This window comes from Bactrocera tryoni, unplaced genomic scaffold (assembly GCF_016617805.1).
Source record: "Bactrocera tryoni isolate S06 unplaced genomic scaffold, CSIRO_BtryS06_freeze2 scaffold_7, whole genome shotgun sequence".
NCBI classification, from domain to species: Eukaryota; Metazoa; Arthropoda; class Insecta; order Diptera; family Tephritidae; genus Bactrocera; species Bactrocera tryoni.
Genome location: NW_024396366.1, coordinates 15,268,612 through 15,412,790, shown reverse-complemented (window position 1 = coordinate 15,412,790; position 144,179 = coordinate 15,268,612). Strand labels below are relative to the sequence as shown.

The following is a 144,179-nucleotide window of genomic DNA, read 5'->3' as shown; positions in this document are numbered from 1 at the left end:
TGCGATGTCGCTCATTTTCATACCGTGACATAGAAGTATTAAAATAATATCACATACTAAATTTAGTCGAAATCGGTCTATCGGGTATGGAGATATGGGATTTCATCAAAAAGTGGGCGGTACCACGCCCATTGTCCAATTTTCACACCAAATCCGATAGAGCCCTTATACCATCTATATAACACCCGTCTAGAATAATTTCGCAGGATTTCAGTGACCAATCTAGTTCAAGGCGCTTTTTTAAAAGGGGGAAAGAAGAGGAAAATGTTTAAGCCTATATGTTAAGTAGAAACCTTGTAGTTTAGTAAAAAAATAAGTTTAAGTTCGACCTCGTCCGACACTATAACCAAACCACTTATTTCTAAAAAATTAAAATTTTTTTTTCGTTTTTTTGATGTTTTCCCGAAAAAAACAAAATAGTACATTAACTAAATTAATCTTTATATTATTAATATTAAATACATACCATGTTGTCCAGAATCCATAAAAAAAAATTTCAAGAATTCTCTTCACGCGACACAAAAAACCACTTGCAATTTCGAGAACAATAGAGAGTATCGCGAATAAGGACTTGTGTACTGAACGAAGTCTTGGTTCCGACTACTTGTGTGGCAATATAGCGGGCTGCAGGTCAATCATTTAATCGGTTTATTGTAGTACAGTTACTTAGGTATGAAAAAAAATAAATTTTGAGTAGCATCGCTGGAGTTTGTAATTCTCACTTTTGTCCGGTTTTTGAAGGAAAATGCTCCTATGTGTGTCGGGACTAGGAAAAATGTGCGGCAATGCCTATCTAGACTTTAAAAACCTAATTGCTTAAGTGCCGAAAGGATTAATTCAAGTTTTCAAACGCCGCGATAAGTTCACAGATTGCTAACAGGAAGTGGAAGTTAAGTTACAATTTAGCTTTTGTACCTTAGTTTATATAAATTGCCAGCACAAAACCAGTAAAATAGCTATAGCTATGTTGAAACTACATTTTGATTGTTTTATTCTTCATCTCTTTACTTCTGAGTGTTATTGATTTTGACCCAATTGCCACCATTGTATATAAATTTTTAAGTATTACATAAGTTTTTTAAATGCAAAACTACTTCATAACATATTTCATATAAATTGTTGATAAGTACCTTATCAGTTTATAACATTTTATAATTAATCATTAATATATCAAATTACATTATTGTTTATATATTATTATATTAAGGATGATCCATTTCCAGGTTCCCTACTTTTTTAAAGAAAAACACATAGACTTCAAATTTAATGGGGAATATTTATTATAATTTGAAAGTACATTCTCTGGCATTTAATTTTTGAAGCTTATCTCTTTCAAATGTTGGCCACGACTACATCCCAGTTGGACCATCCGTTGAGTCCAATTTTCGATGATCCAAGGCCTGAATCGGAAAAGAATTATCCACATTGACTTTAAGATTTTACCAATCAATCGGCTCAAAATGAGAAATTATCTGCTCACCGAAGTATCCTCTCAATAAATACACTGATTGATGCGATGTGTCGGAAGTGGCGCCGCCTTGTTGAAATTATGAGCTTCAATTTCAGGCATGTAATGTTCGCTTATAACAACGCATTAACGATCGCCAACAACAGTTTCGTTCTCAACGGCATAATTTTGAAGAAATATAGGCCGATGCTTTCACCGGCCCACAAACCACACAGACTGTAGTTTTTTCTGGATAAGAGGCAGCTCGTGAATCTCTTCAGGTTTCTCTTCGTTCTAAATGAGATAATTTTGCTTGTTTACATACTCTTTGACACAAAAGTGGGACTCATCGCCGAACAAAAATGTACTCGAAAACCTCGGATCTTCGAACTTTTCAGAAGCCCATAGAGTGAAGCGAGGTCACTTGGGAAGGTCGAGCGGCTTCAGTTCTTGCACAAGCTATATTTTGTAGGATCTCGATGTAAAATGCGCCAAATTCGAGTTGCGACGAATCTACTCTCCACCATCTTTGTGTGCACTCTCGGCTACCGCTTTATATTTTCTTCACTGCATGCTGGAGCTGATTTATTCGGTCGAATATTATATAGTGTTACGAATATTACACTCAGTAGACCGATTATGTTGACCATGTTGGACTTGATTTTTCGAAACAAAGTTGAACGATTTGTAAAGCTTAACACGACTCACGCGGATCTGTCAAAAGCGGGCCATTGAAAAAAGTACCTCTATTTGGATCACCTGTTATTAAATTTGTATTAAAATACCTAAATGTATATATAATTGCCCTTGACATATGTAGGTAAAATTTATAACGTTGGAAAGACGTGCAATAGTGCATAATGTTCGATTTGCTCAATGTTATTTCTCTTTTGCGCGTTATACTTAGCACAGTCGCTCTTCCTTATAAGTTGCAAATACACGCACAGAAAGAGATTAGTACAGCAATTACCGTGAATCGCGATGTAACTAGAACTGATATGTTGCCGTTATATTAACGACTGTAGATAGTTTCTGCAGTACATTGTTGATATGTACGTAAGTGGCTAAATGAGCCTTATGCCGGTATTCTGCGAGCAGTCTCAAGTCTCTAATAGAGACGAATCTGTGGTGAAATCTATTTTGTGATTGTTTGGTATTCTGGCGAGTTTGTCTCAACTCTAATTGAGCAATATCAGTCTCTAACTTGTTATATGCTTTACACCAGGTCACAGAAAAACAAGAGCAAAATAATGGCTGATGAAGTTGGACTAATTTATCTAATGATGAAAAAACGAGAGGAGGAAAAGAGGTAATATTTATAATTTTGCAATAATGGATAACAAGGTGCATATCTTCTAGCTACATTCGCAGACGCAATCTGACTGTTTTGCGAAACAAAGAAAATCCGCTTTCATACGAAGAGAACACATTTAGGAAATTCTTCCGATTTCCAAAATCTTTGTGTTGGGATCTCATTCATCAACTCAAGCCGTAAGACCAACAGCAAACAACGATTCCATTTGAAAATCGGGTGAGTTACATTTTAACCTTAAAGAAACAGTATGTCTTCATGCAATCAAATTTCTCTAGTTTATTTCAGTTCTATATTTTTTATGCAATGGCTCATACCAGTGTTGCGTGGGAAATGCATATTTCGCGGTGATGAGCCAACCCACCATTTCCGGTAGTATCGAATATATTTGTAAATTGGTGGTGGAGCGTAAACACGGCTAAGTGCGTTTTCCTAATTCTATTGAAGAATACAATAGAATTAAGACTGGGTAAGTTGTAATCCCATTTAAAAGAAAATAAATCGCGATACAACAATTTTATTCCAGATTTTATTCGAAATTTGGAATAAAGGGTGTAATTGGAGCAATTGATTGCACTCATGTTGGCATAATTGCACTTGCCTTGTCAAACACAGTTGTACCGCATGATTATATGAACAGAAAAGGTTATTATAGCATTAATGTTGAAGCGGTAAGTATTATGTTCAATAACTAATTAATAAGTAATTAATAACTAATTTTCACAATAGGTTTGTGACGACGAACTAATTTTCCGGCACGTGAATGCAAAATTTCTCGGCTCATGTCATGACTCCGGTATATGGACTACTTTGCCAGCAAGGATAAAGCTTATAAGAGAACACTCTGATGGAGCTTTTAAATGGCTTTTGGGTGATTCGGGATATCCATTGGAGCCATGGCTTCTTACACCGGTGACAAATCCTGAAAACCCAAATGAACAATAGGCAAGAAACACGATTGAAAGAGCATTTGGAGTTTTAAAACCACGCTTTTGTTGCATTTCAAAAGAGAGTACATTGCAGTATAAACATTCAAAAGCTGCATTATTTGTATATACTTGTACAATATTTCACAATATATTACAAAAACGTGGCATTTTTATAGATGAAACCGAAATATTGACAGATCGATCACATCCTGAAAATGTGGTAGCAATCTCTGAAATCCATTCCTGGGAGTATTACACTCGAGGCAGGGCAGCACGTCAAAGATGCATTAACACATTAGATAATTCAAATTCTACCAATATATACTTCAAACCAAACTTCATTTATTTCATTTATAAAATAAATAAACATAACAATAAAAAATTCTTATATACATAAAAATCCACATTTTTCACTTTCACTTTTTTGTACAAAAAACATAACAATAAAATAATTCATATATATAGTACATAAAAAGGAACATTTTTAATTTTCACTTTTTTGTACAAAAAACATAACAATAAAATAATTCATATATACATAAAACGGAATATTTTTAATTTTCACTTTTTTGTACAAAAAACATCACAATAAAATAATTCATATATACATAAAAGGGAACATTTTTAATTTGAACTTTTTTGTACAAAAAACATAACAATAAAATAATACATATATACATAAAAAAGCACATTTTTCACTTTCATTTTTTTGTACAAATCTTCTGTGTTTTTTACAATGGTCTGAGCAAGCGCCACCATCGCTGCCGCTAAATTATTAATAGATTCCGTGTGTTTGTTAATGAAATCTAATGTTTGAATCCGGAAAGTCTCTCCTCCTCGGCTTTTTCTTTCATCAAATCCATGTAATTCCTGAACATTTCGTCCGTCGTAATTTTGTTTGGTACGGGACCATGACGGAGTGCAGTCATTGGACGCATCCGAAGTCGTCATCAGGGGTGATGGTGCAGCTGTGAAAACTACTTCTTCCTAAATTAGAAAAAGAAAAAACAATGATAAATTCTGCATACTCGTATTGGTCTTTCTTGCTGTTCTTACCTATGTGCCAGTGGCTGGTATGTACATCAGCCAACCCATCAACCGCAATTGACCCCAACGTATCCAATGCTCTCTGCTCCGTTTCAGAGAGCTCAATTGTTGAGCTGTGACCGCCACCTGTCACTAGCTTGTGCGCCTTGGATCTCCTTGCACGTGACCGTATATGATTTTTCCATTGGCTCAGATTCTGTCAAACAAAGGACATGATGGAGTTCCGGATGGGCCCCTTTAGGCCATTTAATTGTACAGAGAGTTTCGCCCAAAGCTCCTCAACCCTTTTCGGCCGCGATGGGTCGTTTTTATGCAACTTTATTTCAGGATGAACCCGCACAAAGTTCAGATAGCACTCGATTTGCTCCTTCGAGGTGCGCAACGCTTTATTATGATCTGTAAAAAAGACACATTTTACATATACTATAATTGTTTAATCCAAACAAATACTCCTCTGCATTACTCCCACAAATTACATAAAGTAATAGAGGCGCAATGCAGAGGAGTATCAACCGCCCCAACTTCACGCAACAGGCGAAAAAAGAGACAAAAAAGAAGACGATTTTCCCGCGCTTTTGACAAAAAGGTTATTATTATCCCGCCAACACAGCAATCAAGCACAAGTGAAAGTACAAGCGAATACGGAATCAAACCGAAGTGAGACATTCTACTCAGTGAACATATTAAAACGTTTTGAAACAAAGTGATAAAACAATTACTAGTGCACATTATACTAAAAGAGGTCAACATTATCTTAAATTTCTAAATAAAACAATACGGACACAACACAGGAATCCACACAAAATCAATCGGCAATAACCTACAGCGAAGGAATAAGCCCAGCACACAAAACGGATTAGTATATCTGAACTCGTAACAATATGTATGTATATTAACATTGAATTCTAACACTATATATACAAAATACCTTTTAATTATTCGCAATCGGCCCCATACGTCGACATACCCCGACATTTTTGGTCCTATCGAGCCGCGATAATTAAAAGAAAAAGTCTTCGTGGGAATTTTAACAACAACATTATCGTTCGAACTCCACAACCCAACCTGAAGGTATTAAAAGAGTGCACCCAACAAACAAAAACCCTGTACGCTGAAGCAACAGATACCCCAACAAGTAATTAAAAACAAAAACGAACCAAACTTAATCAAAAGCGGAAAAAATTTGTAAGTGCGACCCATATATTTTTCAATATAATAATACAATATAAAGTGCAAATCATATTTGTTAAAAAACACCCAATTGTCAAATTGTGTCCCTAAGAAGACTTAAGCATAATTTATTGGTTTTATTGGGTTGACAAAAATTTGATTTGCACTATTTAATATTTACCAAAGAGAAGAAGTGCAATAATAAAATATATGCATATATTTTGCCGTCCGCTATTGCATTCTTCTTGTTGAACTAAAATTACATATATACTTAAATAAATATACACCCGCTACGTACCTACATACGAATAGCGCACCCATTCGCTTATATTTGTTGGTGACGAAAATTGCTGGCGAACAGCACGTCAAAAGACAAATACCCAGTAGGAAATTAAAAAGGTGACCCAGTAGGAAAAAGTGCAAAACCCTGCAAAATTTAATTTATCGATTTTTTTCTACGAATCATCGGAAATTTAATAATTTCATATAAATATTAACAATCGGACACCATCGAGATAAAAGCGACAAAATTAATTTGAAATTTTACAAAATAAATAAATCATTAAAGAAAAAGTTTTTCAAAGTTTGTTTTATTACATTTTCGTAACTCTACGCGATTTATTTTTCTCATTCAACCCAAATATTAAATATATCTTACCGAAAAGTGGAAATGGAAGATTTTAAAATTACAACAACAGATTTGATTGAATTCGTGGAAGACCATCTTCAGACACAATGTGAAGATGAATCGGTCTATACCCTAGAAATTAAAAGGGTCGAACTAAATTCGCTTTATGAAAAAGCAAAGCGCTCATACGATGCGATCAGTAGAATTTCTCGCGAAAGTCATGAAACAATCGATTTCATTGAAGTGAAAGAAAAATATCAAAAAAGTTATCGAATTTACCTCTCTTGCTTAGCTTCCATCGACGAAGATGTAGATACGCGTAAAACACAGGTGTCAACCCAACCCATTAAGGAAAGGACTTCAGAAGCCACGATGATGGATTTCGCCCCTGCAGTTCACCTTCCACCATGCGACACCGACATTTTTACGGAGATTATACAACTTGGCCCACCTTTCGGGATATGTTTACAGCTCTGTATATCCGTAACCCAAGTATTAGTAATGTTGAAAGACTCTTTCACCTTACTCAGAAGACCCGAGGAGAAGCAAGAGAGGTTATTCAAAACGCACCCTTAACAAATGATAGTTTCATACTTGCCTGGAAAAATTTAGTCGACCAATACGAAAATAAGAGGTTGCAGGCACAATTAAAGACCCTTTTTAACCTACCCCAAGTAACTCAAAAAACAGGTTGTGCTATAAAAGGCTTACAACGTTCGGTTAATAACGTTTTAACCAATTTACACAATCTTGAGATTGACACAACTAGCTGGGATCCGATATTGATATATCTTTGTAGTTCAAATCTACCTAAGCAAACTCTCGAAACTTTTGAATGTACCCTAGCAGATAATTCAGATATACCGACGTGGTCAAATTTCGACAGTTTTTTAATGCACAAATACAAAACTCTCGAATCTGTTGGAAATTTCAAAGCTTCAGTAGCAAAATTACCCCCATTCCACACCGGTACAGTTAAACGAACAGATGAAAAGAAATACAACACTTTTCATGCAAACGTGGCTGAAACGCCAATTGCTAGACCCTCTAACACCCAAAGGAATAATAATTTCAACTTTACTCAAAATAATATAGATACAGAAAGCAAAAAGCAGCACTCTATTCGAGAATGTCCCAAATTTCTCGCAATGAATGTAGAGACACGTATCTCCACAATCAAAAAATATGATTATTGCTATAACTGCTTGGCCATTTCACATAGCTACAAGAACTGCGTGAGTAAATTCTGGTGTCGTAAGTGTCACAAAAAACACAATACTCTGATACACAGAGAATCCAGCTTTCGACCTGAATCCACTCCGGAAATACCAAACGTCACTAGTTCGAACCCTGAAAACGCTTCAAGTACCGCACTACCCACCCAAAGCACAAATACAAATCGGCAATCCTACACAGCAACTATACAGTCCACAAAATCATCAACCCAACACCCACCCAACCCAAGTAGGAAGCAGATATTACTCGGTACTGCAATAGTTCAAATAGAACATAATGGCCAGCGATATTCCGCGAGAGCTTTTATTGATTCAGGATCGGAAGCCACATTTATATCTCGAAGACTTCAAAGAAGTTTGGATATACTCACCCACTCTGTATCAGCCCAAGTGACCGGACTAAACAATGCAGTTTCAGCAACACCAACGAATATTTGTGAAATCACGCTTTGCTCACCCTTAAACACAAATTATAGGGTATCAGCACAGGCATTTATACTAAATAGCCTAACTGATAATTTACCCTCATACCCTTTGGATCCAAAGCAGTGTCTTAAAAATCTTGGATTAACTTTAGCAGGCACCCAATTTTACAAACCCAGACCCGTGGATATATTAATCGGTAGTGATATCTATCCAAGTATTTTACTCAATGGAGTAAAGCGAAACATACTAGGTTCACTCTTAGCTCAAGAGACAGAATTCGGATGGATATTGTCCGGACCCATCACCTAACCCACCAAAAATTCCGCCATAGTATCATTTCACAATAAAGTGAACCCCGAGAATCTATTCACACGTTTTTGAGAGGTGGAGGAAGTCCCAAAGGAATCCGTAGTTTCCAAATCGGACCAAATTTGTGAGGAAATTTTCCAAAAAAACTACCAGTCGATGGGCGCTATACAGTAACCCTACCCTTCAAAGAACAACGACAACGACAATATTGATATCGGATACTCTAGACATATAGCGTTGGCCCAATTCCTCAGAAATGAACGAGCTTTACTTAAAAAACCCGAAGTGAAAGCAGAATATGACAAAGCAATTATGGAATATTTGGAACTCGGACAAATGAAGAAAATAGAATATGACCCTTCTGTTAAAGCGACCCAATATTACTTACCACACCACGCAGTCATTAAACCCGATCGTATAACCACGAAATTGCGAGTGGTATTTAATGCATCTTGCCCCACGTCAAATAACAAAAGCTTAAATGACGTTTTACATATCGGGCCTACTTTACAGAAAGACCTTGTCATTCTGATCACAAATTGGCGACTCTTCCAATTCGTTTTTAATGCGGATATTCAGAAAATGTACCGGCAAATACTCGTAGACCCTAACCACACTCGGTACCAAAGGATATTATTTAGGAAGTCCCCGGAAGACACAATAGAAGACTTCGAATTGCAAACCGTCACGTTCGGCATAAATTGTGCGCCGTATCTAGCGATCCGTACCCTCATGAAGCTAGCTGATGATATAGAAGAAACCCACCCATTAGCAGCCAAAACACTTCGCCAGGAAATGTATGTAGACGATGTTTTAGCTGGAACACATGACCTGACCACGGCAAAGCCAGCACGAGATGAACTCATTTCCGCTCTGAAGTCCCCAGGATTCGCTCTGCGAAAATGGACCTCCAATGACCCACACATTCTGAAAAGACTTTTAGAGACGGAAACACTCAACCTTTCGGAATCCGAGAACACCAAAACCCTGGGCATTCGATGGAACTCCAAAAAGGATGCATTTTTCTTCCTCGTTAACCCAATAGAGAAAAAACCCGCACACACCAAACGTCAAGTTTTATCAGCCATAGCAAAATTGTTTGACCCAGCCGGTTGGCTTAGTCCAATAATAATCACGGCAAAAATAATTATGCAACAAATATGGCTAGATAAAACTGACTGGGATGAAAGCCTGAAGCCCCTCACCCTACATCGACGGAACAGCTTCGTAAAGGATTACGACAACATAAACAAAATTGAAATACCCAGATGGACCCATTTCAACCCAACAGCCACCATTGAATTCCAAGGTTTCTCTGATGCTTCAGAAAAAGCATATGCCGCGAGACTTTATATAAGGGTTTCAGTTGGACACAAAATATGGACAACTCTCTTAGTCTCAAAAACAAGAGTTGCTCCCATTAAAACCGTATCCCTACCCAGATTGGAACTCTGCGGAGCGGTTCTACTGGCTAACCTTGTTAACTCTACCCTATCCCAACTACACCTAACTCAATATAAAAATTATTTTTGGACTGACTCAACCATAGTTCTTGCTTGGTTAAACAAACCACCCTGTTCATGGACCACTTTCGTTTCTCATCGAGTAGCTGCAATCACCGAGAAAGTGGGAGTCGAAAATTGGAACGATGTGGAAAGCCAAGACAATCCCGCAGACTTAGAAAGCCGAGGATGTACACCCACCGATCTATTTAATTGCAACCTCTGATGGCATGGACCCCAACGGCTACAACATGAAAAGGAGCATTTTCCAGCATCGGAGAAAACATACAACACTACCGTGGAATTCAAACCCATTAAGACGTTTGCGATAACCACCCAAGAGGATATACTCGAAAGGTTTTCCTCATTCCTCAGAGCTATTCGCGTTATCGCTTACCTATTCAGGTTTTGCGCAAATTCCTCACCAAGGAGGCGAGAAATTGATTACTCAAACCACGAAATAACCCCGGAAGAGTTCAAGACAACCCGAATGAAGTTAATTATTCACACCCAAAAAACACATTTCCGAGAAGAATATGATGCATTGACCCGTAAAACCCAAATACATAAGAAAAGTTCATTATTGACTTTAAATCCATTCATTGACCCTAAAGGAGTTATGCGAAGTGACGGAAGATTAACCAATTCCGCAGCGCTATCATATAATGAGCACCACCCTATCTTATTACCTTATAATAGTCGTACAACAAAATTACTAACTCAATTTACCCATTTAGCAACGTTACACGGCTAGTTCTCCGACTCCTAAGGACAGAATTCTGGATACCCAAAGCAGAAGATGCTGATTAAAATAATAATACATCAATGCAAAACGTGCATCATACACAACAAGGCTCAACAAACCCAAATAATGGCAGCTCTTCAAAATGAACGAACCATCCTAACCCGGCCGTCTGCTGGACCCTATGACATCAAAAACTACACTCGGGGAACATGTCTAATCACCAAAGGATATATATGTGTATTTGTATGCTTCTCAACTAAAGCAATACATCTCGAACCCGTTAGCGATCTCACTACGCAAGCCTTCCTAGCAGCATTCTCCCGCGTCTTCTCGAGGCGTGGATGTCCCGCCAATCTTTATTCTGACAACGGAACAAACTTTATAGGAGCTTCACAGTTGCTAATGAAAGATCGGCGTGAATTATTACAGACACTTCGAACTCAAATCACATCTCTCCATAGCCATCAAAATATCTCATGGCACTTCAACCCACCAGGAGCTCCACATATGGGTGGATTATGGGAAGCAGGCGTAAAAAGTCTAAAAACCCACCTAAAAAAGATAGCAATATTACAAAAATTCACGTTTGAAGAATTTGCTACCCTATTGAACCGCATTGAAAGTTGTTTAAACTCTCGGCCAATAAGCCCCATAAGCGACGACTCATCAAACTTGGAACCTATAACTCCAGAACACTTCCTTATAGGTACCCCATTGTTAACCCCTGCCGAAACCAATTTAGAGGATGCAAACTTAAGCATCGTTAACAGATGGCAGAAACTAAAAATACTCTTCCAGCACATTTGCAAGAGATGGAAGGAAGAGTTCCTTAAGGAGCTACACAAACGATACAAATGGAAATATCCACAACGTAATGTTGAAGTTAACGACTTAGTCGTTATAAGAAATGAAAATATCTCACCCAACGAATGGAAGCTCGGTCGAATCCAAAAAGTCTTCCCCGGCTTAGACAATAAAACACGAGTGGTTTAAATCCGAACTGCTCAAGGCACAATAACCAGCCCCATCACAAAAATTGTGATATTAAATACAGAATACATAAAAGTTTTCTCTTCTTTTTTTAGTGAAATGGCCCCAACAATCACCAACTCACCCAAACCTCGTCGTATGAGCTCAACAATTACCATCCGGTCCCGTAGCGCAACCCGTAGCATTACACCGATTTCGGAAGACGACACGATGTCACGACGCATTCAACGTTTCAAGTCGACCCTTCCCACTATTCGTGAAGAAAAGGAATGCGATGATCGTACAACAAGAAAACCGATCTCACATCGTAGAAAACATTCATCATCCCGTCACGTCACATGGGAAACGTCATTCATCCCTACACGGACATCCGAGGCTATACCCGGCCAACGATGCAAATACTGTTGAGAAACATCCACTTGCGATAGAGACCCGGCTACCATCCTTACTGGCTAAGCAGACCCTATTACCCACACTGAAGATCCGTTTAAGATGCGATGGCGAATGGTATAAAGTTCGAGCCATTTTGAACCCTACCCTCAAAATTACAAATATAGCGGGCGAACTCGTTAAAAAATTAAAACTGCCAATTACATACCTCAACACTTATCGTATTTGTAGTATCAAAATTAGCTCAAATAATGACACAAAGTTTTGTCTGGAATGTAACGCAGTAATCACCCACAATTCACCCAAAAAACCCTATGGGAGAGACTTAAGTGACGATGTGCATATGCGCTTTGAACATTTAGTCCTCGCTGACCCTCAATTCCACAGCAACAAAGAGCTAACGTTGGAGATTGGAGCGGATCTATACCCTCAAATTATCAGAAGTGGACTCTTCAAACCCGATAATGATGCAGTGGTGGCGCAGAATACAGCATTTGGCTGAACCCTTACTGGCACCACCTAACCCTAAGTATACTGCTGATAAATGCTCAAAAAATTTCAATTTTCAATACCCAATCAATTACCCTATTAATACTAAAATTATTTCGCAGATTTTGCAAGGTGGCCAGGATGTTTAATCCAAACAAATACTCCTCTGAATTACTCCCACAAATTACATAAAGTAATAGAAGCGTAATGCAGAGGAATATCAACCGCCCCAACTGCACGCAACAGGCGAAAAAAGAGACAAAAAAGAAGACGATTTTCCCGCGCTTTTGACAAAAAGGTCATTATTATCCTGCCAACACAGCAATCAAGCACAAGTGAAAGTACAAGCGAATACGGAATCAAACCGAAGTGAGACATTCTACTCAGTGAACATATTAAAACGTTTTGAAACAAAGTGATAAAACAACTACTAGTGCACATTATACTAAAAGAGGTCAACATTATCTTAAATTTCTAAATAAAACAATACGGACACAACACAGGAATCCACACAAAATCAATCGGTAATAACCTACAGCGAAGGAATAAGCCCAGCACACAAAACGGATTAGTATATCTGAACTCGTAACAATATGTATGTATATTAACATTGAATTCTAACACTATATATACAAAATTAAGAACAATTAACCAATATTGGAAACACATACACACTCATATATTTATATATACACTATTAAACTCGAAATTTATAACGTGAAAACTAAACTAAATACCTTTTAATTATTCGCAATCGACCCATACGTCGACATACCGCGACAATAATAATCATAAAATAATGAGATTTATATTGTTTACAATTACTTACATTCCTTTTTCATTATTCTCAAATATAAGGATGAACACATGTGTTAATCGATAATTGTGTTGTTAAATTTTTTAATATTTACTTAACAATTGATGCAGATAAAATGCATATGTTAGGCATTTATTATAAACTATTTCAGTATTAGTTTTCAATAATTATACTGTGCAATTATTAAGAAGAAGTTTTACTGCTGAAATTTTATGAAAAAAACTAATTGCATGCAATCGTTTCATACATTACAATTGTGCACTTGCACTCATCTCTAATCAGCTAAACTAAACAGCTGATTGCTGCCCTTCTTTTCACCATTCTATTTGGTGAATATTTTTGAGACTGTATCTGCCAGATACCACGTTTTCCATACAAGCCCTTGATTTCGATCGTTCGGTTTGTATAGCAGCTATATGCTATAGTTAACCGATCTGAAAAATTTCTTTCGATATTACATTAATTCTATGAACAATAACTCATATCAAATTTCGTGAAGATATATCGTCAAATGAGGAAGTTTCCCATGCAAGCATTTGATTCCGATCGTTCGGTTTGTATAGCAGCTATATGCTATAGTAAGCCGATCTGAACAATTTCTTTGAATATTACAATATTATCTTAGAAAAAACCTGTGCCAAATTTTGTGAAGATACATTGTCAAAGGTGAGAGTTTTGCATACAAGAACTTGATTCCGATCCTTCAGTTTGTATGGCAGCTATATGTTATAGTGGTCCGATATCGGCAGTTCCGACAAATGAGCAAACAAAACTGAGGGACTAGTTCGTATATACACAGACGGACAGACCGACAGACAGACCGGCAGACAGGCAGACACACAGCCGGATGTGGCTAAATCGACTCAGCTCAACATGCTGATCATTTATATATGTATGTATATAGGGCTCCGACGCTTCCTTCTGGGTGTTACAAACTTCGTGGCGAATTTAATATACCCTGTTCAGGGTATAAAAAAACAAAGAACATACGGTCGAAACAAAACAAAAATTACAATTGGCAGAAAAAGCACATACAAACGTATTGGCATCTTTAATTGTTCACACATGCATACATATATTCAAAGACCAAGTCGGCACCTTTCCAGCAGGGCTGGGCATAGTGCACTAAAAAATAAATGCAATAAGGTTTCACTAGCACTACTTCTTCAGTGGTAGTTAAACAGCAAAATCCACTATCACTGAAAATTTAGTGATAGTGAAAAAAAAAATGCACTATCACTAAACCTTTAGTGATAGTGAAAAACAAATTGCACTATCACTAAACCTTTAGTGATAGTGAAAAACAAATTGCACTACCACTAAACCTTTAGTGATAGTGAAAACAACTTACACTACCACTAAATATTTAGTGATAGTGAAAACCTTTAGTGATAATAAACATTTTTCAGTAACATAACACTGTTTCTTGAAGGATAAAAATAAGATTATGTACATATGTATATGTATAAGCTGAAGCAGTATGAGGCAATATATTCAAAATAAACCATATATTTGAGTAGAGACTTCTAATTATGCCGCACCAAAATTAGGAACACATAATTCATTCTTTATTTGCTTTTTTTAATACCAACATTTCAAAATTACGGTCGGTGAGATTTTGCCTTGTCGATCGATTGACAATTCCAGCATGTAACATATGTACCTTTGCTAGCATAAGTGCTCATTAGAATTTTGCCACTTTGTTTTGTTACTCTTTCGCTTCAATGTACTTACAGTGAGGAGCAAAACAGAGAACATATTTGCTCTTTTCAGATATTAGCATTGATTTTCATGATACAATTTTTACCATAGGTTTTTTGAAAGTTTGATGATGATTTTTTTTTTCATATAACGTAAACATTTTAGAACATTTTTCATTGTTTTGTAATTATTTAACATGTCGTAGGTGTTGTGATATTTCTATTGGACAAAAAAGCAAACATGCATTCCTTTTTGCTCCCCAGTGTACATTTGAACATTCATACAAACATATGTATCGCATTACTACTGAGCTGCAGTGCCATTTTGAGACTGCCAAATCAAGTAGTCTGCACTTGACACCTAGAAATCATGTTTTATTTCGTTGGACTGGCTTAATGACAACGTTTAATTATACCGCCTATATACCAAGAAACATTTTTTATCAACAAACTAGTTGATAATTAATATCGGCCATAAAATATAATTTCAAATGTATTTAGTTAAAGCTCATGTTTCACTAAAGGTTAAGTGATAGTGCATTTTTTTCACTATCACTAAATATTTAGTGGTAGTGCAATTTGTTTTTCACTATCACTAAAGGTTTAGTGATAGTGCATTTTTTTTTCACTATCACTAAAGGTTTAGTGGTAGTGCAATTTGTTTTTCACTATCACTAAATTTTCAGTGATAATGGATTTTGCTGTTTAACTACCACTGAAGAAGTAGTGGTAGTGCAATTTAGTGGTAGTGCAAAAATGCCCAACCCTGCTTTCCAGCAATACCCCTTGCTCTTAAGCATATTACCATGTACACAAACACGCACATATCGTGCAGACTCATCTCCAAAGGTTATTTGTTGTTATCAGTGTACACTGAGAGAATTTCTTTTTTTCTCCTATTTTCACCTATTATAGGAACTAAATGTACGGAGATTCTAAGGAATCTAATTCAACACAATGCCTAAAAGTACAAAAAATTATTTCTGAAGAAAAGAGCCTATGTACACCCGCAGAAGCTACACGCTCAAAGCAAAGTGCTACAAAGCTAAAAGATATTTCATATTTCATCTTCACCGAATCAAGACAATTCCTAATCGGTATTAGAAATAAAAAAAGAAAATCTAGGCAATTTCTGAACACGTCTCCATGCTACGTATGACGCAATCGTTTAATCTGACGAATCAGATCTACCTGAACATTCTTAAATCCTCGGCTAACGCCAAATATGAAAAATGGTTAGACCAGTACGAAGAAACAAAACTATGATCTCTGATCAATTAAAACAAATAAAATCAATTGCACCTACACCGACAACCGAGAGTAGAGCTGCCACAAATATAAGCCCAAGAGGAAGGTCCAGGCATTCACCCTAAAGCCACCATGAGATACAGAAATATTTGATTGAGGTTATGAACAATGGCCTTCTTACTGGGACATGTTTACATAAACCATCCGAAATTATCACAAGCGCAAAAATTGTATCAACTCAGATACAAACCCAAAAATCAAGCAGGCGTAATAGTCAAACAGTTTGCTCTTAATGACGAAAATTTAAATTTCTTCTAAAAGTACGCTACGAAAATGAAAGAATATAGGTCGACCAACAAGTGACGATATTAATGAATTTACCAAAAATTCAGAAAGAGACAAATGAGGATTCATAAAACTTCAATCCACTGTTTCAAATTGTTTGTCGGTTCTATCGACACATAATATTCCCACATTCAATTGGGATCCCACACTGGTAAATATATGCACATCAGCATTACCAGAAATGCTTTTGTGGGAGCAATCGCTCTCAACACGACCTAAATCGAAGTTTCACTAGATCACAAGCTAGTAACAACAACAATGTAAACAGAAGCTTTTTTAAGAATCAATCGTTCACATCCGAACAATATAAACAAACGTCATGCGAAGTGCGTAAAGGAGGGCTCAAGCAAAAATTTTGCAAAAAGTTTAAAAAATTATATATTAACGAAAGAAAATAATTTTGTTAGAACAAAACTTTTAACCCCGTAGGACGGCTTTATCCAATTATGATACAAGCGAAAAGTGTAATACAAGAATTGTGGCTAGACGGGACCGACTGGGACGAACAAGTGAAACCTGTACGCTTCGAAAAGCGGTCCCAGTTCGTTAATAATCTTAATGACATTTTGCAGACACAAACTCTACCGTGGGTAAACTATTCCCCTGAATATAAAGTGGAATTACACAACTACTTGTGCCACTATCTACGTGCGCACGCAAAGCGATACCATAACCACAAGCCACCTACTAGCGGCAAAAGCAAAACTTGCTTATATCTATGGTCCGATTCCGATATCGTTTTAGCCTGGTTAGAAAAACCACCACACGCGTGGAAAACATATATTTCTATGTAATCGTCTCAAATACTAGACCTAGTAGGATCAGCCAAATGGCGACACGGAGCCAGTGCTGACAATCCTGCTGATCTAGGTACAAGAGGGTGCAAACTCCTGCATCTTGCCACCCTCACGCCCTGATGAAATGACACCCGATAGTTAACAGAATCCACAGATTCTTAGCCACAATCGCCAATGCGCAGCATAATTGCCCTAGAAAGTCGAAAAATCGACACCTATCATACAATATTGGTTAAAGGAGGAACTAACCCCAATGCGATACCTTGACGCACCAAGACTTACAAAATTCAAAGGTCGCTCTTATCGCATCAACCCAACACGTTACTTCGGCCACCCTATAATAATACCTGAGAAGTCTCCATTTGCCACATTATTCTTGAATTACATCCACATATTAATGCAGCACGCCGAACATCGCCTCATGCAACATATGGTACGCGAAGCTATTACAGTCCTCGCCTTAAGCCCCAAATTTAGAAGTGAATCTTCCTGTGCAAGATTTGCACAATGCACAAGCAGGAAATGCGAACGCAGATTACCGCAGCACTTCCACCTGAACGCTGCAATTTAGCGAGCGCAATTTCATGAGCGATAATGGGAAAACATTCATAAGAGTCCAACGAGCCACAGAAAAACAATTTGTGGATTTCTTAAAACAAGTGTTCTCTGACATCGTACAAAAGTACGCCTCACAAGGTATCAATTGGCAATTTATATCCCCAAGCGCTCTTCATATGGGTGGTTTTAGGAAACCAGATGTAAAGAACTTAAAATCTCATTTCAACAAGCTATTATAAAGAATTCACGTCATTATTAACTAAAATGGAAGCTGTTCTCACCTCACGGACACTCAAGGCACTCTCGCAAGATTTCTCCGATATCACAGCCCTAACTTCAGGGCATTTTCTAAAAGAAGCACCCATTCTGGCCACACCTGTGCCAGGCGTGGAGTCGCTATTCGCATTAAATAGATGAGAAGGAAGGAAAAATTAGAGATTGTGTTCTGATTCATGACGATTGTCTCCCCCTACCGAATGGCGACTTGGCCGCATAGGGAAGCTTTACCAAGGCTCCGACGGTCATATTCGTGAAGCCGATCTTCGTACGCAATCAGCAAAGCTAACAAGTTCGCTAGTAAAACTGTGCTTTTTACCGCCCACCGATAACAACGAAACGAAAACCGATAAAACTTTCAAATAAACCGGATTTAATAAATATTTAAAAATAAACTTCGAAAGAACATAAATGGTCGATTAATACAATGAATGTCAATGTGCCACCACAAGCGGCTGCCCCAGATGCAGCTGCCCGAACCACACCAACGGCTCCTCGTAGTGGAACGTGAGCATTGCCGTCAACACCGACACTAGCAGTAGACCCGCAACGCATTCGATGTCCAATATGTCGTTAACCCCACCGCTTGCCACACTGCGCCATCTTTAAGGGGTTGCCACTTTAGCAACGCCAGCAGCCCGGCCATTGTCTTAATTGCCTGGTGTCTACCCACAACACATAAGAGTGTACATCGGGCAATCTGTGGCAAATATGTTTGCGGCCTCATCACACCCTTCAGCACCAAACCACCACGCACGACATATGTCAACATACTGCCGGCAGCAACCGCTGCGCAGTACGATGGCCGCCAATAATTCGGGAGGCACGATCCCGTCGAACAATAGACCCATCATCATCCCGTATCTGGCGGCCACAGAATGGGATGTCAGCACGTCGCCAGCTACTAAGGCGCGTTCGCTCCGCACCTCAGGCTTCGACAGCTTTGTAGCCACGCTTCAGCAACCACAACGACTTCTAAGCTGAAATATTCGCCTAAGGGGCCGGGATGACTAAATGAGCCTCAGTCGTCTGCCACAAACAACATACAAACGCAACACTAACCCCGGTCACACCATTCACCAAATTAAAATCTACATCACTGACAATATAGATTAACCACACTTAGCTGGACATCACCTATGTATAATCCACATCAATACAACCCACACGCGATAGCATCCCACATCCACATATGTAAATACACACCACATTGGATACCACCTAACAAAAGGTCTCCACTGCACAGCTGTTCGTTTTTGATTAGCTACTGAACCCGAACGCCGCCTTTTTTCGTCACTGATTGTAGTTTGCGCTACTAGTTATTTAATAAAACCTTTAAGTACATTGTGCATACTGTGTGAAACAGATTTAAATCGAACCTTACACCCTTTGTAATAAATCTGCAAATAAAGACCACAAAACCCGGGCGTCTAAAATTTATAAAATAAAGAAGTGAAGAAAAAAACTTATTTTATACTTGTCTTGTCAAAAGAAGTAGCACCTGTTGGCAAGAGTTATCCTGCGTTAGATTTCTAGGCTGACATTGTTGGTGGTGTTTACGCTGGTTCAAAGATAATTGAAATTATCTACAACTTCAAAGTTATGACTGTCAACTGTGACGTGAGTGCCAAGTCGCGAGTGCGACGACTGTTTGTTTGATGACAGGAGATATTTCGTCTTGCCCTTGTTCACCGCCAGACCCATTTCTTTTGCTTCCTTATCCAGCCTGGAGAAAGCAGAACTAACTGCGCGGGTGTTGAGGCCGATGTTATCAATATAATAAATACGCCAGGAGTTGTACACTCTTATAAAAGATGGTACCTTCTCTATTTAGTTCTGCAGCTCGAACTATTTTCTCCAAAAGCAGGTTGAAAAAGTCGCACGATAGGGAATCGCACACAATTCGTTTTTGTTTGTTTAATTTATCTCGTTTTTTTTTATTGTTTCACTAATCCATAGTGCCTCTCACTATGGCTCGAAGGACCATGAATAAAGAGATACAAAATTTAGATAGAACACACACTCTTAAATAAAAATAAATTTTGTTTTTATTTTGACGATATATACTTTAACGAACTTATAAATTTTAATATCAAAAATGTTATAACTTTTAATTGTAATAAAATTAAAGGTCAACGAGCGTGCGGCGAGAATGCACTGCCGAAGCTGATTTGATTTTGTTGGCGATCACGTTTCCGCACATCGAAGTCACAATGTATAATCGCGGTAGAGCAGCGTAGGTGTCGACCCGGCGCAGTGTTTAAGCGAATATGTGTATAGCGAATGTTGATGTGTTGATGGGCGAACTGCAGGTGACGAAAGATGTCGAACGAATTGTGAGCCCCTTCCCTTTTTGTCCATACCTTTTGATGAGTGGGTTGATGTACAGCTGTGGTGAGTTGAGTTGGTGTTGCGTTATGGTGTCATCGGCTGTGGTGTATTAAGCTGTCTTGCTAGGGTGCGTCAGTTTTATCCAGGTAGAGTGGGGGAGACTTAGATCATTTAAACAGTTGTATAAAAGGTTCTTAAGCCAAAGTCAGCGTAATTGTGCAATGAGTGGCACAATTTTAATGTAACAGCCAGGCTCGAATTTGCCAAATTGCACCCTAAAAATCAATTTCATGCAAGTGATGGATGGCTAGCAAATTTCAAGAAACGATACGGTTTAGCCACTTAAAAATTTGTGGGGAAATCCTCTCAAGCAACAAATAAAAAATTACACCGTTCATTCAAAATTTGCGGGCAAAAATTAATGAAATGGAAATTTCGGACATGCAGCTATATAACGCAGATGAATCTGGATTATTTTATCGTTTTCTGCCCGATAAAACATTTTCGCGGAAAACGAAAAGACGGCACCTGGACGAATAGTAGCTAAGGATAAAATCACATTTATGTTGTGTACGATCGCAGATGGTTCGCATAAGTTAAAACCATTGATAATTGGTAAATCCGCAAATCTCCGTTGTTTCAAGAGGTTTGAAAACCCAATGGAATATGCTAATTAGCAAAAGTCTTGGATGAATTCAGAACTATTCTTCCGCTGAGCGTTTTTAAAAATTTCTCTTAACCTCAAAACCGCTAATTTCATATGCATTTGTTCCGGTTTTGAAGAAAGTGATTTTGGCGCAAATTGCGTTTTTGCTTCAATTCCATTTTTTCTACGTAGGTCTTCGCAAATTTTCTGCTGAAAATAATTCACCACGAAGGGCATTATTGCTGATTGACAACTGTACAGCACATAAGCCAATTGACGAGTTACACTCAGATTATGGAAAGATTGCGGCAAAGCTTTTATCACCTAACGTGACAGCTATTTTGCAGTCCATGGATCAAAATCCCATTAGACTGCTCAAGTTAGGATACCGGGCTAAACTGTTATGGAACATTGTAGCACAAGAAAACGTTCCGTTTGAGAATATTTTGAAAGAACATTCAATTCGTGATGCCATCTTGCTGCTGAAATCAGCATGTGATGAATTACTAAAAGCTGTGCTTATAAAAGCTTGGAGAAATATAGAACGGTGGGACGATGATCAATACGATAGCGAAGACGAAATTCCACTGCTTACATTGATTAGATCAAATAGTTCTCACGATGATACACTTCGAGAACTACAATCGGTATTGTCCAAGATGGGTGGTGTTGACGTCAGCAGTGAGGTCATCGAAAATTTGGAACGACGACCAAAATACGGAAGATGGTAAAGGTTGCGAAGTGTCTGACAATGAAGTTGAAGAACCAGTTAACGAAGAAGATATGCAACAACAGAAAGTGAGTTTTTCGGAGGCAGTTGATTCCGTTAATTCCTTAATAAGGTGGTATGAAAACAATATTGATACAATCAGATATCACATGTTATTAATATGCGCACAAAAATTGTCAGGTGCTATTATACAAAAGAAAAGAAACAAATAAGTCTCGACTACTTATTTATACCAGCCCTTACAAATTAATATGTACATAAGTATGTAGGTATAATGTGGAAAGTACAAATTAAATCAAATGTTCTGTTTTGTTGAGAGTAAAAGTGAGTGATGCAAATAAATTAAACATTTATATCATGTTTGTTAACCAAAAGTTAACTTTTTAGAGCGGTATGTGGACGCTGAAAACCGGTCAACTCAGCCGAAGATTTAACTTTCTTGCATGTGTGTAAAATGTGCGGCTGCATCCGATCTTATCCCTTCCTTACTTGATATTTTCTGCTTCTGTGTGATGCGAAGTCTATGTAGGAATTCTTTTCTTCTTCTTAACTGGCGTAGACACCGCTTACGCGATTATAGCCGAGTTAACAACAGCGCACCAGTCGTCTCTTCTTTTCGCTATGTGGCGCCAATTGGATATTTCAAGCGAAGCCAGGTTCTTCTCCACTTGGTCCTTCCAACGGAGTGGAGGTCTTCCTCTTCCTCTGCTTCCCCCAGCGGGTACTGCGTCGAATACTTTCAGAGCTGGAATGTTTTGACCTAGCCAGCGTAGCCGCTGTCTTTTAATTCGCTTAACTATGTCGATGTCGTCGTATATCTTGTACAGCTCATCGTTCCATCGAATGCGGTATTCGCCGTGGCTAACGCGCAAAGAACCATAAATCTTTCGCAGAACTTTTCTCTCGAAAACTCGCAACGTCGACTCATCCGTTGTTGACATCGTCCAAGACTCTGCACCATACAGCAGGACGGGAATTATGAGCGACTTATACGAGTTGAGCTTTTTTTCGTCGAGAGAGGACTTTACTTTTCAATTGCCTACTCAGTCCGAAATAGCACCTGTTGGCAAGAGCAATCCTGCGTTGGATTTCCAGGCTGACATTGTTGGTGGTGTTAATGCTGGTTCCTAAATAGACGAAATTATCTACAACTTCAAAGTTATGACTGTCAACAGTGACGTGAGAGCCAAGTCGCGAGTGCGACGACTGTGTGTTTGATGACAAGAGATATTTCGTCTTGCCCTCGTTCACTGCCAGACCCATTTCTTTTGCTTCCTTGTCCAGTCTGGAGAAAGCAGAACTAACGGCGTGGGTGTTGAGGCCGATGATATCAATATCATGGGCATACGCCAGCAGCTGTACACTCTTATAGAAGATGGTACCTTCTCTATTTAGTTCTGCGGCTCGAACTATTTTCTCCAAAAGCAGGTTGAAAAAGTCGCACGATAGGAATCGCCTTGTCTGAAACCTCGCTTGGTATCGAACGGCTCGGAGAGGTCCTTCCCGATTCTGATGGAGCTTTTGGTGTTGCTCACCTTCAACTTACACAGCCGTATTAGTTTTACGGGGATACCGAATTCAGACATCGCGGCATAAAGGCAGCTCCTTTTCGTGCTGTAGGAATTCTCACTGATCTTTAATTAGTAACTGGGAAGCTCCTATAAAGTTTTTTCTGTTGTCGGAATAAAGATTGGTGGGACATGAGAGAAAGACTTGCATTGTGAGATCGCTAACGGGTTCGACGCGTATTGCTTTAGTTGAGAAGCATATAAATATAAATATGCATCCATAGGCTCTAACGAAGTTCATACCAGTGACCGTAAATTGTCGTATTAGAATAATTCTTTCATTTGGAAGAGCTGGCATTATTTGGGTTTGTTGAGCCTTTTTATGTGTGATGCACGTTGTGAATAGGTAAATAATTGTTCTAATCAGCATGTTTGCCTTGAGTTTACAAAATTCTGCTAAGAGTCGAAGAACTACTGATTTCCGCCGTGTGATGCTACTGAATGGGTGAAGTGAATTTATAGTTCGTCTCAAAATGCTTGCCTTTCATCGGCCTTTTCAGGCAAGTAAACAAAAAACTTTGGTGCGGCCACATCTGGGCTGTAGGGCGACTGCGGACGCGTTGGGATGTCGGTCTTGGTTAGATATTGACCATTCGTTTGAGTCTCTTGAGAACTTCCACTTGGCGTTGACGATTTGTCAAAGAGGAACAAATTAATGGTAGACGATGCATTCAATATCAAAAAAACATCATGAGCATTTCACTTTCCATTTGCTCATTCATCACCAACCTCCTCCCGACCCTCCAAAAAGGCCTGGTGTCACCGAAACACACCACTTCTTGTGCATTAGCTGCTTAAGCCTGCTGGATCATATCAAACTATCGCTGATTTACCTGGCTTCATATAGAATTTAATTACCTACATCTGCTCTAACGAACGCTGCATTTCCGGCTTGCACTACTCACAGAAACACGTCGGGCGAAAATGTTTTCAGGTGCTCGGAGACAACTGACCAGACGCTCGTTCGTTAGCTAGGAACGCCCTCTACCGAACAGTCGGTGCGCGCACGCTCCGAAGTACAGTCGCGGAGAAAATCAGTCCTTTTACTGGAAAGTAGGTTAACTAAGAGGATGAGTTTAACCTGGGTAGGGATGCGTTTTTAATGAGAGCAACTCTTGTTCTTGACACCCGGAGAGAGTTGTGGATATGTTGTCTTCGACTCTGATATTGAAGGAATTCGATTGCCGTCTTAATACAATTAAATTCTTTATTCAACTTATTTAACTTAATGTTTTTCGTTTTAGCTTTAGACATAAGTCGCTTGACGCAATAGGTGAGTAATGCGAACTTGAAGCGTTATCAGGGTTCGAAACAAAGACTTTGTCACTTCGTGTATCAGAGTATTGTGGTTTTGTATTAAATTTCTTTTCGTCTGCTTTTTTATCTGTATCTGAGTGCAATGGTGGCAGTTTTACTATTGAAGCCTTAAGGGTTTCCTACAGATTCGGGGGTATTACATTACATTTCGAAGTTTGATCACGTCGGGATAATCGAATTATCTGCCCTGGCATATTTAAAGGCTTCTACATTTTGTTAGATAGTTTTACACTACAAAATCGAGTCCCAGCTTTTCAATTCAATAATCAATAATAATTTCATGTCAATTTCAAGGTTGGTCTTATTCATTCAACATATACCTGAATTCTCTTATTTTCATATTGGTTATCTAAATTTTTTCAAGCAAGTATGAAACCATCGTTTATCAAGGGAATTATCTCTCTTGCTTCGCCTCGGGTCGTCTCTGTAAGGTGAAATAGTTTTTCAACATTACTAATTGCGTATATACAGGCCGAATATATGTATGTATATACATATTAGGGCGGGTCGAATTTTTTCGCATACAGCGGCTAGCAAAAGCGAAAACTACAGTAAATTCTAAGAAAGTTTTGCCAAGAAACCATGGGTCTAAAATTAATTCCCAGTTCGCGCAGAGCGACTTTAGATTTTGAGGTCATACCTATTAAATTGTACTCAAAAACCTATAATTTTAAAAATAACAGCCTGCCATGCAATTAATGCAATAATAGCAGGCTTTTGTAACTTATTTGTTTTTTCACGTAGCTGAGCAAAAAACAACAAAAAAAGCAATCGTATGGTATTTTTACCGCACAAGTGGTCTGCGTTGAATAAACAATAGTGTGTTCTAAATAATTTTTTTTTCAAGTTTAAATAGTTTTCGATTAATAAATTATAATGGAAACGTCTGCAATGTCAGTTGATTCCAACAATTCAGAAATTGACACAATTTCAATGAACTCCGGGACTTTCTTTGCCAAGAGATTTAAGTGATCTAAATCTACCAAGTAATCGTGACGTATTAAATTACTATTTATTTTTACGCGTGGCTGAGCAAAAAATAACAAAAAAAGCAATCGTACGGTAATCTTAACACACAAGTGGCAAAAAAAATTTGGAAAATTTGGAATAAACTAAACATTCCGTTAATCAATGAAAAAACTGCCTCGAAAAAACTAAAAACTTTGCTAAATAAATACCACAATGAAATAAAATTTAAAAGTAGACCAAGTAAGTCTTCAACGTTTCTGGAAACAATTGATCAAGTTTTTTATATTGGAAAATGTCAGTGCGCAAAAACATTGCCTTGCTGCTGTGGTTTAATACCCATCGAACTCCAAGAATTTATGATTGATCAGCACAGTAAGAGGAAGCTAACCATTCCCGAATTCGAGGCGATTGCTGTTGACCAACAATCAATACTGGTGCCAACTAGTCTTGATCCAACTTTTTTTCCTGGCTCAACAAATATGGATGTTGAATCAGAGGTGATGTTTGCCCTGCCAACTGCAAGAGAGCCAAGTTCGTCGAAAAAAAAATTAATTCCAAAAGGTACGATACACCTCATTTCGCTATGGCTTGCGATAGGTTTGGAATCGGTAATAGGGTTGCTTCTTTTTTGGCCACATCGCTTTTCAAAGATATTGACTTTAAAGATGAAAATGGGGAACCAATAATTATGGACAAATCTAAAGTTTCACGTGAAAGAAAGAAATGTAGAGATTCTCTTCGAAGAAAGCAACGCAATGACTGTGATCTGATAGCCTTCTCCTTTGATGGCAGAAAAAACAACTCTCTGACGAGCGAAGAAGAAAAAGGAAGATATCATCCGAGAATGGTAAAAGAATTACATCTAGTGGTTCTTAAAGAGCCTGAAAGCAGATTGTTGGGTTACGTAAAAGTCGACGCCGAGGACGCTAAAACAAAACAGAAGCAATTGTGCGAGTTCCTTATAGAAAAAAATATGTCCTTGAGAGACTGATTGGAATTTGCTGTGATGGAGAAGCAACAAATACAGGTTCTGAAAATGGAATTTTAAGGAGATTCGAAGTCATGTTGAATAGACCATTGCACTGGTTAGTTTGTTTATTACACTTTAATGAACTTCCACTTCGTCACTTGTTCTCCGCATTGGAAAAGTCCACTACAAGCGGACTGCGCACAGCTAGTGGGATAACAACAAAGCAAATCGAAACATGCGAGCAGATGGCGGTAAGCACACAATTGTTTTAAAGAGCCTAATATGTACATATATTTTGATCTGAGCTAAATAATAAAATCTTTCTGTAGGCTGTACCCGACTTTGAGGCCATTTCGTTAGGAGATATGCCTCCACCCATTCATGAAAAAATGCTCTCGACTGACTTTCAGTACTAGTATCGAATGGCAAATGCAGTTTGTGATGGTTTCTGCCCCGAAATTTAGCCAGTATGAAACCGGGACAAATTGTGCAAGCAGACTCTTACGTTTATACGTGACACCTAGTTCACCATCAGCGAATTTAAAAACTTTGGCAACTTACATAATGAAAGTTTACGTACCGATGTACTTTAACATTAAGTTCTACAACTCAGTTGTATACGGCAGTCTCTTATTTTTTAAATTTATACAGTCCACGCGATATTTACCACCAACGCTGCGAGAAATTGTTAACACTCTAATCCAAAATAATTCATACCTCGCTCATCCTGAAAATATCTTACTGGCAATGCTTTATGATAAGTGAAAAGATGTTCGCGAAAGAGCCATAAAAAAGATACTACACTATCGCGATAAAGTTTGTGATCCGACTAATCTAAGGGTTTATGATAAAAAGCACGCAATAAATTTTGAATGCTCAGACTACTTTGATCTGGTTGACCTAGATGTTGACAGTGTTTTGTCTGAGCCTCCATTCTCAGCAAACATTCCATACGAACACTTGTTGCAGTTTATTGAGTCTGATGATCCGCCGCTTCCTGACCCAGGGATTCCATGTCATACCCAAGCAACTGAGCGTTGTGTACAGCTTTTGACAACAGTTTCTCGACGCGCTATTGCAAAGAATAGGGACGATATCATGGCCATAACTATAGAAAGTCGTACTACAATACCACGCATGGAATCCAAAAAAGACTTTAAAACCTAAAAAAACTAAAACTAGAAAGCATTCCCAGTCATAAGCAAAAAAAACCAATGTCTGTAACTTGCACCACAAAAACATTTAATTTTTTGAAAATTTAATTACAAGAATAAAATTTTATTTTCGATACACCGGATTTTCCACAATTTTAGAATTTTTTAAAAAAATATGGGAATATCTGTATGCTGCATAGATAGAAGCACAAATTTTCGTTATAACCGAAGAAACCAAGCACAATTTTCCGGATCGCTTCTTATGAAAGAATAAGTTTTTGAGTACAATTTAATAAGTATGACCTCAAAATCTAAAGTCGCTCTGCGCGAACTGGGAATTAATTTTAGACCCATGGTTTCTTGGCAAAACTTTCTTAGAATTTTCGTTTTTGCTAGCCGCTTTGTTGGTTTTTTTCCACCCATACAAATCGACCCGGCCTAATACATATATTCCGAAAAGGGGTCAAGTTTTATTATCTGATTGCTTATCTTCGCAAAAGATGTCGATGTCACAGCGAAATCCATCATCGTGGCCTCTGAGGTTCTTTATTTAATAGATTGGGTTGACACCTAAATTGTACGGGTGGCTACGTCTTCGATAATAGAAGCTAAGCAAGGGAGATACATATGACAGCTTTTTTATATCTGTCTTTTAATTTATTAAATTCGATGGTTTCATGGCTTTCGCGAAAAATTCTTCGAAAAAGATCATATGAGTCCTTTGCTTTTTCATAAAGGGAACTAAGTTCAAATCTTTTAATGTTCTAATTGTTTCGCGTAGTTAAAAAAAACATTGAAATCTTTTTGTTTATTAAAATATTTGTTTTAAAATTTTAAACTCTTGCAATCAGAGAGAGTAACATAGTGTTGTTCAACCAACGCTTGTACATATCACCAGCGAGATAGATATAGGGTTATGTATATATGTATAAATAATAAGGGTGACGAGGAAAGTTGAAATCCGTCTGTCAGTCTGTCCGTCCGTCCGTGCAAGCTGTAGCTTGTGTGACCGATTTAGTAGAAAAAAATCTCGAGTTCGTAGACGGGTGTATTCGGAACACAGCCACACCCACAAATAGTCATTAACCGAAAACCTATAAAGATGCATAACTAAGAACTTAAGATATTAAACTGTAATTTGGTACTGGGGATCGTAGTAACAAGGAGCTTCTGTGAGTAAAATTTTTTGAAAAAGTGGGCGTGGTCCCGGCCTCAAATATGTTTAACGTGAATATCTCCTAAGCCACTTAAGCTACAAAAATCAAATTTACTGAGTACAAATCTAATAAGAACTTCTACCGATAGTGTGAAATCGGAGTATAACCCCGCTCACTCCCCATATAACGGTGCTGTTAAAAAATACTAAAAGCGCGATAACTCAATAACTAAATACGCGGGAGACATTAAATTTTACCATCGAGATGGTATAAAGGAAAATTCGACGAGGGCGGTGGCGTCGCTCACTTTTTGGGGTACGTGGGGGTCTTCTCACATTTTTATGTCTCACTGTGAAAATGGACGAAATCGGACAACAACCACGCCCATATAGCGCGCAATTTTAAATACCACTTGATTCGTTCAGTTTCCAGTACAGAAATCAAGAAGCAATTTATATAAAGTGATACAACTTTGCACGAATAATATCTTAAGTGTGTGCTACCTTATGACCAAAAAATTGTTTAAATCCAATAAAAACTGTAGGTACCCCTAGGTACCGAATATTTAGACCACGGTACCCATAGTTGACCTGAATGTCGATTAGTGTGTGATGTATATAACTGAAATTAAGGAATAATCCTTTTCTTATAATAGTAGGTTTGTATGTCAAAAATTGGTTGAATCACATCAATACTTCCCATAGTCCCCATATATGTACTTAATTTAAAGATTTTCGAACTACCGGGTTACTTTGCACGGCATATCTGAGTTATCCCAATGAAAATAAGAGCGTGTTTTTCTCATAATAATACATCTTGGCCTATCCCTTATATAACTAATATCAAGATTTTCGAAGATCCGGCTGGCTTTACTTTATATGATTGGTTTTACACCTTAAAGTATTTCCCCGGCTTTGATTCCTGCAAGTTGCAAGAGTATAAAATGTTCGATTGCACCCGAACTTAGCTCTTCTTTACTTGTTCAATTTATTTTTTTGTTTATATTTTTAAGAAAATTTTAAATTTACAATACGTGTACGAAATTATAGAATAAAATCAGTGCAAGGTTTTATACTTTTTTATTTTTCCACAGGGTATTTGCCTATTGAAGTGCTGTATTTTATCAACAAATATAATGAGAAAGGACACTCTATTCGTATGTATACAAGTATATTTATATGAGGGAGTATATTCCCTGCCAGCCAAGAGTGGTGAAAAAACTAGTGAAACACTAGGCTTTCAAACCCTCAAACTAGTAAAAAAGTGGTGAGCCAGCCAGAGGCGCTGTGCAGATCTCAACCACTTTTCTGCTTACGCGTACGTTATACGTACGTAGTGTCATATAAAAGCTGCTCTAATATCCCCAATCGACAGCTGATGCAGGGTTGCATTTTCTGATTCGTTAGGGAGAAGGCTGACATCACCGCCGTCCAAGAAATGCGATGGACGGGACAAGGAACTGCCCAGAGAGAGCTTCCCCAGCCACTTGGCGACTTTTACGCAAGAAAGAGGCAAAGAAGGCATCCTTGACACTACGGTCGGTAAATTTTGCCTCCACAATGAAACATTCCCAAATGGGTTGAGGCTGTTCGACTTCGCCGGGTCTCTAGTGTTTTGATGTGCAAGCGCTCCGCACCACTATCTTGTTGCAGCCAAGATTCGCACCCGCCTCTGTGCAGCAAAAAACGCACGTCAACAAACACAAGGAAGGTTCGACGTCGGGAAGCTGCAATCACAAAAGACAGCCGAACGATTTTCTACTCGGCTTAAACTCATGCTCTCTGAGAGCACTCGGCATAAGGGAACTGTGGGACGGCATTTCAAACTCCTTACGTACAGCTGCAACCGAAACCATTGGTTTTCGGAAAGTGCAAAAGAACAACTGGTACGACGAGGAGTGCCGTGTCGCAGCGGAGAGAAAACAGGCTGCCTACCTCGCAACGTTACGACCGACCACTACACATGCGGGCCGGGATAGATACCGAGAGTTGAAGAGGGAAGCGAGACGCATTTGTAGACAGAAGAAGAAAGAGGCCGAAATGCGTGAGTACGAAGAGCTTGATAAGCTGGCCGACAGGGGTAATGCTCGAAAATTCTACGAAAAAATGCGGCGGCTTACAGAAGGTTTCAAGATCGGAGCATACTCTTGTAGAACTCCCAAAAGTGATCTAGTGACCGATGCCCAGAGCATACTTAAATTATGGAGGGAACACTTCTCCAGCCTGCTGAATGGCAGTGAACGCACAACACCAGGAGAAGGCGAACCCGATTCCCCAATCGATGACGATGGAGCAGACGTTCCATTCCCCGACCATGAAGAAGTTCGAATAGCAATTATCCGCCTGAAGAACAACAAAGCGGCGGTGGCCGATGGATTGTCGGCCGAGCTATTCAAACACGGCGGCGAAGAGCTGTTAAGGAGCATGCATCAGCTTCTTTGTAAAATATGGTCGGACGAAAGCATGCCCAACGATTGGAATTTAAGTGTGCTATGCCCAATCCATAAAAAAGGAGACCCCACAATCTACGCCAACTACCGTGGGATCCTCAACATCGCGTATAAGGTTCTATCGAGCGTATTGTATGAAAGATTAAAGCCCACCGTCAACAAACTGATTGGACTTTATCAGTGTGGCTTTAGAACTGGAAAATCAACAACCGACCAGATATTCACCATGCGCCGAATCTTGGAAAATACCCGTGAAAGGAGAATCGACACACACCACCTCTTCGTCGATTTCAAAGCTGCTTTCGATAGCACGAAAAGAGCTGCTCTAAGTTAACTCACGTTAAGTAACACCAAAAGCTCCGTCAAGATAGGGAAGGAGCTTTCCGAGCCGTTCGATACCAAACGAGGTATCAGACAAAGCGACACCCTATCGTGCGACTTCTTCAATCTGCTGCTGGAGAAAATAATTCGAGCTGCAGAACTTAATCGAGCACGTACAATCTTTTATAAGAGTGTACAGCTGCTGGCGTATGACACTTGCGCCGTTAGTTCTACTTTCTCCCGACTGGACAAGGAAGCAAAGCAAATGGGTCTGGCAGTGAACGAGGCAAGACGAAATATCTCCTGTCATCAAACAAACATTCGTCGCACTCGCGACTTGGCTCTCACGTCACTGTTGACAGTCATAACTTTGAAGTTGTAGATAATTTCGTCTATTTAGGTATAAACACCACCAACAATGTCAGACTTGAAATCCAACGCATTATTACTCTTGCCAATAGGTACTACTTCGGACTGAGTAGGCAAATGAGAAGTAAAGTCCTCTCTCGACGAACAAAAGCCAAACTCTATAAGTCACTCACGATGACAACTGATGAGTCGACGTTGCGAGTTTTCGAGAGAAAGATTCTGCGAAAGATTTGTGGTCCTTTGCGCATTGGCCACGGCGAATATCGCATTCGATGGAACGATGAGCTGTACGAGATAAACGACACAGTTCAGCTAATTAAAAGACAGCGGCTACGCTGGCAAGGTCATGTTTTCCGAATGGACGAAAACACTCCAGCTCTGAAAGTATTCGACGCAGTACCCGCCGGAGGAGGCAGAGGAAGAGGAAGACCGTTGGAAAGACCAAGTGGAGAAGGACCTGGCTTTGCTTGAAATATCCAATTGGCGCCACGTAGCGAAAAGAAGGAACGACTGGCGCGCTGTTGTTAACTCGGCTATAATCGCGTAAGCGGTATCTACCCCAATAAAGAATAAGAAGAATAACCTAAGTATTGAGAAAGTAGGGAGTGAACCTACATTCGTCACTAGTAATAGGAGGGTAGGGCTGGACATGACCCTGAGTAACGAACTCATTACGCGACTGATCTCACAGTGGAGGGTATCGTCCCCTAAAGACGATCACGAAAGGACTCTCTTCAATAAGGGCAAGCATACTGGGAACAGAAGCAACCTAACTGCCTGCAACAAGGAGACTAGGTCTGCAAAATGGAAAATTTTAGGAACTTCTGTGAAAACGTCTCCTCAATACCAGAGGTAACAAGATTGCACAAAGCTCTGGCTAAGGGGAAGACGGACACAGTTCTAGCCATTAAAAAATGTGACGGAACTTATACGACAAGTGGGGAGAGGAGAGCTACGGCATTCATTAGTGCGCATTTCCCGGAGACAATTAAGGAAGACCAGTGCCTACCTGTCGTCGAACATAAATCATCTCGCCTAGATTGGGTAGTCGCCGGGAAACTGTTTACTGCGGACTCAGTCAGATGGGCAGCGGCTTCGTTCTCTAAATTCAGGGCCCCCGGGGGCGGATGGCATCTTTCCAGCACTTCTGCAAGAAGGAGAGCAGATTATCTGCCCTACCTTGTTCAAAGGATGGGAGATAGCCTGGCGCTGTCTTACATCCCAGAAACATGGAGGACAGTGAAAGCGATCTTTATACAAAAAGTGAGATGGAATGACTACTCACTGGTTAAATCCTTAAGACCGATTAGTCCAACTTTCTTCCTACTAAGGAGTATGGAAAACATCATGGACCACGAAATAAGGTGGAAGGCGCTGATAACATCACACCTGCATGCAATCCAGCATGTTTACAGAGCAGGAAAATCGACCAATACTGCTCTGTACCAGCTAACCTCAGATACACAGAGTTCGCTGGAAAATGGGGAGGTACTGTTATACGCCTTCCTGGATATCGAAGTTGCCTTTGACAACACGTTTCACACGAGCATAGCAAATGCACTGGAGAAAAGGAACGCGGTGGCATCGGTGCCTCTATCCAGCTGATACCACACTAGGAGATGCCAGTATTCGTCTCGACACTACAATGGGCTGCCCACAGGTGGGGGTGCTATAACCCCTGCTGTGGGGCCTCGTCATGTACGAACTACTCGTGTTTGTAACTGAGAATGGAATCCGCTGTCAAATGTACGAAACGCAGGTCTCTGCCTGGCCTCAGGAACCTATTACTCGGGGGCAGAAAGAGAGGACTAATATGTTCAAATATCTTGGTCTAACGCTGGATTCTGGAAGCAGGATGTAGATCTAACCATGGTCAAAGGTACGAAGGCACTAATGGTATGCAATCAGCTTGCTGTTAAATGTGAAAGTCAGGTATTATCAGATGGTTGTACACCATGATAGTGCGACCAATTATCACATATATAGCATCACAGACGTCGGTGGGACTTTAACTATCGACGCTGCAACGATTCGCCTGCGTCTGCACATATCCGACGGCGCCACTTGAAGTATTGCTGAAACTCACTCCTCTACATCTAGTAATCGGTCAAGTCGCCACAACGATAGCCAACCGGCACTCAATGCGTTTTTTACATACGACATCAAATCCCTGTGCCAAGTGCACCTTATTTTGGTGCTAGGTCACAAAGGTATAGCCGGCAATTAACTAGCTGAGCTTGCCCGCTCCGCAGCATCCACCAACATGGTAGGACCGGAATCTTTCATTACGGTTGGTCCCCACACCATAAAAGAGCTGCTCCGCAATGATGAAGCATTGGTTGTATCACCCAATATTTACTGTTTGCGTTGTTCCAGTGGTATGCCTGCGATATGTAGACTTTTTTCAAAAAAGACCAGGCAACCATTTCATCATCACCTGTCACAATGTCATAGACAGGTGTTTCGAAGCACTGCTGTCGTATTTTCTTAAAATTTACAAAATGTGAATTTCCAGATTGCACACTAGTCCCGAAATATAGAACCTACGAACAATATAACACTGTGTGAGGAATTCTAATCCAGAAGCCCGAATTTCGAGTCTTGTTCGGCAATTGATAAAAGAAAATCATTTGGTATTTTTTCCATCCCTTTTTTTATCACTACGTTATTAATTAAAAAAATTGAAGAAGAGGAGAAAACAAGAGGTCTCGTTCTCATCCCCAGATTTAAACTTACTAGTCATCTGAAAAAAAAACAATGTTGGATTCTTGATTAGTACGAATGAGGCTATCTCAAGAAGCTGCATAACTGATTTTTTTTCATAAAATTACTACTACTTAAAAATAAATCTCAGTTTTATCAAAAACTACTGATTTTGACGAATTTTTAAAAATATTATAATCTTCGTGCTATATTTCAAGTAAATCGATAGATTAAAACTTGCACTATGGGCCTGCATCGAAAAAAGCAGTATGGAGAAAAACGCGTTTAAAGATTTACTTTAAGTTTCAGGCAGCATAACTGATAGAATAGTACGTAGTCATGACACGACTAAAACGATTATAACTTCGGAAATAATTTGATTTTTAAAAATAATTGAAACAATCTTTGGAAAAAAACTTCGTCATTATCTCGCATTATTGAAACCTTTTTCAGCATTTCTAGTTTTCCTTTTTATATACGGAAAATTTAATTAAACTCAATTGGAACACCTTGCCGGCAATAACATAAATGCCATTAATTTAATTGATAATTATCGAAACTTTGTATGCCGCAATAAACTGCGGTATACAAAAATTCTCTTCCGTAATACTTACTCATATGTTTCATTGACGCTCCTAAGCACATTATTATTTATTAACTACGTAACGGTTTTAGTAAACTTTAATTTTGTATTTCACAATAGTGGGAAAAAGTTTCATTACAGAATGTTTCTCATCATCAATACCCATTTTATTACAAAAATTATTACAGGAACAAATCAAAACACATGCTTGCACTTCAAAATATTCCAATTATTTTTAAATTTACACAAAACAACAACTGCGACTGCACTACCTTGTTTGTCACTTTGTCCTTTTGAGGTCATTTTAGTGCTCGCTAAAACTCTGATAACACTGTGGAACTTTTTGGGATTATTGTCTGGGGGGTGAGAAATTCCAAGCCAGGGTGATGGTACTAGGTCAGTATAGTAAAACCCTCAAAGGGTTTGGCGTTCGTATGTGTCAGTTTTTTTTATGACCTTTTAATTTTTTTCCTTATCTTGATGTTTTTTCGCTTAGTTGTAACATTTTGGCAAAAACGTAGTTTAACATAACTCGCGAACCACTATTATCTATTTTTCCAATCCATTAGACGGTTGTAGCAGCTTTTACACACTGTATTTGGTACCCAATTTTCGTTCACTATAACATTTAAAAGGTCTTAAAAAAAACTGACACATACGAACGCCAAACCCTTTGAGGGTTTTACTATACTGACCTAGTACCATCACCCTGACTTGGAATTTCTCACCCCCCAGATTAGCTGTTGTACTGTGAAATTTAAAAGGTCATAAAAAAAAACTGACACATAGGAACGCCAAACCCTTTGAGGGTTTTACTATACTGACCAAGTACCATCACCCTGACTTGGAATTTCTCACCCCCCAGATTAGCTGTTGTACTGTGTAACTTTGAGCGATTTACACAAGAAAACATGTGTAACGAATAATAGCAAGAAATAGTGTCATCTTATAGCATCGCTTTCCGCATCCACTCTTATATCAGCCTAAACATTTAAAATATATTTTAAACCAAAAACTTCGTGTTTTAAAATATTAGACTGGCCTAACCCCTTAAATTAAAAAAAGAAATATATACTTGTACATACATACAACTTCCATTGAGCTATGTACAAATGTACAAAATCATCTAATTCAATGTAAATTTTCTTAATATGGAACAGAAAAACTATAAAACAAATAAGAAAGAGCTGAGTTTGGGTGTAATCGAATATTTCATACTCTCACAATTTGCAAGGATTCAAAGTGGGGTAATATTTTCAGTTGTTGACAAACCATTTTATTTAAAAATGTTGCAAAAGAATTACAACCATATTTGTCACATTAATATTTATACCTTGTTTGCTTCGTGTCTACGAGAATTATATTGAAATCATCCTCAAATTACCAATCAATCATGTTTTCCGCCAAGTCGCTCCTGGATGAAAACGAAACCAGCTTCCTTTTTCTCAATCTCAATAAAGTTTTCATCCAATTTTGGTTTTGTTTTATTTGTATATATATCGAAGCAGTCACTAAATTTATTTCAATAAAATTATGTGTAATTTATTTATTATTATGTAATTTTATTCTCATAGTGTATTTAACATTATTTGTTTGTGCATCACGCAAACGGCGCGCGACAACCAAAAACTACACTCACCGATTTGTTTGAATTGTATAATCGTGCGGATACTTTTGGTGTCTTTGCACAAACACTCCTCTTTTTATTATATTTTATTTTTATAGACATCTGGCGGTGTGGTCCAAAATGGCTTCAATTATCTGAAAATCAATGGCCAAAAGTCGAACCAAACCACTCAGCAAGATTATTGTCAGCTACAAGGAACCAAATAGAATTTATAAAGTATTTAATGAGCAGATACTTTAACTTGGTTGAAGCTACAAAGTATAGTACCAAATATTTCTTATTATTGTTGTGACGAATCACTTCAACATGCGCAAGGTGTGCTCGAAAATTGTCCCAAATGTTCTTATTGACGACCAAAAATTGAGGTGAGTGGAAGTGTGCCAAGATAATTTGAACATGTGTCACCCTCAATTTTTGAATAACGTAATCACAGATCACGAGTCATGGACCTTTGCGTATGATACCGAGACAAAGGGGCAATCTTCCGAATGGCACACGCCATAGAGGGTATCCAAGCAGCATGCACCTCGGCTTTCAAGGCTATTCCGGAGAATGCCTTCTGTGACGCCTACAATGTTTGGAAATCGCGTCGGCAGCGCTGCATCGACTCAGAAGGAGCATATTTTGAAAGTTTTTAAAGAATTTTAACGATTCGTTCAATAAATTGTTTTTAATCGACTCAGTCCTATTACTTTCCGGACAAACCCTGTAATACTATATAATAAACCAGGGTTTTTTTTAAGATCGCGGCCGAAGGCCGCCAAGACTGAAAGGTGTACTGCGCGAAACTACTTCAGTCACCCTGGATACTGGCTCGAACAGCGTTATTTTTTTAGGGCGCCTCCGAAAGCCACCAATGCAGAAAGGAGTACTATGCGAAAGTTCTTCAGTCAATCCGGGTATTGGCTCGACCAGGGATATTTGTTTAGAGCGTGGTCCTTTAGTCATCTCAGGTATTAATTCGGCCGGATTTATTTTTTCGAGTGATATGATTTTATTATAATAGAAAATTGTAATATTACATTGATATAAATTGTATAAAAATATCATGTAGTTTTACTTATCTGTGTTTATTAAATATAAATCCAATATTATTATTATAACGTATATGGAAAAAGTGTTCACAACTCTATAATAGTTTGAACATGTAAGGAAAGGCTAAGTTCGGGTTCATTTTATACTCTTGCAACTTGCAATAATCAAAGCCAGGGAAATACTTTTAGGTGTAAAACCAATCATATAAAGTAAAGTCAGCCGGATGTTCGAAAATCCTGATAGTAGTTAGGCTAGACCAAGTTTTCGCTCAAATATATCTATTTTAATCACAAAGATCAGTCACCGACTAAACCTCGTACTGAGCAGTTGAGTTAGCGTCTTTTTCTGAGTTTATAGCTATTCATATAGCTCTCTTTTGGTGTTCTTTTTTTTGCACTACGGTCTGCTTACTTAAGTAACGCGATTAATACTTATTTTAAGTGAGAAATATAATCCAATACTTATATCAGTGTATTATAATTTTTCCACTATGCCCCTGGCGGGCTTCCAGTTCGGGGACAACAGGTTTGCTGCGCTGGCCCAAGGTCCCCAACCAAAACGTAAAAAATCGTATCAAAAACTGCAAGATGCTTTTCCTGACTTACCGCCAATAAAAAGTGATGACCCAAAGTATATTGTGATTAAATCCGACGAGAATTCTACACCCCTTTCGAAGGTTTCTTGTTTTCATGTTTACAATGCCTTACTTACCGTGAGCAAAGATATAAACAAAATTCGTGAATTACGCGACGGCAGCCTATTACTGCTAGTGAAAAATAAGCAAGTAGCAGAAAAGTTTATAAAAACGAAATGTTTTTTCACATTGGCGCTGTTAGCGCTAGCTATCATCAACATCTTAATTGTAACAAAGGCACCATTTATGAACCGTTTTTAAACGATGTGCCTGAAAGCGAAATAATAGAAGGACTGAGTTCTTACGAAGTTTCCGCGGTTTATAAGTTCACTCGCAAAGTTGAAGGTGTTATAAAGCCTACTGGTGTTATGCTAATATCATTCAACAGTTATTCCCTTCCAAACAAAATAAACATCGGATGGAGGATGACCTCTGTGCGACCGTACGTGCCTAAACCAATGCGCTGCAGGTCATGCCAAAAATTGGGTCATACGCAAAAACATTGTATAGGTTCCCCAACATGCGAAATTTGCAATTTCCCTTCTCCACACGATAATGACTGCATCCGAGTTATGTGTGCGAATTGTTCTGGCGAGCATCGTTCTTCTGACTATACGTGTCCAAAGTATATGCAAACCAAAGAAATTTTAAAAATAAAGCCACTAGAAAAGTGCAGTATGCACGAAGCCCTTAAAAAGTATAGAGAAAACACTTCCGTCCCTTCCCTCACTGCTAGCTTTGCACATGTGCTTCAACCTACAAAAGAGGTATCCTCTGTATCCACCACACCAACAAAAATTTCAGCCATCAACAATTCCACAAAATCTAAAAATACTCATAGAATTGCCAACAATGACTTGCCTAGTACATCAAAACAAAACGCAGAGGTCACCTCTGCACCCAACTCATCAATAAACTCTTTAACTAGAAAAAATCACTCATCAAACGCCAACAACAAACATATTTCCATCAACAAGCCTGCATCGATCAGTTCAGACTACAACAACGTCTCACATTCAGCTAAAAATATCAGCGACAACTGTACCCAACAAGCCTCTTTCTTAAATCCCAAACTTTTCAGTCCAACAACAGCCTCTCTCATTTCTAACTTAAACAACTCCTTAAACTCGCTTAATTAATATACTGACTTCAACAACACTACTACCAACACTACCGTGCAGTCTAATCCACCTAATCACGAAAATCTCTTTCCAACAACAAGCAATTCCAACGATAATCAATACTCTACTGAACAAATAGAAATTGACTCTGAATAAATACGCTTAGCTTTTACTCTCTTTTGAACTAGTACTCAATTGGTGACACTCAGCTTCAACTCACTGCTCATACGAGTTGATATTCTAGCTCTCTTCTGTTTCCCTTTTTCTTTTTTTCCTACATAGATCTTATGATTCCATTATTGCAATAGAATTTAAACGGCTACACTAATAATTACAATGAGCTTCAATTATTAATACAAGATCATGCCCCAGCTATTATACTCTTAAATGAAACTCACATCTCTTTCAACTTGTCGGCTTTTACTCTAAGCAGTACATTGGCATGTTTCACAATCTTCCACATATTAGCACAGGTAAAAGAGGTATTGCGATTCTCATAAGAAGAGATATTCCACACAAAATTAATGCCATTCAATCCAACTTGCTGGCTATGTCGATCGAAATTATCTTAGTTAAAAAAATCACCATTATCTGCACCTATATTGCACCAGATGAACATTTTACCAGTACAGACATCCTGCAATTAATCAACCAAGCTTCTCCTCCTTTAATTTTCGCTTGTGATTTTAATGCATGGAGTCCACTATGGGGTCTCCAATAGCCAACAAGAGGGGCAAATGCATTGAAGACGCTTTGCTTTCCTCTAACTTAATATGTTTGAATAACGGATCCGCGACACACTTTTCCACTCCCTCCACTTTTTCCCATGTAGATCTTACAATGTGCACCGACACACTTGCCACAGAGTGCGAATGGAGTATACTCGATCACCTGCATGGAAGCGATCACTTCCCCATTGTACTAAAATTGCACCTAGGATCAACAACTAAAAACCACAAAATAAATAAGGTATTTAAAACTGATTACGCTGATTGGCAGAAGTTTCAGACACATTGCGAGATAAATGGCAATAATACCCCAATATCTGACAACCCTAACCAAGAAAGTGCGAGGTTAACAAAAATTATCCGTTCAGCAGCGAATGTTAGCATTCCTCATACAAAGCCAACAGCAAGTTCAAAGAGTGTTCCTTGGTGGAATAAAGAAATCGCTGAATTGCGGGCAAAAAAACAGACAACTTGGTATGAATACAAACGCGCTCGATCACTAGTCAACTTAATATCTTTCAGGAAAGCACCGTCTTTTCCGTCGTTCCGCGAAACAGGCCAAGCGTAAATGTTTTCAGGATTTCACAAGCAAAATAAATCCTTCGTCTAGTCCTAAGTTAATATGGAACGCTTTAAAAAAAACTTTCTGGAGTGCCTAGAAATCTAACCATTCAATGCGTAAAGGGACCGACAGGTTTGGTAACCAATTCATCCGATATTTCCGAGTTATTTGCAAACCACTATTCTGAAACAAGCTCAGATATTTCATTCAGCACACAGTTTCAAACCTCTAAAACCACCACACTGTCCGACACTTCCTACTCTGTCTCCCCTCTTTCTTTTTCTGCTAAACAAATAGAAACCAGCATTTCACTGTCTGAATTCGAGTTCGTTGCATCTACCGTTAAGGGTAAGTCCCCGGGGCAAGATAAAATTTCTTATCCAATTATCAGACATATGCCAAAAAGTCTCAAGCTCCGTTTGGTAAAGCTTTATAACAAAATTTTCAATACTGGTGTCTACCCCCAATTTTGGAAAACGTCCTGTGTTATACCAATACTTAAACCACACAAATCCTCCGATGAACTTGCTAACTATAGGCTGATTTCCCTCCTTCCATGTATGGGCAAAATTTTAGAAAAGATCGTGGCTAACCGCTTGATGTGGTATGCTCAGCGAAACAAGTTCATATCACCGAATCAAGTCGCCTACAAAAAAAGTCAAGGCACGTTAGATGCTTTAATCCAACTAGACTACTTCATTACTAACGCTTTGTCCAGCAAAAACCACGTGTCCGTACTATCTCTGGACTTTCACAGAGCTTTCGACAAAATTGGAGCCCATATTATTATTCGACAACTTAGAAAATGGAAAATAGGCCAGAATATGATACGTTTTATTACTAACTTTCTCACAAACAGAAAACTCAAAGTCAACGTAAATGGTTTTCTTTCTTCAACACTTCCGCTTTCTAATGGTACGCCGCAAGGCTCACCTCTTTCAGCCCTCCTTTTTATCATTGCTTTCGATGATATTAGTAGGATGATAAAAAATTGCATAGGAGTTGAGCACCAGATCTATGCTGACGATGTCCTAATCTACACAAAAGTCTCTGACGTTAATTTAGCTCAATCCTTATTTACTAATATACTCGCCAGAATTGAGACTTGGTCACTGGAGTCTGGTGCTTCACTTTTCTTAGACAAAACACATATCCTTCATGTATGTAGGAAGCAAAATTGCAACGGTATTTCACTAACCCACAACCAAACTAACATCGAATGTAAAACACAGCTAGGATATACTAGGATTAATTTTTGACTCTAATTATAATTATAATGCTCACTGTAAATATGTCAGAAACTCGTTAATGTCACGATTAAATATTGTTAAATATCTCTCGTCTAAGCATTCATTTATTCATCCGAAAACACTACTCAATGTTGTCAGAGCTTTGCTAACTTCAAAAATAGATTATGAGCTCCCCATCTATGGCAAATGCTCCAAAAGCAGTATCAACCTTTTAAATGCACCTTACCATTGCGCAATACGGCGAAGTCTCCGGGCCTTTCCAACCTCGCCAATAAAAACGATAATGTCTGAATCTGGTTTACCAACTATTCAAAATAAAATTATAGATTCTTCGCTTCAAATTCTTGCGCAAAACGGCTGAGAACACCAACCCATTACTAAATACATCTATCACGCATGCCACGAAAAAAAGAAAAATTCTAAGAATACAATCGGCTATTTCGAGATGCTTAAGTTTCGCTGCAGATAATAATATTTTACGTAACGCAACACGCAAATTCACCACTCGACATCCTCCCTATCTGATCAATGATAAAATACTACAGAATAAGCTTATGTTTTTGTCCAAGCAAAACATACCAAACGAAGTCTTTCAACAAACCTTTGCTGAACTGGAATCTAATTACACAAATAATGGCTGGAAGTTATTGTTTACGGATGGCTCCAAGTCCATCGATTCCACTTCGTTAGCAGTTGTCACTGCCACAGGAGAAATTATTTGCAATTGGCTTCTTCCCTCAACGAGCTCTGTATTTACCGCTGAAGGATCTGCTATCCTTCATGCAGTTAATTACGCAAAAAAGACTAAAGGAAAGTTCCTCATCTGTACAGACAGCAAATCGTCTATGTCTGCAATAACGTCTCCTTCCAATCGCAATCCCATAATAGAAGTTATCAGGGACGCGGTCATTGGTGCCCCTCAGAAAATCCAAGTAATGTGGATCCCTGGCCATGCTGGTATTACAGGCCACCACTTTGCAGACCTCGCTGCGAAAAATGTAGCCAGGACTCCTGCCTTAACATACTACGTCTCATCCAAGCAAGACATTCTTAACCTTATTAAGCACAAAAGGCATCAAAAAAACGCAAGCGAATGGAAAACATTTAAACATCACTACGCGGTCATAAACCCAGCCAGAAGGCATACACTCGATTAAGGATTGGACACACTATCATAACACACGCCCACTTACGATCGGGTAAAAGCCCATCACTTACTCACACTCTGTCCGATGCTTCACCCAACAGCCCACAACTCTGGCAACATTGATCTCATGAAACTACTAAGTGAACCTTCAGAAAAAAACGTGATGATTGTATATAGATTCTTAAAAACCAACGATTTGTTAAAATATATTTAAGCAACTTACATCTTTACTAACCCTTAGCAATTAGAATTTTTCACCTAGTTATAATTACAAGACGGCTGAAGGCCTCGTAGCCAGTGCTGCGTTTATGTATTTATATAATAAAACTCTTTTTGTTATATGAATTATTATAAATAAAAGTAAATAAATAAATCACAAAGATACACTGTATGAGTAAAACACGCTCGATATACGCGGTACTAAGGGAAGTATTAGTCTGATTCTTACATTTTTAAATACATTTTAAAAACATAAAGACATACATACCATTATAAGAGAAGTTTCTTCCCTTTTTTCAATTATATAGTATATCACCCATTGACCGGCATTTTCGATCAAAAGGTATTGGTTCCTAGGGGTTGAACGGTTGGTATTGGATTTAAACAATTTTTGGACTTAAGGTGCTACACACTAAACACATTATTCGTGTAAAGTTTTATTCAGTTATATTAATTGCTTCTTGATTTGTGTATTGGAAACTGAACAAGTTAAGTGGAATTAAAATTGTGCTTTATGCGAAGTAGGCGTGGTTGTTATCCGATTTCGTACATTTCTACAATGTGTCATAAAAATGTAAAAATAATGTCATTTCCACAATGTGTCATAATAATGTAAAAAGAATGCCACGTACTACATTTTGCCAAAATCGGTTGGTCGGGATACGAAATATGGGAATTCACCAAAAAGTCGTGCGGACACTTTTGGTGTATTTGCACAAACACTCCTCTATTTAGAAGTACCACGCTATTTTACATGGACTCACCCGAAAAAATGAATCCCCCACAAGCAAGGCACACCATCTGATGCATGTCCAGGTTTATAGTATTCAAATCAAATAACTTGACGTGTATGTATATTATACAGTCATCCAAGGTAGACTATTTACTTTCTGCGACTGTTGCAAAATTTGAATTTCCTTAACTTTAATATGTGTTTTTTGTCTAAAGAAATCATGTCGCTCTTATTGGAAAACCCTTTATATTGTGTTCTTGATACTTTAAATTCAAGTATGTATATGTATTACATACATAATGAGGGATTTGCTCCCTCATTTAATTTTATCTGAAATTTTCTAATATCTTAGCCCATATATTTAGAGTTATATGCAAAATTGATTATAAATCAGGTTCATTTCTGATGCCTGTTTCTGATTTTCTGTTCTATACAGAGAGTAAACTGTAATTTAATAATTAATTAATAAGAAAACCTTTTTCATTTCGTTAGTTTTTTTTCTGGGTCACACGTTTATTACTTGCTTGTCAAGTAATACATGGTTATTGGTCTAAAAATTACTTTATTCTTCAATTGTTCGTTTCTAACTTGACTTGATTTGTTGAAAATATTTTTCCAGCGAACAACCTTTTGAATAACTATGTTATTTTGACTAGCAGTAACTTTTATCAAGCTATTGTTTCTCCTCAATGGAGTTTTCCTTACCAGGAATCATAATAAATACAGTTTTTTCCCATATCAAACCAAAACAGAGGTATCGTCACCTTGAGATAACTTGTAACTTGTAAACCATTGAATTAAATGCAATAAATTTTTGAACGTATTTTAGTTAGGCTTAGTATTCTGTGAGAAGGATAGAAATTTATCTTTTGTGACGAATCCTCAGGCTAAAAAGTTTTCTACCCTTGTAGTCCTAGATACATATGTCACTTCGAATTCAATGCAACAAAAAATTGGTTACTGATGGCAATGCCAGATTTTCGAAGATATAACATGGTTTTTTACAAATTTAAACAAGTCAGTTAAATTGATCTCCATAAATTGCAACTTTGCAAAGCTCTGCATTATTCAAGAAAAACTGAATAGTCTTAGGCAGTTGTCTGAATTCCACATACTTTTACCATCAAAAATGTGGTCTCAATACGTAATACACACCGATTTAGTTCCGATTATAACTTAACTTTATGATTCATTTTATAAATTGAAGTAATTTTATTTCTATTACCTATTCCGGCCATCATTATAATATAAAATTATTAATCATTTATTTAACTTCCGTTTTATTAATTTATTTTATTAGATGTGTATGTATATGATTCGTCACATATTAGTTTTGAATTCTCAATGTATAATGGGTAATAATGGATATTATTTTTTCTTACTTATGATATAACTTTAATTGCAACACATTTTCTCTTATACATTTAAATTTTGTTGTTTCGTCCTCCAGTGTTCGAAATCTCGCGAATACTTCATATTATAATTTTTAGCGGCATCACTGTGCTGTTTCCTATGAAATGGTATTCATATATTTGGTATAGTGTTTCGTGAGCTTACAGTTTGTGGCTGCAAATAAACATAAAAGCTTAATCAATAAACTTCATGTAAAAATTGTTTAAAAATATAATTTATTATTCAGTTTTTTTAATTATTATTAAGTTAAAAGTAAATTATTAAGATTGAAAAAACTCTCACAGAATGTAAAAAAAAAGATAAAACAAACAATGTAACATTTTTCATTTAATTTAGAAATTATAACGCAACTTCAGTTTTGAAAGATTAATTTCACAATCTGTATGCCATATTTTTAAAAATCAGGATCTGTAGTTTCCCGTTCCATGTCTCCACATCTAGGTCTGTGGCTAATGACCAAATTCATAAAGAAATAAATATTTAATCTATACCTTAATAATGAAATTCGAATAACAATGCACAACTTATGTTGAAAGAATGCCTGATACATAACAATATTTGGCAATAGCCCTATTAGTTGAAAGCAATACCAATAAAAAATCATTTTCTAAATTTATCGTTTAGAGATTACGATTTGTGTATATTGCAAATAAAATCTTAATTATAGAAACAATTTAAAATATAGAATATAATAACAGTTCTCACTGGAGTTCAACTCTTTATGTTATAATAGTAAATTTACATAATGTCTTACAGCTCATAAATAAGTAAGCAACCATAACAAAAAAACAATAATGAATGAACTTTGTCAAAATCCCGATTTCTTTGGTGCCGCGATCTGAAGGTACCGTTGAAAAGAGGAACCCGATTAAAAAATATACATACATAGTTATACATAGATACCGCAAACGCTTAGTTTACGAAATATTCAACTTTAAAGTTCATAAATTCCAAAATCCAACATTTCAGCAAGCTATTTCACTACATTTAACACACTTTACACACATTTTTCACTTAAAATTTATTAAATTAAGGGAGTATTCTGGTCTAGAAGCATGAATTTCATATAATTTTTAAAGTGTCGTGAAAAAAGGCAATTCATATTTTTACTATCCATTTTTTTAGTTATTTGTTAATTTTAGAAGAGTACGAAAAAAATTAAAAACTAAAAAAAGTAAAAAAAATTTAAAAATTGTGAGCTGACGAATTGAGGGTTCTCTAAAAATTTTCACGTGACCATACCTATGATTTCAACCCTCCTAGTAATCTGAAACCAAAAAAAAAAAAGATCGTTAATCTAGAATAATGTCGCAATGGCCGGAACTACGGAAAAGTGAGAAAAAATGTTTTTCACAAAATAGCTGAAAAAAAAAGTTTTTTGGATCACTTTTTCTGAATATTTCGAATTTTTTAAAAACTATAAAAATAAAAATTTGGGGATGGGGCTAATTCCAACCATAGACAAGCCTATAAAGAAGACTCTATAAAAATTTCAAGTAAATCAGTCCAGTAGAACCTGAGAAATCGTGGGTATCGTTCCGAAAAAGTCAGTTTTGAGAAAAACGCGTTTAAAGTTTCGCGTAAAGTCTTTTGTTCGATTAGTTCCGGCCGAACCAGTTTGGATGCCGGTTCAGAAAAATGCCTATATCTCCGAAAATAATTTGAATTTTGAAAAATCCTCTTGTACACATATTCTTGAATAGTTAAACTTTGAAAATATAAAAAAACTCGATTTTTTTTTAATTTATAGACCATACGACTGTACTTCGGAGCGTGCGCGTACCGACCGGATTTGGTAAAGGGCGTTCCTAGCAAACGAACGAGCGGCTGGTCAGTTGTTTCCGAGCACCTGGAGAATCAGACAAACTTTTTCGCGACGTGTTTCTGTGATTAGTGCAACCCGAAAATACAGCGTTCGTTAGCGCGATTAAATTCTGTGTGGAAATTCGGTAAATCTGCGACACAGACGTTTGATATGATCAAGCAAGTTTACCCAGATGATACTCGTGTGCGCAAAGTTTTGAACTCAGACCGTCGACTAAGTATTCGTTTAATTCTTTAGATGTTAAATTTATCAAAATCTGTGGTTCATAACATTGTGACGGATCACTTGAACATGCGCAAGGTGTACTCGAAAATGGTCCCAAAAGTTCCCAGTGATGACCAGAAATTGCGGTGAGTAGAAGTGTGCCAACAAAATTTGAACATGTATGAAAGCCACCCCCAATTTTTGAATAACGTAATCACAGGTGACGAGTCATGTATCTATGATTATGATACCAAGCCAAAGAGGTAATCTTCCGAATGGCACACGCCAAAGAGGGTATCCAAGCAGCATGCACCTCGGCTTTCAAGGCTATTCCGGAGAATGCCTTCTGTGACGCCTTCAATGTTTGGAAATCGCGTCGGCAGCGCTGCATCGACTCAGAAGGAGCATATTTTGAAAGTTTTTAAAGAATTTTAACGATTCGTTCAATAAATTGTTTTTAATTGACTCAGTCCTATTACTTTCCGGACAAACCCTGTAATACTATATAATAAAATACTTAGGTTACTTCGGCGCGACCAGGGTTTTTTTTTTAAGATCGCGGCCGAAGGCCGCCAAGGCTGAAAGGTGTAATGCGCGAAACTACTTCAGTCATCTCAGGTATTAACTCGGCCAGAGTTATTTTTTCGAGCGATATGATTTTATTATAATACAAAATTGTAATATTACATTGATATAAATTATATAAAAATATCATGTAGTTTTACTTATCTGTGTTTATTAAATATAAATCACATATTATTCATATAAAGTATATGGAAAAAGTCTTCACAACTCTATAATAGTTTGAACATGTAAGGAAAGGCTGATTTCGGGTTCATTTTATACTCTTAAAACTTGCAATAATCAAAGCCAAGGAAATACTTTAAGGTGTAAAACCAATCATATAAAGTAAAGTCAAGCGGATGTTCGAAAATCCTGATATTAGTTATATAGGCTAGACCAAGTTTTCGCTCAAATTTATTTATATTAGGCACAAAGATACACTGTTATAAATAAAACACGCCCTCTTATTTTCATTGGGATTACTCACATATTGACCGATATATACGGTACACAGTCATCCCGAAGTTCGAAAATCTTTATATTAAGTATATGGGGGTTCGATTCAATCAATTTTTGACATAGACATACCATTCTAGAAAATGTTTATCGCATACAGGGGTGTTGTGGAATCCAAGACAGAGTTGCTTAGCTGTCAGAATTGCAAACCAATTCTGATTTTCAATGGTGTCATAGAATCTGATTGGATTTTCGTCTTTTCGAATATACACAAAACCAATATTCGAATCAACTGTTTACTAATCTGACAAAACCTGCAAATGAATTTGGATGTAATCCTATTAAAGTTTTTAATGAGTTCCGAATTAAAGGAAGATTTTAAGAGATAACATTTATCAAATGAATAAAGAATCATTTGGATGTTAAATTACGTTTATTACGTTTTGTAAATCTTTTTTAACCTGCTTCAAAAGCTTAAAAAGTTAATTTTTTTTTTGCTTAAATCTCTTTAAAAATTATCTAAATATAAAATAGAATATTTCCCCAAAGTTATAAATGGAAATTCGAAATATTGTCGAAGCTAGAAGGGAAATAGTGGCCGAGCGTCTAGCAGATATACAAGTATGAGCGCTTGGGCAGAAAGCAAAAACTTTGGCGCGCGATTTGACGGTTTTTCAGTTTTACGATTTTTCTTAATTGGCGAGCAGGATAGAAAAACAACTAAACGTCGTATAGAATTGGGGCAAATCTTTGGAATGTAATTAGCTTCTATTTAAACTAAAAGAACTAAGAAAAGTTAAGTTTGAAAATATGTTAAAGTAAAATTTTTTTAGTCAAAAACCACTTTTTTCAAATTTAAAACTATGAATCTCTTTGAATTTTTGTTTCCGACAGAAATCGCGACCTGCATCTTGCCCGGCACATGCACATACGAAAAATATCTGGCAATTGCTTACCAAAGACAAAATGTAAAAGATTTCGTATAAAAAAATTTGCGGATGATATTTAGATATATAACTATAAACCCTAGAAACTTCGCTTTAATCAATTATTTCTTTCCCTCCCAAAAAAAAATCGAAAAAAAATATTATTTTTAAGCCTCTAAAGCAGGCTCCCCTCTTATATATCCGCATTTTTTTCCAAAACTCAATAATTAAGACATTTCGTGTTTTATTCTTATGTTTTCTCCTATAGAAATCAAGATAAATTAAATCGTAACAATAAAATAACTTGATTTCTTAACTTACATTTCAAATCTGTGTGCGACTATCTTCTTGATTTGTTTCTGACAGCAAAACCGATAAAATCGGTTTCCGTGACACCCAAAACCGATACAAATTCAGTTTCGAATATCAAACCAATAATATCTGAATTCATGACTCCTACTGCTTTTTTTGATCGGTTTCAATTCTGATTCCGACAACTATCAGATTCCACAACACCCCTGATAATTTCAGTTATACACCAGGTTGTTTAATAAGTTTTCTCGTTTGATAAGAAAAATACAATTTTATGATTCAAAATACACTTTATTATTCAGTATAATCTCTGAACATTAATACACTTGCTCCAACGGTCTTTCAATCTGTGGATCCCATCCCTGGAGTGAGAATCTGGAAGGTCTGCAAAATACGCTTCAATAGCCGTTACGACCTCTCATTTGATGAAATACGCTTGCCACGCATACATTTTTTGAGTTCTGGAAACAAATGGAAGTCGCTAGGGACCAAATCTGGTGAATACGGTGGATGGTCCAACAATTCGAACCTTAATTCACTGATTTTAGCCACTGCCAAAATGCTCTTGTGACACGGTGCATTGTCCTGGTGAAAAAGGATTTGTTTCTTTTGCAAACCAGGTCTTTTTGATAAATTTTTTTCTTCAACTGGTCCAAAAGGTTGCAATAATATTCAGAATTAATTGCTTTTACCAGTTTTCCTGTAATGCCATTACTTTCTTGGCCGGTTTTAATCTTTAATGCTTACACTTTTGAATTGATAATCGCAAATTAATTTATCAATGTCCCTTTTGAGATTTATAAAGTATAAGTTTTTCAAATACAGTTTGATTGGTTCTGTTTTGAAGATAATAAGCAACAGCACATTTTGAAAAACTAGCAATAAATTTGATTTTGTATGTACTGTGTCCGTTGTTTTAAGTCTGTTGGAGTTTCAGTAAAATGGAATTTGGCTTTAATTGCACTTCTATCAAATTTAGATTTTTGGATTAAAAATTTCAAATCAGGAATAGAAATTATCTTTTTAGACCAAAGTTATTTTCATAAACACCGGTATGACCAGTTCCTTTTTACTCCTACTTACTTTAAAAGCTTTTTCTTTGGTTTCAATATCTTTTACATGATATGAACAACGAACGAATCTGATATTTATTTTGTAAAATATTATATTGATTGTCATCTAACTCTGTATGTATTCTAATTTTTCCTTTTGTTATACAAGTATGTTCCCTTAAAATTGATTCTAAATTATTTTCTAAATCTTAAAGGCTTATATAAATCTTTTTATATTTATGTTTTGATTATAACTTTGGGATGGACTGAAATTTCGAGAAACAAGGAAAAGTTTATAGACAATCGAGTTAAAGAGATTAATAAGCTTGCTTCCCAAGCAAAACGGAATCGTATGCGTTCTAAAGATAGACGAGCAGATATTGCCTAAAGAGGTATTCCAATTGACAAAATATTGAATATAGACTTCTGGTGGTGTGGTCCAAAATGGCTTCAATTATCTGAAAATAAATGGCCAAAATTCGAACCAAGCCACTCAACAAAATTATTGTCAACTTCAAGGAACCAAACAGAATTTATATAGTATTTAATGCGCATATACCATATTTGTTTGAAGCTACAAAGGATAGTACCAAATATTTTACGATTTGTTAAAAACCAAAAAAAAAATTATAAACACGTAATTTGACGGAAATCTTCAGACAGTAACATCATCGCTCTTTCAAAACATCTTGAGTCGTTGTGTAGATTTTTCAATGTTCGGCTTAATGCCTTCAATCCTCGCTCATGTGCCATTGTGCATTCGTTTTAGATGATGATTTTCGTCAGCATTAAAATTGCCGTTAAACCTTCAAACCTTTGGAGAACGAGCATGAAATATTGCAAAACAATGGCGGCGACGTTTTGCAATATTTCATGCTCGTTCTCCAAAGGTTTGAAGGTTTAACGGCAATTTTAATGGTGATGAGCCGTACGGCATTCAATTAACAATGTGGCTGCTATTCCGCAATTAGTAGCTGCCACCGCAATGTTGGATCTCGCACGAACAGTGGCTAAAACTACTGACACGATAAATGTCTTACCATTACCACCAGGGGCATCAAAGAAATATAAATCATCATTTCCATCATAAATAACCGTCATCAATGTATCATAAACATAATCCCTCGTGATCAAATTCTCTTTCACGCTTAAATTCTCGTTTTTTCTACTCATAAACTGTTTTTCTACGCAAACTACTTTCGATTGCGTTTTGTTATTCCATATCAGTTGAGTTTTGCTATACAACGTATTGTGTCTTGTCACACGTGAACGTGATAAAATGTTTCCTATAGGTATGCAACCACATAGGTTTTATTAGAAATTATGATTTAAGGGTGTACACCTGAACCGTCCCTTAATTGGTTAGAGTAAAGCCTGACATCACCAGCGTCCAAGAAATAAGAAATGCGATGGACGAAACCAGAACTGACGTAAAAATAAAGGCTGATATCACCGCCGCCGAAGAAATGCGATAAAAGGGACTAGGACTGAGGCGAGTAGGTCCTTGTGGCATTTACTATAGTGGTATATAAAGGAGCGCAAGTTCGGTGTGGGATTCGTGGTGGGAGAGAGACTCCGTCGACGAGTACTGCCATTCACTCCGGTGAATGAACATTTAGCCACAATCCGCATCAAAGCGAGGTTCTACAACATATCGCTGATTTGCGCCCACGCCCCGACGGAAGAGAAGGACGATGTGACCAAAGATGCCTGCTATGTGCGTTTAAAGTGTACCTATGTGAGCTGCCCCCAGGATGTCAAAATGTGTGTGACCGCATTTCTAGCTCCTTACGGCAGCTGCAAACTAAACCATTGGTTTTCGGAAAATGCAAAAGAACAGCTGGTACAATGAGGAGTGCCGTGTAGCAGCGGAGAGAAAGCACAACTTGTGCGGGATGAGATAGATACCAAGAGTTGAAAAGAGAACCGAGACGCATTTGCAGACAGAAAAAGAAAGAGGTCGAAATGCGTGAGTATGAACACACACCACAAAACTAATACGGCTGTGTAAGCTGAGGTTGAGCAACACCAAAAGCTTCGTCAGGATCGGGAAGGGCCTCTCCAAACCATTCGATACGAAACGAGGATTCGGACAAGGCGTTTTTCTTTCGTGTGACTTCTCCAATCTGCTCTTGGAGTAAATAATTCGAGCTGCAGAACTAAATAGAGAAAGCAGCATCTTTTATAAGACTGTACCGATGACATTGGTATCATCACCTCAACAACCGTGTCGTTATTTCAGCTTTCTTCAGAATGGATAAGGCAGCGAAGCAAATGGGTCTGGTGGTGAACGAGGGCAAGACGAAATATCTGCTGTCATCAAACAAACAGTCGTCGCAATCGCAACTAGGCACCCACGTCACTGTCGTCATAACTTCGAAGTTGTAGATAATTTTGTCTATCTTGGAACTAGTATCTACACCAAGAACAATATCAGCCTCGAAATATAACGCAAGATAACTCCTGGATACAGGTGCTACTTCGGACTGAGTAGACAATTGAGAAGAAAAGTTCTCTCTCGACAAACAAAGACCAAAGTCTACAAGTCGCGCACAATGCCTATCCTACTTTATAGTGCAAATTGATGATGACAATATCTGATGGGTCGGCTTTACGAGTTTTCGATAGAAAGGTTCTACGGAAGATTCATGGTTCTTTGAGCATTGGCAACGGCGAATATCGCATTCCATGGAATGATGACTTGTAGGAGTTAACATTGACATTTTTCAGCGAATTAAGGGACAGCGGCTACGCTGGCATCAAAATTGATGAAAACATTCAGCTTTGAGTATATTTCACGCAGTATCCGCGGGGGGAAAGCAGAGGAAGAGGAAGACCTCCACTCCGTTGGAAAGACCAGATGGAGCAGAATCAGGCTACACTCCATTTGAGACCAAATAGCGAAAGGGAAAAACGACTGGCGCGCTGTTGTAAACACGGCTATAACTGTAAGCAGTGTCAACGCTAATAAAGAAGAATAAAACAAGCAATCCAAAGCAGAGTACTAGTGCTATTCAGTAAATAAAATTTGAAGGAATTAGTGAAAACTTACTATATTCCATACAATCTCTAGTCTTCAGTAAACAAATATTTTTTCAAATTTGTCACCTGACAGTAAGCAGGTTGCAAAACTAATAATATTTTTGCCTTCTATTTTGAGTATACTAACACTTCACTTATAGAGATCATTACAGATCTTAGACTCCTGCAACGATTCACTCGTTTAGAATTTCAACTCATTCACAAAAAACCGTACGAGTTGATAGGTATAACGTTAACTCGTTATTAGAGTTGAAGAGCTTGTAAACAAAGAGCACAATGCACTGCACTAAAAAGAGGTGCATGTTTGCTTTTAGTGATTCATTTCAATCGTAACTTGAAAGCCAATGGGCTTGAATGACAATTGATTCGAAAGCAATAGTGTCAATAACATATGTACACATATATATATGCATGTATTTAAAAGGAACAGCTTCTATTAGGACAAAGTTTTTTAGTGTGTTAATAACGGGTGGGCCATATAAAATTTTAAATTTAAAAAGTCAGTAAAGAAAAAACGGCTTGATATTTTTCAAAGGTCTAACATTTATTTAAAAGGTTGTTTTATGAAATTTCTGTGTGGAAAACAATTTTGGACAAATGACCACCACGGCTGAGTTTATTAGCTTATCCGATCCACCCAATTTTGAAGTACTTTGTCGATGGTTTCAGGCCTTATGGCAACTACAGCAGCTTGAATCTCGTACTTTAGATCTTGAATTGTTTCTGGATGGTTGGAGTAACATTTATCTTTAACAGCTCCTCACAGAAAATAGTCCAACGGATTTACCTCGCAGCTTTTGGGAGGCCAATTCACATCACCTCTTTTGCTGATTATGCGCTTTTCGAAGATAAGGCGTAAAAGATTGAGTGTAACGTTTGCTGTATGGCACGTAGCGCCCCAAATGTGACAATTCTGCTTGTTAACGTAACCACGAGGTGGAAATGAGCCTCGTCCGAAAAGATGATTTTTCGGTAAAATTTACCATCCTCGGTCAAACTCTCAAATTTTCAATATTTCCCAGTTTTCTTGTAGTGAATAGCGACCCATTTTGTAAATCTTAGACTTTTTACTGAATATCTGTCACTTTCCGAATAGTATTTGACATTTTCAATGTCGATAGATAGATAATTCAAATTTAAAACGTTAGATGGCCCACCCTGTGTAAGGTATAATTTAATTAAGTACATATGTATGTATTATAGGTATATATTAGGTATCATATCAACAAGACACAATGCTGCAACATTAACGTGTGATCCATATTTCGCATATTTCTGAAAATTTTAATAGACCCTTATCTTCTACCATTTGAAAGTGACGGCAATGTAAAATTACATACTATCAAAATTATTATTTCAGCGTGTTTCAAATCAGCACTGACTTCTGCTATAGGTACAGGGACATAGTCTTTTAATTTTTTTAGCATTTCTGTCTCACTCAATTAGAAGTGGTATTCTGATTGAATTTGTAAACATTGCAGCAACTTGTACACTCAACGATGTTATTTATTTCGACGCCTCCTTTAGTCTTAACTACACCAAAAATACTTAAAATTTTGCTACACCATTTTTATACTCTCGCAACAAAGTTGCTAAGGAGAGTATTATAGTTTTGTTCACATAACGGTTGTTTGTAAGTCTTAAAACTAAAAGAGTCAGATATAAGGTTATATATACCAAAGTGATCAGGGTGACGAGTAGAGCTGAAATCCGGATGTCTGTCTGTCCGTCCGTCCGTCCGCCCGTGCAAGCTGTAACTTGAGTAAAAATTGACATATCATGATGAAACTTGGTACACGTATTTCTTGGCTCCATAAGAAGGCTAAGTTCGAAGATGGGCAAAATCGGCCCACTGCCACGCCCACAAAATGGCGAAAACCGAAAACCTATAAAGTGTAATAACTAAGCCATAAATAAAGATATTAAAGTGAAATTTGGCACAAAGGATCGCATTAGGGAGGGGCATTTTTGGACATAATTTTTTTTGTAAAAGTGGGCGTGGCCTCGCCCCTACTAAGTTTTTTGTACATATCTCAGAAACTACTATAGCTATGTCAACCAAACTCTATAGAGTCGTTTCCTTCAGGCATTTCCATATATAGTTCAAAAATGGAAGAAATCGGATAATAACCACGCCCACCTCCCATACAAAGGTTATGTTGAAAATCACTGAAAGTGCGTTAACCGACTAACAAAAAACGTCAGAAACACTAAATTTTACGGAAGAAATGGCAGAAGGAAGCTGCACCCAGGTTTTTTTTAAATTGGAAATGGGCGTGGCGTCGCCCACTTATGGACCAAAAACCATATCTCAGGAATTACTTGACCGATTTCAATGAAAATCGGTATATATTATTTTCTTAACACCCTGATGACATGTTCGAAATATGGGTGAAATCGGTTTACAACCACGCCTTCTTCCAATATAACGCTATTTTGAATTCCATCTGATGCCTTCTCTGTATAATATATACATTAGGAACCAATGATGATAGCGGAATAAAACTTTACACAAATACGGTATTTGAAAAATATGTAAATGACGGATAATGAAATCTCGATTATCACTTTATCATGCGAGAGTATAAAATGTTCGGTGACACCCGAACTTAGCTCTTCCTTACTTGTTTACTACATGTTTTGAAGAAGATTATATACCGCTTGTTCCTAAAAACCCCCCTATATTTCTTGAAAAAATTGTTCCAGTGTTATAGAGTATTGTAATTTAAATTATAATAGTATACTCATTCAAATTCATTACACAAATACTTGCACTTTTCGTCTGAGAAAATCATAAACTGTTATTTCAGTGGTTTTTGGCTTTTCGTTATCTCTACAATCTATTTTACAAAAACAATATTCAAGGCATCAACTAAAGAAAGGGAAGGTGCGCACAAAATATAGTCGCAGCTATTCAATGATCACAACAAAACATATAGCTGAACTGCTCTCATTTCCTAACCGTCAGCTGATGCAGGGTTGCATTTTCCTATTCCTAACTTAAAATATTTTGAAAATTTCAAACAAAAGTTTTAAAATTATTATTTTCATAATTTTACTATTTATTTATATACTGATATAAACTGATTATTATGCCGTTATGTGCTATATATAACAAAATATAAAGAAAATTCAATTTAAAATTTGAACGGTCATATCACCGAGTATGAAAACGAAAACGTTCTTATCACGTATGTATGTTATATGTTCCTTGGATTAGGCTGGGTGTAATCTGTGTGGAGGTATGGATCCACATTTTAGGCCATTTAGAGACATCGGTCCCAGCAAACAATTGATTTATTTTAAATAAAAATCTGATATTAAATGAAAATTTAAATTTACCCAAATTACTAAGTCCATGTTTGCTTCTGTTAGAGTTATATAGATGTTATACATCCACGTTTTATTTGAATGTTTGTATACCAGGAAGTAAAGTACATTTCTATAAAAACATATTTCTTATTTTTTTTTTCTTTATCCACAGTATATTTAGGAAGCTTCTATAATTGACTGTTAAAATATCATTGAACATGCTAACTTATTTGGTGTCAGCGAAGCCGAAATACTATTAAAAATAAGTATATATTTTTAAATATATTAAACATACATACACACATATTTAGTTATGTAAGATAAGATTTCTAAAATAGTATATAAGAAATGAAAATATCAAAATAAAATCAGAATGAATAAATTCTCACTCCAGAAAGGTCTTTATTTTTCCCCCACCAGCGGGAGAGACTTAAAGATTCTTTTTTGAGTTCAATGTTTGATCTTACAAATCAAACACAGGCATACATAGGATGATTGATTGCTATTCTAGAAAAAGTAACAAAAAAGGGGTTAAATACAAATTTATACAATTTCAAAAAAACTTCTCAACTTATCTTTAGCAAATGAATCTTTCCTTTAACATTTTCATTCGTATTTAAACTTCACCTTTTCGACATTTTTCTATTGGCACTAATGACAAATATGTTTTCTCATTCGCACTCTATCAATTAGAATAACAAATTAAATGGCAAGTTCTGTTTGTTTGTGGAATTGCAAATTGGTTAAAAAAGATATTCCATAACCACATGTTGTTAGTGATCGAAGGAAAAATATGTAATTGTGTTGATATTTCTGGGCGAAAGTGGTTAGTGGTGGCGGGCACGAAGATTATTAAGTAACAAATGTATTACATACAGTGGACCAATAAAGTTTACACACACCTAGTTCTATTAAATTCCGATACGTTTATTTGTTTCAAAATGAATAAATTTTGTGTTTTTTTTCTATCCATTTCAAGATATGTATATTTAACATTAAATATAGCATGTCAAACTATTTTTAACACAAATAAAAAAAATTTAATCTAAAGCTTAAAATGAGCATAATTTATATCAAAAAAGTTTACGTCCAGTAATGATTGTTTATATAAATCAAAAGTAATTACAATACTTTTAACGGTTTTTGGCCTACATTTTGTTGCTATTACTGTCCCTAGACATCGATGTATGCTCCCCACTCAATTTCTAGTATTCTTTCTGGATATTTTGACCCACTAAGTCCATGATCCAGTTTTTTGGCCTTATTTTGATGAAATTCGATGTTTTCGAATACGATTTTCCAAAAAGTTCCAGATATTTTGAATAGGATCAATGCATGGTGACAACCATTCACGTACCAGATAAGTTGTGTGTTTTGGGTCGCTATCCTGTGGCAAATAGAAATGGCTGCTATTAACAGCCGATTTAAGCACACTTAAAATTTAAATTTTTTTCTTAAAATGTTCAGATACATATGGACATTTCCACAAAAAGGTCCACCACGCGTGCAAAATTCAAACAGTTCCTGAAAACTTTTTGTTGATGAATAATAAATCTCAAATGTGTTTATTTTATAAATATAAAGGAATTTTTATTTTCTTCTAATTTTGAGCCGAAATATACAACGAATACACAAAATTTACAAAAATCTGAGTCTTTTGACCAAATATACCAACGGTTTTCCTTGTTATATTCCCTAATTCAAAGTAATACTATGATGTTTTTATAATTTAAAAATCTTCTGCTGAATATAACATAATGTTCAACAAGCAGACAGACTGAGTGGAGATCGAATAACTTTAGTTTTTTGTGTTTGCTTCTGCTTATATTCGAATGTCGCGTCCGTTACCGAAAAACATCATTTATTGTTCTCATTAGTGAACAAAGTGTTGAAGTGTAAATTGCTTTCAGTCTAAAAGCAGATACATCATTTCACTTAAAAAAAGTAATAATTGGCTCTTGGCAAAAACGATTGATAAAATTTATTGGTGTTTGAAATTCCTCGCGTCCGTTACCGTAAACCTTAAATATTAAATAAAGTCGTTGAAATTGCACAAAATTAAAATTTTATTGATGGCAAAAACGGCAAAAGAAACAAAAAAAGCAATAACAATGAAGTATAGAGAGAAAATGAAAGAAAACGTCGAGAAATGGCAGGAATACAAGAAGAAAGAAGCAAAACGAAAGCAAGAGTACCGAAAAAGATTATCGCAAAAAATGAAAAGTGATAGCAATTTATTAGAAAAGAAGAAAGAAAAGGACGGTGTTAGGCAGCAAGTTTTGCGGCATAAAAAGAGCATAAATAATATTGACAATTTGAATTGCGAAATTTACAGCTGTAAACAAACGATGGGAATAGCAATTACAAAAGTTGAGGCTGCGCTACCTAAAAACCTGAATAGAAAAATAGCTATCCTCAAATCTTTATGCAATAAATATATTAAGCCAACAGAAACGATGAATGAAAATACAACCAAGTCATCAAAAAGCCAGATGCGCGAAAAATTAATTGAACACTTCTTTTTGCAAGATGGAATCAGCGTTCAAGCTCCTGGGAGAAAGGATACAATGATAATCAATGGGAAAGTAGTCTCAAAACGTTTTATGCTTATGACCTTAACAGAAGCATATCAACTTTTCAAAGTCGAATATACCGAAGAAAAAGTCTGCTAAACTATTTTTATTCGTTCTCAGCCAACTTACATTCAGTTAATCAATAATTTACGACACAATATGTGTGTCTGTAAGTACCATGCAAATTTTATTTTTCCACTAGAAGGCTGTGCAAAGATTACACCGCAGATTCCTGCCAAAGCTGAATTATTTCTTACATCAGTTTGCTGCGACGTTATGAATGAAAAGGGCATGGCTAATAATTGTGACAGCTGTGTACGCGATATTAAAGATGATCTAGTTCCAATACAGTTTATTAATAAACTTAATACGCAAATCAAATGGAAACAGTGGAGAAAAGTAGATGATCGCATAACTTTAAACTACACTATTGGTCCATTAATCGACTTAATTTATGATATAGAGATTCAGCTACCAGCTTTTAAAATGCATTGTTTTGTTAAACGTCACCAACAAAATTACTTTGAAACTAAAAAAAATGTAGGAGTTACTGAAATTGTTATGCAAGTTGATTTTGCTGAAAATTATCGCTTGACATTCCAAAACGAAGTTCAAGATGCCCACTTTAGTTATAGCCAAGTAACAGTGTTTACGTGCGTAGCTTGGGTTCTTGGTGAAACCAAGTTGTTCGCTGCACTTAGTTTGGGGGGTATACTTACCTTTGCCTGTGGTTAGGTATCCCTTTTTGCTTATGTTAAAACGAAAGATTTGTAAGTTAAAAGGAAACAGGTAAAAATTCACACTTGTATTTCCGGGCAAAAGTTCAATATATACACTGGAATTTAGTTCACAATATTCTATGTGTTTTCGATCTTCCTTTTCACAATATTTTATGTTTTAGTTGATATATAAATTTTCTTTTTCACAATATCTTAAAATTTTAGTAAATATAATTTTTCCTTTGGTTGTGTTATGTTCACTCCTGCCACTGTCAGTGCACCACCACACACACGACCGAAAAAAAAGGATTCTCCAAATTTTGGACCACAAATCAACTGGACGCGGGTCGACCGTAGACGAGCTGGTAAAACGTGTATATCTTCGTCGGGCGTAAAAAGCGAATTGGTTTCACCCCCATCTAACCAATCCCTTTTGATCGGTTAGGTGGTGAAAAGATAACGTATGGTGTGTGTGTAGTGTGGTTGGTTTGTTGCGTGGGGTTGCGTGTATGATGGTGTGTTGTGTGCTGAATGTTGTGTTGTATGATGAGTGTGAGTTAGGTGATAAATGTTATGTTGTGTGCTGCATGTTGTGTGGTGTAATGAATTTTATGGTGAGGGGTGAGATGCCATGAAGTCGCATAAACACAAGTCTTTTGCTGTTATCAGTGATAGATTGACCCACAGTAAATTCGACGTTTATTGCTTTATTTCCAAAATTATCAATATATTACAAAACCAGTACAAAGGAGTTACCAGCATTTATATTTTCTCTGATGGAAGCACTTCCCAATTCAAAAATAAATTTATTCTTTCTAGTATTCCAAGACTTGCAGCTGAATTTAATTGCGGAATCTTAGAGTGGATTTTTTTTGTCACTTCATATGGCAAAGGTGCTGTAGACGGAATAGGTGCCGTAGTTAAACGAAAAGTCTGACAAATCGTTAAAGCAAGAAATATTGTTCTCGGTGATGCTTCATACTTCTATGAATGTGCTAAGAACAACATTCATGGAGTTAACATTTTGTATATCTCTGGAACACAAATTGATAGTTTTTGTAATCAACTGTCAGAGTTATGGCAAAATATTCCAAATATCAAAGGAGTTAAGAGTTTGCATTGGTTTTCATATTTCGGCAGTAAATTTATTGAAGTTTTTCGGACCGCCTATTCAGTAAAGAAAATAATTAAAATAGACCATACTAAAAACTAATAACTTTCTTCTTAATTTTTTAAGTCATTTTTACTATAATGTTACTTGAATTTTTAATTTACGTTATTGTTTTGCTTAATTTTCAATAAAATTGAAGTGTTATAATGAGAAAATTTTTTTTCTTTGTTCATGGAAGATTTTGTCGCGTCCGTTATGTCGCGTTCGTATTTCTTCTATACTCAATTAAAAAAAACTAAGGGAAAATTAACATATTTCATAAACCTACGAATAACAGTCATCTGTTCGCATTTATTAATATACATATATATTTATATATATATATAAATCCTTAATTTGCTGAATTTTGTATATTTCTGAATGCGCCTCAAAAAACTTCTATTTTTTGTCGCGTCCGTATCATTTAATAATTGCTTATAACTACGTACTTATTTGTAGTAGAACCTTCCCGTATATATTAAAATCTGGTACTGCGTCAGCCCTTCAAAACAATGTCAATATATATAAACTTTTCCTTTGTCTTCTTCGTTTTGGACGCACTTAAAAGCGTACGAATGTTGCGTCCGTTACCGTGAAAATGCCCATATGCTTATCCATGTTTTCACTAACAAAGTCCAAACGCCCAACTCTAGATACAACCATACACCCGCAAACCATAACATTACCTCCACAGTGCTCTACCATTTGCAATACATTTTGTCCTTGCGACTCTTCATTGATCTTTCTCCACACTTTTTGTGATCTATTCGAACCAAATATATTAAAGTTTGATTCGTCGGTGAACCGAATGTTTTCCTAAAAACAATACGGTTTGTTTAAATATTGTTTAGCAAACGCCGATTTCTTCTTTTTATTAACCTTACTTAAGTATGGCTTACGACGCGCGACTCGCCTATGATAACCAGCACTCTTCAACACATTCCTTACTTGGGGATTTATTTTTTTTTTTGTGTACATTTCAAAAATGGATAAGCATGTGTATCTGAACATTTTAAGAAAAAAAATTTAAACTTAACTTGTGCTTAAATCGGCTGTTAATAGGGGCAACTTCTATTTACAACAGGATAACGACCCAAAACATCCGTCTTATCTTGTACATGCAGGGTTGTTATGGAATTGAAAATAACTCCATAGGTCCCACAATCACCTTACATTGATCCTATTCAAAATATCTGGAACTTTTTGGAAAATCGTATTCGAAAACATCGAATTTCATCAAAATAAGGCCAAAAAGCTGGATCATGGACTTAATGGGTCAAAATATCCGGTAATAGTACTAGAAATTGAGTAGGGAGCATACACCGATGTCTAGGGACAGTAATAGCAACAAAATGTAGGCCAAAAACCGTTAAAAGTATTGTAATTACTTTTGATTTATATAAACAATCATTAGTGTACGTAAACTTTTTTGATATAAATAATGCTCAGTTTAACCTTTAGCTTTAATTTTTTTTATGTGTAAAAAAAAATATGTTGATATGCTATATTTAATGTTAAATATACATATCTTGAAATGGATAAAAAAAACCACAAAATTTATTCATTTTGAAACAAATAAACGTGTCCGAATTAAATAGAACTAGGTGTATGTAAACTTTATTGGTCCACTGTATGTAGAAATTTTACATCGAAACGTCAATAATAAAAATTTGGCTGAGGGAGGGGTTAGAGTTTCCCGGCAAAAAAAAAAACAATTTATTTCTTTAATATGGATTGAGTAATTTTATTCGGACCTTTTGTAAATATTGAGCAGAAAAAAACAGATTACACAAAAGCAATTATCAGAGAACGTTGCGGGGAAGATTTGTTTATAATTTGACTAATTTTTATTGGTTTTTTTATTTTCGGATAATTTCCAGCCGAGTTATGGCGAACACCCCGATTTTGATTTCCAAAACATTCTGGAGGAAGCTCTGTTACCGGCTTAAACTTCAATATTTCTGCATGAAAAAATTACCCTATATTGTCAAAAATGTGCTCAATAATGTCCGAATAAAATCACTCAATCCATATTAAAAAACAAATTCACAAAGAAAAGTATTTTTTTTACCTTGAAACCCTAACCCCTCCCTTAGTTGGCAATCTTACAATACAGATAATTATAATGATAATAATAAATGTACTTAATATAAATAATTAGATGTAAATGGTTCATACATACGTATATCATATTGTTGATGAGTCCAAGTATATGCATACGGCTCCAAATTTCTTAGGCTTGTTATGTAGTAGCAATTAAGGACAGATTAGAGCAACGGAAAAGATAATTATGAGCGTATATTAGGTTTCAACTAATATTTATTAAAGATTTACGATGCTCCCGTTGTTACGATTTGATTTCACGACACGACAAAAATTTATAGGAAATCGCTTGAAATTTGTCTTTTAGTATTTTTTAATGCAATTTTCAAAGGAGAAGCACAGCTTCATTTTAAAGTATTCTCACTTATAACAATCTTGATTTAAAAATAATTATTTGTAGGTAGATTTCAGGAGACCATTAAACTTCCCGATACCCAAGATAAAATCTATCGGGTGTAACTATAATGTACATTGTTTACGTTTATATTGTTAATAATGCTCGCGATTTTGCTACTCCGCAATAGCATGTAAAAAATTAACACAATTAGAATTCAGCAAACTCCTTGGCACATTTTTCTGTGCTAGAAATCCGCAGTGCCTCTTCCTCGTAGTCGTCAAAATTACTAGTATCACCAGGTCCTTTACACCGAGGAATAAATGGTGCTTCAATTTTTTTTTGAAAGATTGCAATCCAGTCAGTTGAGGCAAACCACTTTTGGTTTTTAATATCATTGACGCCTGCCTTCAAATTACCGTAACGCTTTGTCAGATCGACTTGTAATAAATTACGTAATAAGTCTTTCAAGTCAGAACCAAAATGCGAGGGAAAACGTACTTTTCCTGATACGATTTTTTCATATATTTGAATGGGTTGGTCGGCGAAAAATGGCGGATAGCCCGCTGCCATTTCATATACAAGTACTCCGAGAGCCCACCAATCAACTGCTTTGTTATAGCCTTTAGACAATATAATCTCCGGAGCAAGGTATTCAGGAGTACCACATAGTGTCCATGTGCGCCCTTTTACACGCTTAGCGAAACCAAAATCAGTGACTTTCAGATATCCTTGTGAGTCAATTAATAAATTTTCCGGTTTCAAATCTCTATAAATTAAATCAAGATAGTGAAGGTATTCAAAAGCCAGCACAATCTGGGCAGCGTAAAAACGTGAATGGACTTCTGAAAAACGGCCTACTTTACGTAAATGCGAAAACATTTCTCCACCTGGAACATATTCCAAAACCATATACAAATTGGAATTATCCTTGAAATGATATCGAAGAGAAACTAGGAACGGAAACTGAATAGCCTGGAGTATGCGCTTTTCATTCAAAGTATGTTCTACTTGTTTAAGTTTAACAACCTTTTGCTTGTCAAGAATCTTCATAGCATAATAGTCTTTCGTCGGTTTATGCTGAACAATCATCACACGTCCAAAAGACCCAGTGCCCAACGTCTTAATGCGTTCAAAATCATCCAAGGACGCAGTATTTGTTGGGTTTCGGCGCCATTTATCTTCAAATTCTTCTTTTGCTTGTTCAAGAAACTCTTTAACTGTCTCTGCAGCATCAACTTTTTTGTTAGATGTGGTAGCGTTATTTCCCATTTTGGAAAATATGATAACGGATGAAAGCGAAACACTTATTTATTTTTGCAATTTTGTAGATAAAACATAAATTTTTACGACTTTCTAAAAATATATTTCAACAATATTTGAAACGAAATGTGTATAATTTTCAGTTACAGAAGATACTTCCAGGTAACACAATTTACGTAATATCGGTATTCTATTTAGTTATTTTATTTTCTGTGCACCATTTTAAGCGTTGTTTTTAAAATTATTCCTTAAGGTAGTTGGTATACCTAAAAAAAAAGAACACAAAAATAATTTTTGAATAAATATTATATAATATATTGCACTAAAAGTTTGCCCCAAATTAGAGTGTTTTCAATTAATAAAACTTCAAAAGTTGTACGTATGTCTCATCAGTAGTGAACATACATTGATAGATATTCGATTATACGCAAACACTATTTGTACTCTTATTATTATGTACATTTTATACTGTTTGAGGAATGTGAGACATCACAAATTTCTGAGAATTATTTTATTATATTTTAATATTTTATGTTATTTCAAAGTGAGTATTGCAAATTTTTCAACGCAGTTAAATTATTTTTACATTAATGATTGATAGACATCAAGGACAAATTGTATCTTTCCGCCACTCCCAGGTATGTAGCAAGACTGATATTAAGAAGATAAATGACTCGTAGTGAAGAATGGCGTAATTTTAATTCTTCGGATGAAAAACAAATTTCAACTCACTGGTTTGGGCAGCGTTTTTGTATTTTGGAAAAGAAAATTAACTCCGAAATCTACAAAAAGTTATTAGAAGTCATGTTATTGATTTATTATGAAAAGTGTGATTTTTTAAGAAAAAGTTCGTTTTTCAGCAAGATAATACATGTTTTAGATAATCCCAGTCACTTAATTTTTTCAAAACACATTAAATTGATGCAATGGCCTACATCTAGTCCTGATTGTAATCCTATCGAGAACCCTTCGGGTGTACTTACTAGTAAAGTTTACTCAAAAAAGAAAAAAAAACAACAGTGATCTTGAATCAATATCGGGTCAGACACCTTATAAAGAAGTTTTTGCGTCATTCAAAATAATGGAAGATATACTAAAATTGAAATATAAACGTTTACTCAACTCTCGATGAAAAGAAAAAAGTTTATTTTTAAAATATTTTTGTACCCTTCTACGTTAAAAATGAATAAATACATGATGCTCTATTTTCAAAATCAAAAGATGTATTTGTTTTTCTAAATTTAGGCGTATAAACCAATATCTATCTACCACTGTATAAGAATGTGCGCAAAAAAAAAAAAAACAAGGTATGCATTTGAATTTTCAAACATATAAATATGCGAAAAATAAATATTTTTAAATAAAACTCTCATGAACGAGTTATATATAAAAAATTATCGATTTCAATTATGTTAAGTACAAAGATTGAATCGTGTAAAAAAACGGTACGTGCTTTGTTTCGATTCGACAACCATCGTGATTTGCAAGGAGCAGCAAAATAAAGGTCGGACATCTTTATTTAAGGGTTGAAAGTCAAAAAGATTATTACTTATTTAGACGCAATCTCTTATTACTACTATATCATATCGTCTTGTATACTATATAAACGACACTATTGTAACTCACTCCTAAAAGAGTACCATTACTATTAAAATAAAATTATATTACTTTATAAAAGATTGCAGATGTAACAGCTGATGCCTGATTTTGACATTTGCAAATGTAATTTACATATCGGAAATGGTCCAAAGTAGCAATTTTCAGTACATTATTACATTTTGCTTTCAAATTTCAGCTACTTGAAAATATTAAAGGACCAGATTTAATAAATTAAAAACGGTAAGTATAAGATTTTGTTATTTGTAGGCTTTATGAAACGATTTTGCAAGGTATCATTTTTTGTAGTACAATGGGCACATCATTTATATATCACCATAAATGATGTATAACTTTTTTTAGGCTGGACAAATATGTATTGTGGTTTTTTGTGCCGTGTGGAAGAAGGTAATGACTAATGTGACAGAGTTATTTTGCTGACAGACCAGATGAATTAACCGATGAAGATGATTTGCAGATGTCAAAGTTACCAAAAGATGCTTCTAAGACGATTGTAGTAATGCATCGCAATGGGTATATTGACGAAGTGTCTGAATGTGAGAAGAATGATGAGGAACCCTTATGCAGTAAAAGAATACCGTATAATCGTTCTGCCTCGCAACCAACGTTAAATGACTGCTCATCAAGAAAAGACAGAATTATTAAGCTGATCAATAATGGACGATTCTATCTCATTTTATCGCGTAAGTACTCGTGGTAAGAAATAGTGGTGGGTTATCTTCCATACATTCTTGATATAAGTATATTTAATACATAGCGTCTTTACTGGCGTATATACTGCGTCGAGAACTTTCAGAGCTGGAGTATTTTCGTTCATTCGCTGAATTATGTCAATGTCGTTGTATAACTCAAAGAGCTCATCGTTCCATCCAATTCGGTATTTGCCGTGGCCAATGCGCAAAAGACTATAAATCTTTCGCAGAACATTTTTGTCGAAAACTCGTAACGTCGACTCATCAGATGTTGTCATCGTTCATGCCTCTGCACCAGCTTGTCGGCCAGCTTGTCAACCTCCTCCTACTCAAGCGTTTCCTCCTCTCTTTTTTTGTGTGCAAATGCGTCTGGCTTCTCTCTTCAACTCTCGGTATTTATTCCATCCCGCACGTGTTATGGTCGATCGCAACGTTGCGAGGTAGGCAGTCTGTTTTCTCTCCACTGCCACACGGCACTTCACATCGTACTTGCTGTTCTTTTGCATTTTTCGAAAACCAATGGTTTCGGTAGCAGCGCTAAATAAGGAATTTGAAATGTCGTCGCACAGTTCCCTTATACCGAGTTGTTGACGAGTGCTATCAGAGAGCAGGAGTGCAAGTCGAGTAGAAAATCGTTCGGCTGTTTGTTGTGATTGCAGCTTCTCGACGTCGAACCCTTCTTGTGTTTGTTGATGTGCGTTTTTTGTTGGAAAAAGGCGGGTGCGTATCTTGTCTGCAACAAGATAGTGGTCCGAGTCGATTACATGATCAATCTGGCTGGTGGCTTTTTTATCCAAAGACTGCCAGGTAGCTTGGTGAATTTTTATATGCTGGAATCTAGCACAGATAACTCTATTTCGAACCGTGGCGAAGTCGATCAGCCTCAACCCATTTCGGGATGTTTCACCGTAGAGGCTGAATTTACCGACCGTAGTGCCAAAGATACTTTCTTTGCGATTTTGAAATCGTGGCAAGGGCAGCTTTCATAGGTGCGCTCATAAAAGGCATATCTTTGGTTGTATCGTCCTTCCCTTCCTTCAGGGCGTGGACACAAATCAGCGATATGTTGAAGAACCTCACTTTGATGCGGATTGGGGCTAGACGTCCATCCACCGGGATGAATGACAGTACTCTCTCTACCACCACGAATCCCACATCGAATTTTCGCTTCTTTATATGACCACTGTAGTAAATGCCACAACGACCTACTCGCCTCAGTGCTTGCCCCGTCCATCGCCTTTCTTGGACGGCGGTGATGTCAGCTTGTACTCTAACGAGGACTTCAACCAGCTGGGCTTTCCCAATTAAGGGACTGGACATTCAAGGTGCATGCACTTAAATCGTTATCCTTAGTGCGTTTGCCATTGTCGTCTTCAAACGGAGGGTCTCTCATCCGAGGCTGTTTGTAATTTTTCATTAATGGCGTTTTTTACTTAGCGGGTCTCAAATACAGGAGTGTTTAATGTCATGTGCGTATAAAATGGCAATATAAAGGGTGCCAGAAAACGTCATGCATTGACAAAGATGGTTTGAAAAATGATCACCCACTATATTAAATAAAGTGCATCTTAAAAAGTTAATTTTTAAACTGCTTTTGTTAATTTGAATTCCTAAGCTTGTCTAAAATATATGTTTTGTCTGCATTAATACAGTTAAATGTAAAGCAATATCAACGTCTTTAGTTAGACGTAATTGGGTAAATAAAAAAAATCCACAATCATAATAAAACAATAATATTAAAATCTAATGTAACATAAATCACTTACAATGACCTTTGCCTAGTACAAATTTTGGTTATGGTGTAAATTTTTGTGCAGTTACTTTTGAAATGTTCCCAATTTTGTGTGTGTCAAATTTGTGACCGAGAATGTAATAGTGAATAAAGTACCAGTTCGTATTATTATGTTAAAGCAAGCTACCTTTAACTTGTTCAATTAAATATCTTTCAAAAGTAAAGAAAATTATCAAAATGTTCTTACATTCAGGAGTGTTGTGGAACCTGAAAGTTGTCGGAATCAGAATTGAAACCGAACAAAAAAAAGTAGTAGTTGTCATGAATTCAGATATTATTATATATACATATATTATATTCGAAACAGAATTTGTATCGGTTTTGGGTGTCACCGTAACCAATTTTATCGGTTATGCTATCAGAAACAAAGCAAGAAGGTAGTCGCTCACAGATTTAAAATGTAAGTTGAGAAATCAAGTAATTTTAGTATTTCGAATAAATTTATCGTTATTTCTAACTAATTTAACACCCAAATGCGTCTTTATTCATGCGATAAATGTTATCTCTTAAAATATTTCTTTAAATCGGAAGTCATAAAAAACTTTAATAGAATTGCTTCCAAATGTATTCATTTGCAAGTTTTGTCACATTAGTAAACAGCTGATTTGAATGTTGGTTTTGCGTATGTTTGAAAAGACGAAAATTCAAACAGATTCTGTTTGCAATTCTGACAATTAAGCAATTCTGTCTTGGATTCCACAACATCCCTATTAATGTCGACTATTAATTTTAAAATATTTAATCCATACGAGGTAAATTTATGACTAGGCCACTTTCATACCATAAATTTGATACGTTTTCTGCAAGCACACTAAAAATATTTTAACTTTTTCGATAAAAACGTTCCATTTCGAATTTGTATACCTCTTTAAAGTGAGGTAACTTTAATATCAGAGAAGTTTTGCAGATTTTAGACGCTGATTAACTAATGTCAGTGGCTCTAATGATAATTTTTTGTTAACGATTAAAATACGAACAATTGTTTTTTTTTATTTTTATTGAAACTTATTTGCAGAAATTGGCAGGACCCACAAAGCTATAATAAAATTATAGTTCATTGCGTACTCAATTGAATTTATTTACATACTAAGATGATCTCTATCAACGAAGTGCCACTATGTTCAAAATGAAAAAAAAAAATTCTTATAGTAAGTTTTGTGACCTGCTTACTATCAGGTGACAATTTTGAGACAATATTTTGCGACTAAAAACAAGAGACGCCGTTGTGAATAGTAACTTTTTGCAAATTGAGACCTTACCTTAAAATCTCGCAAATAGTGCTAGAAACTGCTTACTGAATTGCGCTTTTAGTCCTACAATAAGTTCTGTTGCAGGTTCAAGCCGTTATAAAAATTAGGCTATAATACAGTTTTAATAAAGTATATTTAATAATACATGTATTAAATGATCGATGTACAGAACTTAATTCGAAATGGTCAACCAATCTGGAAAATTAAACCACGAATATTGCCTTGAAACCACTTTTAGGTAGTTTTTGTCTTGAGTGCGGCATCAGAACTTTGCCAGATCCAATGCACTTAATCGAAGAAATTAATGATCAACTTCTTTACCACGCCTTCCAATACAACCTAATGGTACACTTTTGCCTGAGTTTTAACATCTTTTTCACGTATGTAAGTAAAAAAGTGTAAAGCGTTTGCAGGAGACATCTACGAAACCATTACAGCAACTTGATCGTGACCAGGTTGAACTCTTGGAATGATATTTTTTAGTCTAGTCTTTAATGTCTTGTAGACAAATTGCTTGGTACGAATGGTGTAAACGAAAATAATAATGTTTGCTATCCTTTTTTCCATACTTTTTGTTGAGTGGGTTGAATGATGTAGATGTGTGGTGAGTGAGTATGGTGTCATCGGACGTGGTGAGTTGAACTGTTCCATTAGCATGCGCCAGTTTTATCCAGTAGATGAGGTGGATGCTTAACTCATTTAAACATCCTGGGCCCCCTTGGCGAATATTTTGCCTAGTATTCCACGAATATGTTATTATATTGTCTGTATTTCGGCGTACTGTTGGTGGAGTAGCAGAATATATTCTGACAACAGAAGTCAATAATGTACTAACATTTATCCGGGTGTGCAGAGAAGGGATTCTGATTTAAAACATAACACATATTTAAGAGAAGCAACTTTATTTTGCGTGTTTATTTGATTTTGCTTTTTTTGACGACTCATTGTTATGGCAAACCAGTGTACACCTTGTTAGCTTTTATTCATTTCATTATAGGTTATTTAAAATTTCTTATTTTATCGGTATGGTATACAGGTCGTTTATTATTTGCCTTTTCTATGTTATCGGCTTATAAAGGATAGTAACTCCTTAGCCCTAGATTTAGGACTATGAAATTAGAGCGATCTTGCGAGAGAATGGCCGTGAATGGAGAACGGCTTCGATTCATAGAGTATAAAATTCTTCATAATTAAGTTGATGCTTCTTAGAGCTGATTTCCGTAACCCACCCATATGAGTAGCGCTTAGATAGATGCGATAAGAATGACCTTTGCCTTTTGTAAGAGTAGGTGCGTCACTGTATCATATTGGGAGTATGGTGATCTCTTAACTTTCTTTTGAGACTTTATTTATTTTTGAAAATTTATGAAAAGTGTCGATTTTTCAACCTTTTGATACAGCTGTGTTTTTTTATGTTTTTGTGCATATGCACTAATTTGGCGTTTAGTAGCCCGCCGCCGCTTTAGGATTTGTTCAGAATGGTTTTTTTTCTCATTATTGGCGAAAGTCATCCTGCGGGGCCGAAAATTTTGTATGTGCTTTTAATAATTTGTCCTGGCAAAGCTTTTTATACCAATTTGTGGAGTAATGGAAAATTTTGGCTCTATTGGTTGTCGTACGACGTACCGGCCATTATTTGATCGAGTAGTTGTGGCTTTAGAGAATTCTTCACAATACTGATCTTCTGGAGTTTTGTTTGTTATAGGGGGAAGTTTCCTTAACATTCGAAACTTCCTTAATTGTGAATTAAGGTATCTGTTTGTATTATACTCAATTTTAGTTGGCATGGTGGTAACTAGTTCTGTAACTAGTCCACTTTGTGTTTCGTTGTGCAGCGTTTGAACTTTTTGTGCCTTTGAGCAACGTGGTGTCTCTTGGCAATTTTTAAAATTGTGAGTGAGATTGGATATCTGCTGTAATGAAGCATTGAATTGTGTCTTTTGTGACAATATAAGCAATTAAATTTACTTTTGCAATTTTTAAGATTATGTTCATGAGACAAGCAGTTTGTACAGAGTCTTTTTGATCTGACAAAGTTGTTCCTTTCGTTAATATTTAATTTTTTAAACTTTTCGCAAGTTTTAAGCTTATGCCCTCTTGTGCATAGTTCGCATGACGTATGTTTTCTCTGTTCGGATATGAACGATTGCATTATGTGAAAGCGTTTGTTTAGATTGTTTTTTCTTCTAGCTTGAGGTCTATTTAAGCTTCCATTTTGGTCGTGTCTAATGGTCTTAGTTTTGAGTACTTTTTCTTCTAAACTTTCCGCAATTTCATATTGGGTGGTGAGAAAATCTTTCATTTGTTGCCACGTTGGGTACTTTTTTCGTGATGAGAGCGATTGCTCCCATAGAAGTAACGACTTTTCTGGTAATGCGGCGGTGCAAATGTTTACCAGAACAGGATCCCAGCTGTCTGTGGGGATATTAAGTGTCGATAGAACCGACAAACAATTAGAAACAGTGGATTTTAGTTTGATGAATTTTACACTTGTTTCTTTTTAATTTTTGGCAAGTTCATTAGTGTCGTTACTTGCTTGTCGACCAGTATTCTTTCGTTTTCATATCTAGCTTTTAGAGCTTCCCAGGCCATATTGAAATTATCGTCATTAAGAGCGAATTGTTTTATTATTAAGCCTGCTTGACCTTTAGCACAACTTTTGCACTTGTGATAATTGAGGATGGTTTATGGACACGGCCGTGAACATGTCACGGAGGACGGCCATTCTTCATAACCTCCGTAAAAGGTTTCTGTGTCACAAACAGGCACCTCGAGGTGGATGCCTGAACTTGCCTTTTGACTGTCTATTTGTGGCAGCTCTACTCTACTGTGGGGAGTAGGTGCAATTGCTTAAATTAGCTTTAATTGATCGGAGATCATAGCTTTCGTTTCTTCGTACTGGTCTAAGCAGTTTTCGTATATTGCGTAAGCCGAGGATTTGAAATTGTGTGTATCAGAATCGTCAGAATCTACTATGGCGTCATGAGCTGCTTGGAGACGAGTCCAAAAATTCTTAAGATTTTGATTTTTGATTCCTAATAACATCAGAGTTTTCATGAATCGGTGAAAAGGCAAATCTAGTACAGTATTTTAACCCTGGTCGAGACCAACGGTCTGATACACTTAGTCGAGACTAATGGTGTTTGGCTTGGCCAAGTGGTGTTTACATACATTTGTATGAAAATACGTGTTGTATTTACACTCATATATGTACAATATAGATACATTTTTGAAATTTCTTACCTCTCGATTTGGTTGAAATCAAATTGACTGATTTGTTCACGCTTGGCGTGGCTATAGCGTTCACAAAAAATGTAACATTTTCAGAAAAATTACATTTTTTGTAACCTTTTAAAACGCTCTAGCGGCTAAAGTATTTGACCTAGGTGGGTCAAATAAATTGCACCGGTTAGGTAATTTAAAGAGCTTTCAGGAAATGTATAATTCGGCTCCACCGAGGCGTGGCTATAGGCGAAAATTTCCCCCTTTTGTTTCACTACAGTTGGGGGGGTATGGGGCCGGGGGGGATCAAAAGTTCACCCCTGGGGCTTTCAGGAAAAAAAAACCTCCTCAACCTCCCCTCTATCTCTACCAGGGGCGTGGAAATAGCGTTCACAAAAATTGTAACATTTTGAGAAAATTACATTTTTCTTAACCTTTAAAACGCTCTAGCGGCTAAAGTATTTGACCTAGATAAACATAAAAACCAATTTGGACATGTAACGAACATGAAAACAGATAAATCAAATGGCGAAGTGATAGAAACTTACCAAAGTTCATATATTTTCATACAAAATATATGGGATCTAGCCAAGCACCATTAGTGCACTAGGTGTAATATTATAATATCCTTTTTTCGTCCTTTTCGATACGATATCCTTGAATTTTTTTTCTGAATTCTATAGACCAGAGGTGGGCACAAGTTGATTTTCCTATGCACGCGTGCATAGGGCCTCTGCTGCGACGAGCAGCACAAAATATTACGCTATTTATAGAATACGAACGATCGGTAGCCCTCGGCACAATGAAGACTAAATGCTATCATACCAGTGGCTATGGGAAAGCAAAACAGTCGCATGCAAACACTTGTTCAAGCAACACCACGCTGAGCTATTTCAAATATACAGTGAGAGCTAACAATGTTTATGCGCGAATGGGAAGAAGATTTTTTCTTTATAGAAAATTTGGATGGAAGAGCACAATGTCTTATTTGTTACGACATTGTTGGTCGCAATTCTAAATTTTGTTTAAGCCGACATTATTTCTCTTGCCATACAAATATTAATTTTTTTACTGGAGGTGAGCTAATGCTTTTGCAATTGCAAGCAGAATTTTTTTTTAAATTCATTGCAAATGATAATAATAATGATACTGAAACTGATAATGGTAAAAATAATAATAAAGATATTGATTTGCCTTTAATAAAGGCATCTTTTACTGTTGCGTTGGCTTTGGCAAAGCAGTGTCGCCCATTTGAAGATGGCCTTTTTTTTCTTAAATTTGTCTTCAAAAGTTTTGAAATGTTTTGGTGAAAAAGGGCACGAAATTTTGAAAATCATAGAAAAAGTACCTTTATCTCGTCGTACCGTCACACGTAAGACTGAAGATATATACAAGCAAATTCATCCACTCTGAGACTAAAAATAGACTGCTAAATTGCAAATATTTTTCTCTCAGTTTGGATGAGAGTACTGATCTAAATAGTATTTGTCAACTAATAATTTGTGTAAAAACTGTCGATCAAAACTTTCAAACTTTCGAAGAAATTTTTGATGTTATTGCTTTGCATAGCAATGTAACCGGGGAAATTTTATACAATGTTTTGGTTGAGAGTCTTCTGCTTCGTTGATAAAAATAAATTACCCGGAATTTGTACGGACGGGGCCAAAGTAATGGTGGGATCGAAAAAGGGCTTAGTAGGGCAATTATTAAAAAATCATTTCAAGGTTCTTTTTTTCCATTGTATAATCAACCAGCAAGCGTTATTCGCAAAAGGGGATTATTTGAAAAGGGCAATGAATATATCAATAAAAATTATAAATAAAATTAAAGGGGGCCACAACTCTTTAAACCACCGAAAATTCAAATCGCTTCTTGAGGATCTAAAAGCGGAATACGGTGACGTACTATTATATACTGAGGTTCGTTGGCTAAGCCGTGGGAGAAGCCTTCAGCGCCTGTTCGATTTACGGAATGAAATCTTAACATTCTTTGAACAAAATATGTCTGCAGATAATGGGGATTTCGTTTTAGAAGTAAACAACAAAAAATTTTTGTATGATCTAGCCTTTTTGTGCGACATAACAGAATTATTCAATGAATTAAATTTACAGCTTCAAGAAAAACACAAGATAATAACACAATTAGTAACCACAGTACACCATTTCAGCCGGAAAATTCAAATTCTAATAAATGAAATAAAAAATGGAAATCTTTTAAATTTGAAAAAAGTAACAGAAATCTATAGCCAATTTAAAACATTTGATAAGAACATAGAATACTGCAACATACTAGAAAACTTATACACAGATTATCATTTAAGATTTAAAGATTTTGAAATTATAAAGAATATAATAGATCTGCACGAATATACCGTTATCTGCGATATTGAAAAGCAAGACCCTGAACTGCAACCAGAGTTAGTTAACATGAGACAAGATTTCTCAATTCCGTTGCTAATTGGCGAACAATTTTGGAGGGCAATCGACGAAAAGAAGTATCCAAAGACAAAGGATCAGATTTACAGACTGTATTCTATGTTTGGATCGACATACAACTGTGAATCTGCCTTTTCGTCGATGAAACTTATACTTAACAAACAAACGAATTGAATGACGGACCAGCATTTAGCAGACCTCCTCCGGATTAAGACCTACGAAGGAGAAATAGACATAGATAGTCTTATTAAATAACAATAATATTAATAAGATAATAATATAATATAATAATGGTAATAATATAATAATGAGATAATAAGAATAAAGAGTAATAACAATAAATAATAATCATGAATAGCACATTTGTACGTTAACTTGCAAGACTCTGTGTACACTGTTGTTGTGCCGAACGACATGCTCAAATTCGTGCTTTCGCTGCTTCACACACAAATAGTAATAGTATGCGTGTACAAATGTAACAATATGTGTGAGTCCCCACCTCTGCTATAGACAATAAAATTTTAGGAAGCTACCTGGAAGCGCAAGTCGTTTGCTACACTCTAAATATAATTAAATAACATTTAAAAACAAAATATGCCTGGCCAGACCTTTGTGAGATAAATTTTACAACCCGTTTTGAGCTTGTAGCTCCAAATGTGTTTTGATTTGTGTCGTCATTTACCATTTTTGTATTATATGTTAAAGTTGTTGTGCTTGTAAATTTAATTTGTTAGTTTAATTATTATACACGCACTTTTTCTTTATGTATACTTTTTAGGTCACTATGTTGGTATATAGGTACACCCTAATACTTGGCTTGTATGTACTTGTTTTTGGCAATTTGAGAGCTCGTTAGAGAGATCAATTTGCACAATCCTGCTTATTTTTGTTTGCAAAAAACAAGAGATATTGCTGGATAATTGCAAATGTGGACTTTGAATATTTGTGTATACTAATGTTTATGTGTTAATTTTGCTTGTTTTTGTTTGGTAATATATTTGCACGACGAAAAGATAGTGCGAAAACGGATTCGGTAAAATGTTTTCCGTATGCACTATTACATATGTGTACGTATGTAAATAATCATATGTTCAAATATTTCTTTTATAAGTACGTAATTTGTATGTTAATGTTTCTGTGAATATGTTTTTGTGGTATGAACATACATATGTATATTAAGAATATATGAGGATAAATATGTTTCCACTAAGTATATGTATGTACATATATGCGAATATGTATGTACATATGTCTTTTTGCAATTATTGCTTTGTTTTTTATGTTACAATTTTTATTTGTTTGTGCCTTTGCTTACTTCATTTATGCAATCCTGCTTAATGTTTTGTTAAACATAAGAGGTATGCCGGAAAAATTGCAAGATGATACTTGAATGTTTTTTGTTTGTTAATAAGTAGGTAAGTGTTTAAATACACGAAGGTAAGCTAGTACCTAGGCAATAAAGTAATTATATTTATTAACATATATTGATATACGAGGTGTGTTCAAAAAGTATCGCGACAGTTTGCTGACAGTTTTCTTCGATTGCAGGGGCGTGGTGCATCATGAGTTCTTGCCACAGGGAAGAACGGTCAATAAGGAATATTACCTGCAAGTTATGCGCAATTTGCGCGAAGCAATCCGCTAGAAACGCCCGGATTTGTGGAAGAACAAAAATTGGCTTTTGCACCACGATAACGCCCTTGCTCACACATCGTTGCTTGTGCGCGACTTTTTGGCCAAAAAAAACACACTAATGATGCCGCAGCCACCGTATTCCCCATATCTGACCCCCTGTGACTTTTTCTTGTTCCCTAAACTGAAGAGGCCCATGAAAGGACGACGTTACGTTTCTCTTGACGAGATAAAGACGGCATCGAAGGAGGAGCTGAAGAAGATAAAAAAAATTATTTTTTGAAGTGTTTCGAAGATTGGAAAAACCGTTGGCACAAGTGTATAATATCTCATGGGGATTACTTTGAAGGGGACAAAATAGATATTCATGAATAAATAAATAATTTTTGAAAAAACACAAAATTCGCGATACTTTTTGAACACACCTCGTATATACGTTATATCAAACTGTTTTCGGTTTTTCCCGCAAAATAAACTCGAAACTGGGACAGTTTGGCAACCGTTTTTTTGCTGTTAAAACGGATTTCTAAAAACGGATTTTATATTCGCATATGTTTTGCATCCATACATATGTACATTAAATAGATTTAAAAGAAATAAATACGCTCACTTTGTATTTCCTAAAAGGGCCTTTTATGTGCTGTAAGTATGTAGTGTTTACAGGCCTGCGCAATTTGCTCCAATTCCTTTTCCTTTCTCCACTCTCTGTTAGCTGGCTACGAGCTGGCTTGTAGTTTTATATTTAATGTTGTTTTAGATTTTTCGCGCCCGAATATTTGTTCATGTTTAGTTTTAAGGTGCTTTAGAAGTTTGCGCCTTATTGGTTTTATTGTTTGATTTCGCGCCCGCTTGATTTTATGTTTGTTTTTATTGTTTTTGTGTTGTAAACTTTTGTATATTTGGTTTTTGTAAATTTATGTTTTATGTCGCAGTTTTCGTTTTTGTTTTTTGTTCCACTGCACTTTGTTTTTGTTTAGTTTTGTATTGTATGTATTTATCTATGTATGTATATGTATTTCGGCAATTCACTGCAGATTTTTTTGTTGCCGGAATTTTTTCTTTTGTCTTATTTGTATATTTATTTTGTTATTTAGCCTTTGCTTGGTTTGTTTACAGCACTGTTTTACTACAATTTTTTGAAGTTTTGTCACCACAATTTGTGTATACACATTTATGCCCTTTAGCACTGTTTATATGTACATATACATATGTATGTATTTAATTTTTTTTTATTAATTATCCGAGGTGCCTTTCGGTAAGGCTCGAAGGACTATGAATAATTGGGTGCCCAATTAGTGGGAACACCCACCACCAATCAGATAGTTAATAAATCACTTACACTCAGATTAAGTAAAAATCCGATTTATTAAAGTTTAATTTCTTTTTATAAAAAGTTAGTAACGTTACAACTTTAATTATTGTTTAAAAGTCAGCAGGTTCGAGGGTAACGAAACGATTTGTCCGATTCTTCTTCGGTTCTTCAAATTATTGCAGCGCGCAGGATTGGTATCGAAAAAGGTATAATTAGGGTAGAGTCCTAACGCGGCGCAGTGCAGAAGCGAATGTCTTGTAGACAAATTGCTTGGTACGAATGGTGTAAACGAAAATAATAATGTTTGCTATCCTTTTTGCCATACTTTTTGTTGAGTGGGTTGAATGATGTAGAAGTGTGATGAGTGAGTATGGTGTCATCGGAAGTGGTGAGTTGAACTGTTCCATTAGGATGCGCCAGTTTTATCGAGTAGATGAGGTGGATCCTTAACTCATTTAAACACATATGAATTTCACCTTCACATACAAACGAAGTAATGAGTGGAATATCGAATTTGCCTGTTCCAGAAATCGATTTTTTTTTATTCAATTTATAAATAAATGTTTTGTTTTGTTAACCAAATTCGCATAATTAACCCATTTCTGTGTATTTAAATACCCACGCCACAGTGTTCACGCGAAGAATAATCTAAATCATAGAGGAAATGTAAAGTACTATACACTCCTTATAAGACAGGACAATATTTCTATTTTCAAAGTCAAAGTTGAGATATTTTCAAAAACCAGAAAATTATTTATAATTTCAACACCCGCACTATTTCACAATTGCAGTTTCACTTGCATCTACTTCGTAACACAGTTGATTGTGATCGAGACATGACGAACAGCCCATCAACAGGTTGTCACATACAAATATATAAAATTTCAGGTGCACTTTGAACTCTTATTAGCCCAATGGGTATTTTATAACCCATCGCATATCTCAGGTATGCAGAAAGTTACAAACCTGAAATTTCGCAGAGCAACTTCTATGATCTACATTAACTCAAAACAAAAAAATAAAATCAAAGTTATTAACCCTCAACAAGACCCTCGGGTCTGGCCAGGCATATTTTGTTTTTAAATGTTATTTAAATATATTTAGAGTGTAGCAAACCACTTGCGCTTCCAGGTAGCTTCCTAGAATTTTATTGTCTATAGAATTCAGAAACAAAATTCAAGGATATAGTATCGAAAAGGACGAAAAAAGGATATTATAATATTACACCTTAGTGCACTAATGGTGCTTGGCTAGATCCCATATATTTTGTATGAAAATATATGAACTTTGGTAAGTTTCTATCACTTCGCCATTTGATTTATCTGTTTTCATGTTCGTTACATGTCCAAATTGGTTTTTATGTTTATCTAGGTCAAATACTTTAGTAGCTAGAGCGTTTTAAAGGTTAAGAAAAATGTAATTTTCTCAAAATGTTACAATTTTTGTGAACGCTATTTCCACGCCCCTGGTAGAGATAGAGGGGAGGTTGAGGAGGTTTTTTTTTCCTGAAAGCCCCAGGGGTGAACTTTTGATCCCCCCCGGCCCCATACCCCCCCAAACTGTAGTGAAACAAAAGGGGGAAAATTTTCGCCTATAGCCACGCCCCGGTGGGGCCGAATTATACATTTCCTGAAAGCTCTTTAAATTACCTAACCGGTGCAATTTATTTGACCCACCTAGGTCAAATACTTTAGCCGCTAGAGCGTTTTAAAAGGTTACAAAAAATGTAATTTTTCTGAAAATGTTACATTTTTTGTGAACGCTATTGCCATGCCAAGCGTGAACAAATCAGTCAATTTGATTTCAACCAAATCGAGAGGTAAGAAATTTCAAAAATGTATCTATATTGTACATATATGAGTGTAAATATAACACGTATTTTCATACAAATGTATGTAAACACCACTTGGCCTAGCCAAGCACCATTGGTCTCGACTAAGTGTATCAGACCGTTGGTCTCGAACAGGGTTAAACCAGTTGGTGCTTGGAATCGCTGAAAACTGCAAAGCCGAAAATTTCGCAAAAGGCACCCTTCTCTTCCAGCTGTAAAAGTGAAATTACGAATACCGGTCTGATTACTGTGTGAAATGCTCATATACAAGGTGCGTTCCAAAGTAAACAGGACTTAAAAGAAACAGAACAAATGGTTTTTCGGCAAAATGCCGGTGCAAGCCTTTTGAATGGCCTCAACGTCTGCATAACGCTTGCCTTTTATGGACAAATGCATTTTTCCGAAAAGGAAAAAGTCGCACGGTGCCATACTCGTATCAGGTGAATACGGGGAGTGGTTAATGGTTAAAATGTGATTTTCGGTGCGTAACCTTTCGTAAGCCCAAATGTTCGGTCAAAATGCGATAAATCGATGTTTTGGAGATGTTCAATTCCATTTCCGTGAATTTCAATGATGATTTCGGCTGATTTTTGATGAATTCACGCACAGTTCCGATGGAATTTCCGGTGATCACGGATTTTGATTGGCCCGCATGTTGATCGTCATTTATGTCTTCACGACCACTTTGAAAACGTTTAAACCACTCGTGCACTCTGCTACGGGATAGGCAATCATTGCCATAAACTTGTTTCATCAATTGAAACGTTTCGATAAAAGTTTTACCAATTTTTCGCACCGATAACACAAGCATATTCACACTTAAAACGCAATATCTTCACTTCTAATTGATGAAATGCCATGAAATTCTCACGGACAATCGATAAAGATAGCAGATTCTAACGCACTAGTCGACATATAGATGGCGCCACCAGGGGGGCTAGATTACTTTAAAACGCACCTTGTATTTTTACATAACTTTGCTACTCTTTAGACACAAACAGAAAAAAGTTGTACTCAATAATAATAAATATTTAGCCAATAGATTTTAAAAAGAGATAAAATAAAAATTGAAAAGTTATAAATGAAACTTAACACTTAAATCGATAGCCACTACGTTACTATAGAAATAATCTGACATGCCTACCAAACACTACGTTCCGAAAATGCGTATACATTTTGTTATAACATTGTCATGCATTTAACATTCAATGCGCTCTCTATGCAATGTCAGCCTCTATTAGTTAACAAAATAATTTCGATATGGCCTTTTTTCCTAAAGAATAGTCTGCATCTTTCGGTCATTTGGAAACGTCCTTTTGGAAAAAATCGTAAAAGCTTTGCCAGCAAAACTCTGACTGTAGCACTAATATAGCACTTATTTTAGTTAGAGAAAATTTAAATTTTTGAAAAATAAAATATTTACATCAGTTGAAAACACTTCACTTCCTGCAAACAGCAGTTTCAATGATAACAATTAATGAAATCATGCGTTTCTAGAACACACCTAACTGTAACTGTTTCCAAAATACTTATCTTGTTATGTTATCAGAATTTGGGAATACTAATTTTTTAAATTTCCCCAATCGATGACGATTGAGCAGACGTTCCATTACCCGACCATGAAGAAGTTCGAATAGCAATTGCCCGCCTGAAGAACAACAATGCGGTAGGGGCCGACGGATTGCCGGCCGAGCTATTCAAACACGGCGGCGAAGAACTGATAAGGAGCATGCATCAGCTTCTTTGTAAAATATGGTCGGACGAAAGCATGCCCAACGATTGGATTTAAGTGTGCTATGCCCAATCCATAAAAAAGGAGACCCCACAATCTGCGCCAACTACCGTGGGATTAGCCTCCTCAACATCGCATATAAGGTTCTATCGAGCGTATTGTGTGAAAGATTAAAGCCCACCGTCAACAAACTGATTGGACCTTATCAGTGGGGCTTTAGACCTGGCAAATCAACAACCGACCAGATATTCACCATGCGCCAAATCTTGGAAAAGACCCGTGAAAGGAGAATCGACACACACCACCTCTTCGTAGATTTCAAAGCTGCTTTCGACAGCACGAAAAGGTGCTGCCTTTATGCCGCGATGTCTAAATTTGGTATCCCCGCAAAACTAATACGGCTGTGTAAGCTGACGTTGAGCAACACCAAAAGCTCCGTCAGAATCGGGAAGGACCTCTCCGAGCCGTTCGATACCAAGCGAGGTTTCAGACAAGGAGATTCTCTATCGTGCGACTTTTTCAACCTGCTTCTGGGGAAAATAGTTCGAGCCGCAGAACTAAATAGAGAAGGTACCATCTTCTATAAGAGTGTACAGCTGCTGGCGTATGCCGATGATATTGATATCATCGGCCTCAACACCCGCGCCGTTAGTTCTGTTTTCTCCAGGCTGGACAAGGAAGCAAAAGAAATGGGTCTGGCAGTGAACGAGGGCAAGACGAAATATCTCTTGTCATCAAACAAACAGTCGTCGCACTCGCGACTTGGCTCTCACATCACTGTTGACAGTCATAACTTTGAAGTTGTAGATAATTTCGTCTATTTAGGTATAAACACCACCAACAATGTCAGACTTGAAATCCAACGCATTATTACTCTTGCCAACAGGTGTTACTTCGGACTGAGTAGGCAATTGAGAAGCAAAGTCCTCTCTCGACAAACAAAAACCAAACTCTATAAGTCACTCATAATTCCCGTCCTGCTATATGGTGCAGAGTCTTGGACGATGTCAACAAGGGATGAGTCGACGTTGCGAGTTTTCGAGAGAAAAGTTCTGCGAAAGATTTATGGTCCTTTGCGCGTTAGCCACGGCGAATACCGCATTCGATGGAACGATGAGCTGTACGAGATATACGACGACATCGACATAGTTCAGCGAATTAAAAGATAGCGGCTACGCTGGCTAGGTCATGTTGTCCGAATGGACGAAAACACTCCAGCTCTAAAAGTATTCGACGCAGTATCCGCCGGGGGAAGAAGAGAAAGAGGAAGGCCTCCACTCCGTTGGAAGGACCAAGTGGAGAAGGACCTGGCTTCGCTTGGAATATCCAATTGGCGCCACGTAGCGAAAAGAAGAAACGACTGGCGCACTGTTGTTAACTCGGCTATAATCGCGTAAGCGGTGTCTACGCCAATTAAGAAGAAGAAGAATTTTTTAATTTATCTAAACATTTTTAACTCTAAACCTTAGTATACAGCTGATAAGTTGCCTGAATTTATTTATTTATTTTAATACGATCTGTAAATAAATTTACAGACATACTAGAAAAAAAGTAGTGTTGCTATAGCAGTTTATTAGGTGTTGCAAGGTCAGGGTATCATTGCAGTTCATGCAAAGTGGTGGTGATTCTTTTGAAAGTAGATATCCATGCGTTAGCTCTGTATGGCCGAGTTTAAGTCTCATCAAAACAAGTTGTTAGTGTTTCGTCTTAAAATTCAATTTGCTGACTTGTTGTTGAGATAACGAATAGCCCTGACAGACGACAGCGCTAATATGCATTAGCAGGATTAATTTACATTTACTTGCACATTTGACCCATGTTAATGCAAGTTAGTAATGCACAAAAATTTCGTGCATTTAGCTCAATTTACTAAATATCTGCCGCTTTGTTTGTATTTACAGCTTCAGAGGTAAACAGTTTTTATATTGCTAATTAAATTATGTGCAAGTATATCAACAAAAACAAATTTTAATATTTTTAGATGGCAGAAAATAAACAACGCACAGTTTGCTATCCATTTTTCCAATATTCTTAACTTTTTGGCAAACTTTTATTTCACTTTTTTTTGTAAATAAATAAACAAATTTCACTATCAGCTGTCTAAATGCACAAGTCTGCCATCTGTCACCATAAAATTGCAATGGGCATTAGCGTTGCTTAAGGCGCATTAATTTTGGTCGTCTGTCAGGGTTATAATGCATAGTTTTACAATGAGCATTAATTTTGTTTTCATAAGACACGTTGTTTTTTAATGAAGTTTGCGAGGCGAGGCAAAAGTCCTTTTTGATTAGTTCTTTAGATTCTGTTGTAATAGCAAAAGTGTTTTCAACTTTCTTTGAACCATCACAGTACCAAATTAGCCAGTTCTTTTGCTTCCATTTTTGCACTTTCTCAGCATGTAGTTGCCTTAAAGAAAATGGGTTCGAGCTATTTTTGGTAAAACCACTGGAGATGAAAAGAGATTCTGCAGATTTCCAGGGAGGACTAAATACTTTGTAAGTTTTTAGTTTCAAAAAATCTATATCTATCTTCTTAACCATTTTGAAGATTTCCGTGATTGTGGAATTAACTTTTAGGTATCTTTTCCAGTGAGCTAGAGCCTTGAAGTCTATGTACAGGATGTTATCTGAGTTTTGTATGCAGTTATATATTTTATTCCCAGGTAATTTAAAAATGCATGCAGTGAAAATATTTTTTGAGAGGTCATCTGCATATAACTAGTGGGATAAGTTATTAATTTTTTCCATTAAAGCATTTAAATTTAAATGCGATTAGAAATAACGTCACCGATAAGGGAGAAGACTGTGGTACTCCGTTTTCTAATTTTTTCAAGTTTGATTTATATCCGTTTACGTTGACCATAAATGTTTTATTTGATAAAAAAAAAAAGCTTTTGTATAGTTGTAGATTTTTTGACCAACTTTCCACTGATCAAGTTGATTAGAGTATAGAGTGAACACCTATACGATCAAAGGCTTTTGTAAAATCAACACTTATAACAGAGCAGTGATTTCGAGTTGATAAATTACTAACCAGAAAGTGGTATAGGTAGATTATGCCTATTATATTGCCTCTACCATGACTGGCCTAGGTTTAAAAGCAGTTTGTTTTCTCCTTATCAGATTGTCTTGAAATAAAAATAATTGTATTCGTTTTGATATTATTTTTTCCAACAGTTTGCTTAAACATGATAAAAGAGAGATAGGACGGTTATTTTTTGTATTCATCTTTCTTATTCATATTTTTTGGAATACAAATGACGTTCGATTTTTTCCAAGAGTGGGGAAACACACTAGTTTAAATTATATAAATTAATTAAACGACTTTTTAGTACCAGAGGCGCATTTTTAATCATTGCATAGGTGATTCTGTCCGGTCCAGGACAATTATCTTTAGTATTTTTAAGGTTATTTTCCAGTTCAAACAGTGTAATTTCTTCTTCAAGACTACTAGCAGACTTTGAAATTTTATTCACCTTGCTTACCGATTTGAGGACGCGATTTTTTTCAGAAATGTATTCACTTGAAAACTGTTCATCTGCAGAAGCCGATGCAAAATAAGTGGCAAATATTTCTGCAGTTTGGAGCACATCTGTTGCAATTCCAGTAGAAGATTTAAGTGAGTGAATGTAACAAGAGGGGGGATTGTCCATAAAAGCTCTTACTGTATGTATAAGCCGTAAATTGTTCACTGAGTTTAACAATTTTGTGTACCATAAATAATCATGTAATAATACAAACACTTAAGCTGATGGCTTAACCGGTAGTGCTATATATATATACATTGTAATTGTAATTTAATTACCTTTTCAATTTAAAAAAAAAAAAATATATATATATACAAACACACCAAAGTAGCGAAAAATTAAACAATTGCATATGATCAGTGGCTGGTTATTACGCAGCAATTATGTTCGCACTAACCGCCATACATAAAAAGGACGCTAGTGCTTACGATCGGTATACAACTCTTTCTATATACACCACAAACAAATACATCTTACCTTCGAACTTCAACTAGTAAACATGTCACTATTTTCCTTATAGCAGTCTTTTGTTCATCCTGGATACTCACTTCTTGAAATCAGTCAAAAAAGTCATTATGAAAGCTGAAAGTGAAGTTTTAATATTTTTTCGTAATAAATACGCACTTCAGAATATTACCTAGGTCTTATAAATGTTTATGCAGGTATGAATTCACGGAGAAACAAATTAAAAACAAGTATGGAAGATCTAAGTTTGGGTGTTACCGAACCTTTTATACTATCGCAATTTGCAAGGGTCACAATAGTTTCAGATTTTGGCAAAAATATATATTAAACAATGTTGAGAAAGAATTCAAAACTCGTTTTTGAAATCCGATATATGTATATTAAAATTAATCTGATTGACTCATATAAGATATACAAATGTTATGTAAACTCAGCGAAAGAAGATGAATAAGGAAAATGTCAACAAAATAATCGGAAGTCATTATATATTCCTATGAAGTCTACGCCACGATTAATATACAACACTAGACTATATGATTTTAAAGAAATCTATTTTATGTCATTAAAATATCACATACACATTTAGGGAATCCAGTGTTATACCTTATTTTTATACGGTCTTATTATTTCCAGAAAAATATGCCCTCGAACTTTCTTTAAGATACTTTATAACCGATACTCTCGGTAAAAAGTCAGTCATAGGTATTGCGGTTTACATATTCGGTATCCAGGAACTTAAAAATTATAGTCTGCTTCCGACTATTTTTGGACGGAATTCAACTTGCCTTGTCATCCTAGCCATTTATATATATATCGTATTATGCAAAAGTTTTCCATTCAAGGACTGCATTTAGATAAATGAGTTTGTATAGCGACTAAATGCTATGGTAGCCCGATCTAAGCATCCATGTAAAATTTCGAAGATATTTCGTTATATAAAAAGTTTTATATATGGTATTTGGACATGATTTTGATCGAACAGTTTGTATCTACGTATAGAGTGGTCTCATATTTATAGAGAAAAGGTGGCGTAAAAAATTTCAGATTGATATCTCAAAAAAGAAGGGACTAGTACGTGTATATACAGGCAGACAGACAGGACATGGCTAAATCGACTCAGCTCCGAAGTTTCCTTCTGGGTGTTTCAAACTTAATATACCATGTTTAGGGTATAGAAATGGTAAAGTAGGAAACTAAAGCGAATATTTTAACCTATTAATTAATAACAAATAATATTTATGTAGTATGTGGTATGTGTGTAAATTGTTAAGATTTGAATATTATTTAACCGTTTCATTCTTCAAACCAATAAAATAAAAGCCAACATTTGCGTGACAGAAGTAGAATTTTGTGAATTTAGTGGCAATCTTCGTAAAGTGAATTTTCAATAAAAGTGAAAATATTTGGCAAGGTACAATCGTTACTCCAAATTGTGGTCGTGAAATGAAATTTTCGGTACTCTCTACGGTACCTACCCAAACGCATCCAAGGTTGTAACGGACAACAGCGAAGTTAACGGTGAGGCTGCAGAGCGTAAGTAACCAAGTTGACTGCAGCGTGGGGAAGCGAAGCGTACATCGGTTGAATAATGCAGATAAGTAATATGTTGTACACATTTAAAATTATAAAATGATTTGAGAAGCCTTGTATTGTTTTTGCTTAAAACCAGTTTTTAAAAAGAATAAGTAATATCAAGAGAGTGTTAATGGCGAAATACTGTTAATGAAAATTACTTGCCGAAATTTTAAAATTTAAATTGTAACGCTAAAGTTTAAAGCCCTACGGCCTTACCTACACTAAATCGTAAATTTTCATTTATTTATATTCAGAGGTATTGTGGAATCTGATAGTTGTCGGAATCAGAATTGAAACCGATCAAAAAAAAAACAGTAGGTGTCATGAATTCAGATATTATTGGTTTGATATTCGAAACTGAATTTGTATCGATTTTGGGTGTCACGGAAACCAATTTTATCGGTTTTGCTGTCAGAAACAAATCAAGAAGATAGTCGCACACATATTTGAAATGTAAGTTAAGAAATCAAGTTCTTTTATTGTTACGAATTAATTTATCTTTATTTCTATAGGAGAAAACATAGAGAGTCTGCTTTAGAGACTTAAAAAAAACGATTTTTTTAAGGTTTTTTTTGGGAGAGAAAGATTGATTAAAGCGAAATTCTAGAGTTTATAGTTTTATATTTAAACATCATTCGCAATTTTTTTATACGAAATCTTTTACATTTTGCCTTTGGGAAGCAATTGCCAGATGCTTTTCGCATGTGAATATATGCCGGGCAAGATGCAGGTCCCGATTTCCATCGGAAACAAAAAATTCAAAGAGATTCATATTTTTTAATAACTTGTGTTCAAGTTAAAATAGGAAAATTAAAAAAAAATAATAGAAAATTTTAAAATTAAAAAAAGTGGTTTTTGACTAAAAAAAATTTCCTTTAACATATGTTCAAACTTAACTTTTCTTAGTTTTTTTTTAGTTTAAATAAAAGTTAATTTAATGCCAAAGATAATAAACTTTGCCCCAATTCCATACGACGTTTAGTTTTTTTCTATCCTGCCCGCCAATTAAGAAAAATAGTAAAACTGAAAAACCGAGGAATCGCGGGTCAAAGTTTTCGCTTTCTGCCCAAGCGCTCATATATCTGCTAGACGCTCGGTCACAATTTCCCTTCTAGCTTCGACAATATTTCGAATTCCCAACTATAACTTTGGGGAAATATTTTATTTTATATTTAGATAATTTTTAAGAGAGAAGAGAAAAAAAATTCAATTTTTTGAAGCTTTTAAAGCAGGCTCTTCCTTAAATTTACAAAACGTAATAAACGTAATTTAACTCCCAAATGCGTCTTTATTCATTCGATAAATGTTATCTCTTAAAATCTTTCTTTAATTCGGAACTCATTAAAACCTTTAATAGGATTGCTTCCAAATGTATTCATTTGCAGGTTTTGTCACATTAGTAAACAGCTGATTTGAATATTGGTATTGCGTATGTTCGAAAAGACGAAAATCCAATCAGATTCTGTGACACCATTGAAAATCAGAATTGGTTTGAAATTCTGACAGCTAAGCAATTCTGTCTTGGATTCCACAACACCACCTGATTATTATTTATTGTAGAACCATGCAAAAGGCTAATATTATCAAAGAAAACTTAAATAAATGGTTCAGTGGACCAACTTGATATATGCAAGAAAAAAAGCCAGGGAAATACTTTCAGTTGTTTACCAAACTTCAATATTCATGCGATTAATTACAATCATACTCGTTATTTTATTAAATTAATAGAGGACCCGTGCACGTTTTACTGTGTCTGATACATATTTAATACTACTAATACTATCTATATGATTTCTATTATTAAGACTATGACTATTAGTATATTATATATTATATATAATTAGAAGATATAGCATTTTTGGTGAACCAATCATTTTCAAATGATTCTTTCATGAATTTTGATAAAATGTTTATGAATTAAAATATAATTTTTGTATTTATGATTTGTATTGAATTTTAACATAAAGAGATAATTAGTATCCTACGTCCTTACCCTGGTTCTAAGCTACCTCCCCACCAATTTTCAGACAAATCGGTTGATCCTATTTTATATATCAAAAATATTATAACCTAGACTTATTAAATTTAATTTTTTCGTAGACTCACTTCGTTTCCTTATTACATGTTCCTGCATTTCCGTGACATTCATATCAAAATCAACATAATTGACTCAAATTATATATACACTAAAAATTTTTAATTAACAAACTTTGGTTTTAAAAATTAAATTTCTTAAAATTGGAATTTTATATTTAAGTTTAAATCCAAAATTATCTTAATCAAACAATTTATTTATGGTTATATTTAATTCAGATTTCGGTATTACAAATTTAATTTTTAATTTCTAATTCCAATTAAAAAATTTAATTTGTATTCCGATGTTCCAGTTACAAATTGAATTACAAGAGCTGCGGAAATTCTCGTAAAATTTTTTCATTTCCAATATATACGTTAACTTTGCTAAAATAAATATTAACGATATATACGTTATAAAACCAACTGAAAGTGTGAAATTCGCCGTTGTCCTGCGTGAAATTATGTGTTTTGAAATGAAAAGAAAGTTAAATTTATCATTTAATTCTTGTTTTTTTTTTTTCAATGTAACGCAACTAGATAAACAACATTTTTTGGTTTCTGTTCCGGTATACAGAAAAGATGGTTGACGGCCGTGTGAAAAACATAGCATTTCCAAATTTATGCCTCACACTATGCGACTATCTTTAAGTCCTGTTGATTGTCATCTCAAATGCAATTTACACTGGAAACGAAATACGTTTGAACTGAAATCGGAAATCGTTAGAACTAAGAGGAATTTGTAGAATCAAGCATTCTGCCCCTTTGTATTCGATAGCTGCGTCCCAATCAGTCAGGTTCCATTACACAGTTTCGGCGCCTGAAGATTGTGGAACATAATAACGACAGATCCAACTTTGAGACGCAAATGATGCGGTGGCATACCAAGCCTATTCAAAGAATTTAGAAATTCCACGATCGATCAATTTGTATGAGCGCAAGTCTCCCGGAATTTGACTTTGAATCTTCCAGTTTTAGTCAACAACATCAGTATTTTTGGCAGCTAACATTGCGCGTGCACTTAAGGAATTGTAGTTACGATAATTTGTCCAATGTCCGAATATTCGTGATGAGTTCATCTTTGGTGAATTGGTAAAGGGAAGATGGAATTGATATCAAACCACCGGAAGTATCAACCGGAATTTGCCCATTTCCAATTCTTAGCGAATACGATGTAAAATGTCTTCGGCAATGTCATTTTTGTTCGTATTCCATAATTGACGCTAATTTGATGGCTGATGATCGCGAAAAGTGAAACGAACGCGAACTTCATTCCAGTGATTATCATGTTCCAGCAATTGTAATTGTAATTGTATGTATAATATCAAGGTATTTCCGAATAGAGCAAGTTCTCGCAAACGGTTCACTGACGAAAGTTGAGAAAAAAACTGGAAAATATTAATATTGTTGCTGGGGGTGTTTTCTCTGTCTGTACTGTATTCTCTGTGTTGAAATAGACTATTTGGTCATTCTCCAAATTAACTGCGAGACGCACAACAGTCGCAAAACGTTCATGAATCGCAAAAGTAAATATCATACAAAGCGCTTTATTGCAGTTCACGTATCGACCGTATCGTTCAAGATCAGTAACCGCCATGTTGCTTCCTTTGGTGGCGTATTTACACACGTATTTTATCGATTACACCAAACTGCAATCGCAACATTGACATGACTTTTGAATGTGAATTAGACAACAGTGGCGAATATGGAATGATCCATATGTTGTCGACTTCGATCTGTTGTTAACTTCGATATTCACGCCTCTAAATTGAATGCTAAATGTTCTGCCATTGGCATCTGGTGAGCGACGTTGATACATTGGATATCCATCATTTCTAGTTTGTGTTTCCGACATTTATTGTCAGACATACAAATCGAAGTGGTATTGTGATGTCCGTAAGGTACATGAACCATATTGGTTTCGTATAATTCTGCTTCTATCTCTGGATCAGGAATTTCCGCAGAAATGATTTCATCAATTTGATTTGGTGTAACCACCATCCACCATCCAAAGAAGAATATGTGCGTGCGGCAAATCTCTCTTTTGCCACTCAACACAGTACATCCAGCATCTAACAGCACCACATATACGTTGCTTTAAGATAAAGTTTACAAAACATCGCAACTGTTGTTTGAAAAGTTGTCCTCTGACATCGTGACGATCGCTTGCTGATTGCCCGCGATCCATAATTCCGCACGTTTATCACCGCATCCTGGAAGTACTTCTTGCCTTGCCTTGCCTTGGGCTGTCATACGTTGCTTTGTAACAAAGTTCAATCTGCAATGGGCCTCTTTGTGTGAAACTCACATAAAGTTTTCACTGAATAATTTTCAATAATTTTTTTTTTGAATAGCCGGAATAAAAAAGCAAGCTACCGAAATTGAACGATTCAAATAATTTACAAATCAAAATATTGAAATACAAAACAAACCAAAATTGAAAAAAAATTTGTACTTTTTGGAATTATCCAATTTTCCGGCTTTTCTTCATGAAAAGTATAAGGTATTTTGATTTCTAAACCTTGCTTGATCCACAACGAACAACCTCTGAAAATTTCATCAAGATTGGTTCAGCCGTTCTTTTAGCGTTACGAACAAACAAACATTCATTCGTTTATATGGGAAAAAGGAAAGGGCTGTTTTTAGGGGGTTTCCGGCAATTATTCGAATTTTTTCCGTAAAAACCATCCTTGAACCTGAACGAACATATTAAAAAAAAAATATCAAATTTGGTTCAGTCGTATGAAAGTTATGAGCGTACAGTTAGTACAGTTTGGCGATTCATTTTTATTTATATAGATTTGGGGACTAGTGGTAGCATCAAATCGATTGTATTCATTTTTAGCAGCCCGACTCATTAATATATTACAAAATGAATGGCTTTATAATTATGATATGAGAAGTAGGTGTGGTTATAGTCCGATTTCTCCAATTTCGAAACGTACAAATGTACGGATAACGTGGTGCACCAAATTTGGTTGAAATTATTAGAGTAGATCTGGAAAAATAGGAATACACTTAAAGATGGGCGGTACCAAGCCCATAGTGCAATTTTGAAAGCAGCTCTTCTGAGATCCTTCTATTGGGTAGTCGGTAGTATTTTCGTATTTTGTCAATAGATTTTGTTGCAGTCATATATCTCCATTGCTACTTATCACATTGTGCCCTAACATATAGTGTTGGAAAGGTGAGATTTTAAGCCTCATTTAACTAAAAAATAAAATTCGGGGAAGTTGAAAAAAATTATAGCTGTTCAAAAATGAATGAAAATAATGAAGGAATTAGCTATATTTTAAAATTTTTGTATAGAAAGCCACGCAAGCCAACAATGCAATTTTTGAATTTTACGGAGACAATACTGTATCACAACAATGGTTCGCTCCCTTCCGTTCTGGAAATTTCGATGTGAAAGATGCACCTTGCTCTGATCGACCTTTCGTTGAAACAGTCGACGAAATTATGGAAAAGATTGAACAGGACCGTCAAACGACCGTGTGGAGGATCACACAATCTGAGACAATTAACGTGGGATACGCCCCATTAATATCGCATATAAGCTATTATCGAGCGTAGTGTGTGAAAGACTGAAGACCATCGTCAACAAACTGGTTGGATCTGATCCGTGTGGCTTTAGACCTAGAAAATCTACTATCGGCCTATTGCTGTAAAAAATAATACCAGCTGCAGAGCTAAAGGTACAATATTCTATGACTGTGCAGCTACTGGCGAACTTCGATGATATTGATATGAATGGCCTCAACAACCTCGCCGTTAGTTCCGCTTTATTCAGACTAGAGAAGGAAGCGAAATGTATGTGTGACGAAATATCTCCCGTTATCAAAAAAATAGTCAGTGCATTAGCGCTTGGAAAACACGTCACTGTTGACAGTCACAACTTTGAAGTCGTATATAATCTTGGAACCAGCATTAACAAGATCAGCCTCTAACTCCAACACAGAATAACCCTTGCCAACAGGTGCCACTTTGGACTGAGTAGGCAATTGAGAAGTAAAGTTCTCATGCGAAGAACAAAGAATAAACTCTACAAGTCCCTCATTATTCGCGTCTTGCTATATGGTGCAGACAAGGACGATGAAATTTCGATGACAGGAAATCCAGAGATTGGTATCGGTTATTATGTAATGAATTGGTTCTAGCAATTTCGATCTTGAGGGTGCACCTCGTCCTGGAAGGACTTTTGAAGCCAAATTGTTGAATGACAACTGAAGGGACTGCTTAAAGATTAAATTTGGATTAATTCCTAAGCTTGGAATATGAATCCCTAATGTTCTTACAGAACGAAATAGTTTCGCCAGGATAATGACAGATCTTACGATTACGACTCCCCAAAAGTTTTTGCAGCTTGAATGGCTACCGCACCCACCATATTCTCCACTCTTCACACGTTCGGACTATTACTTGTTTTGGTATCTGCAAATTTTTTTTTTTTGCTTGCAAGAATTAAAAACTGTATGAGCGTGTAGTTAATTCTTGCCCGAAAATGGCAAAAGATTTGGATTAAAATGCAGAATGTCATAAAATGATTTTAGAAAACATTTGTGCTGTGTAGGTTTGTATTAACCAAACTATAGTAGACTTGGGATATGCAAAATAAAGCTATTAAAGAGCCCAAACCAACTTTGTACACATTTTCAAACCGCAAGTACACCTCTTTAATATGATTTTCTCTACAAATTTAACGGTATTTTTTGGGAATGACAGTGGTCCCATTTTGCTCACCTACAATATACATCTATCAAGTTTCTTCAATATATGTATGTATGTATGTACATATTTACTTTTTACTAAAGTGAAAGCGTGCACAGGCGAACGGACTTCTTTCATTAATACATATATTTCAACATATAAAACTCTATACGTATCTCCAATAGTTCTAAGAGTTAAAAAAATGGTTAGGTGAACAAACTATGAAATTATTTTGAAAAAATCGATTTTTTTTTTTGCATATTTTATAGACTTTCAAAAATATGACCTTGGAAGGATTTTTCAAAATTCGACTTATTTTCGGAAATACAGCCGATTTTGTGACGTGGCGTCCGTGTTCACTAGAATTGTCTCCTAAACTTTAAACGCGTTTTTCTCGAAACTACTTTTTTGAGATGGTTGACATGATATTTCAAGTTCTACTGAACCGATTCCTTTGAAATTTGGTATATATCTTCTTTATACAATGCTCTATCGTGTCTTCCAAAAACTTTGATGTGAAGTATTTTTAAAAAATTCGAAAAGGTCGAAAAAATCCGGTCAAAAAATTTTTTTTTTCAAGTCGACGCCATTTTATTTTTTTTTTGTTTTTGAAAATGGTCAACCCGATAACGACATCCTTACTAATGAAGAATCTTTTTGTGTTTTGTGTTTTAGATCTCTACAAGGGTTGAGGGGCCCGTATCTCGACGAATTTTGGTTTTTTTTTCTTGCAATATTTTTTTTTTTTATTTTTAAAATGTCAATAAAAAACATATAAAAAAATGGATAGTAAAAATGTTTTTCTTTCTTTTTATCTTAGTTTTTAAAATGCCTAAAATCCATGCGTCTAGACCAGAATACCACCTTAATACCATTGCTGAGCAAAACGGTAAATAATATAGTGAATTCAAAGTAAAAATAAATCGATGATTGTAACAATTATAGTAAAAAATTAATTTTTCAAAGAACGGTCTGACGAAGTAACTGGAATGTTTACTATTATACATCACGAAATTGTTCAAAAAATTACATTTTAACCCATTAAACGCGAAAGCTAAATAGCAAAGATAGAGGAACCAAACTTTGTGTGGATACTACAAGGGTTGATATGTACACAAAACTACAAACAAAAGTTTCGACCCCTATCCGGGGGGGTCTGCACGACCCGTGACATATATGTAACGGTCGCGGGTTTGTTATGTAATACAATGTTTGATACTAACATGTAAATAAACACTTCCGTTGGATTTAATTCATCAATTTTATTATAAAGTTTACAAAAAGAAAACGAAACAAGTACAAACGTATGAAAATTCATCAATTTTTGGTTGAGAAAGAAAACTCAAACTGGTCTAAAGTGAAAGTTGTAGAAGCAATCCACACACAAACCTACGTCACACTTTACACATTTGGGGTTTATTAATCGCTGGCAGTTGTCTTCAGCACAGCGTCTCCTGGTGGGATTTCTAACTATGAAATGGCCAATTAGGTCATATCTAGCTCAAGCTCAATTTGCGAATCCGGACGTCTAAATCCCCATGGTCCTCGGACTTGTCCATAAGTACGACAAAAGTGATTAGCAATGGTTCTTCTAAACTGTAGCTGGGTTAGCCCGTGTCCGCCTTTTCTATGTAAGAGCCAAGCATTTTGAATGGAGACATCAACCAACCAGGTAAAAATTGAGAACCACCACTTCTTCCCTCTAGCTCCAATCCTGTAAGCGTTAACGTTTTGGTCCATACGGTCTGTTCCGCCCATATTCTTATTATACATTACGATAGCATTGGGGACTGTGTATTTTGAGGGGGTCATGTGTAGAAGTTCACGCAAGTGAGGAAAGTTCTCTGATCGCCATTCACTTGGGAGTGGCCAGAAACGATTCTTTTACACATGGCTCAAGCAGCTCACTACTTCCGGTCTTTGACCAAGTATCCTCTGGGTAGCCTAAGAACATCCGTTCGAAGGCGAGCTAATGTGAAAAGGCGAAACATCCCCTACATAGGGTTGTGCGCTGGGTTTGGGACCCGCCACGTAAAAACCGAAACCAATGAAAAAAAAAGTTGTGGTTAGTTACACCATTTATAACTCAAGAACGGCTGAACCGATTTGGTTGAAAATTGGTGGGGAAGTAGCTTAGAACCAGGGTAAGGACATAGGTTACCTTTTATTTCTTTATGTCAGAATTTAATACAACTCATAAATACAAAAATTATATTTCAAATCATAAGCATTTGTTGAAAATTCATGTTTGTAGGAATCATTTGAATACACGCGTACCTTTTTTAACAGATTCTTCCTCAAAAATAATACAATTGCTAAGTATTTGGAATAGTAGAAAATAACTGCAACCAAATACGCAGTGAAATAGATTATAACTGGCTCAGTAACCAGTCGTTGACGTGCATCCCAAAAGACTGCTGTCATAACCTTTCCAGCCGACTTTTTCGTCTTTCCACGCTTGAGAGTCGGTTCATTATGTGGAGTCCACTAGAATGACTGTCGATTGGACTCCAGCGGGAATTGATGGAGCTATGTTTCTATTGTTACAAATCGACGCAAGAATTCTGTTTTATTACGATTAAAGAACACTCAAACACTTCTCAGAATCAGTTATTCGTTGTTTTTGTTGGATTATGAACTTGCGAGGCACCCACTTTGCACAGAGCTTTCGCCTCTTTAGAGCATCATTCGTTCAGTCAGTCGTCGGTGCTCATTCCGCCTGTTTCCACCTTAGGAAATATTTTTTCAACTGTGGATTTCCCTGAGCCCATATTCAACAGTATATTTCCCAGAAAGCAATGCTTTATTAACACACGAAATGCTATATGATCCATTTTTTTGTAAACTAACACAAGTTGCTTCACAAAAATGCTATATCTCATTAACTAATAATTATAATCCAACTAATAGAAATTATATAGATGGTAGTAGTTGTATTATCTATGTATCAGCCACAGTGAAACGTGGACGGGTCCTCTAGTGTTATATATTTACGAAATTGCTTGGAAACACTTTCTTTAGTATACCTAAGCAATGTTAAAGGTTAATGCAAAATGTAAGATATTTAAAAAAATCAAGTGGAAAAAGTTTCTTATACCATAAATTTAGCGCTGAATATGAATAGAGACAGTCCAAACTTTGGTCCAAGCCTCATATCCCTAACATAATAAATTACAATTCTCTGGTTGAGTTTTTGACATCAACTCAATATATTAAATTTAGCTTCTTCGGTTGTGTTTATGCCAGATAAAACTTAAATATAATAGTTAATAAGCAACAAATTTGATGGGAACTTACTCGAGCAATGAAACATTTTTATACTCTTGCAACGTGTTGCCACAGAGTGTAATAGCTTTGTTCCCCTAACAGTTGTATGTATCACCTAAAACTAAGCGAGATTGATATAGGGTTATGTATATATAAATGATATGGATGACGAGAAAAGTTGAAATCCAAGTGACTGTCTGACTGACAGACGTCTTTCAGTCCGATATCTTGATGTAACTTGGTATGCGGAGTTCGTAGATGATCGTAATAGACCACTGCCACACACACAATACGCCATTACCTGAAAACTTCTAAAGTCCCATAACTAAGCACTAAATTAAGATTTAAAATTGTAATTTGGTAGCGGGGATCGCAGTCTATAGATGAAACAAAAATTCAAACATACACTAAAAAAAGTTTCATGGATGTTATAAAATACTTGTCAAATAATAACAATAATTACTAGATAAGGTGTAGAAGTCTTCGGTAGACGATGTTAAAGATGCACTGGAAGAAGAACAGTCAATGTTTAAAATTAAATTGATGCAAAATTCTACCCAACTAAAGAAAATTGATACACATCCGATTTACAACCTAAAATATCTGCTCCATCGCAGAATTTGGGGGGAAATCATACTGCAAACTATAGGCGTTGCCCTGTATATAAAGATTTAAAAACGAAATTGTCTGTCGGAATTTAGGAACGCCGTAATCAAATGATAAATATTTCTCTTAACGAAACTATTGACAACCCAGTCCATGTTTCAAAACCGGGTAATATTAAAAATAATGCTACAAAAGGGAGCTATGCAAATGTGGTGAAAGGCAACACTGCACGAATGCAATTGCCCCAAAACCAACCAAATTGAAGCGTTGAAACTATGATTTTCAACATTACCAATGTATGACACAATTTATGTTTACAATGTAATATATGATTCAAGAGAAAATCCAATCACAAAACCAAATATTTCAAGCTTTTTTAAGTAAATAATGAGTGTAAATATGTATATGGAATGCTAACGATGTTAACCAACATAAATTGGAGCTTATTAGATTTGTTGATGAAAATAATATAGATTTTATGCTTTTGTCAGAAACTCATCTTACGAAAAAAGCAATTTCTTTAAACTTTAGTACAAACCACCCAGATGGAACATTAAAAAACGATTAAGCCGACATATTGACCTAGTGATCGTAACAAAATCCCAGATTTAGTTGATTTTGCTGTAATCAAAAATATAGATAAATCACACATAACAGTTGATATTAGTTGATGATAGTCGAGACATTAAATTTTACCTCTGAGATAATATGACAGAACTTTATGGAGTCGGTGTCGAAATTGGACGATGGGAGTGGCACCGCCCGGGGAAATTTCATATCTCGGGAACCGACCGACCGATTTCGACAAAATTTAGTACATTCCATTCTTCCTATATATTATATTCCTATATCACAGTGCGATAACGTCAACTTTCTATATAACAGAAATTTTTTATATTTGATTCTTTCACTTCCCAGTACACAAATCAAGAAGTAATTAATATAACGACACACAATTTTTTTTTAACAATTCCTTCAAAGTATGCCACCTTATGACCAAAATTTGTGCAAATCCAACCAAATCTGTTCAAGCCCCTATGTATTGAATATGTGGACCTCAGTATCTATAGTCGACTTTTAACAAAAAATAAAAAAAATGTGTGAAATATACAATTGAAATTCAGACAGAAACCTCTCCTGATAATAGTTTTTTTGTGTATAAAAAATTGGTTGAATCGGGTCTATACTTCCCTGAGCCGACATATACCTAATATAAAGATTTTCGAACTTCCAGATGACTTTATGCTGGATATATAAGACAATATTTGTGTTATCCCTCGGTTGACTTTGCTCCATATGATTGGTGATTGTATCTGAGCTACCTTAATGAAACCCAAGGAACATTATGTGGCATGATAATAGTTAATTGATAAAATCAGGTCAATATTCCCCAAAATCCCATAAAATACATACAAGGTACGTTCCAAAGTAAACAGGACTTTTTGAATCTAACGCCCCCGGGTGGCGCCATCTATATGTCGACTGGTGCGTTAGAATACACTATCTTTATCGATTGTCCAGTGATTGGAAGTGAAGTTATTACGTTTCAAGTGTCAGTATGTTTGTGTTATCAGTACGAAAATGAGCTTCGAACAAAGAGCCAACACTAAATTTTGTTTAAAAATTGGATCACCGGAAATTACATCGAAATTGTGCGTGAATTCATCAAAATTCAGCCGAAATCATCATTAAAATTCATGGAAATGGAATTGAACATCTCCAAAACATCGATTTTTTTACCGAACATTTGGGCTTACGAAAGGTGTGTGCACGGTTTGTTCCGCACAAATTGACTGACGACCAAAAATTGGTCAGAATCCAACATTCGATTCGACGCTTGTGACCGATTATTTGACAAACAATCACATTTTAACCATTAACCACTCCCCGTATTCACGTGATATGGCACAGTGGGACTTCTTCCTTTTCGGAAAAATGCATTGGCCCTTGAAAGGAAACGTTATGCAGACGTATAGGCCATTCAAAAGGCTTGCACCAGCATATTGACGGCCTTATCGGCCAACGAGCTAAAACACTCATTCGACATGCTTTTGGACCGTGCAAAAGCTGTATTGAAGCAGAAGGAGACTATTTTGAATAAAATAAATTGATTGAAACCATTTGTTCTGTTAATTTTTTAAGTCCTGTTTACTTTGGAACGCACCTTGTATATTTTTAATTGATGATTTTTTATTTTTTTTTTTGAAAATATGTGTTCCCTTTCTAAAATGCCTGTTACTATTTTATTACATTCCCAAAAGTAAAATTTAAAATTTAATAAAATAATTATAGAAAAAAAACCTCAATTCGTTGAATATTTTGCTAATATATTACAAATCATATATTTATATAAGCACTTTCATTAAAAGGAACTGCAATATGCTTAAAGAAAATATATATTATGGTCACAAGTATCTTTTATTTTTTATATATGTAGATATATAAAACTACCTTGCATATGTACGTATAAAAACCCCCAATTTGAAAAAAGATTTCCCAATTGTAACTAACATGAATTTTTACAACTGGCATCATCACCATTAACAGTTTTATCACGTATGCATTGGTGTGACTAAAAAAGGAACAACAATATGGTATTGTGAAGTTTTAAAATGTGTTGGTTTCTTATTAAATACAATTGTTTTTAGATACAAGCATAATTTATATAATTATTTCCTAACAATGATTAGAATTTCCCACCATACAAAGGAAAATAGAAACAAATATTAATGGGATACTCTAAAACCTGCAAAATATGTTAACCTTTTTTTGTTCACACAACTGTACAATTCCGATATGAAGTAAATTTCCGCTCTTTAATTTGTGTACAATGTCAGTATTGCCGCAAACCATGAATAATGGGATACCCAACTTATTCCAGTGTGAGAGCGCCTCAAAATAGGCGGTTTTTATAACATTTTCCATTGTGGCCAGATCGAACAAAATAAGAATTTTTGGGCATATAAATTAAAACACGCAACATTTATTACGATTGCAAATTAGTATATATTGAATTATATTTATTATATATTTTTGATTTTATGGTATATTAAAACGACTGACTTTTGATCTTTCTATACTTAAAGGGTGAATTGAGCCTGTTAGTTCTCAATTAATAAATGTTTTTAATCATTTGTAATTGAAAATTAATTCTACTATGCATCAAATTGCAATACGTTTCCTGAAATACTTATATTTAAATTTTGAATTTTCTTTGTTTTACAGTTATTATTAACGATCTTGAACGAAGGCAAGAAATCCTCCATTCACATATATTTTTGGTATAATTACAATATGGCCGTTCCAGTCATTCCAATTGCAAAACGTCAAAACCTACCCAATCCAATCAACTGTCAAAGTTCGGTAGGTGAGGGGTTCTCACATTTCCAGTGACAGGAGAGTTGGGCATCTCTTTATCTCTGCCGCAAACATTCTGCCATGAACATCAAGTTTCGGAGGAATATCATTGATTTTTTTGCAACTTTTTAAGCCCTTACCTTCCTTAAACTGATATTCCCATCATCTAGCCCTCGTTCGCACTTTGCTAACTTTGCGGGCTAAAAATTTACTCTTCCCTGATTTTAATGATTACTAAAAGTTATTAAAAAAAACAAAACAAAAAATTAAAAAAAAAAAATGACTCACATTGTCATAAATTGGTTGGTGAAACCAACTGGAACAAGTAAGGAAGACTAAGTTCGAGTGCAACCGCACATTTTATACTCTTCCAACTCTCAAGACTCAATGCCAGGAAACTATTTTAAGGTGTAAAACGTCAACCAGAGGATCAAAATCCGAGCAATTAAATATATACATATACTATATACATATAACTCATATGCAGACAGACACATAAGGTTTGTTAGAAAAACGAAAACGCTTATAGGTAGTATATGGAAGTTGGGGTAGTATCGACCAAATTTTATCTATTATACCGCATACTATTAACATGTCACATACTAAAAAACTAATCATATAGAGTAAAGTCAATTGGATGTTCGAAAATCCTTATATTACTTATATTGGATGTAAGTCAATTTTTTGCTGATTTTTTTTTTTTTTTTTTTTTTTGACAGAAAGATACACTGTTATGAGTAAAGCACGCTCTCATTTTCATTAGATAACTCACATATTGGGTGATATATGCGGTACAAAGTCACCAGGGAGTTCGAAAACTTTATATTAGGTATATGGCCAGATACAACCCATTTTTGACATACAGACATACTATTGTCAGAGAAGGATTATCCCTGATTTTCAATTATATAACTCTTACATTGACCAATATTTTTGAACAAAAGTCAACTATAGGTACTAGAGTCCAAATAATAGCCATCTAGGGGCTTGAACAATTTTCGCTGGATTTGAACAATTTTCAGTTATAAGATGGCATACACTAAACACATTATTCGTTCAAAGTTGTATCCTGTTATATTAATTGCTTCCTGCTTGTTTACTCGAAAGCGAAAGAATAAAGTGGAATTTAATATTGTGTTATATGGGAAGCAAGCGAGGGTGTAGTGCGGTTTCGCCAATTTTCACACTGTGACATAGAAATATGCGAAGAACACGTACTTAATGTAGTCGAAATCGGTGGGTTTGCCGACCAAATTTGTTATTTCACCAAAAAATGGGCGGTACCACGACCATTGTCCACTTTTACACCGACTCCCATAAAGCATTCTCATACCATCATGGAAGTGAAATTGTCTCTAGCGTAAATAGTTATTGATTTATTGCACTTTTAGTAGTTTTGAACAATACCCTTATATGGTGGTGAACGGGGTTATCTGCCGTTTTCATAAATTTTTACAGTGTCGATAGAAGTTCTTAATGAGGTATTCTACTCTAGAATTTTGAAAAATTCGATTTTTTTTCATATATTTAAAGTTTAGACCCTTAAGAACATATCCTCCAAAGGATTTTTAATAATTAAAATTATTTTAAGAGCTACAGTTACTTTAGTGACGCAGTACCTAGCCCGGTTCGGCCGTATCGAATTTTTTAAACGCGTTTTTCTCGAAACTACTTTTTTCCACACGGTACCGGCATTATCTCAAGTTCTATACAACCGATTTACTTGAAATTTTGTGTGAACCTTCTTTATATAATCCTTTATCGTTCCGATAAGCATCGTGTCAAAATTTTTACACCTGTCGCTCCCCCCCTCCAATTATTTTAATTTTAGATTTTTTTTTGTAAAATTTTCTTTTTGTATTCTTAAGATATCAATGAAAACACCAAAAAAATGGATAGTAAAAATATTAATTGCCTTTTTTTTACGACTCTTTAAAAATTACCTGATAGAATACCCCCTTAAAATATTTGCGTTCAGCATATTTGGTTGTTGTAGCTTTAGTAGTTTAAGAGATATGTATGTACACTAAACTAATGAGATGTTTCCCTCTGCCAAATTACAGTTTTACATCTCAATTTATTGCTTAGTTATGGCACTTTGTGGTGACAGGAAACGATTATTTTACATAAGGCTCGCATAGGTAGCCAAAAAATATCCGTTTGAATCCCCATCATCGCCAGTGAAAAGTCCACAAGAGCCACGAATGAGAAACCTTCCTTTAGATGACGACTCTTGTAAACGTAGTAAGGATTACGATTTAAGGGCTAGTACGTGGAATATCCGGTCCCTTCTTTGTTAAAGTACCGCTGCCCAGCTAGTTGATGTCCTCGTTATAGCATAAGCTGTCCAAAAAATCCGATGGCCGGGACAAGGACTGAGGCAAGTAGCTCATTGTGGCATTTACTACAGTGGCCAAGAGCGCAAATTAGGTGTGGGATTGGGTTTGATTTCGCCCGAGCCCGAAATATAGTTATCTCTAGTACTAGATTCCAGCACAGGAACATTCCTAAAGTTACCTGTCTGTCTTCGGATCTAAAAGCCATCAACTAGATGGATAATGCTGTGATAGACGAAAAACGTCTAATTATCGACTCGGAGCAGTTCGACGTCGAGAAGATGCAAATCACAACAGAGAGCCGAACGAATTTACTCTCTACTTGCACTCCTGCTCTCTGAGAGCACTCATCAGCAACTCGGTATAAGGGAACTGTGGGACGGCATTTCAAGCCCCTTATGTAAAGCTGCAAAAGAAACCATTGGTTTTTGGAAAAGGCAAAAGAGCAGCTGGTACGATGAGTAGTGTCGTAACGCTTTATCGAGTAAGAAGACTATCTCGATTTCGGGAATAAAATGGGTATGTACGGATAGAGAGGGTCCTCCAGATCAAGGAAATATTTATATATATATAGTTGCCGCTGACTTATGGTTTTTGAGATATGTGCATTTAAAATTAAAAAATTCAACTATTTAAAGTCGGTGTTTCTCCGATTTATAAAGAGTTTTACACTTATATTTTTAACTTTTATATCCACAAACTCTTCACTAAAAAAAAAGCTTAACACCAGGAGACGGTGAACCTGATTCCCCAATCGATGTCAATGAAGCAGATGCTCCGTTGCCCAACCATGAAGAAGTTCGAATAGCAATTACCCGTCTGAAAAACAACAAACGGCGGGACTGATGGATTGCCGATCGAGCAATTCCAATACGGGGCGAAGAACTGTAAGGAGCACGCATCTTCAGCTTCTTTGGAGAATATGGTCGGGCGAAACGATGCCCAAGGATTGGAATAAATGTGGGTGCATTCTAGAATAACAAAATGTGTGTGTAAGTGTAGAGGAAGTTTTCCTTTTATAACCACTAACACTTCACTAATTCGCGTCTAACCATTGATTTTATATTAAATAGTGCAAAATAACTTTTACTCAACAATTATCTTTTATTGCTCACATAATAACAAAAAGATAGCATTCTAACATATAATCAGTGTAAGTTTACCAAGATATTTTACAAAGGAACCAAAAGAACACATAATACCCCCATGGCAGGAAACAAATAACACATTATTAGTTTTTCTGGCAGAATTCATTTCACCATTGGAGGTCTTAGGCCGCGCTTCAAAAAAATAACACTGGCCGATCCAACACCGCGTTTGATATAGAGAAAGGAATTTCTGAAAGATTTTACTTTGCTCTTCACACGATAATGAATTTTGTATTGACTATATACATTTTCTTAGTAATTTATTTTTATTCGTACAAAATATGGTAACACTAATTTTTTGTAATAATTAGAACAACTATGCGAACAATTAAAAAGTGAAAAACAAAAGCTTAAAGAACAAAATAATCGCCCACTTGTACCCAATTATAGTCAATCACAATACGAAACTGATGTAGAAGAATCTGGAAACAGATTGCCGAAGCTTCACCAGAAGTGATCATAAAAACAATATTTTATCATCGAATGGCGAAAGCCACACAATTAAATATGAAAAATCGAAGTATGAACCGCGGCCTCCATCTATTATGATTTCTAATATCGCTAATTATAAAAAACTAAATAACCTAATTAAAGATAATACTAAATGTGCATTTTTATTAAAACTATTAAATAACGACATTCATAAAGTAAACGTTACATCAAGTAGTGACTATAGATCGGTGACAAAAATGTTGTCAGACTCGAGAGCTTCATGGTATTTCTTTGAAGACAAACAAACGCGCCCAATAAAAGAACAAGGTTTAAATGTTATCAACGTCGTAAATAAACTCAAGTGGAAAACACGAGAACCTTTAAACATATTTTTAGCTACTTTTAATTCTAATGAAGAAACGCAAATGGACTATTAAAACACCAAGAAGAGCTTCAACTTATTTTACAAAACGAGAAAATAGATGTATGTCTAATACAAATAAGTATATATAATGATTTTACAAGACACTGTCATATAACTTTAAAAAGCTACGATATCTATCACACAATCCACCTTAGTAATGGTGCGAGAAAAGGCATTGCAAAAACAGCATTAAACATTATGAGGATAGAAAAATCAGTACGCACAATATTGAGACCACAACTATTACATTAGAGAGATACAAAATCCTCATTGAAGAATATAAAAACTTCTCAACATACATCCACAGAAATTTATTATGGGGGGCGACTTTAATGCGAAACATTTTTACTGGGGATCTCACCTAACGGCAGCTAAAAGGCGAGACTTACACCAGGCAGCTCCCCATTATATCTAATATTTAAGAAAACAGTTATTAAAAGAGATTTTATTTTGAAGCTATATAATAAAAATACGGAATGGATTTCGTTCAAACAAATACTTCAGACAGAATAAAGTGTCCGCAAATCACAACTAGAGTTAGAAGAAGTTCAACAAGCAGCTTGGGATAGTACTCTGGATATAAAGCGGAAAAATATAGGTTCAAATTACTCTAAAGAAATAAAAATCCTCCTAATTAGGAAAAGAAAGTTACGACGGAAATGGCAACAAACAGGCTCGCCACTCGACAAAACCAACCTTAATAAGGCAACACCTGAATTAAAACGAAAAATCGCTCGTATTAAGAATGAGTCAATTAATAAATATTTATCACATCTATCCGCTGACAAAAAAGATGATTACGAAGTATCTGAAACGTCCAACAAACGACGTTGCACCATTAAAACATACTTCCAATACATGGGCTAGAAGTGATTGTGATAAAGCTAATGCATTTGCAAAACACCTAGCTGAAATCTTTCGTCCAAATGAGAATAGTGAAATCGCGTTCCTCAGTAGAATTCAACAGGATCATGCAACAATTCCAGCAATCGCCATTTGTAAACTTAAAAGTGAAATTAAAAAGCTTAAAGTTAAAAAAGCAGCTGAACTCGGTCTAATTACAGTTGAAGTGTTAAAGCAGGTATCATACAAATGTTAAATGAAGCTCACCTATCTTTTCAATATAGCAATCCGTCTGAAACATTTTTCCAAGCCTTTGGAAAGTTGCCGATGTTGTTATGGTTTCTAAGCCAGGAAAGAATCCTCATGTAGTCTAGTCATATAGACTAGTTTCACTACTTCTAAAAATCTCAAAACTTTTTGAAAAATTAATTTATTAAAGATTAAAATCAATAATTGACGAAAAGCAGTTAACCCCATCGCATTAGTTCGGTTTTTGAAAAAAGTACTCAACAATAGAACAAATTCATAGAATAACATTCGAAATAGAAAAATCCCTGGAGGATGGAAACGTATGCTCAGCTGTATTCCTTGACGTTGCGAAAGCGTTCGACAAGGTGTGGCAAGAAGTCTTGTCACTTAAATCATGTCTTCCGATTGAGTATTGTGCTCTTTTAGAATCATATATAACCTTGCGATTTTTCCGACTAAAACAAGGAAATGAATTCTCTAAACTAAAAGAAATTGAAACATATTCTATATACAAGAGACTTAGCACAAAACAGTACCACTTTTGCTGATGACACCGCAATACTATGCGTCGAAAAAACAGCAAAAAACAAGAAAAAACGTTAACTTCGGCGGCACCGAAGCTAATATATCCTACACAGGTGCATTTCTTTTAGTAACTATATGTTCAGTTTGTATGGAAGCTATATGCTATAGTAATCCGATCTGAACAATTTTTTCGGAGATTACATTGTTGCCTTAGAAAATAATCGATACCAAATTTCATGAATATATCTTGTCAAATGCAAAAGTTTTCCATACCAGCACTAAATTCCGATCGTTCAGTTGGTATGGCAGCTAAATGCTATAGTAAGCCGATCTGAACAATTTCTTCGGAGATTACATTGGTGTTTTAGAAAATAATTTATACCAAATCTCGTGAATATATCTCGTCAAATGCAAAAGTTTTCCATACCAGCATTTGATTCCGATCATTCAGTTTGTATGGCATCTATATGCTATAGTGAGCCGATCTGAACAATTTCTTCCGATATTACAATATTTCTATAAACAATAACTCACACCGAATTTCGTGAAGATACGTTGTCAAATGTGAAAGTTTTCCATACAAGATCTTGATTCCGATCGTTCAGTTTGTATGGCAACTATATGTTATAGTGGTCCGATATTGGCAGTTCCGACAAATGAGCAGCTTCTTGAAGAGAAAATGACGTTTGCAAAATTTGAAAACGATAACTGAGGGACTAGTTCGTATATATACAGACAGACAGACGGACAGACAGACAGACGGACGTGGCTAAATCGACTCAGCTCAACATACTGATCATTTATGTATATATGTACTTTATAAGGTCTCCGACGCGTAAGTTGGACTAAAAAATGGTGGCAAATCGGTTCATGTAAATTTTACAAACAAAAGAATCACTGGGTCGGCTTTAGTATACCATCCCACGATTTCAGGGTTAAAAGTGGTATGGTTGGATAGAGCTGATGTTCCAGATTAAGAATACCTACCTCACACAAATAATTATATGTGCATAAGTAGGTTTCCTGTTTTTCGCCATATATGAAAAACTATCCCGTTTCTGAAATTGAGCAATTCTTTGGTGATATGTTGTTGTTGTGAAATGACCAAAATTTTTGCTATCTCCTTTCATTCGTTGTACCGTTGCTTTCAAAATGTGCGTGAGCTTTCGGTGCTGCGTAGTAAATAATTATATGTGCACATCAGTGCGAAATGATTGCAACTGCTGATAATAGCGTTTTCGGAAGTTAAGTTGCAAAAATTAGTTTGAGATATTTATTATATATTTTATATTTTTTATGTAATTGTTCAAAGTGGTGAAATTAATTTAAATATTTCGATATTGGTTAGTTAACATGCCTCATGAAACCAGTTTGACAGACCATGAACAAGGTATCATTAAAGGAATGCATGATAGCGGTGCGAATATCACTAATATCGCAGAAAAAGTAAACCGGCACTGGAACTGCATCTCTAATTACCTAAAAAATTTAAATTAATATGGTAAAATTTGACGAAGTGGGCGGAAAAGCAACATTGATTTGCGTTGCAAACGGCAAATACAAGGACTTGCTGTGGTTGATTTAATGAGTAGCGAAAAAATTCAAGGTCGTATGGGTCTCCAAATAACTGATAGTCGAATAGTGCAAATAATCCATAAAAATCCATTACTGAAACATACCTCCATGGTGCCTAAATCCAAGCCTTCATAACGACACTTGAAGGCTCGCATGAAGTTTGCACATAAGTACCGTTTTTGATGCTAAGAATGGCATAACGTAATTTTTAGTAATGAAAAGAAGTTCAATCTAGATGGCCTTGATAGTTGCAAAAGATATTGGAGAGATATGCGCCAGGATCGGCGATCCTGTTTTAAGCGAGGGTTTGGTGGTGGCAGTGGGATGGTATAGGCTGCGTTCTGCCATAGGGGAAAGCCATATACATATGTGCTACACTCTACCCTAATGAATATTCAAATATATGTGGGTTTTCTGTAGAGTGAGTTAATAGAATTTGGTGGCAATTTATAAGGCAGCGACAAGACTTTTCAGTAGGACAATGCTTCAATACACACAGTTTAGGCCACCAAATACATCTTTACGGGGCGAAAAATTCCTGTATTGGACTGGTCCGCCTTAAGACTGGGCCTAAATCCATTTGAGATCCTCTGGAGTCTCGTCTCTGACAAAGTGTTCAAGAACAGTTTGAGACAGCAAGGACATTAAAAAGGCAATTGTCCCAGAATGGGCCAATATTGATCCAGCCCACCTTAAATCCTTGGTGGTTTAGATACCATCCCGACTTAATTCCGTAATACTGAAAAATGGTAATAATATTGGCTATTAATATCATATATACATAATCATTAAGAATATTAAAAAAATAAAAATTAAATGTGCACATATAAATATTTAGTACTAAGACAATTTTTGATTTAACTTCCTTATTACATATATTTGAAATTTGTCACCACTTTATGTTTTTATTTTGCAAACTTCATCCCAAAATTTTGATATCAGGTTTTGTACTTTTTTAATCAAGAAAATACATAATGCACATATAATTATTTGTAATATATATTGTAATTAATTGTGTATATATAATTATTGCCGCCGCAAACTTATAGTTTTCGAGATATTTGCATTTAAAGTTGAAAATTTTGCAAATTTTATCTTGCTATTTCTCGATTTCTAGTAATTATTTCTTTCATATTATGCACTTTTTATACACTTACACTTCACTACATTGTTTCTACATATTTATTTTTCAGTAATTATTTTGATATTTGTTTAAAATAAGCATTTTATATTTTACACAAATTTCATTACATGCACAATAACAAAAGTGTACCGTGTTGACAGATAATAACTGTTGCCATAACACTTTTATCAAACGAATAATAAATAGGTTTATACCACAAATACATAATTCGTTATCTTCTTGCTATGCTTTATGAGTAAAAAGCAATAAAGAGATTTACTGGAAAAAAACTTGACACATCCCGGTGTTGGATCGGCCAGGGTTATTTTTTTTTGAAGCGCGGGCGAAGGCCGCCAACGCAAAAAGGGATTTTACTCGAAAAAAACCTGACACACCCCGGTGTTGGATCGGCCAGGGTTATTTTTTTTGAAGTGCGGCCGAAGGCCGCCAACGCAAAAAGGAGTTTTACTCAACAAAAACCTGACACACCCTGGTGTTGGCACACCCCGGTGTTGGATCGGCCAGGGTTATTTTTTTTTTGAAGCGCGGCAGAAGGCCGGCAACGCTAAAAGGAATTTCACTCGAAAAAAACCTGACAGACCCCGGTGTTGGATCGGCCAGGGTTATTTTTTTTTGAAGCGCTAAAAGGAATTTTACTCAAAAAAAACCTGACAGACCCAGGTGTTGGATCGTCCAGAGTTATTTTTTTCCTGCATTTGAGTTTTTTTTTTATTTATTTTTATTGTTTTCAATCGTTTGGGATACGGTAACACTTTCTATTTGACAACACGGAACACATATTGTTATTGTGCGTGTAATATTTATGTAAAATATAAAATGCTTATTTTAAGCAAATATCTGAATAATAAATATAAAATAAATATGTAGAAATATTGTAGTGAAGTGTAAGTGTATAAAAAGTGCTTAATTTGAAAAAAAAAGTTACCATAAATCGAGAAATTGCTTAATTAAATTTGCGAAATTTTCAAATTTAAACGCAAATATCTCGAAAACTATAAGTTTGCGGCGGCTATTATTATATATTTTCTTTTTTTAGATGCTTTTTATTGATATTCTAAGAATACAAAACATAAATAATATAAGAAAAAAAATTAAATTACAAAATAATTAAAAAAAAAATATATATACCGCTAGAGGGCTAGACAGCTGACGTGTTTATTTTTATCGCTCGTCAAAATACAAATAATAGTATTGTTTAATTAATTTAACGTTGTTAATTTATAGTGTGCTAAGTGTTAAATAACATTACAAGCCGCCAGTAAATCAATCTAATTATTAAATCGTAGTATTATTAACTAATCAATATGCCTCCTAAAAAACAAAACGTGACTGTACACACGTGCAGCACCTGCTCTCTAAATATTAAGGAAAATCAAGCAAGTCTTATGTGTGCATCCTGTCGTACATGGGTACATCTTAAATGTACCACCTTGTCAACAAAAGAATTCAACGAGATCCCTCGCATCACTAAAAAGAATGGTCCCACATGGAAATGTGATTCCTGCAAAAGTGAGGTTAGCATAATTATTCCTGAGGATGCAGTTGATACCTCGGACGATGACACGGTAACAATGAATAAAATTAATGACTTGTTTGAAAAGAAACTTCAATCCCTTGCAGTCTCTTGCAGACAGCTTTGCAGCCAAATTTGATCGTTTCAAGACATCTATGGAAGGTAATGTGGCTAGCATCAGAGACGAGGTGAATAAAATTGCTAAGCAAAATAACACATTAACTGACAAGTGTACTCGTCTTAATAACAGGATTGCATTAGTGGAGGAAAAACTCAAGTCTCATCCTGATTTGTCTGTATCCACTGAGGATATTATTGCTGAACTGGCTGAACGGGAAAAACGCCAATCAAATGCAATAGCCATGAATGTGGCTGAATCAATAAAAGTCGATGGTCAAGATCGTTTGGAGGAAGATAGAACAAAAGTCCTCGCAGCACTACCACCCAGTCTCGCTAGCAACACAATGAATTTTAGAATACGGCGACTTGGTCGTCCGTTAGCTGGCCGTACACGGCCGTTACTCATTGAAACACCAACACCAGATGATGCGTTAACTATTCTCAAATGGAAATCAACAGCTGAAGCAGAAGGACCTCAGATTACCTTCAAGTCTGACTTAACACTTCTTAAAAACCTAAGAGCTGAACTTGACGCCATAATAAAGGGTGGTGATTTAACAAAAACCATTAAATATATCAATTTCATTCCTAAGATCGTTACTAAGAATTTTCGCCCGCTCACCAAGAAGAACCCATCCAACAGCGCTGATAATAAATTATCAGAAAGTGAGGGGACTGAGAACAAAACTAAACAGGTTCCTAACATCGTCGTCAGCCAATAACACTTAAGTATTTTGTATCACCGAGTCTTGGCTCCATCCAGCTGTACTAGATGGTGAAATTATAGATAATACTTATTCAATTTACAGGAAAGATAGAAACCCTTCAACCAGTGGGTATATACGTGGCGGAGGAGTATTTATAGCAATAAAACGCTCATTTCAATCTGAGCTCATCACAACTCCTGACAATAGTTTGGAGCAAGTATTTATTAAGGTTAAGTGCAATACTTTAGATATAATAATCGGATGTGTTTATCTGCCATCACAGTCAACACATGAAGTTTATAACACTCATCTTCACCAAATATCTTACCTGAGAGAAAAATTTAAAAATGCCAAGCTCGTTGTCATAGGTGATTACAACTTTCCCCGCCTTGACTGTGAAAACTTACTATATGAGGTCTATGCATCGCTGGGATGCACACAATTCAACGACATTCTAAATGAACATCAAGGATTGCTGGACCTTTGTTTCTCCAATTTTGATGTCAGCATTCAAAATACCCAGTCCATCACGTCTTTAGAGAAATATCACCCAGCTCTAGAAGTCACAATAGACATATTACCTGATTTTAGCCAGCTAATATACCATCGTTATCATTTAAAAAAGCGGACTACGCAAGTCTAAACACATTTTTCTTAACGACCGATTGGTCACAGTTATACAGTCATGAATCTCTAGACGATAAAGTCAATTATTTGTACAAGATAATCAAAGATGGTATCTCGCTCCACGTACCAGTCTATATAAATAAGCTAAGTAATTATCCATGTTGGTTCTCAACTGAATTAATTCGCAAAGTCAGGCTAAAAAAGGCAGCTCATTCAATATATAAAAACAAAGAATCCAGTCAGACCTATAAAAAATTTAGCCAACTCAGACGCGAATGCAAAGAACTCAGTGTGAGGAAGTCAGCAACTTATTCGCTGCTTTCTTTAAAAGTGTATATCAGACAGAGGTACAGCAGCCAGGATTTGTCCCTACACGCGACTTTAGATAACTTAGAGGTAACCACTGACAATGTCTTTAGATCAATTTCATCATTAAATCCTAAAAAAGGTGCGGGACCTGATGGGATCCCCCCTGGAATACGGCTCAGTTGTTTGGTCTCCATATACAGATATTCTGATCAGTAGAGTTGAGAAAGTCCAGAGAAAAATGTGTAAGATATTAATTTATCATCATGCCCAGCCAACGCGGAACATCTCTATGGAGGAAATCTGCTGTCAGTACAAAATTAATAGTCTTAGGCCGTCAAATTGCTGATCTGGCCTTTTTCTATAAAGTGGTGAATGGACTCATTGATGCACCTGAGATCAACAGTAGTTTCGAATTTGCACCTGTAAATTTAACACTAAGACGCAAACGTCTGCTTAAAATCACTAAATCCACTAAAAACTATGTTGTGAATGGACCGCTCAATCGCATTGCAAACCTTGTCAACTCGCTACATAACGACCTGGATTTCTATGGAGGAACATATAGTAACTTCATCACAGCCACGAAGAACAAGCTACTCAACTATCATTGATTAATCAAACTTGAATTTTATAACTAATATTATTACCCTTGTCTTGTTGTATTTTCCCTTATATTAAATATTAATTATTCAAATGTATATTGCCGATTGGCGTTAGTTTAATTAAATAAATAAATAAATAAATAAAAAAGTGCAGGTCGGCGAAGTAGAGACGATGAAACAAAGGTTTGTCCTGGTGTGCAGGATATAAATCCTTCCCGTGACCTAAAATTAAAATTTATGCGAAATCCGTGAAGGGTAAAAGTGTAGTTATCGAAACGTTTTTGAAAAAAAAACGAATATTTTTACAAAATGGCGTAGGTTTTAAAAAAAAGTTTCGTATTTTCCGTTTTTTGTGGTTCGGATTTTTTTAAAAATAAAAAAAATATATATATATTTGAGCAATTCACAGCCTGTCGTAAAGCATCGTAAAATTATAAAAAAACAAGTGTAAAAATTATAATTTTACGATGCTTTACGACAGGTTGTGAATTGAACAATTATTTAAGAAAGCTCTGTGTAAAATTTCATGTGAATCGGTTGAGTAGAACTTGAGATATCATGCACACCGTTTCTAGAATAGTTATGAGAAAAACGAGTTTAAAGTTTGAGAACTAGTCGCGCGCAGTCGGAGTCGGAGTCACAAAATAAGCTGTATCTCGGAAAATAATTTGAATTTCGAAAAATCCTCTTAGGAACATATACTATAAAAATATGAAAAAAAACGATTTTTTCGATTTTCTAAACCAGAATACCCCCTTATTATTATACTACATTTTCAAAACAAGGTGCTAAGAGACATTGTAAATGCTCCTTGGTACTGCAGAAACGCTGAAATTCATCGAGACCTAAGGGTGAATACCGTCGCCGAATAAATAAGGAGTCAGGCAGGTGCCCACTACAAAAGGCTTTATGCACATGAAAGTAACATAAAGGAGTTAATTATATACCATATATGTATGAATATTATTATTAATTTATATGTAATTTGTTTTTAAGTTATTCAAATCAAACTGCTGGTTAGTTTTTTGGGAAAACTTTAGTATACCCAGAATTTCGTGAATAACCTATAGTTTGTGAGATATACTATATGCGTTTAAATTTGTATCTGTATAAGGAAAAAGTGTTCACAACTCAAAACAATTATAGCTTGAAAAATCTTGAAAAGTATTTTTTATTATAGTTAATATAGAAAAAAGAATCCAGCGAAAATACAAACAAAGAAAAATCTTTGAAAATCTTACATATTTGGTGTTTAAGATGTGGCAACGCTCGTTTTCCTCATAATTGTAAACAATCTAACCTTTTCAACGATGAGTGTGCTAAGTGATTTTTAAATTAATAAAATTAGGTTAAATATAACAAAATAAAAGTGAAATATAAACTTATTTCAATGTTTAGAGTGTATATTTAAATATACGGTGAAAAATGTGAAAAGATTTAGTGAAACATTGTGAAATACTAAGTGTTATTAATACAAATTTTTGAATTTTTAATCGGGAATATTTTGAAAAATATATGAGTTAGGAACTTTATTTTTGAATATTCCTACTCAGGAGAAGCTCCCCTATCACTACATACCCCGGATAGAGGAGGTAACTTATTTTCAACATTTAACTTCTGTTGAATTATTTTTGCTCACGGAATAACAAAAGGGTTGCATTCTCACTAATAATCAGTGCTACCTTACGTTCATAGTTTGTGAGATATACTATAAGCGTTTAAATTTGTATCTGTATATATAAATAAAACAAATAATACCCCAGTGACAGGAAATACACAAGTATAACACATTAGTTATCCGCATAGAATTCTTACTGCGCTTCAAAATATTAACCCTCGGTCGGGCGTGCTCAGTTCTTTTGCGCTGAACTCCCTTTTGGTTTGGCGGTCTTCGGCCGCGCTTAAAAACATATCCCTGGCCGATCCAACACCCGGATTTATCAAGATAATGAGAATTCTGAAAGATTTTACATTACTCATCACACGATAATGAATTTAGTTATGACGTCATAATCTTTTCTTTTCTTATATTTATTCCATTACAAAATATGGTACACTAATTTTTTGCTTGTTTAGTTCTATATAGAATTAAAGTTCTTGCACTATTTGATATAAAATAAATCGTCTATCAGCACATACCCCATTTATATCGGAATTGGGCACAATTCCGATTTCTTTGGCGCCGCGATTTGAAGGTACAGTTGGAAATAGGAAGTCCTCCTGATTAAAAAATATCTAGGGTTATAGGTACCGCAAACGCTTAGTTTACGAGATATTCGACCTTAAAAATTCCCAAAATCGAACATTTCAACAAGCTATTTTACCACATTAAACTCACTTTACATTCACATTTTTCACTTCAAATTAATTAAATGAAACTATATACTTTTAAATAAATCCACATTTTACACTTTTAACAGTTTTTTTTTTACCGAAGAAATCTTTATTTGAAAAATTACATTTTACATACGTAGTGAACATCATGTGTGTTATAAAAATTACGACGAAATGGAGCGCTGCCATGTTATAATAAGGAAACTCGCTGAAACTCCTTTTTTCCCAAAAATTCCTCTATCCATTCATATGGATATGTTCTTTATTTAATTGGGTCGGCTTTAGTATACCATCCCACGATTTCAAGGTTAAAAGTGGTATGGTTAGATTGGGCTGATGCTCCAGATTAAGAAAATATATAATTATAGCCGCCGCAAACTTATAGTTTTCGAGATATATGCATTTAAAGTTGAAAATTTCGCAAATTTAATTTGGCAATTTCTCAATTTATAGTAACTTTTTCTTTTCATATTATGCACTTTTTATACACTTACACTTCACTACAATATTTCTACATATTTATTTTTTATTAATATTATAGATATTTGCTTAAAATAACCATTTTATATTTTACATAAATATTATTACACGCACAATAACAATAAGTGTTCCGTGTTGTCAAACAATAAGTATTGCCATATCTACACATTTATCAAACGAATAAAAAATCGGTTTATACGCCAAATACATAAATCATTATCCCTTTTCTTGCTATATGATGAGTAAAAATCAAAAAAGGAGTTTTACTCGAAAAAAAACCTGGAACACCCTGGTGTTGGCACACCCCGGTGTTGGATCGGCCAGGGTTATTTTTTTGAAGTGCGGCCGAAGGCCGCCAACGCAAAAGGAAGTTGTACTCAAAAAAAGCTGACACACCCAGGTGTTGGATCGGCCAGGGTTATTTTTTTTTTTTGAAGCGCGGCAGAAGGCCGGCAACGCAAAAAAGAGTTTTACTCGAAAAAAACTTGACACACCCTGGTGTTGGATCGGCCAGGGTTATGGTTTTTATAGGATGTTGATTCTCGTATTTGGGGTATAATCAGTTTACTTTATTTCTTTTAAATATTTTACAAATGATGTCGATAAGGTAACGCTGATTATATGACAGTTTGTAATTCATTTGTTATTCTTAAATAATCAAATTCAACAACAATTTAAATGTTTATTAAAAGCTATTTTTGCACTATATTATATAAAATAAATGTGTGCAAATGAATAAGTGATGTGTTAGCGTATATAAAAGTGAAAAATAGAAGTGCAAAATTAATTTTATATATCGAAAATATGTAATTAAAATATTGCAAATTTTCAACTTAAAACGCGAATAACTCGAAAACTATAAGCTTCCTGCGGCTATAACCATATATATTCGTGATCTGGAGAATCTCCTCTATCCGACCATACCCAATTTATTCCCGAAATCCTGGGATATTATACTAAAGCCGACCCAAATATCTAAATAATAAATATAAAATAAATATGTTAAAGTTACTATTTGGTTTGGTTTGGTTAAAGTCTCTCTAGAATCCTCACATAAAATGAGACATTGTCTACTTTTCCGGAAGAGAAATTGTGAAAAATATTTTGTTTTCTATTTCAATAATTAATTTTTAAAGTCATTTTGACAGAATATTTCGAAGAGCTTTTGTGTAAAAGCTTTTAGCAAAGTTTGTTACCTTTTTTTTAGCTGTGTTTATACAAATACCACAATGAAACATCATAGTATTGTTACCAGCAAAATACTACATTGCTCATATAGTATTTTGCTGGTATTTGGTGACACACATATGGTATTTGTACCATATATGGTATTGTTACTACATGTCTGCCTCAGGTATAAAGTTTCCCCATTTAATTTACTAAACAAATAAGAAATATTATATAGTAATATTATATATGTATATTGTCACCTTATATACAAAACAGCGTATTATCAAAAATAAATGGAAAGCGCTAACAGATATAATAAACAAAATTTAACCATTTTATAACGAAAACTCAAATTTTGTTTCAATATCAGTGCAAGATAACCAAAAAATATAACCACTTTGAAACGAAACTCAATATATTTTTTTTTTATTTTAACGCAGAAAAAAGTACTATGCGAAAGTACTTCAGTCACCCCGGGTATTCGCTCGACCAGGGTTATTTTTTAAAAGCGCGGGCGAAGGCGGCCAAAGCAGAAAGGAGTACTACGCAAAAGTACTTCAGTATAGTTAATATAGAAAAAAGAATCACGCGAAAAAACAAACAAAGAAAAATTGTTAAAAATCCTACATATTTGCTGTTTAAGATGTCGCAAGGCTCGTTTCCCTCATAACTATAAACAATCAAACCTTTTCAACGATGACTGTGCTAAGTGAAGTTTAAATTAATACATTTAGGTAAAATAAAGCAAAATAAAAGTGAACTTATTTCAATGTTTAGAGTGTATATTTAAATATACAGAGTGCAAAACGTGAAAAAATTTATTGTAACATAGAGAAATACCATGTGTTATTAGTGCAAATTTTTGAACATTTAATCGTGAATATTTTAAAAAATAAAAGTAATTTTTATATTTTTGGATATTTCTTGGGTTGGGTTTACTTTATTTTATCATTTTCACTGCTTATTCCTCTTAAATGCGTGCACGGATTTTTTTAAATTTATATAGCACGGATAGCCAATGAATTAAACTTTGGTTTAAATATAAATTTATTGTTAAAAGTTAATTTGTTTTTTAGATATAAGTAAGCAAAAAACGCACATTTTCACATTTGCTCAAACAATGGCTCTCTTCTTTTGAAGTTTTTGTTGCACTGCTTGCAAAAAATTTAACCAATTTAACACACATACATTCTTTGCAAAATATTTCATTGAATTAATGATAAATTATGAATTTTAAGTTGCAATTTTATGTACAATTTAATAAATAAAACAGCTTTCAATTACGTGTTATACTGTTCCTTGAAATGTAAGCAAAATTACTGAATATGAACTGTCAAACGACGAAGAAAATAAGCACAAAAGGAAGACAGTAATAACCCAACCAATCAAAATGGTAGGTCTTATATACATTTGGGTTACTTTACATAGGACTCGTTTCGGATCGAAGGTTGAAAGTATTAACAGAATACGTCCATATAACGAAAATTTGGAATAAAAAACCTGCGGCGCTTGTTTCAATGTAATATATCATACTGAAAATATAATGAAAATTTTGAATAAAAAATCGCGCGATTTTTTATTCCAAATTTTCGCCTGCGGCGCTTGTTTCAATGTAATATATTATAATGAAAATCGCGCGATTTTTTATTCAAAATTTTCGTTATATAGACGTAATATATTGCCCACTTTTCAGGGTTTTGTATAAATGGTTGGTTGGGTTATCTTGGTATTACCGATACATATACAATTTTTAATTTTCAGTGTTTTTATTATTTAAATAAATTGGATTTCCACTTTAATGCATTGAAATAATAAAAATAATAAACATAGAGTCACTCTATGCGTAAAAATACCTACATTTTATAATAATTTGTGAAAATTGCATGGAAAAACTGCGATTTTACACCATTTTCAGGAGGCTGCCCTAGAGCCCCCCGTTGTCCTAGAGGGGGAAGGGTGGTATTATTCAAAAGCTCCATTCAATACCTTTCAAATGAGGGGGGTAGCAAGCCCCCAGCCCCCTCCCCCTTTGCGCAAAACCTCTTCAAAATGATATACTAAACTAAACATTTCCCTATTTCTTCTGTGGAGAAGCTCCCCTATCCGCACATATATACGGAATTTTTTTTTTACCCCTCCGCCAAAGTAATCGGAATCGTGCCCGGAATTGTGCTGCAACTCTATATATATATATATATGTATATACTTGATCTGAGATGCTATCCTAGACCACAGCCCCGAGGTGTTTGTAGTTTTTTGTTTCGAACAACATTCGACCATGTTTCAAAAATAAAATACCCTGGTCGGACCAACCTAGACGTTTTCAGTCCTTTCGCGTTGAACTTCTTTTAGCGTGGCGACCTTCTGAAAGATTTTAAACTACTCACTACACGATAAAGAATTTTATATTGACGGTATATTTTTTTTTAATTTTTTATTCGTTTACAAAATATTGTAACACTTCGTTTTTGCTTGGTTGTAACCATTTTCGTAACTTATGAATAAATGGCTTTCAAAGAAAGCTAAATATGGAATTGAAGTTACTTTTTAAGAACAAAACAAATGGGTAGAACTGAACTATGGAAAAGTTAGTAGATATAACACTAAAAATATATGTATGTGCAAAATTCATTATAAATAACAGGAACACGCACTTGAAATAGCTGAAAATTTGAACTTTAAATGCAAATATGTCAAAAACTTATAGTGAGCGTCTACTATATGTACTTATATATTTTTTTAATCCTTATCCGTAGATACCCATATACCCGAAATCGGGCGATGCTATTCTAAAGTCCAGCCCCGAATAATCATGTTTTTGTTTATTTTCATTCCTTTTACAACGTATAGTAAGACTCTTTTTGATTGCTTGGTACCATTTTATTGTATGAAAAAATTTCACCCATTAATTTTTCTATAATTCTCTGCTGACCTTGACAACGACTTCTATACCCTATAGTTCAAAAAAAAAATTAAATTATACTGACAAGAAAAAGCATTCAAAGTTCTTAATGATGGTATTCTCAAATACCATTGCAATTTCCCATTTTCATATTTTAGAAGTTATTTATGTATTTATTATTGTAATATATAATTCTGTAGTATTAATATAAGCAAATACTTTTATAACATAAGATGGACTACTAAACAGATCAAATCTTTCATCAGATCAAAGCATATAAGGCATGTATATTATCGTTTTAAAATTCACCATTAAACAATTTCGTATATAAATTGATACATCATTAGTGATATTCCATTGTAAAACACACCTTGCACTTTTTTTCATTGTTTACCCCCTTACACTATTAAGATCAACGTTCACTAACGATCAACTTAGGATGTCGTCGGCCCACACAAGTTTTCTATTTTTACTTAAAATAAAAAAGTTCGTGTGCATCTATGAACTCTTCACATACTTAGCAAAATGGCGACTTTTCTACCAGCTTCACAAAAAAATTACTACACATACGACAATAAATATAATCGATTTTGAGTAAAATGAAATTTTTCTGATAGACAGATAATCGATACATTTCAAACCTGCCAATATTACTATCAGTCTCTGCAAGCCATAGTTTAACTCACACTTCCATCGTAGCAGAATTTAAGTCGCCTTTTGTTTTCTGTTTATATCCACAGTGTTATTAAAACAATAGTAAACGTGACATAGAAAAACTCGTCCAAAAATAGAATGAAAAATATCAGTAACATAGAAAAATTACGCCCTTTAATTTGCTAATATTTGAAAATTATTTGCGAAAATCTCAAAACATTTCTCATTATTATTAAAACAATAGTAAACGAGACATAGAAAAACTCATCCAAAAATAGAATGAAAAATATCAGTGTGGCATTCAACCACAAAATTCATATAACATTGAAAAATTACGCCCTTTAATTTGCTAATATTTGAAAATTATATGCGAAAATCTCGAAAACATTTCTCCTGACATATAGTATGTAGTGTTATATCCCTGACAGACGATAGCGCTAAATTGCATTAGCGGGATTAATTTGCATTATCTTGCAAATTTAACCCATGTTAATGCGAACTAGTAATGCACAAAAATTACGTGTATTTAGCTGAATTTACTAAATTTGATTAAGCACCAATGCCCAAAAATTACCAGTTTTTGCTATTGTTTGACAGATGTCGCTTGAAATCTGCCGCCTTCTTTGCGTTTAAAGCAACAGATGTAAACAGTTTTTATATTGCTAATTAAATTATGTGCAACTATAGTTAAGTTGTAGAAAGTTAACAAAGCACAGTTTGCTATCCATTTTTCCAGTATTCCTAACTTTTTCGCACACTTTTTTCGCGTTACAATCAAGTATTGCGTTTAATTGCTCTTTATTTTTAAAGTAATTAATAATAATAAACGAATTTTTTGGTTTTATTCATACTGATTTTGCAAAAATACCAATTTTTTTTTTTGTGAATAAACAAATCTCAGAATCAGCTGTCTAAATGCATAATTCTGCCGTCTGTCATCACAAAATTTCAATGCGCATTAGCGTTTCTTAATCGGCATTAATTTTTCTTGTCTGTTCGGGCTATTATGTATATATCCTATGTTGTAATATTTCTGTTTCCTATACTTTAACAATTAGTGAGATTAACCAGAGAACGTACATTTATAAAGAAGGTTCATGGTGTGCCGATTGTCAAAACGTTACTCTTTTTGGAGGGTTGAGGTTTCTATTAGTGGATTTCACCACAAAAATATTATTAGCGGATTTCACCAATATTTAACATGAGGTTAAATGAGAAAAGTGATGCTAATTTCAATGTTTAGAAATGTACGCTTACGGATTCGCGTGTTTACAATGCGCAAACGATTATGGATATCATTTATAGATATTATGAAAGATATACATACATACATATGTACATATTTGATATCAAAGCACATAAGTATTCATGTACGTACATATGTGCAATTTGACATATTTAATGATGAATTCTATTAATCATATTTGTATAACTACCTAAATTTTATAATTAATATAATTATAATTAATAAAGTTTTGTTAAGTTATTATATGGTGTTATATACACATTTATGTATTTGTTTGAGTTGGTCATTAAAAGTTTTGATAACGTTTTAAAAGACTATGCCGTCGCACAGACTCACATATGTAAGCATGTAAAAAGATTTTATAAAACCATACGCATAATGTTCACATATTCACATACATATGTTGTTGTTTTTTTTTTTTTTGTTTTTTTTTTATGGATACGCCAAAGGTGAGTGTAAATCTTCAAAAGATATTGTTGGCCCGTACCAGCAATTATGCCCGATTCGCAAACAGGGCATATGTGCTAAAGCACCCCCTTGCCCACAGACCTGTGGTTCCCTGCGGAACTGCCTGTAGGCTTTCCTTCGCAGAGCAGGTATTGTTTATGTATATAACAGCTACTTTATATATATTTTCTTATTGTGTCATAGGTTTGCAGCATCTCGGGACTGCACTCTCAGTCTAACAGCGATTTCGTCTTCTCCAACCCTTTGCATAATAGACGCTATTATCCCACATACAATATCCCATGCTAGATGGGAAGTTAGCATACAACTTACTACGTCCCTTGAACGTATGGGTAGGGGCTCTCCTAGTTTATCGGAAAGTATTTGCCTTTCCTTTTGGAAGCGGACACATTCCACCAGTACGTGGTCTGCTGTTTCAATATAATTTTCGCAGTGCATGCAGAGAGGAGATTCCACATGCTTGAATTTATGCAGATAGCTTCTGAAGCAGCCGTGGCCAGATAGAAACTGCGTAAGGTAGTAGTTCACCTCCCAATGATCCCGCGTAACCCATTCTCTAACATTGGGTATCAGAGAGTGGATCCACCTTCCCTTTGTTGAGTTCTTCCATCTCTCCTGCCACTTCCGGAGGCATTTCGCGTCGATTTTTATCAGTTCTTGTCTATATTGGTTGGGTGATATGTTAGCCCTCATATCTCGGACTGATGAGCAACGCTCAGCTGCTATGTCTAAGGGGAGTCTTCCCGATATAACATGGATTGCATCATCCGATACTGTTCTGAATGCACAGCAAGTCCTCAGTGACGCCAGTCTGTGTACCGAAGCAACTCCTCTCATATACGAGCTATGTCTAATAGCAGATATCCAAATTGGCGCCGCGTACAGAATGATGGAGCTACTAACGCTTGTCAGCAACTTTCTGACTAGTTGTCTGGGGCCTCGCATATTGGGCATTATTCTTGCTATTGCCGACACAGATCACGCCGCTTTGATGTGTGTGGCCATTAGGTGCTGCTTGAATGAGAGTCTGTGATCTAGGATTACTCCAAGATATTTGAGATGTGGGCTTGACTTTATGGTGTGCCCATCAATACATAACTCCATTGATTCCACTGTTTTTCGGCTGCTCATTAAAACCACATCTGTTTTGTGTGCAGCTAGATGTAAGCCAGCTGTCTCGAGCCATTTTTTAATATTGTTAATGCTTACAGTACACTTGTTTCTAGCTTCGTCTAGGATTTTCGCTACTACTACGACCGCAATGTCGTCCGCGTATCCTACTATTTTTACCACCTCAGGCACCGCGACTCTCAGGATTCCGTTGTACATCACGTTTCAGAGTACAGGGCCGAGGACTGACCCTTGCGAAACGCCGCCTGTTACTTTATATGTTTCAGGTTCATATTCTGTATCGTACACTAATACTCTGTTTTCAAAGTAACTTGCCACAATTAGGATAAGGTAGTCCGGGACCTTTAACTCTACCAGAGATCTAATAATTAGATCCCAGTTCGCTGAGTTGAAGGAGTTTTTTATATCCAGGTTGATGACAACGCAGTACTCTTTGTCACCCCAACGCCAACTACTCCCTTCCAGTGCTTTTCCCGCTATTTTGGTAACCGCATTTATCGCATCCACTGTGCTACGTCCTTTCCGGAAACCGAACTGCATTGGGTTCAACCCAGAGTCTCCTTCAGTATATTTCTCTAGCCGCTTACAAATAATTGTTTCGAAAACTTTTCCAGCCGTATCTAGCATTCATAAGGGCCGATATGACGAGGGTTCTTCTGGAGGCTTATCACCTTTGGGCAGAAGAACGAGGCGTTGACGCTTCCAACATTTGGGAAAGATCCCTTCCTTCAAGCAGCTTGTGTATGCGTTTTGGAACAATGTTGGCTTTCTTTGGATGATACGCTTAGTTACGAGGTTGGGTATTCCGTCCGGGCCGATTGCTTTGCCAATCTTGATTCTTTTCACCGCCTTTTGTATTTCTTCGTGGGACACTTCATCGATTTCATCCAGATGAATTTGGAAAATCGGCACTTGCATAGGTTCGCATCTTGGGAATAAACTATGGACTATCTTACGTAAAATTGCGGGAGATATAGGTGGTTTTCTTTATCTACCTATTCTTTGCATTACAATTCGGTAGGCTTTTTCCCAAGGGTCGTTATCTACCTCTGAGATAAGTTGATTAAAGGCATTTCTTTTGCTGTTGGCTATGGCCTTATGCAGTTCTTTCCTTTTTTTCCGAAAGTTTATAAGAAGTTCTGCGAAGTCACCTCTTCCTCTAGCACGTTGCTGTCTACGTCGAAACTTTAGACATTCAGCTCTCAGTTGCGCAATTTCTTCAGACCACCAGTATACCGGGGCTTTGTTTCTTCCGTCTTTTCTTCGTGGCATCGTGGCATCGGCTACCGTTACAAGTGATTTTGTGATGTGCTTTATCTGCTTCCGAGCGTTCCCGTAGATCCTCTTTTACTTGGCTTATGGCGTATTCGAGCATTTCTGTATCACAGGCTTTTGTTTTCCAGCGTCTTATTATGTTTTTAGGTGCGAAAATACCAGAGTTTTGCTTATTCTGTGTATTGATATCAAAGATTATGGATTGATGGTCACTATGTGTATAGATGTCTGAAACTCTCCATGCGGTTTTCGTTGCTATCGACGATCTTGCGAAAGTAAGATCAATATACGATGACCCTCTTCCTTTCATAAATGTTGGCTTGTGTCCGTTGTCAAGGAGTATAAGATCAAGATTTGCAAGCGACGACAGATGATGTGTGATGAGCCCCTCGCATACATATGTATGTATGTATGCACATGTGTAATTTTGTGTGCACGTAAACAAATTTGAAAGAATCATTCGCATAAAGTTTGTTAATTTGTCTACACACCAATTTGTGTGTAAATATATACACCCATTGTTTCATACAAAAACTCCGTTGTCACAGACAACCAATTGCCGAACTTCACGTTTTATTAAAAAGTCAAACATTGTGTTGTTGGTAGAAAATCCCAGCTGTGCCGAGAAAAATAAACGAATGGCCGCCGATTGTCACCGTTTTCCTTGCCGCTGTACAGCTTCGCCTACAAACCAGCGTAAATATGTATGTTTGTGTGTGTGCTTGCTTACATATCGACGCAGCTGCGTAAAAATATTTCAGAATTACAAAATATTTTTTACATTCCTTGACAAATACAGTCAATCCTGGTTATGTGCCACATTCAAAGATACATATATTTGTAGTTAGTTTAAAATCAAAATATAATATGGTACATAAGCGAGTGGTACTTAAAACAATAATTTCCATGTATTTCAAAAAAAAAAACAAAAACCGTGAGTTGCAGCAAGATATAATATAGGCTGTTAAGAGTGATGAGGGCGGAATTTGATTTTCATTTAAGCGGAGTACTACTTAACCGGGATTGACTGTACACATAAATCAGAGGAATATTGAATATTTTCTTTGAAATATTTCTCGACTTGAAAATCGACAAATAAACTATGTTGGCAATTTTATTCTATATATATAGATATTTGCGGAGTTGTCACTTTTTCCTTCCATAAAATTTCAGAATATATTCAATTTATGATTTTTAGCTTTTGAAATCGTCGCGAAAAGCGCTTTTAGAATATGCTTTTTGAAAGTACGTTTACGTTCATGAATGAAAATTTTGTTGTTGGGTAATTTGCTATAAATTTTGACGTCGGCAATTTGGCTGCCATATTGGTTTCTGATGCTTTTTCAAACGATTGTTGTTTTTTTAGAACAATATTTGTAATTTTTGCGGGTGACATATCCACATGTGAACGTATGTAAGTATGTAGATTGTGTATGCATTGTTTGTGTGGGAATGTCATACGCACATATTTACATGTGTACTCATATTGTAAGTATGTATGATGATTTTTGAGACTATTGTTGTTTTTCCAGAAGAATGTTTGTATTTTTTGATTTACATGCGTACGCATATATTATTTGTGTGAGAATGTCATACGCGCATACATACATACATATTTGTGTACGTAAATACAGAGAAACGCGCCCTTTTTATACTGCTGATGAATGATAATATTGATTTGTACTTGCATACATATGTACATATCTGCAGGATAGATGCGTATGAAAGTTTTAAATGATAAGATGTGCGATTTACATATATTATTATTAATATTACGATAATATTTCATATATATAGCCTATATACATGTATACGACATTATATAATATTATCCAAGATAAGAAATATTTAAAAAGTAGCTTTTATTTTGACATTAACTACAAATGTTACCATCAAAATAGCATAATTTAATGATAATGTTATCAATTTTGCATGAATTCACAAAAATTCGCCAAATTATATTCATATCAATTGATATGATAGCATGTAAACGTATAAAAATATAAGCCAAAAGGCCATTATGCGTCTGTAAAAGCAATGTACATTTCTGAGCATAATTTTTATTGAATTCTCAGCACTGTTCACTAATTTCTGTTAAAATTTCTCCTGCCGAGCCAAAAGTGGTGAAATCCACTAATAGAAAATTCATGGCTCTTGACAGTTTACATGCTTGTCCGTAGTTGAACCTTCTCTATATTATACGATCTGGATTAACAGCCCTATTCTCATGGCCTCACAAAAATCACCACACTCACTATAGTGATTTTTCTCACTATAGTGATGCTTACCTTATGCTGGCGAAAATTCAAAAGCTCAAATGCTCACTATTATCACAAATATCTGTGACGTGTGAAAGCAGCCAACACAATACAAAAACATCTGTGTTTGTTTTGTTTTACATCAATATTTAACATAAAAAAAAATTGAGTGTTATAACTAGCATAGAGGAACTGTTCTTTGTGTATGCGGCAATTGTTGAGGAGGAGGAATCGGGGGGCAAGAGGAATATTTTGAAAGGTTTACGAGACAAAAGCGATTCTTTTACTATGCAAGACACAACATTTATAAATACACTTCGATTCCCAAAATCGCTATGTAAAGTACTTATTGGTGAATTGGTGCGGCATGATGTGCAGAAGTCGAGTATATCATTTGATCTGCGTTTCCTGGCGTGTTTGTATTTTCACGGGCATGGCTCTTACCAAAAATGCGTTGGTAATAGTTATATGCTCTCTATGAGTCAGTCCTCTGTGTCTAGAGCTCTGCACTTTATTTCGAAATTAATTGTGGATGTTAAGGGCAGTGAAATTTATTTCCCTTCAAGCGCGCAGGATGTTTCAGATACAAAGAAGGGGTAAGATAAATTAATAAAAATAAATATAAATAAATAAATAAATGTTTTCTTAAAGATTTTACACGAAATTTGGGATCAAGGGCACAATCGGCGCAATCGATTGTACCCACATTGGGATTGTTTCAAACTCAAGCACAGACGCCACTACTCCTCTCTCACTTTTCATAAACCGGAAAGGATTTTACAGCCTTAATGTAGAAGCAGTACGTAATGTTCTATATTATATAAACTATTAACCAATCTTTCTATTAATACATATGTATATATCTGCATTTTGGCAGGTTTGTGATCATCGACTTCTGTTCACCGCTGTCAACGCGAGATATCCCGGGTCTTGCCATGATTCTGGTATTTGGACCTCATCCCCAACACGTATGCACCTCACAAGTACCTATAACATGCAAAGTGATTCGTGGTTGTTAGGTGACCAAGGATATCCATTGGAACCATGGCTGTTAACGCCAGTCGCCGAACCTTCAAATGCAAGGGAAGTGCGTTACGATAAGTTGCACGCCAAAGCACGTAATACCATTGAGAGAGCCTTTGGTGTTTTGAAGTCACGATTCCGGTGCCTCTCAAAACACCGCATTCTTCATTACAGCCCTGAAAAAGCGTCTTTGATTATTTACGCGTGTACAATTCTTCACAACATTTTACTGAAGCATGGTGTGGCTGCAGACCTTGACTTCGAAGAAGTTTTAGAAAAATCACAAGACACCGAAATTGTTTTCGAAAACCCCCATTTTAGGGAGGGTGCATCATGTCTTTATAATATATATATGTATGTATATATTTCCAGTGGCGTTATGTACTTAAACTCTGTACATTTTACTCTCTGTATATTTTACTTCCTCTAAGTATGAATAAAAAAACATCTACATATGTTTAAATAATTCATTTTATTTTATTTTTATTTATTTAATTGTTCATACAATTTAGCCATAACCTCTGACATCGAGGTTAGTGCTTGTGTCATTTTGTTCAGTACCCCCGTCATCTGCTCGTTTTGCTTTACAATTTTCTTTTGCAGAGCAATGGCCACCCCTGTCATCTGCACATTTGGCTCTACAATTTTCGTTTGTAGAGCAATGGCCTCCTTCTCTCGCTGTTGCTCCTCCATTTTTTTAGCACTGCTCCAAGCATCTTCGCTGCAGTCAATTTACCTTCAGAAGGGATGTAAGAGGACAAATCTGGAGGTGATGGTGAGGAAGAAAAATTAATAGACAGAGCAGGAAAAGCTAGAGCAGGCGATGTGACTGCTGGTGAGGGCGCTGGAGTGGGCGATGTGACTGTTGGTGTTGGCGAGGAAGTACCATTTAAGTCGTCAAATACTGCTTGCAAGGCTCTCATATGCTCCATCAACGTATCTGTTGGTTTTGAGAGTCCTCCTTCAGAAAGGTGATCCACCCAAGTATAAGACGAACAAATTTCTGAATTGGCACAAATTTCGGGGTTTTCTTTACCAAGTTTGTGGCAGATGTACCCTGCCAAATTTTCAAGCCCGTCGTTGTTGAGAATCTTTAAGTCATCATTTTTTTCAATTAGGTCAGCAAAATTGAGATCAACTGACACTCGTTGAAAAATATTACCTGCAAAAATATAATAAACATATATACATGCATATAAATAAATGGAATAAATTGTTAGTTAAGATTATTATTACAATTAGAATAAATAACAGTGGTTATAGTGGCTTTCTGCGAAGGCTTCTGGCGCGAAGTGCACAAAAATGAATCCACTATTTTAGTACTGTTTTATCCTAAGGGAAATGGAAAAATCTCCATTTCGTAGCACTACTTTTAGCATTGTTATTATTGCATCCCAACACTGCGCAACTCATTTTAAAAAATATAAAATTTCACAATTAATACTACACGCGGAAATACAATTCGAATTCACATTCAAAGGCGCGGGCGAATAATAAGTCAACCGTGACGTCAGCAAGAACAGCTGACTGAAAACAAACATGCGCATTGCGTAATCTCTTTCTCTATCATTCTTGGGTGGCCATGACGATAACGAAGAAACTATTTTCAGTAAAAGATGGCTAACCAAACAGATGCGAAAATTCAATGAGGAAGAGCGAGTAAACTATTCACATCCACGTTCACTACTCGGAATGATATAGGAGGAATGATTACTTTTTTCCGGAGGCTTGAGCAAAAATAACCCAACCGATAACGAAGGCATTAATTACCGATAAAAAACGACAATCGATTAATATCTATGTTGATCTCAATTCATTATTTTAAAAGTGGCAAACTAGAACTATTTTTAATTTTGTAACCTGCTGGCCAGGGATGATGGGTTGCCCAACTTATTCCAGTCTGAGAGTAACTCAAAATAAGCGTTTTTATGACATTTTTCGTTATGGCCAGATTGAAAAAAATTAGATGTTTTGGGCATTTAAATTAAAACATCCAACATTTATTATGATTGCAGTTATTATATATTGGACTTTTAATATATTGTGAAACTACTTAAATCTTTTTTATGATTTTATGGTATATTAAAACAACTAACTGTTGATCTTTCAATACTATATGGTGAACTAAGCCTGTTAGTTCTCATCTAATAAATGTTTTTAATTATTTGTAATTGAAATATAATTCTACTATGCAAAACCATTCATCAAGTATATTCAAACTTCGAGTTTTCTTTGATTTTCATTGCTTTAAAGTTTTATTAGCGATCTTGAACGGCGGCAACAAATTTCTCCGCGCACATATATTTTTGGTATAATTTCAATCTGGCCGTTCCTGTCATTCCAATTGTAAAAAATCAAAATCTACCCAATCTAGTCAACTGTCAAAGTTCGGTAAGTGAGCGGTGCTCACATTCCCAGTGACAGCAAAGTTGGGCATCTCTTTATCTCTGCTGCTAACTATCAGGTCGCAAATTTGAGACTGTGTTATGATTAGTATCTAATCACAAATTTAGACTTTACTTCAAAATGTTACAAATAGTGGCTAGAGACTGCTTTCAGAAATGCGCTATTAATATATACATATAGTGACGAACACGGCTGCGAGACCAACTCAGAATCGACGATAAATTGCCAGATACAACCAGATAATGTAAAAACATAGAGAAGGTGCAGGTTCGATATCAAACATTTGTTTGAATTGAAGTACGGAATTCATCTCACAACCACAGAATTCACGCTGTGAAATGTTAAAATTTTTAACAGTTCTATCACATACTCAACCAGTGAATATGAAGAGAAATAAATGTATGTATTTACGGCATATAATGAAATAGCATGTATGCGCAATCAGGGAATATTGAAGAAAAATAAGTTCTATGATATTCCATTTTTAACAGCGAAGAATGTGTACAAATATAACTCTTTCACAACCTCAAGAATATGAAGAGACGTAAATATATGTATGCAAATTAATTCCCGTATTGCGGGAATTTGAAAAAAAATATATTTTTTCTATCTGCCAACGCGCAGAGAAAATGAAACACGTTGTGTCGACTGGATCGCCGGAGACCAAATTCAATCTTTATTTACAAGTTACTAATATTTATACATTTACTTATTATTTAATTAAAGCTATTACATATTGGTTGAGTTTAAAACAAAGAAAGTGTCAATTTACATTAATGTCATATTTAGCATTTTTAGGCAGAACGTTAAGTGTTCTGTTTTGATTTTATTATGCCTTCTTGTGAGGGCTACAAATATTGTTTAGATAAGAATGGTTTATTCTAATGTGAACGGAAAGAGTATATCGAATTCTATTTTAATTTATGAGGCCGCACAACTACAAAGTGTAAAGATTCAATATTGTTTACAGTTATGGTCAAGTGGCTGTGTGGAGGGTGTCATTAACTTGCATGCTCCTTATGATACTCCCAACAAGAGCATTGTGATATTTTCATTCTTCATGTTAGCTTTCAACCAGAGGATCGTTTGTATGTGATACATATGTATGTATGTATGTATGTATGCTTTTGTGTTCAGCAATCCCATATTGACATGTAAAAATAATTATGATATGAGTGTAATTTTGTATGAATGCATGCATAATAATATTTATAGTCAATTTGGACTTGCATATTTAATAATTTTATTTGATTTTTACATAATATACTATACAATAAATATTTTTGTATTACATTTCTTACCAATAGAAATTAAATTTATCGCAACAATATACACATATGTTTGTACGTCTTCTATCATATTAATCTTATGTCTCTGCACATGCTCATATCATAATCTTATTATCTGCTCACATAAATGTATGAATACGCATATGCGCATTCAGATATTCAAATCATGATTTTATCACTTATCAATATATTACGTGTGCGCGCATTGATCTGCATATTCATATATGTACATTCATTTACACTTATATGTACATATAATTGGCATAGTATACATTGCCGAACAAATAATGCACAAGCATACAAACATACATATGCGTCTCCATGTAAATATGTCACCAACAAAAAATTGAAACATTGTTCTACAAAAAAAACAATTGTCTCAAATAGCATAAGCATGGCAAGTCAATATGGCAGCCAAATTGGCGAGTCCAAATATAGTAAATTTTACAACAAAAACGATTTCATTCATAAACGCAGGCGCACATTTCACAAGCGACCTCGCTTCATTCATAAAAACAGACGCCGTAACATCTCCCGGAGCATGCCTTTGCCTACAAATGACTTTTCGCGACGATGGCAAAAACTAAAAATCGTAAATTGAACAACTTTCTGATGCAAACTTGCAAAACAAAAAATTACACGGAGTGACAAAAGTGGCAACATAGCTGTTGTCGATTTATATTTGTCAATTCTAAAATATTTTTCCGTGGCTCGCACAAATCAGCGTTGATATGTATGCAGGCTCATACAAAAACATAATATTTATGCTAGCTTGTTGGCGAAGCTGTTCGAGCAGCAAGGGAAGCGGTAACAATCGGCGATCGTTTGTTAGTTTCTTTCGGCACAGCTCGGATTTTCTACCAACAACACAATGTTAAGGCGCTTTTTCGTCGGGTCAGTGCTTCGACAGATTGACTCTTTGACAAAACGTCAGTTTTGGCCATTGGTTGTCCGTGACAACGGAGATGCGAAAAGATGCGTGCGGCACTTGTTATTTCCTTATGAATGTTTGTACATATGTATGCACATATGTGGCTGGTATTTTCCTTCGTAAACATACAGACAAATGCGACAAAGAAATAATATACATACATACATATGTATTTGCCTTAGAAATGCTATTGCTACAAATATGGAAATAATAACGAAATAATGCGAATATGCATATTTCATGAAGGTCATTAATTTTTTTTGAAGAATTGAAAGGAATGGCCCAAGAGGTGTTTATATGAGCACATTTAAGTTCATTTGGCACATCTTCACTTTGTAATAGTCGAAATTAATATAATTTATTTAAAATTATTTTTTATCTAATTTTTCCCGATTTTGTAAAAAAATTACAATTTTTACCATTTTTTTCAAAAAAAATGGTTCATATGATGCAAAACAATCACGCTTATGTGACTTCGTATATTTTTTCTTCATAGTATTTCTCTTTATTCATTCTGGCGTGAGATCAGTCGTTTTACATATATTTCTGCCAGAGAACGTGATCATTTCTGCTAAATAGTAGCGAGAATGGTGAATTCCTTTCTTCAATTCAGAGCTGATACTGTTGGCCGTCCAATCGAACCATCATACAGAATTCAATTTGCACCTTCTCAATGATTTTGAATTCTCTGATACAACCAGCCAACGAAATTTGTAGTTGAACAAATATTCGAGGAGCGACTCTACTCTGTAAGGGCTGCCGGTTTGTGCAACGGACAGATATATTGAGTAGTTTACTAAGTTTTTTGAAGGCTTTTATACCCTTATATGTATATTTGAACAGCTGCTGGTAAGGCTTGTTTGTAATTTTTTAATTTTTTTGGAATTGTTTGTTTTTGATTAATATGTTAAAAATTCGGTTTATTATGATAAATTATATGTATGATGTGCTCGGAATTGATGTGTTCACCGAACGCCAATGCTAAAATGCAATTTCTATTTTGAGGATGCACCGCGTCTTGCAAGGACTCTCGAAGCCGATATGAATAAAATAAAGTCATTGATCGATGCAAATTGTCTAATAACAACTCAAGAGGTCGCTGAGAGTTTGAATCATCCCAACACCATTTTTCGTGTTACACAATAAAAAAATCGCGTTTAACCAACAGCAGTTCTTTAACTAAAGAGGTATTTTCCGCCAATACACAGCTATAAAAATTAAATTTGTTACCAAAACAATGGGTTTTTACATGTGCAATCCAAAATACAGTGGATGTTTTCTTCTTTTCACTCGCTACTGCTATTTCTTTTAAAAAAAAGATATTTTACTTATGATATGCATCTGTATGGTACTCCCGACGAATATTCAATCATCTACTCAATACTGCCAGGGCTATAAGATCAGTTTCCAGCTCTCACGCAAATGCCCAAGAAAAAACATTCCTTATTTCTTGAGATGTAATCAAGTAATTTTGATAGCTGGTTACGCATTGTGAATGATGCACATTAGAAGTGTGTGATTAAATGTATACTCGATACATTGGAAAGCACTCGCCACTGCGTTAAATTAATTTAAAACTTCCGGTTTATTTTTATACGTGTACATTTGGGTTTTCAACAATTTTATTTAAATTTAACTGCCCTATTCTCATGCCCTCCCAAAAATCACCACACTCACTATAGTGATGTTTTCTCGCGTCTTTGATTATTTACGCGTGTACAATTCTTCACAACATTTTGCTGAAGCATGGTGTGGCTGCAAACCTTGGCTTCGAAGATGTTTTAGAAGAATTACAAGACACCGAAATTGTTTTCGAAAACCCCATTTTAGGAGGGTGCATCATTTCTTTATAATATACATATGTATGTATATATTTCCAGTGGCGTTATGTACTTAAATATAAGTATATACATGTAAGTTACTTACTGTCTCTGTACATTTTACTCTCTGTATATTTTACTTCCTCTAAGTATGAATAAAAAAACATCTACATATGTTTAAATAATTCATTTTATTTTATTTTTATTTATTTAATTGTTCACACAATTTAGCCATAACATCTGACATCGAGGTTAGTGTTTGTGTCATTTGGTTCAGCACCCCCGTCATCTGCTCGTTGTGTTCTACAATTTTCTTTTGCAGAGCAATGGCCACCCCTGTCATAAATAAGTAAAAAACGGACCAATTATTGCCTCATGTAATAATAAAATATATAGTCCGACAAATATTAAATAAAAATATTACCTGGTGACCCAAAGTCGCAACACCCGGCAATCCATCCACCGCTGCTGCCCCAAAAGTTGTAATGGCTTGCTCCTCGAACTCAGTTATTCCATTTAACGGAGGGCCCCCACCAGTCGCTTGCGCATGTGCCTTCAGTTTGCGCGCTCGCGATCGCAACTGATGTTTCCACTGCATTAAGGACTATGGAAAGATATTTTAATAATGTGAAACATACACAAGCATTTATGAACTTACCTCCCTCCACTTGGCTGCCGACCGAGTTGGACCTCTTAAGGCATTTAAATTATCTGCTAACTCCGACCAAAGTATTTGCAGCCCTTGAGGGTTGGTTAGCTTCCCCCGTTGCAACTCAGGAAGCTGCTTGCAAAACATCATATAATCATCATCATTTTTGTTTGCTTATTTTTATTAAAACAGCAAAAACTTTTTACCTCACGTGGTGACTTTTTTAAGCTTCTTTCTTATGAGGTTTGAGCAAGAATAGCTTCACAAAATATGTCTCACAAGAAATCTCTCAAATTTTGCCTCTCCACTCTCTTTTTTTTTTTATTCGAGTTAAATTTACAATCTGTCTTAATGTTAAATGTTAATAGACAATAAGTAAATGTACTCTTACAGCCCTATTCTGAAAAAACCTCTCAACTGAGTTGAGAGGAAAAATTTGGGAGATTTCTTGTGAGGCATATTTTGTGAGGCTATTCTTGCTCAAACCTCATAAGAAAAAAGCTTAAAAAAGTCACCACGTGAGGTAAAAAACACTTTGCTGTCAAACAGCTAATTTAGTAAAAATAAACAAACAAAAACACAAATGGATAATAAAGAAATGTATGCGTCTGTGCTTGAGGGTGAAACATTCCCAATATGGGTACAATCGATTGCGCCGATTGTGCCCTTGATCCCAAATTTCGTGCAAAATCTTTAAGAGAAAATTTGCATATAACTATTTCCAACGAATTTTTGGTAAGAGCCATGCCCGTAAAAATACAAACACGCCAGGAAACGCAGATCAAAAGATATACTCGACTTCTGCACATCATGCGGCACCAATTCACCTATAAGTACTTTACATAGCGATTTTGGGAATCGAAATGTATTTATAATTGTTGTGTCTTGCATAGTAAAAGGATCGATTTTGTCTCGTAAACCCTTCAAAATTTTCCTCCTACCCCCCGAATCCCCCTCCTCAACAATTGCCGCATACATAAAGAACAGTTCCTCCATGCTAGTTATAACACTCAAATATTTATTAAAAAATGTCAAATATTGATGTAAAACAAAACAAACACAGATGTTTTGTATTATGATGCCTGCTTTCACACGTCACAGATATTTGTGATAATAGTGAGCATTTGAGCTTTTGAATTTTCGCCAGAATAAGGTAACCCTCACTATAGTGAGAAACATCATTGTAGTGAGGTTGGTGACTTTTGTGAGGGCATGAGAATAGGGCTGTTAAGGTACAAACAAATTGTGAGTGTTAATTCATTAAGTGACCCTCTGTTTAGTGACAGTACATATAATAAAAATAAAAATCCAAACTACATACATACTAATTTATTTAATTATTTGCTATTTTCTTTATGTTAAAATAACATAATCATACACTAGTTTGTGCTAAAGTTATGTATTTACATTACGTGCATGCGTGCTGGTAATATGTCTTTTCTTTTTAACCTTGTTGTAGTGGGTGCCTTTGGTAATGCCACTGCTAAAGGATTGGGATGAATCTCTAACCTGATTTTGTGTCTTTCACTAAACTTTTTTATTTCATCTTTCACTTTGCATATTTTTAAATCTCTGTGAATAGTATGATTTGAAACGTACCATGGAGTTTTTGTAATTGACCTGAGAGTTTTTGATTGAACGCGCTGTATTATTTCAATATTTGAATTGCTTGCCGTGCCCCATATTTGTATCGCATAAGTCCAAATAGGTTTGATGATGGTTTTATAAATTAGCAGCTTATTTTCAAGAGAAAGAACAGATTTTTTACCCAGAAGCCAATAAATACTTCTCAATTTTATATTAATTTGTTCTTTTTTCTCTTTTACATGACATTTCCAGGTAAGCCTTCTATCTATGTGTAACCCCAGGTATTTCACATGATCACTAACAGTTATGGCTGTATTAAAAATTTTGATTGAAGGACAATCACCTTTTCTTAGGGCAAAAGTAACATGGACAGATTTATCTGAATTGACTTTAATGTTCCACATCTTGAGCCAGTCTTTTAGTTGGAATAAGTAATTTTGTAGTATGTCAGAAGATTCTGAAGGCACTTTATTTGAAGTTAGGACTGCAGTGTCATCAGCGAATATTGCTATCGTAACATCGTTGTTTTTTGGGATATCCGCTGTGAATATCGAATAAAGAATTGGCCCTAAAACACTTCCCTGTGGTACGCCTGATTTTATTCTATACATACTAGAGTACTCATTTCCAACCTTAACATAAAATTGTCTATCTTTTAAATAAGATTTAATAAGAAAGAAAAAGGGAGCAGGTAAATTTTTCTTTAATTTGTAAAGCAGTCCGGGGTGCCAGACTTTATCGAATGCTTGTTGTACATCAAGGAATACACCTGAACAATATTCTTTTTGCTCTAAAGATGACCTTATTTTATTAAACACTCTATGGCATTGTTCAGGAGTTCCGTGGTGTCTGCGAAACCCGTACTGTTGGTCCGGATTTATATTTAAATTTTCCAATACCGGTATCAGTCTTCGTAAGAAAATTGTGGCGTTGGATACTTTCCACCCAGCCACACAATTAGTTGCATAGAATATGAAAATATGTTTAGCGTATTCGGGTCGACATTCTTACTCGGAGGAGACTTTAACGCCAATCACCCTTGGTGGGGCTCTCGCTTAAATAATCCGAAAAGTAACGGACTATTTAAATGCATTATGAATAGGAATTTATCAGTTCTTTCAACCGGTATGCCTACCTACTGGCCATTGGATCCCACTAAAGTTCCGGATCTATTAGATTTTGTTGTTTACTCAGGCCTCTCTAGTAATTTGGTAAAGATTGAAGAAAACTTTGATCATCACCTATAATTCTTCAAAGTAAACCAAAAATTGTGACTCCACGTACTAATATTCCATCATTTTCTTACTGGTTAGACAATAATATTGATCTAAGTGTTAACTTAAGAACCACTGACCAATTAGACGGCTTTGTTGAAAAATTTAACAACGCCATTGTAGAAGCAGGTTTTATCTCAACTCCACAAGATACTTTTGTAATAAACAGTACCTTTATCCCTGCGGAAATCAAAACCCTAATAAAGGAAAAACGATCGTTGAGGAAAATATGGCGAAGAACCCAGAATCCAAGTGACAAATTAATTTTAAACAGAGCTACTAAATATTTAAAAACAAGGCTTAAACAGTTAAAAAACAACTCCCTTTAAACCTTTTTAACCAACCTTAGCCCTAACGCAACTCGCTCTGAATGTCTGTGGAATGCCACAAAATTTCTCAAACGCCCAAAAGCCAGAAAGGTTTCAATAAAAGACTCCATTTGGTGGTATCGGTCAGATGAGGATAAAGCAGAGGCGTTTGCTAAGTACTTAAATGAAGTATTCACACCATTTAATTTTATTAATGCTTCTGATGAAAGGGAAGTGATGCACTTTTTGGATACTCGATGCCAAATGGATTTTCCAATAAGGCGTATTTTTTTATCAGAAGTGAAAGGGGAACTGGCAAAATGTAGCAACGAAAAAAGCCCAGGCTACGATCAGATAGACCACGCAGTACTAAAGCACCTAACTGAGAAGTCCATGCGAGCTCTTACAATTATATTCTCAACTCAGTTGAGAGGTTTTTTCAGAATAGTAAAAGCTCTACTCTCAAGTCCTCACAAAAATCGCTCCTCACAATCGTGAAGTTTTTGTTATTTGTGAGGTTTTCCGTAGCCTAAGGTGATTTCAAAAGCTCAAAGACTCACAATTTCCTCAAAAATTTGTGATATCTGAAGGCAAATCTTACAATGCAATGTAATTTCTATATTTTTAAATTTTTTGTAATTTCAATATTTTTAAAGAAATTTGCAATAATTTTATTGAAATAGATTGAGGAAACTATTATTTCAAATGTGTTATGAAACTACATCCTATATAAGTATTTGGCTATTACAATAATGACCAAAAAAAAATAGAATATATATATATTTATGTACACATAATTCGGACAAGACTTTATTTGTAAATATCTAAGTGTATATTTGGAGGATGGGGTCATGTGTAGAAGTTCACGCAAGTGAGGAAAGTTCTCTGATCGCCATTCACTTGCGAGTGGCCAGAAACGCTACTTTTATGTATGGCTCAAGCTGGTCACGACTTCCGGTCCTTGACCAAGTATCCTCTGGGTAGCCTAAGAACATCCGTTTGAAGGCGACCTATCCCGTACATAGGGTTGTGCGCTGGGTTTGGGACCCGCCACGTAAAAAAACACCCCCAATGAAAGGAAACAACAAGCCTCGGATGAGTGACCCCCCTTTTGATGACGACCATGGCAAACAAAATAAGGACTACGAATTGAGGGCATGCACCTGGAATGTGCGGTCCCTTAATTGGGAAGGTGCCCAGCTGGTTGATGTCCTTGTTAGAGTGAAGGCTGACATCACCGCCGTCCAAGAAATGCGATGGACGCGACAAGGACTGAGACCCCCACTCCGGTGAATGAAAGTATAGCAACAATCCGCATCAAAGCGAGGTTTTTCAACATATCGCTGATTTGCGCCCACGCCCCGACGGAAGAGAAGGACGATGTGACAAAAAATGCCTTCTATGAGCGCTTGGAGCACACCTATGAGCGCTGCCCCCGCCTCGATGTCAAAATCGTGCTTCGCGACTTTAAAGTCAGGGGGGCAAAGAAAGTATCTTTATCACGACGGTTGGTAAATTCAGCCTCCACGAGGAAACATCCCCAAATGTGTTGAGGCCGATCGACTTCGCCGGGGCCCGAAATATGGTTATCTGTAGTATCAGATTCCAGCATAAGAAGATTTATCAAGCCACCTGGCTGTCTCCGGATCGAAAAACCACCAACCAGATCGATCATGTTGTGATAGGCGGATGACACGTCTACAGTGTTTAAGATGTGCGTGCGCTTAGAGGTCCTAAGATCGACCCGGACCACTATCGTGTCGCAGCTAAGATTCGCACCCACCTCTGTGCAGCAAAAAGCGCATGTCAACAAACACAAGGAAGGTTCCACGTCGAGAAGCTGCAATCACAACAGACAGCCGAACGATTTTCTACTCGACTTGCACTCCTGCTCTCTGAGAGCACTCGTCAACAACTCGGTATTAGGGAACTGTGAGACGGCATTTCAAACTCCTTACGCACAGCTGCAACCGAAACTATTGGTTTTCGGAAAATGCAAAAGAAGAGCTGGTACGACAAGGCGTGCCTTGCTGTAGCGGAGAGAAAACAGCCTGTCTACCTCGCAACGTTACGATCGACCACAACGCGTGCGGGATGGGATAGATACCGAGAGTTGAAGAGGGAAGCAAGACGCATTTGCAGACAGAAGAGGAAATAGGCTGAAATGCGTGAGTACGAAGAGCTTGAAAAGCTGGCCGACAGGGGTAACGCTCGAAAAGTCTACAAAACGTTGCGGCGGCTTGCAGAAGGTTTCAAAACCGGAGCATACTCTTGTAAAACCCCCAAAGGTGATCAAGTCAATGATGCCCAGAGTATACTTGAATTATGGAAGGAACACTTCTCCAGCCAGGTGAATGGCAGTGAACTTACAACGTCAGGAGAAGGCGAACCCGATTCCCTAATCGATGACGATAGAGCAGACGTTCCATTGCCCGACCATGAAGAAGTTCAAATAGCAATTAACCGCCTGAAGAACAACAAAGCGGCGGGGGCCGATGGATTGCCGGCCGAGCTATTCAAACACGGCGGTGAAGAACTGATAAGGAGTATGCATCAGATTCTTTGTAAAATATGGTCGGACGAAAGCATGCCCAACGATTGGAATTTAAGTGTGCTCTGCCCAATCCAGAAAACAGGAGACCCCACAATCTGCGCCAACTACCGTGGGATTAGCCTCCTCAACATCGCATATAAGGTTCTATCGAGCGTATTGTGTGAAAGATTAAAGCCCACCGTCAACAAACTGATTGGACCTTATCAGTGTGGCTTTAGACCTGGCAAATCAACAACCGACCAGATATTCACCATGCGCCAAATATTGGAAAAGACCCGTGAAAGGAGAATCGACACACACCACCTCTTCCTCGATTTCAAAGCTGCTTTCGACAGCACGAAAATGAGCTGCCTTTATGCCGCGATGTCTGAATTTGGTATCCCCGCAAAACTAATACGGCTGTGTAAACAGACGGTGAGCAACACCAAAAGCTCCGTCAGAATCAGGAAGGACTTCTCCGAGCCGTTCGATACCAAGCGAGGTTTCAGATAAGGCGATTCTCTATCGTGCGACTTTTTCAACCTGCTTCTGGAGAAAATAGTTCGAGCCGCAGAACTAAATAGAGAAGGTACCATCTTCTATAAGAGTGTACAGCTGCTGGCGTATGCCGATGATATTGATATCATCGGCCTCAACACACGCGCCGTTAGTTCTGCTTTCTCCAGGCTGGACAAGGAAGCAAAAGAAATGGGTCTGGCAGTGAACGAGGGCAAAACGAAATATCTCCTGTCATCAAACAAACAGTCGTCGCACTCGCAACTTGGCACTCACGTCACTATTGACAGTCATAACTTTGAAGTTGTAGATAATTTCGTCTATTTAGGAACCAGCATTAACATCATAA

At 35.8% G+C, this 144,179-nt stretch overlaps 1 protein-coding gene and 2 pseudogenes across 1 annotated transcript; 2 read left to right on the top strand and 1 right to left on the bottom strand.

The window, feature by feature from the left end:
* The first annotated feature begins 1,459 nt into the window (after positions 1-1,459).
* LOC120781648 lies at positions 1,460-3,454 on the top strand (annotated as a pseudogene).
* A 17,176-nt stretch (positions 3,455-20,630) lies between these two features.
* LOC120781807 lies at positions 20,631-22,317 on the top strand (annotated as a pseudogene).
* A 23,626-nt stretch (positions 22,318-45,943) lies between these two features.
* Positions 45,944-123,025, bottom strand: LOC120781748 (cAMP-dependent protein kinase catalytic subunit 1). Its single transcript, XM_040113980.1, has 4 exons — positions 122,833-123,025; positions 87,450-87,554; positions 64,414-66,197; positions 45,944-46,249 (listed from the first exon to the last, which is right to left on the bottom strand). The coding sequence occupies exon 3, from the start codon at positions 65,938-65,940 to the stop codon at positions 64,879-64,881; it is 1,062 nt and encodes a 353-aa protein (XP_039969914.1). The 5' UTR covers positions 65,941-66,197; positions 87,450-87,554; positions 122,833-123,025; the 3' UTR covers positions 45,944-46,249; positions 64,414-64,878.
* Positions 123,026-144,179: the final 21,154 nt, after the last annotated feature.

What these genes read in the sequence shown, in the direction of transcription:
- LOC120781748 (XM_040113980.1), bottom strand. Translation starts at nt 65,940, where the DNA reads ATGGGAAATAACGCTACCACATCTAACAAAAAAGTTGATGCTGCAGAG.